Consider the following 143,312-nt stretch of genomic DNA (forward strand, 5'->3'; position numbering starts at 1 on the left):
CTGTTACATGTATTTGATATATGTATTTCAATTACTTTTGAGTATTTTAAAACATGTATTACACTGGGCTAAACTCCAATGTATTTTGTAACAAGATACTTTCAAGAGCTGTCATTTTTATTTTCATTCAATACTTTTCTACACAATTTCTTTTATAGCGGTTCACAATTTTGCGTCCCCCTTTCTCCCTGCATTGGTATCAGCATTTTGATGGCACTATGGTTTGCTAAAAGCATCTGCTAAATCAATTAAAACATCAATGTAAATGTGAAATTGTACAATTGCAAAGGATGCTGAGTATTATTCTAATGAAGTCCAACCCGAAACAAGGCCAATAACAATAACCCGTGTGCTTTTGCAGATCATTTTGGTATGTTCATTTTCACATATTTATTTACATTTTGGTCATTTAGCAGACACTCTTATAGAGCGTGACTTCGACTCAGTGCATTCGACTAAAGTAGATAAACAACAACATATCAAAGAAAATAAATGTGCATTTGTCACATGCTTTGTGAACAAAAGGCTGAAGGCGAACAGTGAAATGCTGACTCACGGGTCCTTTTCCAACAATGCAGAGTTAAAGATAATAGAACAAAGATGAATAACACATATAAAGAGTGACACGAGGAATAAATACTCAGGGAAAAACAACTAACAGTAATGAGTCAAAATAACATGGCTATATACAGGGGACAACAGTTCCCGAGTCGATGTGCAGGGGTACGAGGCAGTTGAGACACAGTGCATTCGGAAAGTATACAGACCTTTTGACTCCCTCCAAATGTTGTTACGTTATATCCTTATTCTAAAAAGGATGAAATAGATTTTCCCCCTCATCAATCTACACACAAATATCACATTTACATTAGTATTCAGACCGTTTTACTCAGTACTTTGTTGAAGCACCTTTTGCAGCGATTACAGCCTTGAGTCTTCTTGGGTATGACGCTACAAGCTTGGAGTACCTGTATTTGGGGAGTTTCTCCCATTCTTCTCTGCAGAACCTCTCAAGCTCTTTCAGGTTGGATGGGGAGCGTCGATGCACAGCTATTTTCAGGTCTCTCGGGTTCAGGTCCGGGCTCTGGCTAGGCCACTCAAGGACATTCAGAGACTTGTCCCGAAGCCACTTCTACATTGTCTTGGCCGTGTGCTTAGGGTCGTTGTCCTGTTGTAAAGGTGAACCTTCGCCCCAGTCTGAGGTACTGAGCACTCTGGAGCAGGTTATCACCAAGGATCTCTCTGTTCTTTGCCCTGTTCATCTTTCCCTAGATCTTGACTAGTCTCCCAGTCCCTACATTTGCAAACATTTCTAAACACCTGTTTTCATTTTTTGTCATTATTGAGAATTGTGTGATAGATTGAGGAGGATTTTGTATTTATTTAATCCATTTCAGATTAAGGCCGTAACGTAGCAACGTGGGAAAAGTCAAAAGTGTCTGAATACTTTCCGGAATGTACTGTAGCTATGCACATGTAGGTCGAGTGACTAGGCAACAGGATCACAGTCACGGCACGCAAAACATTCCTGTTACTGTTGCTGAGAATGTTGACCGTTGTTCGGGGCCGGGTACCTGCAAGTGCATTTCTGTATTTTAAAATGTAAAAGTACATGTTTTTTAATACAATACATTTCCAAATACAAATATTTGGTCGTTTATTTTGATACATTGATCTTTATGGTATTTTGTCATTGTATTTTGTCATTTATGCCCATCCCTCATCCATATGGGCCCTGCTTAAAGGTAAGTACACTATAGGATGCTGTTTGTTGTAGTAGTAGTAGTATTATTATTATTATTATTATTAGTAGTAGTAGTAGTAGTAGTAGTAGTAGTAGTAGTAGTAGTAGTAGTAGTAGTAGTAGTAGTAGTAGTAGTAGTATTATTATTACGCTGACGTCTCCCCTCCAACGGGTAGTATAACTCATTCATTATATTTAGTAGTAGTAGTAGTAGTAGTAGTAGTAGTAGGAGTAGTAGTAGTAGTATTATTATTATTATTAGTAGTAGTAGTAGTAGTAGTAATAGTAGTAGTAGTAGTAGTAGTAGTAGTAGTAGTATTAGTATTATTATTAGTAGTAGTAGTAGTAGTAGTAGTAGTAGTAGTAGTAGTAGTAGTAGAAGTAGTAGTAGTAGTATTATTAATAGTAGTAGTAGGAGAAGAAGTAGAAGTAGTAGTAGTAGAAGTAGAAATAGTACTAACAGTAGAAGTAGTAGTAGAAGGAGTAGTAGTAGTAGTAGTAGTAGGAGAAGAAGTAGAAGTAGAAATAGTACTAACAGTAGTAGTAGTAGTAGTAGTAGTATTATTATTATTAGTAGTAGTAGTAGTAGTAGTAGTATTATTATTATTAGTAGTATTATTATTATTATTATTAGTAGTAGTAGTAATAGTAGTAGTAGTAGTAGTATTATTATTATTATTATTATTAGTAGTAGTAGTAGTAGTATTAGTATTAGTAGTAGTAGTAGTAGTAGTATTAGTAGTAGTAGTAGTAGTAGTAGTAGTAGTAGTAGTAGTAGTATTATTATTATTAGTAGTAGTAGTAGTAGTAGAAGAAGTAGAAGTAGTAGTAGTAGAAGTAGAAGTAGAAATAGTACTAACAGTAGAAGTAGTAGTAGTAGTAGTAGGAGAAGAAGTAGAAGTAGTAGTAGTAGAAGTAGAAATAGTACTAACAGTAGAAGTAGTAGTAGTAGTAGTAGGAGAAGAAGTAGAAGTAGTAGTAGTAGAAGTAGAAATAGTACTAACAGTAGTAGTAGTAGTAGTAGTAGTAGTAGTAGTAGTAGTAGTAGTAGTATTATTATTAGTAGTAGGAGAAGAAGTAGAAGTAGTAGTAGTAGAAGTAGAAATAGTACTAACAGTAGAAGTAGTAGTAGTAGTAGAAGGAGTAGTAGTAGTAGTAGTAGTAGTAGGAGAAGAAGTAGAAGTAGTAGTAGTAGAAGTAGAAATAGTACTAACAGTAGAAGTAGTAGTAGTAGTAGAAGGAGTAGTAGTAGTAGTAGTAGTAGTAGTAGTAGTAGTAGTAGTAGTAATAGTAGTAAATATCATCCATTGGTCTGATAATTACCCTTATGACCTCATCTCTCAGTAGAGGGTGAGCATTTCCGTTTCCTTAATTTGTTGTATTAATTGATAGATTAGAGAGGGTTAGGCTAATCCAGGCCAATTTTAGTCCCCGCTGCAGGTGGACAAACATTCCCCGTTAGACTTTTGAAAAACTGCCTCTGTGATTAGAAACTACCGCATGACATGTAATATTGATTTTTTAAAAATCTAATAAAAATATTTTTTGTAGATATGGATTCCAAGATACCAATTTCCTTTCTTTGCTGTTGTTTCCGTGGTATGAATAATCTCTCTCTCTCTCTCTCTCTCTCTCTCTCTCTCTCTCTCTCTCTCTCTCTCTCTCTCTCTCTCTCTCTCTCTCTCTCTCTCTCTCTCTCTCTCTCTCTCTCTCTCTCTCTCTCTCTCTCTCTCTCTCTCTCTCTCTCTCTGTGTAGTAACCAATGAAATCAAGGTATCCACCTCCCAACCTCTCACACCATCCAACTCCACTCCTGCTACCTTCATTCCCCCTGCTCCCACCACTTCCTGTGTGTGTAAAGTCTCCACTTCCTGTTCCTCTCCGACCCAGCCCGAGTCTCCGCCACCTGCGCTGGGTGTTATCAAGGTCAAATGGGAAGAAAAGTCCTGTAAGGGGGACGTACACCTGTCTCTCCTCTCGTCCCATTCCTTGCCAGTCTGCTTTAACATTCTCACCCATCGTAGCCTTCATCGTGCAGGGCTGTGTAAGAGGAAGGGCTGCGGGGGCTCCCCAAAGTGGACTAAGATCAATCCTAAAGCTTTGGGTTACCAGATCAGTACGAATGGAAGTGTTGCCAACAACCCCTGTACAACACTGGGGATCCAATGTGAAGGTGAGTCCTGTATGTTTGTGTGTCCTTTCTGCGTATATTTCTCTATGAATAATCTCTCTCTCTCTCTCTCTCTCTCTCTCTCTCTCTCTCTCTCTCTCTCTCTCTCTCTCTCTCTCTCTCTCTCTCTCTCTCTCTCTCTGTGTAGTAGAGTCTTGACAATGGGTTGAAATACCACACGTGCGTACAAGTACATGAATATCTTTGTAAGTACACTTTTTACATATTTTTGTCAGTGTTTTATACGGTGCTGTAAAACAATAGCCTGGTCCCGTATCTATTTAGGTTGTCTTGCCAAATGACCACAGGAGTTGGTAAGACTGTACGAACAGATCTGGGGCCAGCCCAGTAAAGTCACGGTTAAATATGAATCTCATCTCCTCTCCACTCCAGTTGTCTCAGATCAGTTAGTGGGCTATAAGGTGGTGACTGGTCTGCTGTGTGTTCTGGTGCTGGTGGTGCTGATGGTGCGTTTCGGGCAGCCCTCCCTCAAGGCCCTCCGTAGGAGACGTGAGTACCAGACACCTGGGCCTGCATCCACAAAGCTTGGCGGCGTAGGAGCGCTGATCTAGGATCCGTTCATGTACTCGTCGTATTCATTACGATCCAAAAGGCCAATGCTGATCCTAGATCAGCACTTCTACTCTGAGATGCAGTGCGTTAACGGGCCCAGATCTAAACACTGAACACATGAGCGTACATTTAGGATGACAACAAAGCACTTCAATTACTGCAATAAAGTTCTTAAAGAAACAAGTCCACAGTACTTGGACCGATCCAATAGCAGTTGATCAAATAATGTGTCATAAGTTCATGGCAGAAAAGAAAAGGATGTTGATACCAGGATCGGTGTGGCATTTATTTGATTCGTATTTTGTCAGTTATGGATCAAGTGTTTCTTTTGTCATTGAGGCATGTTATCTTGGTGTGTGTTGGTAATGTGGTGTGTGTTGGTCGGGTACTTGGTGTGTGTTGGTCATGTGTGTTGACAATATAACATTATAACATGACCTCTAATCAACATGTTTTATGTCTGTGATTCAGTGTCAGACAAGAGGCAGAGTCGGTGGATCGGACCTACGCAGAGCCAAAGTGGTGAGTCAATGACTCCTAGACACACGCACACCCACCAGGCCAAGTTGCAGGCCTAAGTAGGAGAGACGTGGAATCGTTGAATAATGTGTTGAGTTGATGAGTTCACGTTACACGCACACACAGACTTCGATTGTTCTCTCTCAAATAATACAGCATCTTGGCAAGCGATGTAATCCATAACCACCTCTTCCCCCTCCTCCGTCCGTCCGTCCGTCCGTCCGTCCGTCCGTCCGTCCGTCCGTCCGTCCGTCCGTCCGTCCGTCCGTCCGTCCGTCTGTCTGTCTGTCTCCGTCCTCACCGTCTCCGTCCGTCCGTCCGTCTGTCTGTCTGTCTGTCTGTCTGTCTGTCTGTCTGTCTGTCTGTCTGTCTGTCTGTCTGTCTGTCTCACAGTCTCCTACCATAGAGGGAAGGCTGGACTCCAACTTAACGACAACACAGACAAGAGACACTCCTACCCTGGTGACACACACACACACACACACACACACACACACACACACACACACACACACACACACACACACACACACACACACACACACACACACACACACACACACACACACACACACACACACACACACACACACACACTCTTCCTCACTCCACTCTTCTATTTACACAGGCGGAAGCCTAACCTGAGAATTGTGTGACTTACACAAACTTTGAATGACGCATGCAAAGGTATCTCAATTTTAGTATTAGACCCTAAAGCGTTACGTTCCCTCTCGTTCTCCCAGGATTGGAGAGGCTGACGGTGAACACCAGCCGAGAGCCTTCGTCTAACAGAAACAGTGATTACGACTCTTATAACTTGTGATCATCATCATCATATCCTTCATCCACAATGACAATACACTGTACATGGATTTTTCATATTTTATTATATTTTTTATATTTTTATGCTAATTGTAATATTTTTTTAAGCACATAATATCTGTTTTTTTGGGGGTGTTTCTGTACGTAATTCAGTCATTCACTTCTTTTATTGAATAAACGTAACGTTTGTTGTTGAATAAAATGTTTGGGCCTCGTACTTAGAAGTGAACCGGATGCTCAAGAAGGCAATGAAAAGCAGGATGAAAGCAAGAGGGAGAGAAAAGCTTGTTGTGAGAAAGAAAGGGGGATACAGAAAGATGTGGAGGTGACGAGTGAGGGGTCTCGCGCGCACCAACCTCTGATTTCTGCAACGGTGTGGCTTCCTGTGCCGTTGACACCAACATCCTGTTGCTGTTATTTCTGTCACACTGTTGTTCCCTCGTTCTAAATTGACGTTCACCTTTTTCCACCTCTGTCGCTCTGCTCCTCCTCAAATAACCTCCATCGCCCGTTTGTGTTCTTGTTCCTCTGTCCTTCATCCCTTTCTTCATTAATCCCCCTCTTCCTCTCCATCGTCCTGCCTATTCATTTGGCTGTCGTGTCTCCATTTTTCTCATTTGTGTGCAACATATAGAGGTTGTGGTGAAATTGATTTTTTTTCTCCATATCCCACTCCCCCTGACACTCCCTTGGAGAGTGGGGTCATGGTGTGTGTGTGTGTGTGTGTGTGTGTGTGTGTGTGTGTGTGTGTGTGTGTGTGTGTGTGTGTGTGTGTGTGTGTGTGTGTGTGTGTGTGTGTGTGTGTGTGTGTGTGTGTGTGTGTGTACATGCAGGGCAGTGTGTGACATAATATGTGTGTCTGTGAGCGAGAGTGTGTGGGTGTAGTTCTGTGTCTTCCTCTCTGTCAGGTCACGCTAGACTAGACGATTAAATCTGTCCCATCAGAGGAACAATGACAGATGACAACAGATTACACACAGAGATTATCTCAGAAAGAGGGAGAGATGTGGAGTGAGAGGGTGATAAAAGATGGGAGAGAGAAGAGAGAGAGTGGAGATGAGAGAGGAGAGAGAGAGGAGATGAGAGGAGAAAGAGAGGAGAGAGAGAGGAGAGAGAGAGGAGAGAGGAGAGAGAGATGAGAGAGGAGAGAGAGGAGAGAGAGAGGAGGGGAGAGCGAGAGGAGATGAGAGAGGAGAGAGAGGGGAGAGAGGAGATAGAGAGAGGAGAGAGAGGGCAGAGAGAGAGGAGATGAGAGGAGAGAGAGGAGAAGAGAGAGGAGAGAGAGAGGAGATGAGAGAGGGGATGGGGAGAGAGAGAGGAGATGAGAGAGGAGAGAGAGAGGAGATGAGAGGGGAGAGAAAGGTTTTACGCTAATCCGTCCGTGTCGGGGACGTGGGTCACGTCTCAAAGGTCACCCTATTCCCTATATAGTGCTCTACTTAGTGCACTGTGTAGGGAATAGGGTGCAATTTGGGGTGCAGGCATCATCCCTAAGCCCCTTCTGTTGGCCTGTTACAGGTGTATCACTGCACAGAAATGCGGGGAGAGAGGGATCAAAACTATCCAGAATTAAATTAATATTGCAACTCTCTCCGAGTCCTCTCAATCTCTCCACATTTCTCTATCTTGTTCTCCTCCTCTCTCTCCCCCTTTAGTTTTGATCCATCCTCCTCTCAACACACTACCTGTGTTCTGTAATGGCTGCCGTCAGATGATGATGTCACAGTTGTGATATATCACGGTGGGACACCATCAGACACCATTTGAACTGTTATGGGGGAATCAGAGGAGTAACATGAAAACATGGAGCAGTGGATGTTTATACGGTGGTGGGAAATGATGGTAATACCACAGTTAGAGAGAGAGTGGCAGGGGAGAGAGAGAGAGAGAGAGAATGGCAGGGGAGAGAGAGAGAGAATGGGTGGGGAGAGAGAGTGAGAGAATGGTAGGGGAGAGAATGGCGGGGGAGAGAGAGCGAGAGAATGGGTGGGGAGAGAATGGCAGGGGAGAGAGAGAGAGTGGTGGGGGAGATAGTGACAGGGGAAAGAGGTGGGGGAGGCGAGAGAATGGTGGGGGACGGAGAGATGGTGGGGAGCTCAACAGAGATGGAGAGAGAATGGGTGGGGAGAGAATGGCGGGGGAAAGAGTGGCAGGGGCAGAGAGAAAGAGAGTGGTGGGGGAGATAGGGATTGGGGGAAAGCAAGGAGGAGAGGAGAAGAGGTGGGGGGGAAAGGTTTCACGGGTTCACTTACAGATCTGTCATTTAATCAAACCGTGATTATGAAAGGATAGACGGAGAGATGGAGGGAGAGAGAGCTCAACAGAGATGGAGAGAGTTCATATAGGATAGTGAGAGGAAAATACAGAGGGTTAACATGGGATAGGTTGGATGTGTTGATGACAGAAGGATAGATAGAGGGAGAGAAAGAGGCATATTTGTGTTCTGACTAGCAAACCATGTCATCACAGAGTCTGCATCCAGTTGAAACTAGCACCCTGGGGACAGCAAGGAGTCATCATGTCAGGTAGTCCTGGGGCATGGTTCTAGGGCTCAGGTCCTCCGAGAGAGAGAAAGAAAGAGAGAAGGAGAGAATTAGAGAAGCACACTTAGATTTACACAGGACAGAGAGGACAGGAGAAGTACTCCAGATAAACAAACTGAGACACATAAACTACTGAGAGGCTGAGACAGGAGCAAACCACATCACAGGGTCTGCAGAGAGAGAGAGAGAGAGAGAGAGAGAGAGAGAGAGAGAGAGAGAGAGAGAGAAACATAAAAATATATGAATCAATCTGGCCACTAGCTGAAAAAAAAGAAAAGTTGAAAGAGATGTATTTACTTTAAGAGACTGACTGGGTAGAGGAGAGTGGTTTGAACCTCTGAACCTCTGATTTAGAACTAAGCCTCAAAATGATTCTACTATTAAACATGAGCGGCTTAATGCAGCAGATACATAGACACTCTGACTCTGAACAGAGTTGAAATCACTCCCGAGAGGAGAAGAGAGAGCGGGGGATGGATGGAGAGATAAAGAGTGGGAGAAGGATGGAGAGATAAAGAGTGGGGGATGGATGGAGAGATAAAGAGTGGGGGAAGGATGGAGAGATGGGGGAAGGAGAGATAAAGAGTGGGGGAAGGATGGAGAGATAAAGAGTGGGGGATGGATGGAGAGATAAAGAGTGGGGGATGGATGGAGAGATAAGAGTGGGGGAAGGATGGAGAGATAAAGAGTGGGGGAAGGATGGAGAGATAAAGAGTGGGGGAAGGATGGAGAGATAAAGAGTGGGGGAAGGATGGAGAGATAAAGAGTGGGTGATGGATGGAGAGATGAAGAGTGGGGGAAGGATGGAGAGATAAAGAGTGGGGGGGATGGATGGGGGAAGGATAGAGAGTGGGGGAAGGATGGAGAGATAAAGAAAGAGGGGGAAGGATGGAGAGATAAAGAGATAAAGAGTGGGGGAAGGATGGAGAGATAAAGAGTGGGGGAAGGATGGAGAGATAAAGTGGGGGAAGGATGGGGGATGGATGTAGAGATAAAGAGTGGGGGAAGGATGGAGAGATAAAGAGTGGGGGAAGGATGGAGAGATAAAGAGTGGGGGATGGATGGAGAGATAAAGAGTGGGGGAAGGATGGAGAGATAAAGAGTGGGGGAAGGATGGAGAGATAAAGAGTGGGGGAAGGATGGAGAGATAAAGAGTGGGGGAAGGATGGAGAGATAAAGAGTGGGGGAAGGATGGAGAGATAAAGAGTGGGGGAAGGATGGAGAGAAAGAGTGGGGGAAGGATGGAGAGATAAAGAGTGGGTGATGGATGAGAGATAAAGAGTGGGGGAAGGATGGAGATAAAGATGGGGGAAGGAAGAGATAAAGAGTGGGGGAAGGATGGAGAGATAAAGAGTGGGGGAAGGATGGAGATAAAGATGGGGGAAGGAAAGAGTGGGGGAAGGATGGAGAGATAAAGAGTGGGGGAAGGATGGAGAGATAAAGAGTGGGGGGAGGATGGAGAGATAAAGAGTGGGGGAAGGATGGATAGATAAAGAGTGGGGGAAGGATGGAGAGATAAAGAGTGGGGGAGGATGGAGAGATAAAGAGTGGGGGAAGGGGGTGCTTAGCTAAAAACTTTAGGGCGAATGAATCTGGCAGAGAAAGGGGGGAGGACGTAAGAAAGAGGGGAGAAGAAGAAAGAGGAGAAGGGAGGGGGAGGGATGCGGTAGAGGGAGAGAGGGATTATTCACCGTTTCAAATGAATAATTGCGTATTGTGTGAATCTGGCACACAGACAGAGAGAGAGAGGCAGCGAGGGAGGAAAATCACATTGAAAAAGACCTAAAGATCAAAGAGATCCACAAAAAAATAGAGGGAAAGAATTCTCAACTGCCAAGAAAAGGGGAAGAACAAGAATTGATTTTTTTTAAACTGTTTTCATGATCTCTAAAATCTCTCTGCATTGGACTTGGAATATGCTTCTCTGCAGTGACAACCACCAGATACCAACTAACTAAAGAAGACTTCGCTTTAACATAAACTTTGGAACAGCAAAGAGGAGCTGGAGCCCTGAACATACGATAACAGAACACGAAAGAGAAACGAACTAACATGACATTGGAATAAAGAGAAACTCAGAGTGAGCACGGAGAGAGAGAGAGAGAGAGGAGAGAGAGAGAGAGAGAGAGAGAGAGAGAGAGAGAGAGAGAGAGAGAGAGAGAGAGAGAGAGAGAGAGAGAGAGAGAGAGAGAAAGAGAGAAAGAGAGAGAGAGAATCGAGTGAAGAGAAAAAAAGAAGAGAGAAGGAAGTCATCAGAGGGTATATTATTTCTGGGTCATCACCCCCCGATGAGAGGACAACACCTGCCTGGTGAGTTATGTTGTTAAGCACAGCCTGGTGGGTTATGTTGTTAAGCACAGCCTGGTGGGTTATGTTGTTAAGCACAGCCTGGTGGGTTATGTTGTTAAGCACAGCCTGGTGGGTTATGTTGTTAAGCACAGCCTGGTGGGTTATGTTGTTAAGCACAGCCTGGTGAGTTATGTTGTTAAGCACAGCCTGGTGAGTTATGTTGTTAAGCACAGCCTGGTGGGTTATGTTGTTAAGCACAGCCTGGTGGGTTATGTTGTTAAGCACAGCCTGGTGGGTTATTTTGTTAAGCACAGCCTGGTGGGTTATGTTGTTAAGCACAGCCTGGTGGGTTATGTTGTTAAGCACAGCCTGGTGGGTTATGTTGTTAAGCACAGCCTGGTGGGTTATGTTGTTAAGCACAGCCTGGTGGGTTATGTTGTTAAGCACAGTCAGGTGGGTTATGTTGTTAAGCACAGCCAGGAGAGTCATGTTGTTAAGCACAGCCTGGTGGGTTATGTTGTTAAGCACAGCCTGGTGGGTTATGTTGTTAAGCACAGCCTGGTGGGTTATGTTGTTAAGCACAGCCTGGTGGGTTATGTTGTTAAGCACAGCCAGGAGAGTCAGCACAGCCTGGTGGGTTATGTTGTTAAGCACAGCCTGGTGGGTTATGTTGTTAAGCACAGCCTGGTGGGTTATGTTGTTAAGCACAGCCATGTTGAGAGTCATGAGTTTGTTAAGCACAGCCTGGTGGGTTATGTTGTTAAGCACAGCCTGGTGGGTTATGTTGTTAAGCACAGCCTGGTGGGTTATGTTGTTAAGCACAGCCTGGTGGGTTATGTTGTTAAGCACAGCCAGGTGAGTTATGTTGTTAAGCACAGTCAGGTGGGTTATGTTGTTAAGCACAGCCAGGAGAGTCATGTTGTTAAGCACAGCCTGGTGGGTTATGTTGTTAAGCACAGCCTGGTGGGTTATGTTGTTAAGCACAGCCTGGTGGGTTATGTTGTTAAGCACAGCCTGGTGGGTTATGTTGTTAAGCACAGCCAGGAGAGTCATGTTTTTAAGCACAGCCTGGTGGGTTATGTTGTTAAGCACAGCCAGGAGAGTTATGTTGTTAAGCACAGCCTGGTGGGTTATGTTGTTAAGCACAGCCAGGTGAGTTATGTTGTTAAGCACAGCCTGGTGGGTTATGTTGTTAAGCACAGCCAGGTGAGTCATGTTGTTAAGCACAGCCAGGTGAGTTATGTTGTTAAGCACAGCCAGGTGAGTTATGTTGTTAAGCACAGCCTGGTGAGTTATGTTGTTAAGCACAGCCAGGTGAGTTATGTTGTTAAGCACAGCCAGGAGAGTCTTGTTGTTAAGCACAGCCAGGTGAGTTATGTTGTTAAGCACAGCCTGGTGAGTTATGTTGTTAAGCACAGCCTGGTGAGTTATGTTGTTAAGCACAGCCAGGTGAGTTATGTTGTTAAGCACAGCCAGGAGAGTCATGTTGTTAAGCACAGCCAGGTGAGTTATGTTGTTAAGCACAGCCTGGTGAGTTATGTTGTTAAGCACAGCCTGGTGAGTTATGTTGTTAAGCACAGCCTGGTTAGTTATGTTGTTAAGCAGAGCCAGGAGAGTCATGTTGTTAAACACAGCCAGGTGAGTTATGTTGTTAAGCACAGCCTGGTGAGTTATGTTGTTAAGCACAGCCTGGTGAGTTATGTTGTTAAGCACAGCCTGGTGAGTTATGTTGTTAAGCACAGCCAGGTGAGTTATGTTGTTAGCACAGCCACAGAGCCAGGAGAGTCAGTTGTTGTTAAGCACAGCCTGGTGAGTTATGTTGTTAAGCACAGCCTGGTGAGTTATGTTGTTAAGCACAGCCTGGTTAGTTATGTTGTTAAGCACAGCCAGGAGAGTCATGTTGTTAAGCACAGCCTGGTGAGTTATGTTGTTAAGCACAGCCTGGTGAGTTATGTTGTTAAGCACAGCCTGGTTAGTTATGTTGTTAAGCACAGCCAGGAGAGTCATGTTGTTAAGCACAGCCTGGTGAGTTATGTTGTTAAGCACAGCCAGGTGAGTTATGTTGTTAAGCACAGCCTGGTTAGTTATGTTGTTAAGCAGAGCCAGGAGAGTCATGTTGTTAAGCACAGCCTGGTGAGTTATGTTGTTAAGCACAGCCTGGTGAATTATGTTGTAAGCACAGCCAGGTGAGTTATGTTGTTAAGCACAGCCAGGTGAGTTATGTTGTTAAGCACAGCCAGGTGAGTTATGTTGTAAGCACAGCCAGGTGAGTTATGTTGTTAAGCACAGCCTGGTGAATTATGTTGTCAGCACAGCCAGGTGAGTTATGTTGTTAAGCACAGCCAGGTGAGTTATGTTGTTAAGCACAGTCAGGAGAGTTATGTTGTTAAGCACAGCCAGGTGAGTTATGTTGTTAAGCACAGCCAGGTGAGTTATGTTGTTATGCACAGCCTGGTGAGTTATGTTGCCAGGTGGGGACAGTTTTGCAAATAACCACATAACAGAATGATGTAAAATATGATTTGTCACGTTTTAGTTCTGATAGTTGTAACTATATGAGGGCGCTGTCAGTGTACGTGTGGTCCATGTAGAAGGACTCTGTTCTGTCAACCACTAAAGAACCTACGGTTTCACGAGGATGTTGATGATATAGGACCTACTGGTTTATGAAGGACAGTTTTTGGATGTATGGTCAATAGAGTCCTACTTCCCCAGACACATTTTTTTGAACGCGTGTGAACCTGAACCATCACAACACCTAGCAACACCTCTCAACACCTCGCAACACCTCTCAACACCTCGCAACACCTCTCAACACCTCGCAACACCTAGCAACACCTCTCAACACCTCGCAACACCTCTCAACACCTCGCAACACCTCTCAACACCTCGCAACACCTCTCAACATCTCTCAACACCTAGCAACACGTAGCAACACCTCTCAACACCTCGCAACATCTCTCAACACCTCTCAACACCTCTCAACATCTCGCAACACCTCTCAACATCTCGCAACACCTCTCAACACCTCTCAACACCTCTCAACATCTCGCAACACCCCTCAACACCTTGCAACACCTCTCAACACCTTGCAACACCTCTCAACACCTTGCAACACCTCTCAACACCACGCAACACCTCTCAACATCTCTCAACACCTTGCAACACCTCAACACCTTGCAACACCTCTCAACATCTCGCAACACCTCTCAGCACCTCTCAACACCTTGCAACACCTCTCAACATCTCGCAACACCTCTCAACACCTCTCAACACCTCTCAACACCTCTCAACACCTCTCAACACCTCTCAACACCTCTCAACACCTCTCAACACCCCTCAACACCTCTCAACACCTTGCAACACCTCTCAACACCTCTCAACACCTCTCAACACCTCTCAACACCTCTCAACACCTCTCAACACCTCTCAACACCTCTCAACACCCCTCAACACCTCAGAGCTGTAAGGATGTTACGACACTTTTGGGGTTGTGTGGTGTTTCTGGATCCTTCAGGTGTGCAGTGATGGGTGAGCTCAGCTGCCCTAGTGCATCATGGGGGAGAGAGGGTGTGAAGGCTCTCGTGCTCTATTCGCTCCTAGTAGTCGGTGAGTGAAGTTATTTTTCTTCAAAAAATCTAGTGTATTGAAAATCTGTTTTTTAATTATTTTTTTATGAAAAATCTATTGTATTGATATATATGTTTTTTATGAGTGTATATATACCAACAATTTATCTGCTACCCTTTTCACATGTTTAAAATAGCTGATATTTGTGATTTACAGTAGGTGTAGGCCTAACAATTTATGTGAAATTGATGTGAAATATACCAAAGAGAAAGAGACACAAACCAGTCAATATTTCCCTCCTCTCCTTTTCTGTCGATCTCTTTATCTCATCCACCAGTACACACATCCCATGCCCAGCCTCCCCTCCCTCTCTCCCTCCTGGCCAAAATCATTGTCCCCCCTCCCTGGCACGCTCTGCCCCTGTCGCAGGCTGATCTTGGCCCACTGTTCTCCAACTCCAGCCCCTTCGCCTTCACCCAGTCACTGCTCATGGTGCCTCCGGCTGGGAAAGCCTCCAAAGCGGGGGTTCGAGCTTCATTCGGGCCTTACTCTGTCAGCCAGGTAAATCAATTGGGATAGGGATCCTTGACAATCAGCAGAATGCTGTAGATCTCGATTTAAACGTTTGGAGAATTAGTTCCATAGATGTCATATTATTCCTGCGTGTCCTAAGAAGTTGCAAGATCATATGTAACGCAGAGCTCTTCCTCTCGCCCTCTCTCTAACAGTGTAACCCTCTCTCTAACAGTGTAACCCTCTCTCTAACAGTGTAACCCTCTCTCTAACAGTGTAACCCTCTCTCTAACAGTGTAACCCTCTCTCTAACAGTGTAATCCTCTCTCTAACAGTGTAACCCTCTCTCTAACAATGTAACCTTCTCTCTAACAGTGTAACTCTCTCTCTAACAGTGTAACCCTCTCTCTAACAGTGTAACCCTCTCTCTAACAGTGTAACCCTCTCTCTAACAGTGTAATCCTCTCTCTAACAGTGTAACCCTCTCTCTAACAGTGTAATCCTCTCTCTAACAGTGTAACCCTCTCTCTAACAATGTAACCCTCTCTCTAACAGTGTAACCCTCTCTCTAACAGTGTAACCCTCTCCCTAACAGTGTAACCCTCTCTCTAACAGTGTAATCCTCTCTCTAACAGTGTAACCCTCTCTCTAACAGTGTAACCCTCTCTCTAACAGTGTAACCCTCTCTCTAACGGTGTAATCCTCTCTCTAACAGTGTAACCCTCTCTCTAACAGTGTAATCCTCTCTCTAACAGTGTAATCCTCTCTCTAACAGTGTAACCCTCTCTCTAACAGTGTAACCCTCTCTCTAACAGTGTAACCCTCTCTCTAACAGTGTAACCCTCTCTCTAACAGTGTAACCCTCTCTCTCCTCAGCTGGTCTCTGGGCCCATCCTCCCCCTCTCCCCTCCTCTGACTGCGTCTCTCCTCTCTAAACACGTGGCGAGAGAGGGGGATGAAGGAGGAAAGGAGACGTACTGGGTGCGGGTGTTGTTCCACCTACGAGGGGACCCCAGCAGGGGGAGCTGTATCACCCTTCACGCCTTCAAAGAGACCGAGGAGCAGAAGGCCTCGTGTGTCACACAGGTGTGTTCGTGCCACACACTATATTCAGCCACCATCACCTGTGACCATTCAAAAGACTGAAGCCGGTCTAAACGTCTTCTTTGGGACTCTGAATGATGGATATGTTGTGTCGTGTGTTTGTTACACTGGCCAACACACTGAAATGTTCTGTTCTATATAAAGTATGACGCCTGTTCGATATAAAGTACGACACTTCTTCTATATAAAGAATGATACTTGTTCTATATAAAGTATGACACTTCTTCTATATAAAGTATGACGCTTGTTCGATATAAAGTACGACACTTCTTCTATATAAAGTATGAGACTTGTTCTATATAAAGTATGACGCTTGTTCAATATAAAGTATGACACTTCTTCTATATAAAGTATGATACTTGTTCTATATAAAGTATGACACTTCTTCTATATAAAGTATGACACTTGTTCGATATAAAGTATGATACTTGTTCTATATAAAGTTTGACACTTCTTCTATATAAAGTATGACGCTTGTTCGATATAAAGTACGACACTTCTTCCATATAAAGTATGATACTTGTTCTATATAAAGTATGATACTTGTTCTATATAAAGTATGACACCAAATGCTCACCAATCACTCTCTTCATCCATTCCTCCTCTCCCCTTCCCAGCCTCCACTGGGTCTGTGTGTGGTGACCCTGGCCCTACCTAAGGACTGGTTTGAGGCGGGCCAGACCAGCCAGCCCTACCTCAGCCCCAAACAGCGTGCCAGGCACACACACCGACACCGCACCCGTAATCGGGGACGACGGCACGAGGGTGTTGTCGTCGGTGGAGCCGGTGGCATCCCCTTCCCAGGCGCTCTCCGATACAGCCCCGCCCACGCCAGCGACCACATCCAGCTGTACTACTCATTGTTCGGCACGGCGTCCAACCTCAAACTAGCGCCCCCTAGGTGTGTGCAAGACAAATTACCACAGTCTCAGAGAGAGTTGTTTTATATAGCAGCTGTAACTTTGAGGGAGGACAATAAGCGGAACGAGGCCAACAGAACCAAAGAGGAAATAGGCTGTTGCAATGGACAGGAAGAGGAGGAGCTACGGTTGGATTCCAACGTGCTGATTCGCTATCGCAGGGGACCAGTCCGAGCGGGACAGCCAATTGGGGTTTCTGTGAACCTGAGGGCTAATTTCAGTGCAGAGTTTGTTGTTATCCGGTAAGTCTTTGTTACGTGATGCTCTGTGATGTAAGTGATAATCCAGCAAATTGAAAAGGGAGACCTGATGACGACCTAAACACATATAGGAACATAGCAGTGTGCAGGTCCTTCTCTTTTACTGATAAATACTGTGTTCATATTTCGATATCAAACCATGTCTCTCATTGCCAGTGTATCTGTCTCGTATGAACAGTATGTATACAGTATGTAGTACATGTACGTTGGGGACGGCAGGTCGCCCAGCGGTTAGAGAGGAGAGCCAGCAACCGGAGGGTTGCCACTTCCATTCCTGGGTCCGACGGGAAAAAACAGCCAGGAAGTGAGCTGGCAACCGGAGGGTTGCTGGTACCAAATCCTAGATGCCATTGTCTGCCGCTGTGCCCTTGAGCAAGGCACGTAACTCCCCCCACAGCAACAGCTCAACGGGCGCCTAGTGTGACAGCCCCCAGCTCCTCTCCAGAACCTGTGTATGTGTCTTTCAGAGGGGTTGGGTTAAAAGTGGAAGTTAAATGTCATTTTAGAATAAAGTGGTCTTAATTTCCATTTTTAGTCATTTCCCAGACGCTCTTATTAAGGGCGACAAACAGTAAGTCACACTATATCTGTATGTCTCTATTCCAGGCTGAAGGTGAAGAAAGGCCTTTTGTCTCTGGTGGCCCAGCGCTCTCTGAACTCTGACCTCTGGGTTGTGAACCTGGAGAGAACCCAGGGCTCCAAACATGATGTCATCTCCATCATCTGCCACAAACTGGCCAGGCACATGGACAGCGACGGGTATTACTTCATCATATATATTACTGTACAATATTACCTCAGTGAAGGAACGTATTCAATTTAACCGGTTTGTGACACGTCAGTTACATTTTTGACTATATACATTATTCATATTGCGTACAAGTGATACCACATATGTGAGAGAATATCACTCTGTTAAATATTCCAAAACGTGATTTATTTCCATCAAATGGCTTTTTTCTTATCCTCCCCACCTATTCTCCTGACTCTCTCTCTCTCTCCTCCCCACCTATCCTCCTGACTCTCTCTCTCTCCTCCCCACCTATCCTCCTGACTCTCTCTCTCTCTCCTCCCCACCTATCCTCCTGACTCTCTCTCTCTCTCCTCCCCACCTATCCTCCTGACTCTCTCTCTCTCTCCTCTCCACCTATCCTCCTGACTCTCTCTCTCTCTCCTCCCCACCTATTCCCCTATTCTCTTGACCTATCCTCTGACTCTCTCTCCTCCTCCCCACCTATTCTCCTGACTCTCTCTCTCTCCTCCCCACCTATCCTCCTGACTCTCTCTCTCTCTCCTCCCCCTATCCTCCTGGCTCTCTCTCTCTCCTCTCCACCTATCCTCCTGACTCTCTCTCTCTCTCCTCCCCCTATTCTCCTGACTCTCTTTCTCTCTCCTCCCCCCTATCCTCCTGACTCTCTCTCTCTCCTCCCCCTATTCTCCTGACTCTCTCTCTCTCTCCTCCCCCTATTCTCCTGACTCTCTTTCTCTCTCCTCCCCCCTATTCTCCTGACTCTCTCTCTCTCTCCTCCCCACCTATTCTCCTGACTCTCTCTCTCTCTCCTCCCCACTCCTTGTCCCTCCCTCTTTCTTCCGTCGCCGCCTCCTCTCCCTCAGTCCCGCTGCTCTGCAGCAGGTTGCCTGTCTGTCAGTGGACGGCTTGCGAAGGAGTTTCGGGGTTGCCATGACGGTATCGGCCAGCTGGCGGGTAGAGTACTCAGGCCGTAAAAACCCTCCGCCACCACACGGCGGAGTCGTGAGCAGCTTCTCCTTCACTGACAGAGAGATCGTGGGCATCTCTCCCATAACTGAAGTAGGTGGAACTTTACTCAATCAGTAGGGTCAGTTTCCCGGGACACAGAATCTCCATTGAACATGCCTCTTAGTCCAAAATTCTTAGTCCGGGAAATTGGTTTCTTCTTGTTACATGGTCTGTATGTATGTACTATGCAGTAGACTAATGGATAATGTGATAGCTACAGCACATATCCATACATCTATGGATCTCTTAGTGTTGCAGTGGACTGTTTCTGCCTTTAAAAAAAGCTCATTCCTAAATAAGGCCAATAAGCTAAACTTGTTGTCATCAACACACAGAGTGGCATGATCATCAACACGGCCATCTTGACCAGCGAGCCCGTGTCACTTCCTGTCATTGTGCTGGCAGTGGGGCATGACGGGAAGGTGTCGGATATCACCGCGGCGGTGAAGTGCCAGTCGTCCAACGATGATATCGTCAAGGTAAGCAGGTCTACATACTGTACACACACAGGCACAGGGCTCCTGTCCAATGCCATTGTTTTCTGTGGGTTTTTTTACGCCGATATTGACTTTTTTAGTACATAATGTCTCCGCCATCATTTCCTATGACCGAAATCAGCTTCTGTACATCAGAACAGCAATGACTAACCTCGATTTGGATGACAATTTCTACGTCAACGAGTTGGTACCTCTGGACGTCGGCACCTCTGGACGTCGGCACCTCTGGACGTCGGCACCTCTGGACGTCGGCACCTCTGGACGTCGGCAACTCTGGACGTCGGCACCTCTGGACGTCGGCACCTCTGGACGTCGCCACCTCTGGACGTCGGCACCTCTGGACGTCGGCACCTCTGGACGTCGGCACCTCTGGACGTCGGCAACTCTGGACGTCGGCACCTCTGGACGTCGGCACCTCTGGACGTCGGCACCTCTGGACGTCGGCACCTCTGGACGTCGCCACCTCTGGATGTCGCCACCTCTGGACGTCGCCACCTCTGGACTAGCCCTAATCCCTGGGACGCGAAAGAGGAAGCGACGGCGCAAGAGAGGCAAACGAGTACACAACTGGGGCCGAGCTCCTGGTCATCCAGAACCTCTTGCCAGGCGGTGTCAGGGGAAGGCCCAAAAAATAGTCAAAGGCTCCGGCCACCCAAGTCATAGACTGCCGTGCGGTAGCAGAGAGAACAGGTGGTACCGATGCACCAAGTCTGGAACCAACAGGACCCGTAACAGCTTCTACCCCAAGCCATAAGATTGCTAAATAGTTAACCAAATATCTATCGGGACTATCTACATTGACCCCCCTTTTGACTCATCACATATGCTGCTGCTACTGTTTATTATCTATACTGTTGCCTAGTCACTTTAACCCTACCTACATGTACACATCTACCTCAACTACCACACACCCCTGCACATCGACTGGGTACTGGTGCCCTTAGTATTTAGCCAAGTCATCGTTACTAATGGTGTATTTATTCCTCTTGTTGTTATTTGTATATTTTTCTCTCTGCACTGTTGGGAGGGGCCCGTAAGTAAGCACTTCACTGTTAGTGTACACCGGTTATTTTACTAAGCATGTGACAAATACAAGTTGATTGGTTTAGATTGATTTGACCCACAATCCTCCACTCCCTTTTATCACCCTCTGACTTTATTCAACAGGTGTCAAGCGATTGCTCCACCCTCTTCGTGGACGGAAGTGAATCAGGGGTGGGCAGCACCTGTGTAGGGGTGGAGTTTCTCCTGGGCACGCTCAGTGGGTCCCTGTGTCTGTCCGTGTGGGCTCCTGTCGTCCCGCTGCGCGTCTCCCTGTCCGACAACGAGCTGAGCGCCATCAAGGGCTGGAACCACGACGTGGAGAACGGGTGAGTCCCTGTGCACGTGTGTGTGTTTGGCGAAAGATGAAGACACATTGAGCAGGAATGACATAAAGCAGGATAAGACATGGCCATGTCATTAACATCAAGAGTCCTAAAACAGTTGATAGAACGATTGGAACAGTTGCAACTCCAATTTGTATGTATTTTTATTTAACCTTTATCTAAGCAAGTCAGTTAAGAACAAATTCTTATTTCCAATGATGGCCTGGCAATATGGTCTCCTTTTGGCATAATCTCCTTTCCTAATCCCTTTTTTTTCTGTCTCAAGACAGAGCAGGAGGTTCAAACACGGAAACCAGGAATGTCCATTGGTGGAAAATGTACTCGATTGTCATACTTGAGGAAAAGTAAAGATACCTTAATAGAAAATGACTCAAGTAAAAGTGAAAGTCACCCAGTAAAATACTAGAGTAAGAGTCTAGAAGTATTTATATTTAAATGTACTAAGTATCAAAAGTTAAAGTACTAATAATTTTTACAAAATATCCTTATATTAAGAAAACCAGACAGCACAATAAAATGTTAAAAATGTTTACGCATTGCCAGGGTCACACTCCAACACTGGAGTGGCAGGGTAGCCTAGTGGTTAGAGAGTTGGACTAGTAACCTTAAGGTTGCAAGTTCAAACCCCCGAGCTGACAAGGTACAAATCTGTCGTTCTGCCCCTGAACCCACTAGGCCGTCATTGAAAATAAGAATTTGTTCTTAACTAGTTAAGTTAAGGTAATTTAAAAAACAAGGCATTTGGGATGTTCTCTTGATAAGTGTGTCAAATGTTCTGTCCTGCTAAGCATTCAAAGTGTAACGAGTACTTTTGGGTGTCTGGGATAATGTATTGAGGAAAAAGTACATCATTTTCTTTTGGAATGTAGTGAAGTAAAACTGGTCAAAAATATAAATAGTAAAGTATGTATATATACCCCAGAAAACGACATAAGTAGTACTGGCAATGTCTGGTAGAACAGTGAAGGGTTGTGTTCCACTTGGCACACTATTCCCTATATAGTGCACTACTTTTTACCTTAGTCATATTAACTCTTGTCAAAAGTAGTGCACAATATAGGGAATACGGTGTGATTTGGTCTACTGCCAAAAAGCTTCATTCACCATACAAACACTTCAGGCAAACAGCTGGTAGAAGAGACAACTAATTCCCTAACCCAGAGCTTTAAAATAGGCTCTCTGCTTTATCCACCTCTGATTCCTAGATGGCACCTGCTCAACAATTCAAACACTAACATTATGACTTGCTGTCACATCTCAACCAGGGGTCAAATGAGGTCAATTCAGTCAATTCGGAAAGTGCACCAAAATTCCAATTGTCTTCATGCTTTTCATGAGGAAAAATTGGAATTTGATTGGAGTTTGGTTGACTTTTTAAATTGACTGGAATTGAAATGGAATTTACCCCAACCCTCAACATATTTAAGCTTATGATGTCTCCATTTTTGGTTTTGCCCAGCTTCTATGCCACATCCAGATTTGTGTAATATCTCTCTCTCCTCCTCATCCATCCATCCTTCTCTCTACCCCCACCCCCTCTCTCTCCCTCCCTCCCTTTCTTTCCCTGCTCCCCAGCTGTTCTCCAGTGTATCAGAGGTCCACGGTTCAGGTTCTGACCCAGTTCAGTGCTCAGGGGGGCCAGGGTCAGCTGACCTACCTGCTGGGCTCCTCTGATTGGTTTGTGGATGCCACGGAGATGGTCCGTAATTGGCTGAGGGTAGAGAATCCTCGCGTGGCGGTCCTCGACAAGCAGAGCAATCTGATTGGTCTACACCCGGGGAAAACTTCAGTTCATGTGAGTAATATGTAATATGATGTTGTATTTTGAATAGCATGGTGCATTTTAGTTGAGGGATGGTCATTATAAATGATGAAATCTCCATTTGGTCAAATCTCAAATATATTTATAACCTATGGAAAGTAAACTTGAACAAGACACTACCTTTATTGGCACCCCTCGCTCTCAGGTCATATCAAGCCAATGGGACGGTGTTCTGGGTAGCTGTGATGTCATCGTGACCTCTGAACCCGTGACCCCAGGTGACCTCTCAGTGCAGGTTGTGGGAGGACTCAGTATGTCAATCAATGCAAGCCCTGCCCATCCGGCTGTTGTCACGGCAACAGTGACAGCATACAACATCCTCTACCACCATGGGCAGGTGAGTTCGGTGTTTTTCTTGACCCACTAACTTCACTAAAACGTTTTAGTTTTACATAACAGTAACTTCTGTGGGACATTTTTGCTTCAATGGAAGGACCTTTGTGCATAAGTATAGTATGATACTGAACATTTCTCTCTTTCTCCCTCCCCCTTATCTCCATTGTCCTTCTCTCTCTCTCTCCACCAGGAAGCGTCAATCAGTGTCTGGCTCCAGTTCAGTGATGATAGCGCCACGTTGCTCTCCACCTTCAGCCGTGGTACCTTCACCCTTCGCCTCTCCTCATTGGCAGAGACCGTGGTTGCCGTGATGCCCGGCCCGTTGCTGCGCGTCGTCGCCCAGGGCGAAGGGGGCGGGCCTTTACTGAAAGCAGAACTCCTGGTCACCCCCTGCAAGCCAATGGCGAACTCCGTTGACGGGGACCTGGCCAATTCGAAAGAAGGAAGCGGGCCCAGGAGGCTGGCTAAAGGATCAGGTTGGATCAGGGTGAACCTGGACACAGACCTTCGTCCAATGGGAAGCGAGGAGGCGGACTTTGAGCTGCTCGACATGTTGGACATGCTGGTTGAGTCATCGGACAGGGACGTTAAGTACAGCAACTTCCTGGACAATGACATCATCACAGGGAACGTCACCACCGTCAAAGGTGACGACTACTATGACAAGGCCGGCGATGGGATGATCGCCAGGAACGACCTGGAGAGAGCGGTGTTGACCCCAAATCACGAAGAGAGCGCTGTGTACTTCTCTCCCGGGGTGGAGAGAGAGAGGGAGGGGAAACTGGAGGATACAGAGCTGGGGGTGGGTGTGGGGGCAGTTCTCTCCCTTCTCTGCCTCTCCGTACTTCTCTTCCTGGTGAATTGTCTGCCCTGCGCTTTGAGGGAGCGGAGGACGAGGAGGAAGGGCGTGAACACGGAGGGGGTGGAGGGAGTGGTGGAGGAAGAGGGGGAGGAAGGAAAAGAGGAGGCGGCAAAGGGTGTTGCAGAAAAGAACGACATAATGACATCGTGCCCCGGGGTAATATCGCTCCATGAGACTTTTCCAGAAGAGAAAGAGGGGCAGTCAGATCAAAGCATTGACCATTAAGGCTGCATCCGACTAGGCACCTTAAATCTTTTGAAGAGTTAAGAGCCCTGTGGTCAAAAGTAGTGCACTATGTAGGGGATAAGGTGCCATTTTATTCAGGCGAGAAAGGTTGTTGATAAAAATCATTGTTCTTAGGAAAATTGACTACGTATTCCTGTCACCGTGTCACCAACAATGTATCTTAACGTCTTACCAAGGTCATCTTCGTACAGGCTAGTTTTTTTTCTTGGGTATTTATGTATGTCTGAATGTTTGTCTAGCTACCATCGTAACTATCCAACATAAAAACAATCGACCTACTGAACTATAGGACCAACCATTTAGGTGTTGGGTAACAAAAATAGTTGGAACAATTGTAATGTTATCTCAGAAATGTCAAATCTTGATAGTCCTAAGTTAAATATGTGTGCAGAAACAATGCACGTACACGACTGTACATATCTGTCATATTTACTTTATTGGTATTATTTCACATTCATCCATAGACAATTGGTTGTCATTCCTTTTTCGATTTAGGACTCAATGCAATCCGCTATATTGCAATTGAGTTTTAAAGGCAGCGTTCCAGCGTTCCCGCGTTCCAGCGTTCCCGCGTTCCAGCGTTCCCGCGTTCAAGCGTTCGCGGAGAAATTTCAGCTCAATCGGAAACGACCTTTACATTTCAATGAATCAAGCCCTTTTAGGCCTATTGACGAAATAGTATAGGGTTGCAAAATCCTGGTAATTTTCTCAAACAATCCCGCCGGGATGACTCCCAGATGACTCCCAGTTGTAGGATGCCAACATGCTTATTCCCGCCTGATTCCAGAGATTCTCCAACTGGGATTTCCATAAGAACTGGGAATTTGGGGCAAATGACCAGAATGTGCAACGTTATTCCTGCACATACTTATGATTGCTTTATTGCTTTATGTCTCTCTCAAAATGTCAATATGCCTTGTATACTGTTGTTTAGGTTAGTTATCATTGTTTTAGTTTACAATGGAGCCCCTAGTTCCACTCATCATACCTCTGAAACATTTTCCATCAAGATAGAACTGCCAAAAGGGGGAGGAGTTAGCCTGCAAAGGTCGGTCATACTTTCCAGGTCTATACCCAAACAGTCCGAACTTCTAATGTTCAAAATTAATCTCTCCAGAAATAAGTCTCTCACTGTTGCCACCTGTTATCGATCCCCCTCCGCTCCCAGCTGTGCCCTGGACACCATATGTGAATTGATCGCCCCCCATCTAGCTTCAGAGTTCGTTCGGTTAGGTGACCTAAACTGGGATATGCTTAACTGTATTGCTATGGGTCAGCGGTCAAACGACCACCCCTCATCACTGTCAAACGCTCCCTGAAACACTTCTGCCAGCAGGCCTTTCTAATCGACCTGGCCTGTGTATCCTGGAAGGATATTGACCTCATCCCGTCAGTCGAGGATGTCTGGTCGTTCTTTAAAAGTAATTTCCTCACCATCTTAGATAAGCATGCCCCTTTCAAAAAATGCAGAACTAAGAACAGATATAGCCCTTGGTTCACTCCAGACCTGACTGCCCTTGACCAGCACAAAAACATCCTATGGCGGACTGCAATAGCATTGAATAGTCCCCACAATATGCAAATGTTCAGGGAAGTCAGGAACCAATACACGCAGTCAGTCAGGAAAGCAAAGGCTAGCCTCTTTTGGGACACTAACGTCCATGGAGAATAAGAGCAACTCCTCCCCGCTGCCCACTGCACTGAGGCTAGGTAACACGGTCACCACTGATAAATCCATGATAATCGAACATTTCAATAAGCATTTCTCTACCGCTGGCCATGCTTTCTCCCTGGCTACTCCAACCCAGGCCAACAGCTCCACCCCTCCCTCCCCCCGCAGCTACTCGCCCGAGCCTCCCCAGCTTCTCCTTCACCCAAATCCAGATGGCAGATGTTCTGATAGAGCTGCAAAAGCTGGACCCGTACAAATCAGCTGGGCTAGACAATCTGGACCCTCTCTTTCTAAAACTATACACCGCCATTGTTGCAACCCCCATTACCAGCCTGTTCAACCTCTCTTTTAATATCGTTCGAGATCCCTAAAGATTGGAAAGCTGCCACGGTCATCCCCCTCTTCAGACCCAAACTGCTATATACTGATATCTATCCTGCCCTGCATCTCTAAAGTCTTCGAAAGCCAAGTTAATAAACAGATCACTGACCATTTCGAATCCCACCGTACCTTCTCTGCTGTGCAATCTGGTTTCCGAGCCGGTCACGGGTGCACCTCAGCCACGCTCAAGGTACAAAATCATTCATCTGCAGCCGTCTTCATCGACCTGGCCAAGGCTTTCAACTCTGTCCATCACCGTATTCTTATCGGCAGACTCAATAGCCTTGGTTTCTCTAATGACCGCTTCGCCTGGTTCACCAACTACTTTGCAGACAGAGTTCAGTGTGTCAAATCGGAGGGCCTGTTGTCCGGACCTCTGGTAGTCTCTATGGGGTTGCCACAGGGTTCAATTCTCGGGCTGACTCTCTTTTCTCTGTATATATCAATGATGTTGCTATTGCTGCGGGTACAGAGAAAGGTGGCCCTTCCTTGGACACTTTGTTAACTAACCTCCAAACGAGCTTAGATGCCGTACAACACTCCTTCCGTGGCCTCCAACTCCTCTTAAACGCTAGTAAAACCAAATGCATGCTTTTCAACCGTTCGCTGCCCGCACCCGCCCGCCCGACTAGCATCACCACCCTGGACGGTTCTGACCTAGAATATGTGGACAACTATAAATACCTAGGTGTCTGGCTAGACTGTAAACTCTCCTTCCAGTCTCATATTAAACATCTCCAATCCAAAATCAAATCTAGAAATTGGCTTCTTATTTCGCAAAAAGGGGCATCCTTCACTCACACCACCAAACACACCCTAATAAAACTGACTATCCTACCGATCCTCTACTTCGGCGATGGCATCTCCAAAATAGCTACCAATACTCTACTCAGCAAACTGGATGCAGTCTATCACAGTGCCATCCGTTTTGTTACCAAATCACCTTATACCACCCACCACTGTGACCTGTATGCTCTAGTCTGCTGGCCCTCACTACATATTCGTTGCCAGACCCACTGGCTCCAGGTCATCTATAAGTCTATGCTAGGTAAAGCTCCGCCTTATTTCAATATACTGGTCACTATAACAACACCCACCCATAGCACACGTTCCAGCAGGTATATCTCACTGATCATCCCCAAAGCCAACACCTCATTTGGCCACCTTTCCTTCCAATTCTCTGCTGCCAGTGACTGGAACGAATTGCAAAAAAAAATAAAAAAATAAAACAAATCGCTGAAGTTGGAGACTTACATTTCCCTCACCAACTTTAAACATCGGCTATCTGAGCAGCTAACCAATCGCTGCAGCTGTACATAGTCCATCTGTAAATAGCCCACCCAATCTACCTACCTCATCCCCATACTGTTTTTATTTACTTTTCTACTATTTTGCACACCATCATCTGCTCGTTTATCACTCCAGTGTTATTCTGCTAAATTGTAATTCTTCACTACTACAGCCTATTTATTGCCTACCTCCTCATGCCTTTTGCACACACATATAGACTTTCTTTTTTATACTGTGTCATTGACCTGTTTATTGTGTTATTGGCTTGTTTATTGTTTATTCCATGTTATTCCATGTGTAACTGTGTTGTTGTGTGTCACACTGCTTTGCTTTATCTTGGCCAGGTCGCAGTTGTAAATTAAAACTTGTTCTCAACTAGCCTACCCGGTTAAATAAAGGTGAAAAAATATATATGTTCTGGTTGATCTCATCAACCAAAAGAAAAACCCACTAAATATACATTATAGAATAACTCATGTGAAACTCATTATTCTCCTGCTTGCCCCACTTTTCCCAGGGGGCAAGAGCCCCCATTCTGAACCCACACCGCAGGCATACTATCAGTGGTGTAAAAAGTACTCAATTGTCATACTTGAGTAAAAGTATAGATACCTTAATAGAAATTGACTCAAGTAAAAGTGAAAGTCACCCAGTAAAATACTACTTGAGTAAAAGTCTAAAAGTTTTTGGTTTTAAATATACTTAAGTATCAAAAGTAAATGTAATTGCTAAAATATTCTTACGTTTCAAAAGTAAAAGTATAAATCATTTCAAATTCCTTATATTAAGCTGTGTAAATTCAACACATGGACACCCAAAGTCAATACTAAATGAATCATTCTATTGTCAGCAAGCTGGAGAGGTCCTAGTCAAACTTAGATGCACTTTCAAACCCTTCATTCTGGGTTACCCAATCTAATTAGTAGCTGATCCAAGCACAGGCAGGAACCAAAGAGACTAGATGAACATTTTCAAGACTGTCCCTCCAGACTATACATTTCCTTCACATAAGCAAACCATTTATTTATGACTAGCCAGGGGCACACTCCAACACTCACATGCCATTTACAAATCAAGCATTTCTGTCTAGTGAATCCACCAGATCAGAGGCAGTAGAGATGACCAGGGATGTTCTCATGATAAGTGCTTCAATTTGACCATTTTCCTGTCCTGCTAAGCATTCAAAATGTAACGAATTATTTTGGGTGTCAGGGAAAATGTATCGAGTAAAAAGTACATCATTTTCCTTAGGAATGTTTTGAAGTAAACGTTGTCTAAAAATATAAATAGTAAAAGTACAGATACTCAAAAAAAATACTTAATAAAACTACTTAAATACTACTTAAGAACTTTACACCACTGCAGACTACTTCATTGGTTGCTTGGTGAAAGGCATCAATCAGTATTACTCTTTGAGCCACTCCAGAGTGTTTGACTATCACACTGGCCAGTATTAACTTTGCATGAGTAAGGCTTTGAACCCCCGATTGTCGGTTTGTATTAAATTGTCTAGGCATATTGCACTAGTGTTTATGATGTGAATGCAATAGTTTAAACCTTACATTAACGTAGCCCCTAAGAAATATGATGTTCAATTTGCCATGGGCTTGATGTGACTGCTTGGGAATTAGTTAAAATTCTCTTTTCACCACACCAGTACATTATCAATATCATAGATCAGGGTTATATTTTTCTTATAAAACTAATCGAAAATGTTGGAGCTTGCAGATTGTAATTCTGGACAGGACATTTCTTTGAAAAAATTCAGTACCCACTATAGCCTGTACCCACATTTGAGGTATGCTATAGGTCTACAGTAGCCTTTATGCCAGGGTCCGGCCTACTGGCGGCCTGAACTTTTGCCCACGCATGGTTCTATTTGGCTCCCAAAGCTCTCTGTGCAAAGACTGATTTTCATTTTGGAAATCTGTTCCCAAGTATAATAGAGATTTGATTGTATACTAAATGTAAGCAAAGTTGGAAACGATTATGTTTTAGTCAAATATACCCGTTTGGGCTTCTTGCGGTCAATTTGCAGTCTACAAAATTATTTGGGGGAAAAAAATGGCCCGCAACTGAACTTAGTTGACGATCCCTGCTTTCGACCCGTTCCCCCTTAAAAAGTCAACCACGAAACGCTGCATTTAAATTGATATAGCGCGACATGCTGAGTCACATCCAACAGCATAGCAGCTTTCGTTTGCATAAAAGAAAGACACGACGATACGTATTGTTGGACAAAATAATACCATTCAAATTAAAAAGGGGGAGTCATATTGTACCGTCTGGACTACGGAGTCCTTCACTCATTAGATGAACTACGTGTGGGTGGTTATAACTAGAGGTTGCTTCAGAAGCCTGGGTCGGCGCACAAATATTCAAGTACGTGCACCGACTGGAGCAGGCGACCAAAATCAAACGACGCAGATCATAAAAACGACACATTACATACAGCGTGATTCTGCAACAGAAAGCAATGGGGGGAAAATAAAGTTGACTACCATTTTCAATGAATGTTATGCAAATTAAATCAATTTATTGATTGTGGATTAATACAATAATTATATATCAATCTATCTTAACCAAGGTGGGAAAAAACGGCACATTCGTTTCAGAGATTGTCTACAGATCTAAAACAAGTCAAGTATGGACGCAAAAAAAGTGATCAAATTATGGAAAAATATATGTATTTTGCACATGCAGATCCTTCTACACATTACATCTTAGAAGTGACAAATACAAAATGGAAGTTAACATGCTAAACAATTGATAACATAACATTGCAGCCATCGCCAGCTTCTGAGCTGTGTACGTTTCTCTGTAAAAAAATGTGTTGATGTATTAATGCTCTCTTGCGGTGGCTTTGTGGTATGGCATGTGCTGAGACAATTTCAGGTAGGCCTCCTTGCTTCAGCTTCAAGGCATGTGAGAAGTATGATGTATCACTCATTTGAATCTCAGTTTTACATGTCTGGTGTATTACCAGAGACCCCCCCCAAAAAATAAAAATTAAAAATAAAACTCCCCCTGTGAGCCTCTGATTTAAAAGACTCAAGGCTACATCTCCTCATAGGCCAGTTTGTGTCCACAGGTGTTTACAGGCCTTCCTGTAGAGATCCTCCTCTTCATCCACTAGTTCCTCAGGGCCGTGCTGGTGAGCCCTGGTGTCCTTTGTCCACACGCTGGTCCTCACTGCACGACAACAGCTCTGTTCACAAGAGAGAAACAAACTATCCCATCAATAACAGGCGTGCAGGAATTATTCAATTAATGACTTAAAAATACAAGTCTGCACACTGTTTGCCAGTATCGCTTGTGTTTACAGCCTTCAGTAAACACAAATGGAATGGCAAGCACAGCGTGTGGCTTTTTTCATATAAGTCAATGACAAAGAAATACAACTGAATGACGTGTTTTCTACAATGGGGGGTGCTAGTGTTCTCTCTATGTCACTATCGCTCAGATAGTTTTGGAATGAGAAAAGGTGACAAATGGGGAAATTTAAGATGACTAAAGTTCATATTCAGTTTAGAGTGGTTAAAACACTGTTTAGCTAAAATATATTCCCCTTTTCTGTAATACACACACTTTTCAGTGTTCTGTTTGTGACACTCAAGGTGCAGGTTGATGGTCACTAGACTTGATAGTGAATGTTATGGATTATTCTCCTATCTGTTGATAGTGGTTGACGCCAGACTGGATGTACAAGGACACACTGATTATTCACTGTTGTATTGTACTGATAACATCCTGTGAACACTGTGATTCTGTATCAGCTGACAGTCGCTGCCTTTTTGTTTTGTCTTCCTTACAAGCCTCTCTGGCTGGTGTTTACTGAACATGTGGTGCTGTCTGATTAGGATAGAAAGGCCCCGTCTCCAAGAGGTCAGTTAGACGTTTTCTCTGCTTCTGGGCTGGATGGTGTCGCCCTGTTGCAACTCCATTTTCTGAAATTGACTTTACTAACAATTGGTCTTCTTTTTGTTAATATGGGAATTCCTATTACAATGACTTATCTGTTGAAGCGACATTGTGTCTGAGTGGGAATCAGAAAACAGTGTTACTGACCTTTTTGTTGATGCGCTTCTGCACCTCCCTGTTCTCCTCTCTGGACTCATTGGCCTCCTCGGAGCCCCACACCTCTGAGGAGCCCCACACCTCTGAGGAGCACGGAAACCTGGAAACACACAGCACAATATCATGTCTACTTAGATAACCTAAATACATATTTAACATTAAATACACATCCATCATTAAGTATGCAACATTATGAAACTGAACAGTCAGTTTTCTTCCGTTTGGTGCCTAATGAACAAAACCCTGGAACACACAGAGGTAGGGGTAAACAAACCATAGTAGGGAAAACTGGTTCAGTGGCAGTAAGTTCAGGACAAGGTGAGGGAAAGCTAGCCTGGCATTCAAACTTATTGAAACAATATTGGTGAGAGCAGCGTGTACAGTCTGGTTTTACCAGGCTAAGAGAAAGCAGCCGGTTAGAACCAGTGATGGTTGGTATCGGTTAGCTCGGTCCTACCTGCAGCTCGAGGTAGATTTTGATGTCTCCCCGGTGAGGGTTGTGTGGGGTTCTTCTTCAGGACAAACCTCAGCACTGGCTCCCTCTGGTCCAGGTCACAGTCCTTCAGTAGGTAGAGCTGCTGAGCCTCCGTACGGGATATCAGCTTGTGTTTCACCTCGTCGTCTCTGATCGGGGGGACATTAACAGAGGAAAGACAAGACAGAAAACCTGTTCAGGTGCATTTTTGCATCCTCTTACCATTGAAGCACAATGCAATGTAATTCTGCAGTGCGCTCCGTTTATAGTGAATATGTGGTTCGAGCAATCAACCGGTCATACTGATCAACTTGTCCTGCACACATGTGAACACTATTATGAGAAGCACACTGTACAACAACAACAACATACATACATACATACATACATATATATATATATATATATACACATATACATATATACACATATATATATATACACATATATATATACACATATACATACACATATATATACATACACATATACATACACATATATATACATACACACATATATATACACATATACATACATATACATACACATATATATATATACACATATACATATATATATATATATATACACATACATATACACATATACATACACATATATATATATACACATATACATACACATATATATATATACACATATACATACACATATATATATATACACATATACATACACATATATATATATACACATATACATACACATATATATATATATACACATATACATACACATATATATATATACACATATACATACACATATATATATATACACATATACATACACATATATATATATATACACATATACATACACATATATATATATACACATATACATACACATATATATATATATACACATATACATATACACATATACATATACACACATATACATATACACATATACATATACATATAGTTATTTGTGTTGGTTGTCATTGACAGGAGAAGTTTGACTTTACCTGCAGTTGTCACAGACTGCCAGATCGAAGCCGTTCGCTGAGGTAGGAATCCATCAAACGGCGTGTCACAGTCATCACACAGCAGACAGTCAGCCTCCATCACCGGGGGCTATAGGGGGAGGACGGAGTCAGAGAGAGAGCAGCAGAGCGCGACACTCAGTAGACTGGCACCCAGGCTCAACACTGACAATACACTACTAATACATTTAAAATTATTACATTCTAGTCATTTTAGCGCACACACACTTATCCCGAATCACAGGCAGTGCAGAGAGAGTACTAGGAGGGAGAGGTTAGCCAAGGTGTCTTGTCAGTAAAAACTGATCTACAGTCATTCAGATAGTGATTGGACGGTTGTCACTGTGCCATAAATAATGTATTATGAACTTCCTTTACGTCTGTAATACCTGAAACTGACTCCACTCAGCAACTGGCATGTGGAATGAAATGAATCCACAAGGGGCCGCACATGAACCAACAATGCATCTTTCTCTGTTACACCGGACATGCAGAGGATCTGCAGATAAGATTAATTATATTTACATAATGCAACAAATGTGAATACTTCCCCCTGCCATATTTGACTGACTATTAATGCACATGCCTGGTTGATGCACAACTTTTTTTGTCCTTTGCTCCTCCTGTTGATCTCCGTCAATGGAGACCCATTCTCCAGAGTCGACTGTCTTGGCGACTTTAGCCGAGGTTCCACCCCCTTCTCCTGCCGATTGTCTGCTGGCCAGTCGGGCTTGCCTCAGCATCAGAGCCCGCTGTTTGTTTCGTTCGATATGGGCTCTCATCGCAGGACACAGATCGCAGTTCTTGGCTTTGGATTCCGAATGAGAAGAAGCATTATCCTTCACCGGCGTTGGAGGCTCCAACAGATCAATCGCAAAAAAAGCATGCGCTAACTAACTTAGCGGTAGGCTAAACTCCCCAGCGTCTTGGAAATTGCAATTAAGTAAAGTTGTTTACCAGCAAGACAGCGGGCAGAGTGGTACAATTGTTTGTGTTTTTACTTTTAACCCGCGGGCACAGCGGCTGCCATTTGTCGGTTGCACAACCAACTTCCGGGTTTTTATCATGTCAAAATAAAAGCCCTGTTATGAAACTGCTGCTGCTTCTCTATGTGACCGTGAGGTGTCGCCGGAGAGCGGACATATACCACCTCCACTCAACACTAGTAGTTCTTCACAGCTTTATCCTGTTCTTTATTAACTATGTCCTCACTGCTGGGCCATATCCTGAAATCCCAAAAAACAATACATATATAGATTTGTTTTAAGGAACAAAACTTTAAGAGTACAGATTATTGTATGGGACAATATACAAACGTTTTTGAGAAATATCTTCTTTTTTTAAATGACATGTTATTGAGTAAATGTATTTCATTTGGATAACAGATGAAAATGTAATACATTGACAGTTATTTGTTGATGTAAAATCTAAATTTGACCGATTTTAGGTTGTGTCATGAGATTTGGTGGCGGGAAAAAAATAGAGTCCCTGCTGAAAAAGTTTGAATATTCACTGCAGTAAAGGGTGTCCATACACTATGCTTAGCGTCTATTTAAAGCAGTGCAGCACAGGAGCTTTAGTCATTACCGATCTTAATCTCATTTTAACAGAGTTGCATTAATCTATTGCTCTTTTTAGGGTACCACGGAGAGTGCTGCCAATACACTGAAATAGAGACTATATTCCCCCGCGTATTAGAATAACAACACAGTCTTAATATGGGATCCCGAATAGAAGACAGTTCAATTCCGTGTTAAATGGAGATTTACTGTAGGCTATATCGGTATTCCATATGCTTGTGGTCCCAATGTCAATAATATCATTGCTTCACGCAGTAACTGGGTGAAGGAATTGGGATTGACAAATTGGCATTGACCTTTACATGCCTCAAGAAACAAAATGATTTAAAAAATAAGAAAAATTATTTCACATTTAAAGGAAAATAACAATCATGTTTTTTTTTATAACACCTCAGTTTGAGCATTATAAGAGTTCTACCTTGCATGACAATTTAGCCGTTATGTAATATATTTAGCCTGCCTCGGTTCTTCTTAAAATAGCCGTGACGGATGGTTACATGGGTTACTTTGAAGCTGACCTTGGTTAGGCCTAACCTGTAAAGTAGTTTATCTGCCTTCCCACACTACCTCATGTCATCTAGGGCCAAAGGGCAAGGACACTTATGCTGTATACTAGTACCACAGGTGGCTGGTGGCACATTAATTGGGGAGGATGGGCTCATAATAACGCCTGGAATGGCATGAATGGCATCGAACACATCAAACACTTGTTTCCATGTGTTTGATACCATTCCATTCACTCCATTCAAGACGTTATTACGAGCCTCCCTCCCCCTCACCAGCCTCCTGTAACTAGTGCCCATCTCTACTACACTTCTATCCTGTACTTCTGCCATACAGTACCTACTTACACTTATAAAAGTCAGGGGCATATGATTTTATCTCGGCATGGCAATAGCATTTGATGATGCTCAGTACCATGTCATGTATTCATTCTGTAAAGATTTCTGTGTCAAAAGGCTCACGGGTCCTGTACTGAAATCCACATGCATGCAATTGTACAGCCAACAGGTTCACAGCCAAAGAACAGGCACCCAGCAGAGCAAACATGCATGTCTCTTCTTCTTTACCACATTCTACCTTTCTAACAGGCGATGGCTGACTGCTGCCCCACGGTTCTACCCATGTAAGGGGTAGGCTGGGGGGGAAGGGGGAGAAGAGAGCCAGTACAGGTCAGATAAGTCGAGCTCACCTTCAGCAGAGAGGCTGCAGAGCATTACAGCCCTAATGGCTCACGTGTTTAGCCTGACCTCACCACCAGCAGCTTTAGTCTCCAGAAGAAGAAGAAGAAGAAAAAGCTGTTGGGAGGATTCTAATACAACCCCCCCCCCCCCCTCTCACCCCCTCCTGCCCTCTGTCCATCCCTGCGTGTGCTTACTTACAGCTCCATATGACGATGAGCCTCCGTAATGGACAGGTCTTTGACAGACGCCCAATTCTACACATGGACTGGTACTGTAGGCCTATAGCGAACACAACGTGGCTTTTGAGCCTTGGTGACATTGTACTATAAACAGGCTACCTGGGGAGGCAGGTAGCCTAGTGGTTAGAGTGTTGGGCCCGTAACCAAAAGGTTGCTAGATTGAATCCCTGACCTGACAAGGTAAAACTCTGTCATTCTGCCCCCGAACAAGGCAGTTAACCCACTGTGCCTAAGCCATCATTGTAAATAAGAATTTGTTCTTAACTGCCTTGCCTAGTTAAATAAACTAGATATTATTTTCTTTTCGTTTATAAAAATAAAAATAATGTTACCACAGTAAACATCATAAACAGCTATGTCTTTGAAAATGGGCAACAAGTGTAGTACATTTACATTTTGGTCATTTTGCAGACTTTCTTATCCAAAGCGACTTAACCCAGCTCAAGGAAGAGTCTCGGTGGTTCCAAACTTCTTCCATTTAAGAATGATGGAGGCCACGGTGTTCTCTGGGACCTTCAATGCTTCAGACATTTTTTTTTGGTACCCTTCCCCAGATCTGTGCCTCAACACAATCCTGTTTCAGGGCTCAATTTCAAGTCTCATAGCAAAGGGTCTGAATACTTATGTAAATATGGTATTTCTGGTTTTTATTTTTAATGCATTTGCAAAAAAATTGAAAACCCGCTTTTGCTTTGTCATTGTGGTGTATTGTGTGATGTGGTGAAAAAAGTATGTGGACACCCATTCAAATGTGTGGATTTGGCTATTTCAGCCACACTGGCTGCTGACAGGTGTATAAAATTGAGCACACAGCCATGCAATCTCCATAGACAAGTCAGTTCATAAAATGTGTGCCCTGCTAGACCTTCCCTGGTCAACTGTAAAAGTTGTTATTGTGAAGTGGAATTGTCTAGGAGCAAAAACGGCTCAGCTGCGAAGTGGTAGGCCACACAAGCTCACAGAACAAGAGTGCCGAGCCCTGAAGCGAGTAAAAAATATCTGCCCTCAGTGCAACGCTCACAACCAAGTTCCAAATGTCTTTATTTAACGGTTATTTTACCAGGTAAGTTGACTGAGAACACATTCTCATTTACAGTAACAACCTGGGGGATATTCACAGGGGGATGAAGTAACCATTGTAAGCTGGGGATGATTAGGTGACGGTATGAGGGCCAGATTGGGAATTTAGCCAGGACACAGGGGTTAACACCCCTACTCTTACTATAAGTGCCATGGGATCTTTAGTGACCACAGAGAGTCAGGACACACGTTTAACATCCCATCTGAATGAGAGCAACCTACACAGGGCAATATCCCCAATCACTGTCTTAGGGCATTTGGATATTATTTTAGACCAGAGGAAATAGTGCTTCATACTGGCCCTCTAACATCACTTCCAGGAGCATCTGGTCTCCCATCTAGAGAGTGACCAGGAACAACCCTGCAAAGCAAGCCAGCAGTGGGATGGAAGGTGGTATGCTGCTGGCTCTGGAAGCAACGTCAGCACAAGAACTGTTCGTCGGGAGCTTCATGAAATGGGTTTCCATGGCCGAGCAGCCGCACACAAGCCTAAGATCACCATACGCAATAGCAAGCGTCGGCTGGAGTTGTGTAAACTCGTTGCCATTGGACTCTAGAGCAGTGGAAACGCGTTCTCTGGAGTGATGAATCACGCTTCACCATCTAGCAGTCCGATGGACAAATCTGCGTTTGGCGGATTCCAGTAGAATGCAACCTGCCCTAATGCATAGTACCAACTGTAAAGTTTGGTGGGGGCGGAATAATGGTCTGAGGCTGTTTTTCATGGTTTGGGCTAGGCCCCTTAGGTCCAGTGAAGGGAAATCTTAATGCTACAGCATACAATGACATTCTAGACGATTCTGTGCTTCCAACATTATGGCAACAGTTTGGGGAAGGCCCTTTCCTGGTTCAGCATGCACAAAGCGAGATTCATTCAGAAATGGTTTGTCGAGATCGGTGTAGAAGAACTTGACTGGCCTGTACAGAGCCCTGACCTCAACCTCATTGAACACCTTCGGGATGAATTGTATCGCAGACTGTGAGCCAGGCCTAATTGCCCAACATCTGCGCGACCTCCCTAATGCTCTTGTCGCTGAATGGAAGCAAGTCCCTGTCACAATGTTCCAACATGTAGTGGAAAGCCTTCCCAGAAGAGTGGAGGCTGTTATAGTAGCAAAGGGGGGACCAACTCCATATTAATTCCCATGATTTTGGAATAAGATGTTTGACGAGCAGGTGTGAACATACAGTGGGGCAAGAAAGTATTTAGTCAGCCACCAATTGTGCAAGTTCTCCCACTTAAAAAGATGAGAGGCCTGTAATTTTCATCATAGGTACACTTCAACTATGACAGACAAAATGATAAAAAAAATCCAGAAAATCACATTGTAGGATTTTTAATGAATTTATTTGCAAATTATGGTGGAAAATAAGTATTTGGTTACCTACAAACAAGCAAGATGTCTTGCTCTCACAGACCTGCAACTTCTTCTTTAAGAGGCTCCTCTGTCCTCCACTCATTACCTGTATTAATGGCACCTGTTTGAACTTGTTATCAGTATAAAAGACACCTGTCCACAACCTCAGTCACACTCCAAACTCCACTACGGCCAAGACCAAAGAGCTGTCAAAGGACACCAGAAACAAAATTGTAGACCTGCATCAGGCTGGAAAGACTGAATCTGCAATAGGTAAGCAGCTTGGTTTGAAGAAATCAACTGTGGGAGCAATTATTAGGAAATGGAAGACATACAAGACCACTGATAATCTCCCTCTTTCTGGGGCTCAACGCAAGATCTCACCCTGTGGGGTCAAAATGATCACAAGAACGGTGAGCAAAAATCCCAGAACCACACGGGGGGAACTAGTGAATGACCTGCAGAGAGCTGGGACCAAAGTAACAAACGCCTACCATCAGTAACACACTACACCGCCAGGGACTCAAATACTGCAGTGCCAGACATGTCCCCCTGCTTAAGCCAGTACATGTCCAGGCATGTTTGAAGTTTGCTAGAGAGCATTTGGATGATCCAGAAGAAGATTGGGAGAATGTCATATGGTCAGATGAAACCAAAATACAACTTTTTGGTAAAAACTCAACTCGTTGTGTTTGGAGGACAAAGAATGCTGAGTTGCATCCAAAGAACACCATACCTACTGTGAAGCATGGGGGTGGAAACATCATGCTTTGGGGCTGTTTTTCTGCAAAGGGACCAGGACGACTGATCCGTGTAAAGGAAAGAATGAATGGGGCCATGTATCGTGAGATTTTGAGTGAAACCTCCTTCCATCTGCAAGGGCATTGAAGATGAAACGTGGCTGGGTCTTTCAGCATGACAATGATCCCAAACACACCGCCCGGGCAACAAAGTAGTGGCTTCGTGAGAAACATTTCAAGGTCCTGGAGTGGCCTAGCCAGTCTCCAGATCTCAACCCCATAGAAAATCTTTGGAGGGAGTTGAAAGTCCGTGTTGCCCAGCAACAGCCCCAAAACATCACTGCTCTAGAGGAGATCTGCATGGAGGAATGGGCCAAATACCAGCAACAGTGTGTGAAAACCTTGTGAAGACTTACAGAAAACATTTGACCTCTGTCATTGCCAACAAAGGGTATATAACAAAGTATTGAGATAAACTTTTGTTATTGACCAAAGACTTATTTTCCACCATAATTTGCAAATAAATTCATTAAAAATCCTACAATGTGATTTTCTGGAATTTTTTTCCTCATTTTGTCTGTCATAGTTGAAGTGTACCTATGATGAAAATTACAGGCCCCTCTCCTTTTTAAGGAGGAGAACTTGCACAATTGGTGGCCGACTAAATACTTTTTTTGCCCCACTGTACATGTAATTTAATATGTGTATCAACCTACTGGTAGAGCTCTTTTGGTTGGTACACTACACAAACTGTGTTATGTAACCATTCCACACGTAACATGTCACACTAATTTGAGAGTCATAGATTCACGTTGACTATGTTGCGTCTAGTCTCTGAGGCCAGGCTACAATACGACGGCCTGGTAGGATAAGGCCTATCAATAGGGTTGGGTTCTGGTCTTTCAAGCAACATGATCTCACGTTTTCCCCTCAAATCAAATAAAGACAGAAGAAGACCTTAGGTAAGGTTGATTCCTGTCACGTGGCTGGTAGGCAGGTACACAAGGTAGAGGGGGAGGAGTCACCTCACCATAGGATTGACTGTTAGTTTCTGTAATCTCCACCCCTTCGGTGCTAAGGAAATTTTAGAGCAGATTTACATGAGCTATTCAGTCTACAGTCGGAGCCTAAAGGAACTTGTCACTCAGGATTGGCTTTACTGGCAAATTCTTCGCCACCTACCTTAATTTCTTCTGTACAGCGTCCAACAGGAGACTGCAAGTGTGGTAAATTAGTACTTTTATTTAAATTGCTGTGCACTGTTTTGTGTTTGATATTGCATTGGTTTGGATGGTGGTTTGGCAAGGTGGACTAGGTGATTAGTTGATTGGCTCTGGTCTGTGTTCTTGCAACTATGCAAGAGAACAGGGCTCATTGTTGATCTAATGATATATTTTCTATTTACAATGTTTTGCATTCCTTTGAGTCTTAGCGTTGGAGGAAATTGCCAGTAAAGAAATGTGAACTGTCATCTTGGAGGTTTTAAATTAGCCTAATTGGTTTATCAATTCTAAGCATCTATCACCTATCACCTCACCTGACACACGGCTTCTGCTTATAGATGCCTGCTCTGTCATAACCACACGAATAGACGCACGTTTTAAAGATATTGGACAGGTTTTCGAGATACCTTTCCAGGGTTTTGATAATCATAATAGCCTAGGCTAAGCTTGGTTGATGCAGGTACATGGAGAAATCAAATTATAATCAAGTCAACTGAATGTATAGTATTCGTGCAAAGTATTCATCTTTTAAAATCAATCTCGAAAACATATCTATTATGTTTAATTAAGCAATGATATGGATTTATGTGAGATTGCCATTGAGCGATAGAGCTGCTGAGATTTGATTTTCAACAGGACTGGACAGGACTTTGAAAGTCAGCGGTTTTACAAGTACTAGAGATAGCGGGGTAGGATTAATCTATAAGTTAACAGCTGTATTTCATTTATGGTTATGCCAATGTACAAACACACCAAATAGAGGATATACATTAGATTGGACAGAAAATAGTCATCTATCGCAGTTTTTTTCAAGCCCTGGTCTGTGAGCGGCTTGAGAAAGTTTTATTTAAGCAGCCCTCAAAGAAAGAAGGCCTATAGTTTATTGGTTCCTGGTAGGCGTACAGTGAATGTTGAAACACAGGGCTTGTATACTGAGTGTACAAAACATTAAGAGCACCTTCCCAATATTGCATTGCACCCCCATACCCCTTTGACCCTCAGAACAGACTAAATTAGTCGGGGCATGGACTCTACAAGGTGTCAAAAGCATCCCATAGGGATGCTGGCCAATGTTGACTCCAATGCTTCCCACAAGTTGTGTCAAGTTGGCTGGATGTCCTTTGGGTGGTGGACCATTCTTGATACACAAGCAACTGTTGAGCGTTGCAGTTGTTGACACCGACTACCATACCTCTCAATTGTCTCAAGGCTTAAAAATCCTTCGTTAACCTGTCTCCACGCCTTCATCTACACTGATTGAAGTGGATTTAACAAGTTACATCAACAAGGGATCACAGATTTCATCTGGTCAGTCATGGAAACAGCAGCTGTTCAAAATGTTTTGTACACTCAGTGTATATACAGTGCCTTGCGAAATTATTCGGCCCCCTTGAACTTTGCGACCTTTTGCCACATGTCAGGCTTCAAACATAAAGATATAAAACTGTCTTTTTTTGTGAAGAATCAACAACAAGTGGGACACAATCATGAAGTGGAACGACATTTATTGGATATTACAAACTTTTTTAACAAATCAAAAACTGAAAAATTGCCCGTGCAAGATTATTCAGCCCCTTAACTTTCAGTGCAGCAAAGTGTCTCCAGAAGTTCAGTGAGGATCTCTGAATGATCCAATGTTGACCTAAATGATTAATGATGATAAATACAATCCACCTGTGTGTAATCAAGTCTCCGTATAAATGCACCTGCACTGTGATAGTCTCAGAGGTCCGTTAAAAGCGCAGAGAGCATCATGAAGAACAAGGAACACACCAGGCAGGTCCGAGATACTGTTGTGAATAAGTTTAAAGCCGGATTTGGATATAAAAGATTTCCCAAGCTTTAAACATCCCAATGAGCACTGTGCAAGCGATAATATTAAAATGGAAGGAGTATCAGACCACTGAAAATCTAACAAAACCTGGCCGTCCCTCTAAATTTTCAGCTCATACAAGGAGAAGACTGATCAGAGATGCAGCCAAGAGGCCCATGATCACTCTGGATGAACTGCAGAGATCTACAGCTGAGGTGGGAGACTCTGTCCATAGGACAACAATCAGTCGTATATTGCACAAATCTGGCCTTTATGGAAGAGTGGCAAGAAGAAAGCCATTTCTTAAAGATATCCATAAAAAGTGTCGTTTAAAGTTTGCCACAAGCCACCTGGGAGACACACCAAACATGTGGAAGAAGGTGCTCTGGTCAGATGAAACCAAAATTGAACTTTTTGGCAACAATGCAAAACGTTATGTTTGGCGTAAAAGCAACACAGCTCATCACCCCGAACACACCATCCCCACTGTCAAATATGGTGGTGGCAGCATCATGGTTTGGGCCTGCTTTTCTTCAGCAGGGACAGGGAAGATGGTTAAAATTGATGGAAAGATGGATGGAGCCAAATACAGGACCATTCTGGAAGAAAACCTGATGGAGTCTGCAAAAGACCTGAGACTGGGATGGAGATTTGTCTTCCAACAAGACAATGAACCAAAACATAAAGCAAAATCTACAATGGAATGGTTCAAAAATAAACATATCCAGGTGTTAGAATGGCCAAGTCAAAGTCCAGACCTGAATCCAATCGAGAATCTGTGGAAAGAACTGAAAACTGCTGTTCACAAATGCTCTCCATCCAACCTCACTGAGCTCGAGCTGATTTGCAAGGAGGAATGGGAAAAAGTTTCAGTCTCTCGATGTGCAAAACTGATAGACATACCCCAAACGTCTTACAGCTGTAATCGCAGCAAAAGGTGGTGCTACAAAGTATTAACTTAAGGGGGCTGAATAATTTTGCCCGCCCAATTTTTCAGTTCTTGATTTGTTAAAAAAAGTTTGAAATATCCAATAAATGTCATTCCACTTCATGATTGTGTCCCACTTGTTGTTGATTCTTCACAAAAAAATACAGTTATATCTTTATGTTTGAAGCTTGAAATGTGGCAAAAGGTCGCAAAGTTCAAGGGGGCCGAATACTTTCGCAAGGCACTGTAAATCTCGGCCTATAACTTAGTGAACTAAGGTTCACATTGGGCCTATTGATTGGGCCTATTGATATTTCTACAGATGTGATGTGATGATTGACCTTGTAATAATCCTCTCGCTTCCCCGTTTGTGTTTTCCAGACACTAATATGAGGAAACCTTTACATGCCCCAGACCCTGGAGAACATCAGGAGCCAGTCGGTTGTTGTGTTTAGAGGACTATGCTCTCCTCAACACCGTAAGGCAAGTGCTCGTGCTAAACCAGCCAGAGCAGCCTCACAGCCAGCCTGAGCCTCAGCCTCCACCTATGCAACAGCGATGGAATTGATGCTCCCAGGTGCTGACATGGGGCCCCAGAAGGACTCCTTCCCCCTGAGCAGAAGGCATCACTACCTCCACGTCCGGAGAAAATTGAGGCCCATAAGGATTCTAGCTTTCGTCCTCAGCATTGTGACTCTCAGCACAGTCTTCTCATTGGGTGTCTTCCAGTGGACTACTTCTTCTACTGGGCGTGATGGAAATGGAGGGGATCTACTTTCCTCCTCCCCCGCTGCTTTGTCCGGGGGAGACCTACTGCAGTCGGCCCCCCGCAGAACACTGCTCACCACCAAGCACCAGGGAGGCCACAACGTCTCTATGATGGAGGACATGCCCGTGGCCATGAAGTCTTCCATGGATGAGATGAACCAGGGGGACTACCCCACGGATCTCTTCAACCTAGAGGAGAGAAGGCAGGGGGCTGTGGGTCTGCACATGTTTGGGATGTTGTACATGTTCATCGCCTTAGCCATTGTGTGCGACGAGTTCTTTGTCCCGGCCCTAACTGTGATCACAGAGAAACTTCAAATCTCAGACGACGTTGCCGGAGCAACCTTCATGGCGGCCGGGGGTTCTGCCCCGGAGCTTTTCACTTCCGTCATCGGGGTGTTCATCTCCCACAGCAACGTGGGCATAGGAACCATTGTGGGTTCGGCCGTGTTCAACATCCTGTTTGTCATCGGGATGTGCGCGTTGTTCTCCAAGGAGGTTCTCCAGCTGACCTGGTGGCCCCTCTTTAGAGACGTCTCCTTCTACATCATTGGTCTGTTGATGCTCATCCTATTTTTTTTGGATAACCAGATCTTTCTGTGGGAAAGTATCGCCTTGCTGATGTGCTACTTGAGTTATGTGACATTTATGAAGTTCAACGCAAATGTAGAGACCTTCATAAAGAGTAAATTGGGCCAGAATCAAGTGGATGAGGTGGAGGCCGCTCCTAAGGTGAGTTTTGCTGCCACCTTTTCCTCCCCAGATGTATTCTTAACTCACGTTCCTTTTGCTTTTGGCAGGAGGCTGCACGCGTGCAGCGTAAGGAAAGGGTATTTAAAAGTCGTCCTGAGGGCCAGGTAAACGGACAGACGCCAAACCTCTGCCTGCCCAGGGATTAACATTGGGTTTAGCTGCATGTCACCTGTGCATGGCCTCACAGAGATGGCCCTCCCTATTCGTGCTGACTAAGTCAAACCACCAAGCAGGTCGCTCCATGGAGTCTTCCATCCACTCCCATATTAAATAACAGGCCTCTGAGCCCTTTGCAAAGCTGGCTCACCATACATACAGCCCTGGCAGTAGTCAGTCAACCAACTTTACGCAAATCTAGTTTTCCCTTAAACATTTTAAACATACACAAGACATATTTACACAGCCAATGTTTAGGAAATGTATATGCCATTTAAGTAATACATATGTAGACTTTTTAATCTTCTTGATGATGGATACTGTAATTACACACCATTTATTAACTTTGTCATTAACTTCGACCTATAGGAAATCAGTTACACATTAACTGGTTTACTGAATTCAGTGGTCTGTGGTTATCTGAGGGAGTCATAAACATTGGAACCAACCAGCTGTCGACTTATACCAGGAATGGTCAATATCTGTAATGGGCTGCAAATGGGGGAGGGTGGTTGCTCTGACGAGGTCTCAATGTTTGGAGATTCCAATTCCTATTATCAACATGGCCCCAGAGGGTAGCTTTGTGTGGCCACATTTCTTCAAAGGATCAACACGTTTGAGTGCATAGGCCCGACAATGTGCACTGCACAGTGTGTCCCCTTGAACCGACTTCTCAACAGCTGTATTCAATCAACATCTCTTCATGACCAGAGTTGAGATAAAGACAGTAGGCTAAAGTAGTTTGAGCACTCACCGTTTTCTCAAAACTCCCATGTGTACTTTATTATCAAGATCGGCTAGCTAGTATTTTTCCAGAAATGCTGTTCCTAATGTAAGAAAACAACAGATTTGAGGATTGAGACTTTAAGGAGGCTGTACATACATTTCCATGGGATAAAACATTTAGGGTCCGACCCCAAAAGACACAGCGAATAAATTGATGTGCGTAGATATAGATCAAATACATTTTTTTTAAATACAAAAATAAACTGCATCATTATCATTCAAAACTCTACTGTTGTGACATATCTCCTACATGTGTCCGACCTGCTGTGTTCTTGTCTTTGTCTTCAGTTGGAGTCTGATTCATTGCTCTCAGATGTTATATACTCAGAGTCACACTCTTACGGAGCCCAGGTGAACCCTAGCTGGATGTTGGCTGTGATTGTTAGGGCTTACCTGTAGCTTTTAAAAAAAACCTGTATTGCATCCCAATTCAGGTCTTCAGGGGTTTATACTTTAATACTACTGTGCAATTTGGACTAGATTATAGGCCTGTATTTGGCATTTAGAAGACAATAATATCCATATGTACTAATTATTATCATCGTCACACCACATTGAGACACTAGATATTGTAAAGAAATATCTAGCAATGAGGTTTGATATAATGATTCCAGCAAGCAGTACTTTAAAAATACCTAGTTAAATTCATTAATGGTAACTAAGTTACGAGCCATTTTTTTTCTCCTAAAAATATGGACCAATGTTGTAGTGACAGCAACATTTAGTGGGTGGCAGCAAACCTTGCTCTTACATCTTTACATAACAGGCACGTATCTGATCAGTGGTTATTTGATGTGTGGTATGTTCAGTTTACACCTCGGATCTTAACGTTGAGATGCAAGTGCCATTATTAAACCCGACTTGAAGAGGTGGTTACTATTTCTATCATCAAGGGGATATAAAAACTATTGTTTGTATTCCGTCCTTCGGGGAAAACTGCCCTGCTCACAGGAAGTCTCTCATCCTTGTACTGGTCTGACTTCTCAGGGATTTCTTTTAACCAGCCAGCACATGATGTACGACTTGCTTGCCCTCATATGTCTGTAGTTCTTAAGTAATCCCTCTGCAAATCCTCCAATCCATTTACCACAGCTAATTTTAGCCAGGTGCTACTGCTGGTGTGGAGATCAAAACTCACTCAACACTAGGAAAAGTTTTATTTAAAAATGTTAACCAATTGTGTTTATTTTTTTGTCATTCAGAGTCAAGTCTGTGCTTTTAACCCAAGCCATATATATGTAGAGAGATATGTAAGACGGTGGAAGTCAGGAAAAACTCAACCTAATTGATTATTCTAAGACTCCAATCCTTCTTAAACCCTTAACTGATTACCATTTGTGACGACAGCAAATATAAAGCAACAGACTCCTGGGCCCCGTTTTCCAAAAGCATCTCAAGACTAAGTTCATTGTTAGAACCCTCGAAGGAGCATCGTTAAAGCTCCGAGCTGTTTTCCAAAACCATCGTTAGTAAAGTTGCACTTGAAAACGTTCGTTATTTACCAACTGCCTCCAGACCACTCGTACAACAGCCAAGTGTGTCGTTAGATGCTTAATTGCCCTTCTGCGTTACTTTATAGTTACTTTATACACAGAAGATCTCCACTAAACATAGGCGCCAACATCTTGATGCTATCTGAATCTTCTGTGACCAGCCGGTAACTTCACAGATAACTTCTGTGACCAGCCGGTAACTTCACAGATAACTTCTGTGACCAGCCGATAACGAAGCTACACATTTGCCAATGTTTTTGCAATTGTTACAAACAAGCAAGAGATACAAATATTCTTAAATTAAAAACAAGATGACTGCATTAAAATATAAGTACAGTATAGACTGATATATTTAAACCATACTGAAATCAATTTCATGTTCAATCAGAATTTTTTTTGTTGTTGCTAATTCTAAACTACTGTATGTAATTGCCTCAATATATTTAATGTTGTGTCACATGTGCGCAATACCTAATTTGTGATATAGTGTAGTATTATAGGGTTAGCATTAATATAATGTGCCCCAATATTAAGAGCCATAAGTGATCATGTATATATATATATATATATATATATATATATATATATATATATATATATATATATATATATATATATATATATATATATGAGCTGAACCGTCGTCAGTATTGTGGAATAATTCTACTGTTAAAGTAAGACTTGGAAGGCAAAAGCTGATATGACAGCGGTGCTGCATTTCGTTCGATCCTATCAGTATCGATACATGAACCAACAACACTGAACGTTTTGTGAAACGCATATGATGTTCAGCTGCTATAGGCAAGATGCACCGTTAAAACACTCCTAAGCTTAATGCTGCATTCTATCTACGTGGAAAGCGGATATTTACCACATATGACGGGAAATTCTATTAAATGCCCCTCCAACTCGTAATTAGTAGTGGGAAACTTGTCTATCTATCATCGCTGAGTGCCAACTCATGCTACATGCTGACCTTTGACGTCCCCTACCAAGGAAATAACAGCATTTTCAATAACAGCATTTTCGGCAGTTAAATGAAACAACTAAATTGTTTGTTTTTTTAAACAATCTATTAACATGATTTTGGAACACTATAATTTGTTTATAAGCATGATATCTGTAGTTATAGTTTATGGTTGCATTTATGACGTTTCTTGACAAAGCTCAAAGCTCGTGAATGCATGATGCATCCAACTGCATTTATGACTTCACAACTTGAAATGACGTCCTTCCCACTTGGTTATGAACGCAGCATTAGTTCCATCGCTCTCGGGAATCGGGCCCTGGGCATGATGTGACCAACCTGCTGCAGCTGACTGACTAAAGCTGAATAACTAAAAACACAGAAGCCTACAGTGACTCAAAGAATGAACAATGAACAGTAGAGGATATTTTCCACATTACGTTTCTCTACATCCTCTATATATATACACACTGAACAAAAATGTAAACGCAATATGTAAAGTTGGTCTCATGTTTCATGAGCTGAAATAAAATATCCCCAAAATGTTCCATATGCACAAAAAGCTTATTTCTCAAAAATGTTGTGCACATCCCTGTTAGTGAGCATTTCTCTTTTGCCAAGCTAATCCATTCACCTGACAGGTAGGGCATATCAAGAAGCTGATTAATAAACAGCATGATCATTACACAGGTGCACCTTGTGCTCGGGACAATATATTTTTTTCACACAATGTCTTGCGGGAGCGTGTAATTGTCATGCTGACTGCCGGAATGTTCGAACTGAGCTGTTGCTGGAAAACGTCATGTTCATTTCTCTACCAAAAACTGCATCCAATGTTGTTCTAAAGAATTTGGCAGTACGTCCAACTGGCATCACAACCTGGAGACTACGTGTATGGTGTTGTGTGGGCGAGCGGTTTGCTGATGTCAATGTTGTGAACAAAGTGGAGTTATGGTATAGGCAGGCATAAGCAATGGACAATGAATACAATTGCATTTTATCGATGGCAATTGAATGCACAGAGATACCGTGACGAGATCCTGAGGCCCATTGTCGTGCCATTCATCTGCGGCCATCAACACGTTTCAGCATGATAATGCACGGCCCCATGTCGCAAGGATCTATAAGCTACAAATGGCCTAGTTCTTCCATGGCCTGCATACTCACCAGACATGTCACCCATTGAGCATGTTTGGGATGCTTTGGATCGACGTGTATGACAGCGTGTTTCAAAGTTCACGCCAATATCCAGCAACTTCACACAGCCATTGAAGAGAAGTGGGACAACATTCTACAGACCACAATCAACATGGGCAGCAGGTAGCCTAGTGGTTAGAGCATTGGGCCAGTAACCAAAAGGTTGCTAGATCAAATTCTTGAGCTGACAAGGTACAAATCTGTCATTCTGCCCCTAAACAAGGCAGTTAAGCCACTGATCCCAGGCCGTCATTGTAAATAAGAATTTGTTCTTAACTGACTTGCCTAGTTAAATAAAAACAGCCTGATCAACTCCATGCGAAGGAGATGTGTTACGCTGCATGAGGTGAATGGTGTTCACACCCGATACTGACTGGTTTTCTGATCCACACCCCTACTTATTTTAGAAGGTATCGGTGACCAACAGATGCATACCAGTCATGTGAAATCCATAGATTAGGGCCTAATGAATTTATTTCAATTGACTGATTTCCTTATATGAACTGTAAAATTGTTGAAATTGTGGCATGTTCCGTTTATATTTTTTGTTCAGTATAATACACTAGCGTATAGTACTTAGAATGAAGCAACGTCTTGGGAATGCATTCTAAATAGTATGCTAGTATGGACATTGGAACTCATATGTAAGAGCTTTTGACTAGCATGATCTGACTGCACTAGGAAGTGTTTGCCGGCAATTTGTTGTTGTTGCAAGAGACAAGAAGACTGCAGGCTTATTTTGCAGGGCAAAATTCTCACTGATGTTTCAGATAGAAAGCAACCACCAGTGTTCACGTATTTCCATCAACATTTTTCCCTTCAATCATGCCTCTCAATGACATGCAAATGATTGTGGACCATTTTTGTAATTGTCCATGCTTCCATAATCATTAGTACAGGGCCCTCCAACCCTCTTCCTGGAGAGCTACCGTCCTGTAGACTTTCACTTGAACCCTAATCAAGCGCACCTGATTCTAATAATTACCTGGTTGATAAGCTGAATCAGGTTAGTTACAACTGGGGTTGGAACGAAAACCTACAGCTTTCCAGAAGGGTTGGAGAGCCCTGCTTTATTGTAATGTTTCCCTTAATTGCGAGGGTTCACTTCCTGCGCTAAACCCCAGGGCCACAACTGACCAATCAGCTACACTGTGTTTCATTGTTTCAGAAATAGGGTTATGCTCCAGTCTTTAGTATTAATTGTAACTAAAAGTGTACTTGTATTGTTATTGAGTTAACTTTTTTCCTGTGAAGAAAGGGTACCGGTAACACACTTAACATTGTATTCTATATATATCCAATGGACACCGGGGTCCTTAAGGGTTGTAACACCACCCAAGTAACAACCATTATTCAACCCAATACAGAATAAGTGTAATAAAAGTGTGAGGTTCGAATCAAACGTCACATCGTGACATGTGAAGGTTGTTATGAGAGTTAACATGAAGGGGTTGAAATGACTGTTCTAAATACGGTTATCTCTGTGGATTAGTCCTCTCTAAGTCTGGGAGCTTGGCGGGTCAGGTCGACACAATTGACTTCTGCCTTGCAAGGATACTTGCAGAAACTCCCGGCTTCGCAGAAAGCCTTGGCTGGCTGGCTGTCAGCCTTATGGCATTTACGGCTACAGTATACTGTGAATCATTGTTATTTCGAAAAGCGCCACGTGTTCCTTATAAATATCTTAAAGATCATTTTGTTTGGCAGTTTGAATGAATTACACTTTAATTAATCGCATTACATAACAAGGCAGTTAACCCACTGTTCCCCGGGTGCCGAAGACGTGGATGTCGATTAAGGCAGCCGCCCGCACCTCTCTAACTCAGAGATGTGGAAGACACATTTCAGTCGAATGCGTTCAGTTGTACAACTGACTAGGTATCCCCCTTTCCCTTTCCTTCCCTAACATGCACTTTCCAATGGTGCAGTTACCTTCTGCAGTGCAAGTTTGATTGAATTCCAGGCATAGCTATTTCCTGTTATTGAGGCACTGAAAGAAGTTAAAAAAAAAATATATATTTGATTTGATATATATATGTTGATTTTCTCTTCCAGATATTTGTTTTAGTACAGTGTGTGCATGTATGCATGTCCAGTTTGTGTGTTTGCTTGTATGTTTATGTATAGAGAGTATGAAAACCCTGCAAATTCCCTCTCCAAGCCATTCCCCAGCATTTTTGGTAAATATTGTTTTAGCTATGAGGACATGTCTAGTGTTTGATTGCGCTTCTACAGCAAAAACACTTTGTGGAAAATAGTACTTAAAGTAACTTTTAAAAAAAAGTATATTTCCATCGTTATTGTAGAGGTTTAAAGGGAGTTAGGGCGCCCAAGCTACTTAATATAAAAACAATGGCAGTGAATGTAAAGATCCCTATTAATCAATTAACTTTAATTAACTTCAATTACCCTGTTTGTGGATCAAATGGATCACCCATTAGTGCATTGTTTACTCAATCCCAGATTCTGTACCTAGAGACATCTATGCCTCTATCATTTTGGCAAGAGTTAATAACTATCAATTTGATGATGTTCTATTATAATGATAGGAATCACAGTTCATCCTGTGCTCCGGTGTTATTTTTGGAATTTGTTTTTATATGTAGAGTCATACATAATCCACCTCAAAATGAATTTCTCGATAGGCCTATAGAATTTGTCAAATCATTATTTGACCTTTAATAAATCCCTTTCCTGCAGTCAAATGACCAAATCGCCCTCCAGTGGCCTCCTTGGAATCTTAAAATGTTTCATAATTTCATAATTAATCAACATTAAAATAAATTCAACACAGAAAATCCAGTGTTTGTATGTCAAATGGTTTTGTTATATTTAAGTCTTCTGTGATGCATATAAAGTGTAATGTTGGGGATGCAAACCCAAAACGGAATACATTTCAACTCTATATCTGACATGGTACAGGTGTCTTCTTTTTTTAAGTCCATAACCATGTGTGTGAGTTGTATACATTTGTTTCAAAATAGATTTGTTTAAGACGACCAAGAAACACATTGTGACCCTAATTTAGCCCACTGCAGTAAAGGGTTCATGCTATAAGCTATAGCCAGTATAAGGCCAATTACTTTTCAGTTGAACAAAGATGGATTTGTAAAGTATTATTGCTACATTTGTATCGTGTCGACCCCATTTTGTTTCTACCCCATTTGTGGCTACGCCAAAAACCTCGAGTATTCTCCAAACCCACTCCCTTCCTGACCTAGGTGGGAGTTCTGTTAAGATTCTACTTCTACACGGTCCGTGTTTATGTCCTGTCAACGTCAAATCCCAAAATCAAACGCATTCATCGCGTACACAGTTTACAGCAGGTATAAAAGGTGCAGTGAAATGATTGTGTGCTAGGGACGATAATGGCGCCCATTTCAGACCACATTACACACAGCAGACCAACTGTTAAGCAAACTGGTCAGTGTGGTGAGAACGGGACAGGTTGGAAATGTGACCATGTGGCGGTGTTTTGGCGGTGGTTTCAGAGGGGATAAAAGGTACCATGTCTGTACATTTGACATTTTAGTCATTTAGCAGACGCCCTTATCCAGAGCGACTTACAGGGGCAACGAGTTAATTGCCTTTGCTCAAGGGCACACCGGCAGATTTTTCACCTCGTCGGCTCGGTGATCCGAACCAGGGCCCTTTCGGTTACTGGCCCAATGTTCTTAAACTACTAGACTAAATACCTCCCACAGTAAGCCAGGCCACAATGCAAACCTCCAGCAGTTCTCCATCTTGCCAATCCATCCATTCCTAACCCTAAGCTCCGGCAGCAGATGCTCTGCAGGTTATTAGGCTCAATGCCTAATAAATAACCTGTATGACCCGTTAGGGCCATGTGAGCATTAGGCAACAGCCAACCGCCGGGAATCAAACACAGCACAGGGCCTTAGCCTGCCTTACTGGAAAGGCCTAAGTTCGGGTGCTCACATGGCTAACGCTCATCCGCTAACACTTTGAGAGACGGCTACTAGTGGCTCTGGATGGATCCTCCTAACCCCAATGAAATCCTTAACTAGACGACATGACTCTGTCTACATTGATACAAACTGGTTGTGTAATTGTTGTCCTATTTTGTCCCAAATAGCAGGGCTGTTCAGGGTTTTCAACTCTGCTAATTGAAGAAAATAGCTGAAATTCTGTATTTTTTTTCATTGGTAATAATAGTTTATAATTATTTTATAGAATCATACAATAGTTAACTACAGTATGGCTAACACTTGGCCTATGTCTGCTTAGTCAAATTGCTCCTGTAACTCAAGACATTTAGCTCCTATAATTCAAGATGTTCCTTCTTCCATTTTTAAAGGAAATAAATATTAGGATTGTCATGTATTCCCATTCGCTTGTTTTGTGGTGTGAAGATACACAGTTAGCTATAGTATAACACTGTGTCTGACCACAGCAAGCTGCTGAGGTGTTGCATCGTTTTGTCGTCTTTGCGCAGGGTTTCAGTGAAGTTAGTCACTCATTTCATATCATTGATTTACAGTGCCGTCATAAAGTATTCAAACCCCTTGACTTTTCCCCACATTTTGTTGTGTTACAGCCTGAATTTAAAATGGATTACATTTCAAAATAAAATTATGTCACTGGCCTACATGCAACACCACATGATGGCCATGTTTTTCACATTTTTCTCTCCAAATGAATTAAAAAGGGAGACCTACTGCTTGCTTTGGTATCATACTGTACCTTACATTCCAAACAAAAAAAGCAGTATGCTTTCTCAATTTAATTTCTCTCTCAAACGGTTGTGTAAAACGGGATTCTGTCTCCACAACTGTAATGTATATGTCCTCTGAAGAACTGTTGGCTTTAGATTAGAGGAGCTGCATCTGTAGGTTTTACAAGCTTTATGTCTTCCCAGCTGCCAAGTATTCCCAGCTGCATTACAACCTGTACATTCTCTATGGGTCATTTTGAAACCGGCTTAGCTATTGACCGTTTGATATCCTGATAATTTCTCATGACGGCTGCTTCTATTTCATTCATTAGGCCACACCGTCTTGTCAATAACTAGCATTTCCTGGCAGATGATGTTTACTGTTTACGCGCGATTTCGTGTGACTTCATACATGCACGTCTTTCTCTTTACCTCTTCCCTTTGAAGGCAACCACGGGTGACGACGAAAACAAGTTGACGGTACGTTTATATTCTGTCGTGGCATCTTCATCTGTATTTCTATGTGTCACGTTGACAGTACTGAATATCCAGTGTTCTTATTCAGCAAGCACACAAAGCACGTTGCCATAGACAGCAATGCTGCATGAATACAATGAAATGTAATGGTGGACCACTCTAAAAACCCATGTATTTAGAGTGTTGGCCCAATGCCGTTTCAGCATTATGACACATTTACATGACACTTCAACATTCAACATGGCAGCCATGTCAGCTCCCCACTAACCAATGATTTACTTGGGGAATATTTACCCCAAAATATTATAAAACTGAATGTCTAGGAGCATTATGATGCATTTACATGACACAGCAACATTCTATAACAGCCATGTTAGCTCCCCATTAACATTACATGGGCAATATTTAAACAATGCTATGTCACTGAACGCCCAGAATTAGAACAAAAGTTGACCTAACTCTCTAAATATATGAACTCTCTAAATATATGAACTCTCTAAATATATGAACTCTCTAAATATATGCCGCTGGTTTGCACTACAAGGCACTGCATTGTTGACACTCACACACTTGACACGTCGCACTGTGTATTCACTGTGCATACCACTTTGTTCAACTGCCTCATTGTTACACCACTGTGTATTCACTGTGCATACCACTTTGTTCAACTGCCTCATTGTTACACCACTATGTATTCACTGTGCATACCACTTTGTTCAACTGCCTCATTGTTACACCACTGTGTATTCACTGTGCATACCACTTTGTTCAACTGCCTCATTGTTACACCACTGTGTATTCACTGTGCATACCACTTTGTTCAACTGCCTCATTGTTACACCACTGTGTATTCACTGTGCATACCACTTTGTTCAACTGCCTCATTGTTACACCACTGTGTACCAAAGACACATATGCATTGTGAGCTCACGGTTGGGATCAATCCAGGAAAGTAAAATTGAAACTGAATTCATACATTGAATTTCAGTTCACTTGACTGAATTGAAAACCAAATTGACTCCACCCCTGCAGTTTTAGATTAGAGCTATGTAATGAAGCTGTAGATTAAAGCTTTGTATAGAAGCTATAGATGATCTAGTATTGAAGCTATAGATTAGAGCGATGCATTAAAGCTATAGATGATCTAGTATTGAAGCTATAGATTAGAGCGATGCATTAAAGCTATAGATGATCTAGTATTGAAGCTATAGATTAGAGCGATGCATTAAAGCTATAGATGATCTAGTATTGAAGCTATAGATTAGAGCGATGCATTAAAGCTATAGATGATCTAGTATTGAAGCTGTAGATTAGAGCGATGCAATAAAGCTATAGATGATCTAGTATTGAAGCTGTAGATTAGAGCGATGCATTAAAGCTATAGATGATCTAGTATTGAATCTATAGACTATCATCTGGTATAGAGATGTTAAAGCAGCCTATGCTCTTGGTCTCTACTGCAGGCCAAGCCCCGTCTCCAGAGAGGAGGCTCATCAGCCTCCCTCCACAACACCCTGATGAGGAATAGCATTTTCCAGCTCATGATCCACACCCTGGACCCTCTCAGTGAGGGGGAGGGACTGGGGGGTAAAACAACAGTTTTTTTTGTCACACCTTCAATATAGACACACTTCCAATATCTATATTTAATGTATTTGATTCAATATGTTTCTGTATTAGACATGTTTTCATAATTTCTCATTAATGGAAACCAAGTCAAATATTTGTAATGTTTTGTTTTATGTTTCCATTAGTGGGGAATCCGTAGCTAGGTTTCATATCGTTGGGGTTTATCACTGACTCTATGCAGCAACGATTGTGTTTCAGGGCGATTCAAAGAGAAGGCCTCCATTCTCCACAAGATGGCCAAACAGAAATGTCAAGATGGCGGGGATGGGGAAAAACCCAACGGTGTCGCAGGTGAGCTTTACATTTCAAATGTACGTAAATGTTAAATATGCTAAAATACTTTATACGTGTTATATACTATATTAAAAAATGGGTGGTTCCAGCCCTGAATGTTGATTGCCTGAAAGCCATGGTATAAGAGACCGTATATCATGGGTATGACAAAACATATATTTTTACTGTTCTAACTACATTTGTAACCAGTTTATAATATCAATAAGGCACATCTGTGGTTTGTGGTATATGGTCAATATACCATGGCTAAGGGCTGTGTCCAGCTTAAGAACAGCCCTTAGCCATGGTATATTGGCCATATATCACACTCCCTCAGGCCTTATTGCTTAAATATACTGTATATACATAATATATATTATATTACATCCTCCAGTGACTCACACCGTCTCTCCTTCAAGTCTAACTCCTGGCCTCTCTCTCTCTCTCTCTCTGTCTGTCTGTCTGAGCAGACAAAAACATCCCCAACAGTTCCAACGTCACAGTGGAAGTCACTTCGCCTGCAAATGGCGACATAGGACCGGTAGGCTTTGTCTACCAAATACCTCCAAAATCAGTTACATGATGTTTAAGAGAGTAACTGACACACACATGTTTAAGAGAGTAACCCCCCCCCCCCCCTCTGTTTGGTAGGCGGAGGAGGAGGAAGATGAGGATGCTCCTCTGAGTTTGGAGTGGCCGGAGACGAACCGCAAACGAATAACGTATCTCCTTATCCTCCCCATCGTCTTCCCCCTGTGGCTCTCTCTGCCGGATGTCAGGAGAGAGGCAAGTGGAGCTGCTCCTCAGACTACATTAACATTTGGGGTGTAGCTACGGTTGGTTGATTGATTTGTTAAAGTCTATCACGCTTTAAAAAAGGACAACCTTTCTTTCTTTTTCTTTTTTGCAGACTTCCACAAAATTCTTCCCCATAACTTTCATTGGTTCCATCTGTTGGATTGCTGCCTTCTCCTACCTCATGGTGTGGTGGGCTCATCAGGTAAGCCCCTCCCTGACACATGTCACTTTCATTCTGAGCCAATCAAAGCATAGGGTTTGGTGTCAATCATTACCTCACCTCACCTATGGCCTTTTGATTATGGTGGAAGCGTATCAGTCTGTGTGTGACCACAGACACATAATCAAGAGCCAACCAATCCGAACAAGATCCAGTCAATCAATTGAGTTCCAGCCGTGCCTATCGCCAGACGTCATAACGCCAAATCTGATTCTTTGTCTTTGTTTGAACAATGTAGTTAACCCATTTTTACTCTCAGGTTGGAGAGACCTTCTGGATTACAGAGGAGATCATGGGATTGACCATATTAGCAGCTGGTACATCAATTCCTGATCTAATCACCAGTGTCATTGTAGCCCGGAAAGGCCTTGGTGACATGGCTGTGTCCAGCTCTGTGGGCTCCAACATATTTGACATTACCGTGGGGTAAGTCGGTCCAAAAGCACATTTAAAATGCTGTTTGCATGAATGAGTCATTTTTTAAAATGTTTTCTCAGGCAAGCTCCATCGCTGCACATTTGCAGTGTGACAGTAGTTTTGCACAGATCTATGCTCTTTTGCATGGCAAAAATGTCAACCTAGAAGTCAAGGCTCAACTGCAACTATGTTTTCACTTTACCACCATATAGTCAACTCTAGACAGTACAACTCTAGTCAACTCTAGACAGTAACGGTACATGTGATTCCTCTGTTTCTCCGTCTACCCTTGCAGCCTGCCGTTCCCTTGGCTCATCTACGGCCTGGTCAATGACTTCAAGGCGGTGCAGGTGAGCAGCAACGGCCTGTTCTGCGCCATCGTGCTCCTCTTCCTCATGTTGCTCTTCGTCATCATCTCCATCGCCTCCTGCAAGTGGAAGATGAGCAAGGTGCTGGGAGGCCTCATGTTTTTACTGTACATCTTCTTCCTGGTAACCAGCGTCATGCTGGAAGACAAGATCATCATGTGTCCCATCTCCATCTGAAGGCCCCTCTTCAACCCCAACCTCCTGGAAACACAAACACACCTTCTCTCTCTCACACACACATACAGTACACACGATCAATTGATCCTCCCGTTGTCAATGGGGGCTTCCGTTGGGAGGAGCAGTAGAAAACTAGCATGACTTGATTGATTGATTCCAAATGCCTGAGCACAACCTGCAAATGACAATTTGTGAACTTTGAGCAGGGCAGACGGACCTGTCGATGAGGGATTGATTCACGACGCTACTGCCCAATGGGATGGGTTTCTCCCCACATCACATGACCACATCTGAGAGCTTCCATTGGTTTAAATCTGTCGTTGACTGACAAACAGGCGATTGTAATCACGCCCATGTCGGAGAGTAGGGGACCACGTCTGGTAACTCTAATCCAGAGGACTATGTGATATGATTAGAGAATAGATTTGAATATGTCAGGTATCAACTGTCTATCCGTCAAAAACTTTGATGGCTGTATGAAGTGGAGCTCTGGAAAAGGTCCTGCAGGTCCTAACCAGAAAGTGGAACCTGGCAGAGAAATGGAAGAGAGGTTCATCAGATGCAAGAAATATCAAGGCATGAGGAACATGGTTGGATCCACCAACAGGTAGATTAAAGAGCAGCGCCTCAGCTTTCACAGAGTTTACCGAACTCCAGTAAATCGCGATCAATTTGCACAGGTCCTTGCTATAAGAGTGTCTGAGGATTGCGTGGATCAAGCGGAAGTGTTTTTCTTGATTTTTGTAAATTAGTTTTCAGTTGTATTTATATTATAATTGCTTAATTTGCAAAACCCAAAAGGTTTTTGTTCTCAAATCAAAATCTAGAATTTGTACAGTTCTGATTGGGCTCATAACTGGTACATGTTTGTATGGACTTGCAAAGTTTGGAAAGGTAAAGGTGTAAATGAAGAGAAAATGGTAGTAATATGACGAGGGTGGTTTTGTTTGGGACAATTTTGTGGAGTAAATATAATGTAGTATTTCTAATTTATCTTCTGTTTCTTAAACCCAACCCATATTTTCAAACTTGTTTGACATATAATATTAAGGTGAATCCAGTTGAGCAAATCTATTGTACCTAATGCTACAACAATTTTATGGTTGAAAATGTAACAATACCATTTTTTTCCGGTAAAAGATATAGACACTGTGCTCCACTTATTCTATACGCAAATCAGCTGAGGAACATGACAAGTGTAAATAGTTAAAATGGTCGACAGGTGTGATGTAGGGACACACTTTTTCAACCCCTTTTAATCAAATGTATTTATAAAGCCCATTTTACATCAGCAGATGTCAGCAGTCCTATACAGCAGTCCTATACAGCAGTCCTATACAGCAGTCCTATACAGCAGTCCTATACAGCAATCCTATACAGCAGTCCTATACAGCAGTCCTATACAGCAGTCCTATACAGCAGTCCTATACAGCAGTCCTATACAGCAGTCCTATACAGCAGTCCTATACAGCAGTCCTATACAGCAGTCCTATACAGCAGTCCTATACAGCAGTCCTATACAGCAGTCCTATACAGCAGTCCTATACAGCAGTCCTATACAGAAAGACTAAAACCCCAAACAATGCAGATGTAGAAGCAGATGTGAAGTGAAAATATATATAAAGGGGTTGTGAACTCTGTACAAATGATCAGTTTTCCATGTTTGATACAGTTTGTATGCTTCAGAATCATATAGGGATATAAATATCTATTTTTTTATACGTCATTTGTTTGCTTGTTTTCTCTGTATAATAGAGCAAACAGTAACATGTATATCTGAATAACATCCTGTTTTGTTCCTCACTTGTGATCAACTGAACAGAATAAGGGGTTTAAGATTTTACATGGACCAAAAGCAAAATAGCATGTGAATGATATTCTCAGAATAATCGATAGTTCTACACTGTAAAAAAATATATGTTTCTTCTCCACTATAAGATCGATCATAAAAAATGTCAAACTATTTAGTTGCTTTAGAATTGTTACATCACCGTTGCTGTATGGGGCTTGCCCATTGACTGGCAATGGCAAACCCCATCCCTATCACAGCATTCTCCAACCATGTTCCTGGCGCGCTACCAAGGTTTCCAATCCAACCACAGATGTAACTAACCTGAGTCAATTGATCTACCAACTAATTATTAGAATCAGGTGCGCTAGATTAGGGTTTGAGCGATAATTCATAAGACGTTAGCTCTCTAGGAACAGGTTTGGAGAGCCCTGCTCTAGCACATGAAGCATACAGTATGGGCATCACCGCAATTAAGTTGTTTTCTTATGAATAATTGTTAAGATAACAAGCCCAATTTTGCAATACTTGTACCATAATAGTGACTTGTTATATTATCACATCCTAGTGGGCAAAAGTGGTGTAAAATATGTCTTTTGGAAAGAGATGTGCAGTGGAAACAACGTATTTTGAACCATATTTGCTCACTGGGATATGCTATATGTGATTTTTAACAATAATAATTGAACCATCTGAGACTGAATAGGCAACAACAACAAAAGGATCCACTATATTGACAACTAAAATAAATGGATTATCTTTGCTAAAAGATTTTCTATGTACTACTGTAACCCCTTTCACTATTTGTTAATTTCTCTAAGCCAATTTCATCAATTGTCAATTTGTTTTCTCTCGCGAATGCAATGTTTATTCATACAAACAGTTTGTAAACTGATAATGATAATTCCATATTCTGTTTAGACCAATATCGCTTCCACTGCTTTAGGGTTTAATGTTATTGATATGTATAGAACATGTTTAAAATACAGATAACGTTCATGACTTTAGACATCCACGTTGCATTAATAAAGAAACACTTTCATATAGTGGGTTATTTCTTGATCTTTTTTTCAATGGATCTTATGCAAATGTAACATTTAATGCATGGATGAGTAGGAAGGAAAGACGATCAGTCAGTATAACAGAACTATATGGACAGCGTGGAAGTCTATCATAATAACACAGAACAAAGAATGAACGGCAATGCTTTTATATTTCTGTTACATACCATATATTTAAGTATGAATCGTGTATTTGAATCATAATCATGTATACTTGAATCATGTAAAATATTGTTTTTAAAAAATCATATCAGTCATTCTGTATAAAATGTCATATGATAATAAATGAAACTGTTTGAAATTGCTTGGTTTCAGAATCAAATCACCCAAAACGAACCTATCAAAATTATCCACTAAATGTTGTCCTCTACCATATAATATATCATATAGAAATATTCATTATAGGGTGCAATGGTGCATACATTATTGATTTGGTTACCCAAGAATACAAATTTGAAATGCACAAGTACATATAAGCCAGTAGCGCCACCTAATGGTTAAAAATAAACACTGCAACAGGGCCATATTCAGATGGAAATGATTGAAATAGAAATGTCACGAATAGAGCTGTTAGGATTCCTTTTTCTACTTGTCAGAGGCATCTTCGTTCTTCATTAAAAATTGTATATCTGAACGTTCCACAAAGTTTCTCCCTGCTGAACGCCCTCTGATTGTTGGTGGTAGTGGTGGTATTTGTAACATAAGTGCAGCAGTGTGATTCACATCAACGCGCTGTGTAGATATCAATAATAAGTGATCTCCGTATCGCCGTAGACTACGCCACTACTCTCATCTTTACCGCCAAGCGTTTATTCAAATTGGATCATCTTTGGATGCCGACACCATTGGAAGACATAGATTGGATTGTGGCCTACAAAAACCTATTCCTGCTCTTTTCTCGTGATCCATCAAACACATTTGGTGTGTCGTCATAGTGGTCTCTGATTTTTGGTCAGACTCGCTCAGGTGGAACAAATGTAAATATTTTTTCCGCAAACAACCTTTCTGAATTTAAAACGAATCATCGAAGTAAATCATCTAGATTTTCAGAAGTATCGGTAATCTGATTACAATACTTTTGCTGGTAACGATTACAGTTCCCGTTTTTAGTAATCCCTTCCAGGTAATCCGTTACTCCCCAACCCTGTAAAATAGTAAAATAATGAAAAACCCTTGAATGAGTAGGCGTGTTCAAACATTTGACTGGTACTGTATATCAAGCAATTATTTTTGTATTCCACAGAGTATTATCATATTAACTGTTCTGTACAGATAATGACCAGACTCACGTTACAAATGCTGGTTAACAATCCAATAAATTTAGTTTAGATTGTTTCACAAAAGTAGTGCGCTAGTCTTTTACTAGTCGGGTATTAGCAGACCAATATTGACTTCATCAGCACAGGCAAATGGCTGCTGCAAGAAAACGTACGCTATCTGGATTTGAAGATGTGATAGATGGAAAAACAACGATTTTCAAAGACAGCGGCGAGAAGATACACGTTGCAGCCCTGATCCTAGCTAGGGGAGGCAGTAAGGGGATCCCCCTGAAGAATATAAAAGTTCTGGCCGGCGTCCCGCTCATCGGATGGGTTCTGAGAGCTGCGGTAGATTCCAAACAGTTTGACAGGTGAATCCGTTCAATCTACAATTGACTTTCCAATGTAGATACAGTATATGGATTTGCTCTGAGTCTGTTAATAATAACTAGCTGCAACAAATGCATGTGACATTCTTGTTTTGTGTGCACGGATAATATTGTTCATCCTAGTGATAAAGTAAAGTATATGTTGTCTATGATGATTGATGCATTTAGTCATATCTGTACATTGACTATAAACCCATGTCAGATTCTTATTGAAATAGTTTGTCAAAGAGGATGTTTGAAAATGAGCTGTCTCTGACTTTGTCACGCAAGACCGAATTGCATTGAAGCCTCCTTGCAGTTTTTTTTACAACTTTTATTTAACCAGGCAAGTCAGTTAAGAGCACATTCTTCTTTTCAATGGCGCCTAGGAACAGTGGGTTAACTGCCTGTTCAGGGGCAGAACGACAGATTTGCACCTTGTCAGCTCTGGGGTTTGAACTTGCAATCTTCCGGTTATTAGTCCAACACTCTAACCACTAGGCTACCCTGCCGCCCCACTTAAGTAAACGGTACTTAAGTAAAAATACTTTGCGGTATTTGCAGTAATTATGTCGTTTTGTTGGGTATCTGTACTTTACCTTACTATTTATATGTTTGAGTACTTTTACTCCACTACAATCCTAAGGAAAATAATTTACTTTTTACTCCATCAATTTTCCCTTACACCCAAAAGTACTCGTTACATGTTGAAAATGGTCCAATTCACATGCCATCTGCCGTTTGCTTAAATACAAGGAATTTGAAATGGTTTATACTTTTGATACTTAAGTATATTTAAAACCAAATACTTTTTAGTCTTTAACTCAAGTAGTATTTTATCGGGTCACTTTCACTTTTACTTTTACTTAAGTCATTTTGTATAAAGGTATCTTTCCTTTTACTCAAGGATGACAATTGGGTACTTTTTCCACCACAGCCTACTTGTTACAAAGCCTGAGGAATCAACTTCTTCATTTCTTTCTCCCACCAGTGTGTGGGTATCAACTGATCATGATAACATTGAGAAGGTGGCCAAGGCATGGGGAGCTCAGGTTCACCGCAGGAGCCCAGAGGTGTCCAAAGACTCCTCCAGCTCTCTCGACACTATCCAGGAATTTGCCCGGTTAAACCCAGGTAAGGGGTGAATCTCAATTGTAATTTCCTTGATTCCTCATGTCCTCACTCCTTGCCTCCTTCTCAAAATGCATTCGAGGAGGAGATCTGAGAGGAGGAACTGCAAATCTTCTGCTCCAATGTGCCGTGAGAAGGAGACAAGGAGGGAAGTGTGAGGAATCAAGATAATACAATTGTGATTTACTCAATGGCATAGCAACAGGGAAGTATCAACGTTTGTTATAATTTATTGTGACAAAACCACACCCTCTTTGATGCTTCACTGTCTTTGTTAGGACTCTTAGGCAGTACTTTGTTATAGATGCCAGCCGTTAATGGAAAATATGCAGAAGAACATATTAGCTAGACTACCGCTCTGAGGCGATATGTATCAAGCATCTCAGAGCAAGAATACTGATCTAGGATCAGATCCCCCCAGCCCATGTAGTCTTATTCATTGTGTTCTTTGAGGCAAAGCTGATTGTAAATGTCACGACTTCCGCCGAAGTCGGTCCCTCTCCTTGTTCAGGTGGCGTCACTGGCCTTCTAGCCATCGCCTATCCACTTTTCATTTTCCATTTGTTTTGTCCTTTGTCCTTACACACCTGGTTTCAATCCCCCAATTACTTGTTCATTTACTTAACCCTCTGTTCCACCATGTTTGTTTGTGAGTGATTGTTTATTGTATTGCGGTCCGTTATTTGTGGCCTTGGATTTATTGACGTGTATTGTGATTATAGTTGAGTAAAATTGCATACATTACTCATATCTGTTGTCCTGCGCCTGACTCATCTACACCAGCTACACACAGACGCATTACAGGAAATCTGTAGTCCTCCTCTGCTTCACTTAATACGTACAACCTCCAGGGCCGAAGTGCCTGCTGCAGGTTTTCATTCCGGCCTTTTAATCAGATCCTGAGAACCACTTGCTGGGAAACCAGATGTACAGTCTGGTCTGACTCTCCACTCTCCAGCCAATCAGTGACCGTTCTTGTCTAGCTAGGTAGAAACAAAACCAGCACGACTGTCATCAATGAAAATGCTCACGTTGTGTTGTCTTTTAATTCCATTTCTAATCTAAGCATAATCCCAATCCGAGTAAATTGTTGCATATCAAGTATAAACAGAGTTTCAGTTGCTATCTTTATTGATAGTGTGAGAGTGACTATAGACAACCCATGAATAGGAGTTTATCCAAATAATGTGGGACTCACTCCGTAGCTACAAATGTCAACAGGGACCATATAGCTTTATTCATATCTCATATCATATGACTATCTGGTTAAATAATGGATAAATCAAATATCTGCTGTGTTGTGTTGACTTCCTCCAGAGGTGAATGTGATCTGTCACATCCAGGCTACGTCTCCCTGCTTGCACCCCTTCCACCTGAAGGAGGCCCTGGAGTTGATCACCAATCAGGGCTTCACGTCTGTGTTCGCCGTGGCCCGGCAACACCACTTCCGCTGGCAGGAGGTCAAGAAAGGAGGTATGGGATAGCCATGTGTTATGTTTAGGGCTTTCCGGGGTAGCCTTGTGTTATGTTTAGGGCTTTCCAGGGTAGCCTTGTGTTATGTTTAGGGTTTTCCGGGTAGCCTTGTGTTATGTTTAGGGCTTTCCAGGGTATACTTGTGTTATGTTTAGGGCTTTCCGGGATAGACTTGTGTTATGTTTAGGGCTTACCGGGATAGCCTTGTGTTATGTTTAGGGCTTTCCGGGATAGCCTTGTGTTATGTTTAGGGCTTTCCGGGATAGCCTTGTGTTATGTTTAGGGCTTTCCGGGATAGCCTTGTGTTATGTTTAGGACCTTACGCGTAGGTTTGTTTTCCCGGACACAGATTAACCCTATTCCTGGATTTTTAAAAAGGTAAATGGAGAATCTCCATTAAATTCTTTGTAGTCTAGGATTAGGCTTAATCTGTGCCTGAGGAAAAACTGTCCCTTACTTAATAAATTGTGTCAGGAGTTTGCCCTGGCCACATCAACATAGCCAGGAAAAACTTGAGTAGCCTAGATATGTTGTATTTGAAAACACCTACCCAATATAGCTTGTTGTAAGATGCTAATGCTCAATGATAATGAATTGTTTATATAGGGCCTTTCACAAGCACAATACATGGAAGTCATCCCATCCACCACCAATCACTGTGTATCACAATAGAGAGATGAGGGGTGTTTAGACAAGTACATATTTTTTTCTCTGGACAAGGAAAATCGAATCAAATCAAATGTTATTGGTCACACACATATTTAGTAGATGTTAAACCTTTTAGGGCTAGGTGTCCCGCTAAACTGGAGGCCGCGCAATTCAAATAAATAATCATACAAATTATGGATATTAAACATTTAGGTACATATAAGTGTCCTATATTGGTTGGTAATTTACATTCTTGTTAATCTAACTGCACTGTCCAATTTACAGTAGCTATTACAGCGAAAACATGCCATGTGATTGTTTGTGGACGGCGCCCAAAATCAAAATATTTTTCCACCGGCACAGGTTTCATGAATTCACAAATAGCGATTAAATATTCACTTACTTTTTGAAAATCTTCCTCTGATTTGTCATCAAAAGGGTCCCAGCTATAACATGTAGTGTCATTTTGTGAGATAAAATCTTTCTTTATATCCCAAAAAGTCAGTTTAGTTGGTGCCATCGATTTGAGTAATCCACTCGTTGAACATGTAGAGAAAGGAATCTGAAAATCTACCCCTAAACTTTGTGTCAACAAGTCAAAATACGTTTCTATTTTCTCGTCAGATACCCTAAAATGTAATCAAACTAAAATATTTCTTACGGAAAGAAGTATGTTCAATAGGAAACTGATTTTAGCAGGTGCGTCCTGTCTTCATGGCGCACAAACACGAGTTTCCAAGACTGTGTCCCTGTACTAAAACTGATACTTCTTCATCGTTTTTGAAGTTACTAGTCTGAAACCTTGAACATAGACACCCTGTGGAAACCATAGGAATTATGACCTAATATTGCCATTCAAAGGGTTAGGGTTAGGGTTACACACAAAAAGGGGAAAAAAGCTATAAAATTAAATATAAAAAAAATGACAAAATTGAAAGATTATGAAGACTAAATACACAATGTAAATGTTTGAGGACAGGGTTTTGTTCTCTCTGGATTCCATTAGAATGACGATCAAACAAAATAATGCAAACCATCTCTGGAGGATATTAGTTGCAAATTTACCTGACGGAATCCGACTGAAATCAATGGGCGCATTCCAGATTTAGGATATCAAAATATCATGTTGACGTAGGGTTAGATTCTGTTTGGTTTTTCTTTGGATTTTCTCCTACCATATCTATTGTGTTATATTCTCCTACGTTATTTTAACATTTCTACAAACTTCAAAGTGTTTTCTTTCCAATGGTACCAATTATATGCATATCCTGGCTTCAGGGCCTGAGCCACAGGCAGTTTACTTTGGGCACGTCATTCAGGAGGAAATTGAGAAAAAAGGGGCCTAGCCCCAAAATGCAGGTGTAGCAAAATGCGTGTTCCAAACTCCAAAAGTGAAGTAGTATCTAACAATTCACAATAATACACACAAATCTTAAAGAAAAATAATGGAATTCAGAAATATAGAAATATTAGGGCGAGCAATGGCTGAGTGGCATTCACTAAAATACAGTAGAGTACAGTATATACATTGAGGGAAAATGTATTTGACCCCCTGCTGATTTTGTACGTTTGCCCACTGACAAAGAAATGATAGATCTATAATTTTAATGGTAGGTTTATTTGAACAGTGAGAGACAGAATAACAACAAAAAAATCCAGAAAAACGCAAGCCAAAAATGTTATAAATAATTTCCATTTTAATGAGGGAAATAAGTGTTTGACCCCTCTGCAAAACATGACTTAGTACTTGGTGGCAAAACCCTTGTTGGCAATCACAGAGGTCAGACGTTTCTTGTAGTTCGCCACCAGGTTTACACACATCTCAGGAGGGATTTTGTCCCACTCCTCTTTGCAGATCTTCTCCAAGTCATTAAGGTTGCAAGGCTGACTTTTGGCAACTCGAACCTTCAGCTCCCTCCACAGATTTTCTATGGGATTAAGTTCTGGAGACTGGCTAGGCCACTCCAGGACCTTAATGTGCTTCTTCTTGAGCCACTCCTTTGTTGCCTTGGCCATGTGTTTTGGGTCATTGTCATGCTTGAATACCCATCCATGACCCATTTTCAATGCCCTGGCTGAGGGAAGGAGGTTCTCACCCAGGATTTGACGGTACATGGCCCCATCCATCATCCCTTTGATGTGGTGAAGTTGTCCTGTCCCCTTAGCAGAAAGCATAATGTTTCCACCTCTATGTTTGACGGTGGGGATGGTGTTCTGGGGTCATAGACAGCATTCCTCCTCCTCCAAACACGGTGAGTTGAGTTGATGCCAAAGAGCTCCATTTTGGTCTCATCTGACCACAACACTTTCACTCAGTTGTCATCTGAATCATTCAGATGTTCATTGGCAAACGTCAGACGGGCATGTATATGTGCTTTCTTGAGCAAGGGGACCTTGCAGGCGCTGCAGGATTTCAGTCCTTCACGGCATAGTGTGTTACCAATTGTTTTCTTGGTGACTATGGTCCCATCTGCCTTGAGATCATTGACAAGATCCTCCCATGTAGTTCTGGGCTGATTCCTCACTGTTCTCATGATCACTGCAACTCCACGAGGTGAGATCTTGCATGGAGCCCCAGGCCGAGGGAGATTGACGGTTCTTTTATGTTTCTTCCATTTGCGAATAATCGCACCAACTGTTAACACCTTCTCACCAAGCTGCTTGGCGATGGTCTTGTAGCCCATTCCAGCCTTGTGTATGTCTACAATCTTGTCCCTGACATCCTTGGAGAGCTCTTTGGTCTTTTCCATGGTGGAGAGTTTGGAATCTAATTGATTGATTGCTTCTGTGGACAGGTGTCTTTTATACAGGTAACAAACTGAGAATAGGAGCACTCCCTTTAAGAGTGTGCTCCTAATCTCAGCTCGTTACCTGTATAAAAGACACCTGGGATCCTTAAATCTTTCTGATTGAGAGGGGGTCAAATACTTAATTCCCTCATTAAAATTCAAATAAATTTATAACATTTTTTGACATGCATTTTTCTGGATTTTTTTGTTGTTATTCTGTCTCTCACTGTTCAAATAAACCTACCATTAAAATTATAGACTGATAATTTCTTTGTCAGTGGGCAAACATACAAAATCAGCAGGGGATCAAATACTTTTTTCCCTCACTGTACATGTGAAATGAGTAAAACAGTATGTAAACATTATTAAAGTAACTAGTGGTCCATTTAAAGTGACCAGTGATTTCATGTCTATGTATATAGGGCAGCAGCATCTAAGGTGCAGGGTTGAGTAACCGGGTGTTAGACGGCTAGTGATGGCTATTTAACAGTCTGATGGCCTTGAGTTAGAAGCTGTTTTTCAGTCTCTCGGTCCCAGCTTTGATGCACCTGTACTGACCTTGCCTTCTTGGATGATAGTGGGGTGAACAGGCTGTGGCTCGGGTGGTTGTTCTTCTTGATGATCCTTTTGGCCTTCCTGTGACATCGGGTGCTGTAGGTGTCCTGGAGGGCAGGCAGTGTGCCCCCGGTGATGCGTTGGGCAAACCGCACCACCCTCTGGAGAGCCTTACGGTTGTGGGCGGAGCAGTTGCCGTACCAGGTGGTGATACAGCCCGACAGGATGCTCTCAATTATACATCTGTAAAAGTTTGTGAGGGTCTTAAGGGCCGAGCCAATTTCTTCAGCCTCCTGAGGTTGAAGAGGCGCAGTTGCGCCTTCTTCACACTGTCTGTGTGGGTCGACCACTTCAGATTGTCAGTGATGTGTACGCCGAGAAACTTGAAGCTTTTCACCTTCTTCACTGCGGTCCCGTCAATGTGAACAGGGGCGCGCTCTCTCTGTTGTCTCCTGAAGTCCACGATCAGCTTCTTCGTTTTGTTGATGTTGAGGGAGAGGTTATTTTCCTGGCATCACTCCACCAGGGCCCTCACTTTCTCCCTGTAGGCTGTCTCGTCATTGTTGGTAATCAGGCCTATGACTGTTGTGTCGTCTGCAAACGTGGTGATTGAGTTGGAGGCGTGGCCACGCAGTCATGGGTGAACAGGAGTAAATACGGGGGCTGAGCACGCACCCTTGTGGGGCCCCTGTGTTGAGGATCAGGGAAGTGGAGGTGTTGTTTCCTACCTTCACCACCTGGGGAAGGCCAGTCAGGAAGTCCAGGACCCAGTTGCACAGGGCGGGATTCAGACCCAGGGCCTCGAGCTTAATCATAGTATTAACCCTAGTTAGAACCTATTAACTGATATTGATTATTTTGATCTCTCCTCTTCAGGTAGTGTAGCCACCAAGCCACTGAACCTTGACCCGTCTAACAGGCCCCGGAGACAGGACTGGGATGGAGAGCTGTGTGAGAACGGATCTTTCTACATTCATACCAGAGCGACAATAGAGAAAGGCCTGCAGGTAACTGGCACTATACCCCATCGGGATCCATAGTCACAAAGTGTTTCAGGATAGGATTGTTGATCTAGGATCAGTTTTCCCTTTTCTATCATTATTAATGAGATTGTATGGGCAGAGAGGACCTGATTCTAGATCAGCACTCCAATCCTGAGACGCTTTATGAACAGTGGTCCTGATGTGCATGTCTGCTGCTGGAAGTGAACTCTATTTTCCTCAGGTGATCAATAATGTTTAGTCATTCAGTGGATGTGAGCTTGACCAGAGACAAAAGACACACTGAGAAATCGACTTGCTGATCTATAATTTTAGATATTCTATTGTCAATTGCCGTTGTTTCAAATGATAATTGAAAATCACCTTTCTCTTGCATTGTCTTTCTCAGGGGGGAAAGTGGGCTTACTATGAGATGCTGCCAGAGTACAGTGTGGATATTGATGTGGATATCGATTGGCCCGTGGCAGAACAGAGAGTACTGAGGTAGTCTGAAGTCACTGACTCAGAGCTTCACGTTCTCTCTCTCTCTCTCTCTCTCTCTCTCTCTCTCTCTCTCTCTCTCTATGTTTACTTGAACAAACTTAATAGGTGTCCGTTCCACAGGACGGTTGAGCTAACGTAGGCTAATGCAATTAGCATAATGTTGTAAGTAACAAGAAAATTTCCTAGGACATAGACATATCTGATATTGGCAGAAAGCTTCAATTCATGTTAATCTAACTGCACTGTCCAATTTACAGTAGCTATTACAGTGAAAGAATACCATGTTATTGTTTGAAGAGAGTGCACAATTTTGAACATGAAAAGTTATTAATAAACAAATTAGGCACATTTGGGCAGTCATGATACAACATTTTGAACAGAAATGCAATGGTTCATTGAATCAGTCTAACACTTTGCACATACACTGCTGTCATCTAGTGGCCAAAACCTAAATTGCACTTTGGCTGGAATAAAACATTATGGCCTTTCTCTTGCATTTCAAAGATGATGGTACAAAAAAAATACAAAAGAACGGTTGGTTTTTTCTTTGTATTATCTTTTACCAGATCTATTGTGGTATTTTGTCCTACGTTCCTTTCAAATGGTAACAAGAATATGCATATCGTTGCTTCAGGGCCTGAGCTACGGGCAGTTAGATTTGGGTATGTCATTTTAGGCGAAAATGGAAAAAAAAGGGCGGAACCTCAAGAGGCAACACAATAAATATTGATGTAACACAGAGGAGTCATTATACAAATGCATTTCCCTGTGTGTTCTGGTACGACAACTGCTTGGCATTCGACCGCAAGGCGCTACGAAGGGTAGTGCGAATGACCCAGTACATCACTAGGTCCGAGCACCCTGCCGTCAAGGAAGTTTATACCAGTCGGGGTCAGAGGAAGGCCCTCATAATTGTCAAAGACTCCAGCCACCTAAATCATAGACTGTTCTCTCTGCTACTGCACTGCAAGTGGTACCGATGCACCAAGTCTGGAAACAACAGGAACCCCAAGCTATAAGACTGCTAAATAGTTAGTTAAATAGTTAACCAATAGCTACTTGGAATATCTGCAATGACCGTTTTTGTAATAATCGCTTTTGACTCATCACATGATGGTTATTTCGCCCGTTGTCCTAGTCACTTTATCCTTACCTATATGTACATATCTACCTCAACTACCTCGTATCCCTGCACATTGACTCGGTACTGGTAGCCAAGTTATCATTACTCATTGTGTATGTATTACTTGAGTTCATTTTTACTTTTTTTTCTCTCTCTCTCTCTGCATTGTTGGGAATGGCCCGTAAAAGTGAGCATTTCACCTTTAGTCAACGCCAGTTGTCTACGAAGCATGTGACCAATAAGATTTTTTGATACAATTGTATTTGATTTGTTCCTCTCCAGGTTTGGTTACTTTGGCCTGGACAAGCCTGAGGCGGTGCGTCTGCTGCTGTGTAACGTCTCCGGCTGTCTGACTGACGGCCGCGTCCTCATCTCTGTCTCTGGAGAGGAGATGGTCTCTGTCAACACCAGAGACACCACGGGTATCCGCATGCTGCAGGGAGAGGGCGTGGAGGTACGTCGACTGTAGATATAGAACATATAGAACATATAGGACATACACCAGAGAGGGAAAGGAGATGCGGTGCAAAGATAACGTGATGAATACGGATGATGGAAGATCGACGACGATTCGTCGTTGGAATTTGAAAGATCACATGTGGTAACAGCAAATAGTGACAGACAGGCTTTACTTTATTTTTATTTTGTATTTTTTTTACAGTTGAAAGAGAATCCCAATCATGCGATTACTGCTTCCACAAATACATGTGTTGTCTATGTTGTAATAGGAATTTCCAGGTGAACAAAAAGGAGAGCGTTGGTAAAGTCAATCAAAAATATGTCGGTTTTATTACAAGTTGCAACAGGGAGACACCATGCAGCCCAGAAGCAGAGAAAATGTCTAACTGGCCTCTTGGAGACGGGACCTTTGTATCCTAATCAGACAGCACCACATGTTCAGTAAACACCAGCCAGAGAGGCTTGTAGGAAGACAAAACAAAAAGGCAGCGACTGTCAGCTGATACAGAATCACAGTGTTCACAGGATGTCATCAGTACAATGCAACAGTGAATAATCAGTGTGTCCTTGTACATCCAGTCTGGCGTCAACCACTATCAACAGATAGGAGAATAATCCATAACATTCACTATCAAGTCTAGTGACCATCAACCTGCACCTTGAGTGTCACAAACAGAACACTGGAAATCTGTGTGTTACAGGAACTCAAAATATGCTAAACATTGTGTTGATCACTCTAAACTAAAGATGAACTTTAGTCATCTTAAATTTCCCAATTACATATGAAGAAGAGGAGACAATTCATTGTTTTGATAGTGAAGTTACAGGTCATCCATACTCAACAGGGGCGGCAGGTAGCCTAGTGGTTAACCGAAAGGTTGCTGGATCGAATCCCAGAGCTGACAAGGTAAAAATGTGGTGATCTGTCCCTGAACAAGGCAGTTAACCCACTGCTCCCCGGTAGGCCGTCATTGTAAATTAGAATTTGTTCTTAACTGACTTGCCTAGTTAAATAAATACAAAATAGGCGGACTGTGATCTGGACCCAGAACGTGGTCAGTACAGACTGCGGGTTCTGACCGAGTTTTTAAAATAATAATTATATGAATAGAAATACAGTTTGGGGGGAGGGGGACATTTTGTCAGGATTTGACTCATGCTATGATCTGAACACACATAAGACATGGAACGTGTGTAGAATTGCAGGCAAAGAGTTTTAAAACGGCACATTTTTCTCTCTGCCAACAGGAGGGGTGCGAACAGTTTGGGGTTGCGAGGTAGAGGTTTGTTAATATGCTGATAAATGACAATATCCATCCGAACCTTTGCCATCTCGGAAATTTGTGTGACCGGACCTTCTGAAATAGTATTCGAATATAATGACTCTATTTTTCCAGAAGACACTTCAGTTGTGGCAAGTCAGATAACATAAATATATATAGTAAACAAAAAATGGCAACATTCACATGACAGATACAAATTCTTACAAGATATATATATATACACTTTGTGTACAAAACATGAAGAATACCTGCTCTTTCCATGACAAACTCACTGGGTGAAATATCATCCCTTATTGATGTCACTTGTTAAATCCACTTCATTCAGTGTAGATGAAGGGGAGGAGACAGGTTAAAGAAGGATTTTTAAGCCTTGAGACAACTGAGACATGGATTGCGTATGTGTGCCATTCAGAGGGTGAATGTGTGCCATTCAGAGATTGAAGTGCCTTTGCACGGGGTATGGTAGTAGGTGCCAGGCACACCGGTTTGTGCCAAGAACTGCAATGCTGCTGGGTTTTTCACACTCAACAGTTTCCCGTGTGTATCAGGAATGGTCTACCACCCAAAGGACATCCAGCCAACTTGACACAACTGTGGGAGTCAACATGGGCCAGCATCCCTGTGGAACGCTTTCGACACCTTATAGGGTCCATGCCCAATGAATTGATATTAGCAACTCAATATTAGGAAGTGTGTTCTTAATGTTTTGTGCACTGTGTATATATTAGATAAATACAAGTCACAAACATCTAATTTCCTTTAAAAGCCATGCTATAGAAAAAAAGAAACCCCTGTTAGATACCCGAGTCCAGCACAGTAGCCAAGTTACTGTCTGTGTCAAGATTAGCCACAGCTCATCACTGAAAGCACCACCCATTAAACACACACAGGCTACTATTTACTCTAGCTGTCATGTGTATCATGTTTCAGGAGGAGACCCAGATGCAGACAGTGTCGAAAGTAACACCGTTTATTACTAGAACAGGGGGCAGGCAAAACGACAGGTCAAGGGCAGGCAGAGGTCAGTAATCCAGATCAGTCTACAAAGATACAGAACGACAGGCAGTCTCGGGGTCAGGCAGAGGTCAGTAATCCAGATCAGAGTCTTAAAAGGTACAGAACGACAGGCAGTCTCGGGGTCAGGCAGAGGTCAATAATACATTTTTTCAGTTTTACAGCAAATTTACTTCAATTCTACACATTTTGCAATAGGGTGGAGGCAAATGTTTGTCGTTTTTAATGATAACTGATGAGCCATCGGCCCACCCCGGTCGGTAGTTGGACCATGCTCACCACAAGTTTAGAAAGCTGGCTGCTAGACTAATTTAACGATCTTTAAAATAAATAAAAATGACTGACTTGGGCTAATTGATTGACTGCTGATGCCCAACCAAATTTTGAAATTGTACCTTGTGTATTCTATTATTCTAACTCTCAACAGGAAGTTGAGACCCTGAGTCCCCCCCCCCCCCCTAAAAAAAGCACAAATCAGAGCTTGCATAGAACACTTCGACAATAAATCAAGTGTTTTATGCTGTCTCCTCCAGGTGATCCTGATCTCGTCCAGTGAGGACCTGACCAAGGCCTTGGCTGACAAGCTGTCCCAGAGAACGGGCTGCGAGGTCAGACAGCTGGGCAAGGACATCCAGGGCGAGGCCAAAGCCATGATGGACGACAGGGATCTGGGCTGGAAGGAAGTCGCCTATATGGGTATACTCACTATTCTTTTCACTTAACTGACTACTACTACTAATATTACTATTACATTTACTTGTTTAGTGATCATTTGTAAAGTGGCTCTCTATTTTCCTTCTGCATGTAGGTTAGGCTACCACTGCAGAAAACTACTGGCATTGTTCTGAGTTCATGTCACTGTCAGTCAATTGATATTTATGGGCAATGTGAGAAGGGTGATGTCAGCTGTCATGTTCTGGAGAAATTGAGATTCAATTTAAAATGAATCCATTTCTATACTGAACAGAAATATAAACATAACATGTAAAGTGTTGGTCCCATGAAACATGAGCTGAAATAAAATATCCCAGATATTTTCCATATGTACAAAATGTTTATTTCTCTAAAATGTTGTGCATAAATTTGTTTACATCCCTGTTAGTGAGCATTTCTCCTTTGCCAATATAGTCCATCCACCTGACATGTGTGGCATATCAAGAACCTGATTTAAACAGCATGATTGTTACACAGGTGCACCTTGTCCTGGGGATAATAAAAGGCCACTCTATGTGCCGTTTTGTAACAAGTTTTCTCAGGTTTTGTGGGAGCGTGCAATTGGCATGCTGACTGCAGGAATGTCCACCAGAGCTTTCGCCAGATGATTGAATGTTCATTTCTCGACCATAAGCCGCCTCATCTAGCACATCCAACCATCCTCACAAACGCAGACCACGTATAACCACGCCAGCCCAAGACCTCCACATCCAGCTACTTCACCTTCGGGATCATCTAAGAACAGCCTCCCGGACAGCTGATGAAACTGTGGGTTTGCACAACCAAAATTATTTTAGCACAAATAGTCAGAAACCGTCTCAGGGAAGCTTATCTGCTTGCTCGTCATCCCCACCAGGGTCTTTACCTGACTGCGGTTTGGCGCCGAAACCGACTTCAGTGGGCAAATGCTCACCTTCAATGTCCACTGGAACGCTGGAGAAGCGTGCTCTTCACGGACAAATCTCTGTCTTTATTTCAATTAACTGATTGCCTTATATAATATAATATATAATAATATATGCCATTTAGCAGACGCTTTTATCCAAAGCGACTTACAGTCATGTGTGCATACATTCTACGTATGGCTGGTCCCGGGAATCGAACCCACTACCCTGGCGTTACAAGCGCCATGCTATATGAACTGTAGCCTCAATTGTTGCATGTTGCGTTTATTTTTTGTTCAGTGTATGATTTCACTAATTCATTTTTAAGATTTCCCTAAACCCAAAATTGGAAACTATTCATAAAAATAAAAAAAATTCTATGATTTCCTTAAATCATGTAATGTTTTTGCATATTTTATCCATGTTTGTTTTTGCAACATACTAATCATCCTATGAATACTTCCAGAACCACGTTATGGACACTTTAATAGATAAACAAACTCATCTCACTCCTCCATTCCATCCCTCCTACAGGTAACGATGCACCAGATGTTGACTGTCTGAACCTCGCTGGGCTGAGTGCAGTACCCCGGGATGCCCCAGTGGTGGCAATCAATGCTGCTAAATACTCCTGCCACAATGTTGCAGGCCTCGGGGCTGTGAGGGAGTTTTCGGAACTCATCCTGCTGCTCAAGAAGAAGGCCAAGTCTCAGATGGAACAGGACCGCATCCACAGAGATACATTCTAAACTCTAGAATGTGTTCTAAAGTCACAGAGATACATTCTAAACTCTAGAATGTGTTCTAAAGTCACACAGAGATACATTCTAAACTCTAGAATGTGTTCTAAAGTCACAGACATGCATTCTAAACTCTAGAATGTGTTCTAAAGTCAGAGATACATTCTAAACTCTAGAATGTGTTCTAAAGTCACAGACATGCATTCTAAACTCCAGAATGTGTTCTAAAGTCACAGAGATACATTCTAAACTCCAGAATGTGTTCTAAAGTCACAGACATGCATTCTAAACTCTAGAATGTGTTCTAAAATCACAGACATGCATTCTAAACTCTAGAATGTGCTCGAACTCTAATCTGGCTCAGATATGTTCTGAACAAAGAGTTGCATTCTTGAAGCTTGAGTGCCAGTCTGTTTTTACTCGTTTTCCAGCTCCTTGTCATTCCAAACATATTTGGCATTACAATTCCAAAAAGAGTTAACTAGAGAGCAGAAACAGACGGGCACTCAGGCTATTTTATTCTAGACTATCAGACAAACCTAAACCTGTGCCAAAGATTAGGCTAAATGACCTTGAAGCTTATTGACAATCCTCAATACTTTCTCTGGAGTATTTACTCACTTTCAGGCACGTAGCTCAGGTTGAGGTGTTTTTTTGCAGGTTGTCAGATCGAGGTAGTTTTAGTTTTACAGGTAGTGTTGACAAATACAGTCAGTGTGTCTATAGATATATATTAGTATATACACTGCATGGACAATTTAGGCAAGTGAGTATTCTGATATTATTTCAATGCACATTTTCCAACTCCCAAACTATATAAACTTGAATGCTTATTGGATTGAATTATATTTGTGTAATGAGGGAGGATGTGGCGAAAGTGAATAACACCTGGTCCCCCTGGAGCACAAGGTTGTAGATTCATATAAACTCAGCAACAAAAAAAGGTCCGTCCTCACTGTCAACTGTGTTTATTTTCAGCAAACTTAACATGTGTAAATATTTGTATGAACATAACAAGATTCAACAACTGAGACAAACTTAACATGTGTAAATATTTGTATGAACATAACAAGATTCAACAACTGAGACAAACTTAACATGTGTAAATATTTGTATGAACATAACAAGATTCAACAACTGAGACAAACTGAACATGTTCCACAGACATGACTAACAGAAATGGAATAATGTGTCCCTGAATAAAGTGTGTGTGTGTGGGGGGGGGGGGGGGGGGGTGTCTGGTGTGGCCACCAGCTGCATTAAGTACTGCAGTGCATCCCCTCCTCATAGACTGCACCAGATTTGCCAGTTCTTGCTGTGAGATGTTACCCAACTCTTCCACGAAGGCACCTGCAAGTTCAGTCTGAGCACTGATGGAGGGATTGTGGGTTCCTGGTGTAACTCAGGCAGTTGTTGTTGCCATCCTGTACCTGTCCCGCAGGTGTGATGCTCAGATGAACCGATCCTGTGCAGGTGTTGTTACACATGGTCTGCCACTGCGAGGACGATCAGCTGTCTGTCCTGTCTCCCTGTAACGCTGTCTTAAGCGTCTCACAGTACAGACTTTGCAATTTATTGCCCTGGCCACATCTGCAGTCCCCATGCCTCCTTGCAGCATGCCTAAGGCACCCTTTACAATGTTTAAACCCTTACAATGAAGATATGTGAAGTTATTTTGATTGTTACGAATTATCTTTGAAAGACAGGGTCCTGAAAATGGGGACATTTCTTTTTTTGCTGTGTTTATCAAAAGGTGTGCATAATTATTAGGCAGCTTCATTACCTCAGGTAAAATGGGCCAAAAAAAAGAGATGTAACTGACACTGAAAAGTCCAAAATTGTCAAATGCCATTCAGACAGATGCAACATTCTTGAAATAGCTAAACTATTGAAGGAATGACCACCGGACAATCAAACGGTTCGTTTGCGAATAGTCAACTGGGGCGCAAAAAAACGCATGGAGGAGAAAAGGTGCAAATTAACTGAAAAAGACTTGGGAATAATTAAACGTCAATCTAACAGGAACCCACTCTCCTCCAGTGCCACCATATTCCAGAACTGCTACCTACCTGGAGTGTCCAGAAGTACAAGGTGTCAAGTGCTCAGAGACATGGCCAAGGTCAAGAAGGCTGAAACACCACCACCACTGAATAAGATTCACAAGTTGTAAGCGTCAAGATTGGGCAAAGGTATACCTGAAGACAGGTTTTAGGGTCAGATTAAATGAGAGTGACTGTTGATGGACCAGGTGGATGGGCCCATGGCTGGACCAGTAATGGACACAGGGTATCACTTCGAGTCAGGCACCAGCAAGGTGGAGGAGGGGTACTGGTATGGGCTGCTATCATTAAGGATGAGGTAGTTGGACCTTTTTGGGTTGAAGATGGACTGAAACTCAACTCCGAAACCTGCTGCCGGTTTCTGGAAGATTCTTTCTTCAAGCAGTGGTACAGGAAGAAGTCCTCAGCATTCAAGAAGGCCATGATCTTTATGCAGGACAATGCTCCATCACCTGCATCCAAGTACTCCACTGCTTGGCTCGCCAGCAAGGGCCTCAACGATGCCCCAATAATGACCTGGCCCCCTTCCTCACCTGACTTAAATCCTATTGAGAACTTGTGGGGCCTTCTCAAATGTGAGATTTACAGTGAGGGAAGAGAATACACCTCTTTGAACAGCATTTGGGAGGCTGTGGTTGCTGCTTCAGTGAAGTTGATCATGAACAGATCAAGAAACTGACAGACTCCATGGATGGAAGGCTCATGACAGTTATTGAAAAGAAGGCTAGTTATATTGGTCACTGAAAGGCCAAAAATGTTATTTGTCATTGTGTGTTATGTTACCCTTACTCTAAAAACAGAGAATAAACAAGTTGGGAGAAATTATTTTTGTAATTTAATAATTCTGCACACTTATATTCCCCTGAGAAAGACAACTCCCTTTTCCGTTGTTAAACATTCAGGTTTGAGGTTCAATAACATTTGATTGACTGAGAGCGTGGCGTTTGTTCAACAATAAAATGAATCATGAGGAATACAATTAGTCTAATAATTGTGCACGCAATATTTATATATATATATGACATTAATTTGTAGGCGATTTTGATTGTTTCTCACCACTTTTTAATTTTGTCTTAATGTTTTTTGAACATAGGACATTGATTTGAGTTGCTTTGAGATTCTTGTTGGCTTGGTTGTTAACTTCCGTAGTGTATTTTGCTTGCAATTTGTTTGTGAAATGCTGTATGATGTACTCATAAATGAAAAGAAAACAAAATAATTGTAATTTGGCATGGTGTCATATGCATTAATTTTTATAAAGCTATTTGTTGAAGCACCTTTTGCAGCTATTACATCATCGAGTCGTCTTGGGCATGACGCGTCAAGCTTGGCACACCTGTATTTGGGGAGTTTCTCCCATTCTGCTCTGCAGATCCTCTCAATCTCTGTCAGGTTGCTGCACAGCTATTTTCAGGTCTCTCCAGAGATGTTCGATCGTGTTCAGTCCAGGCTCTGGCTGGGCCACTCAAGGACATTCAGAAACTTGTTCCGAAGCCACTCCTGCATTGTCTTGGGCTGTGTGCTTAGGGTTGTTGTCCCCAGTCTGAGGTCCTGAGATCTCTGGAGCAGGTTATCATCTAGGTTCTCTCTGTACTTCGCTCCATTCATCTTTCCTGACTAGTCTCCCAGTCCCTGCCGCTTAAATACATGCCCACAGCATAATGCTGCTACTACCATACTTTACCGGTGGTGCCAGGTTTCCATTGGACGTGGCACTTGGCATTCAGGCCAAATAGTTCAATCTTGGGTTCATCAGACCAGAAAATCTTGTTTCTCATGGTCGGTAAGTCTTTAGGTGCCTTTTGGCAACCTCCTAGCGGGCTGTCATGTGACTTTTACTGAGGAGTGGCTTCTGTCTGGTCACTCTACCACAAAGGCCTGATTGGTGGAGTGCTGCAGAGATGGTTGTCCTTCTGGAAGGTTCTCCCATCACCACAGAGGAACTCTGGAGCTCTGTCAGAGTGACCATCGGGTTCTTGGTCATCTCCCTGACCAAGACCCTTCTCCCCCGATTGCTCAGTTTGGCAGGGCGGCCAGCTCTAGGAAGAGTCTTGGTGGTTCTAAACTTCTTCCGTTTAGGAATGAGGCTACTGTGTTCTTGGGGACCTTCAATGCCACAATTCTTTTAGTTCTCTTCCCCAGATCTGTGCCTCGACATCATCCTGTCTCGGAACTCTACAGACAATTCCTTCGACCTCATGGCTTGCTCGGACATGCACTGTCAACTGTGGGACCTTATATAGACAGTTGTGTGCCTTTCCAAATCATGTAAAATCAATTGAATTTACAACAGGTGGACTCCAAGTTGTAGAAACATCTCAAGGATAATCAATGGAAACAGGATGCACCTGAGCTCAATTTCCAGTCTCATAGCAAAGGTCTAAATATATGTAAATAAGGTATGTTTTTAATTAATACATTTGCAAAAATGTATAGAAACCTGTTTTTGCTTAGTCATTGTTGGGTATTGTGTGTAGATTTCTGAGGACACTTTTAGATGATAGATAGCATCTTTACTTTAGACAGCCACATTAAAGTAAAGCACTTTCATATCTAGAGCATAATTTATTGATCGTTCTCAAATGGATTCCTGGTAAATCTGGTTGAGAGAATGTCAAGAGTGTACAAAGCTGTCAAAGGCTAGCTGCTTGAAAGAATCTCAAATATATTTTGATTTGTTTAACACTTTTTGTTAGTACATTATTCCATATGTGTTGTTTCATAGTTTTGATGTCTTCACTATTATTCTAAAATGTAGAAAACAGTACAAATAAAGAAAAACCCTGGAATGAGTAGGAGTGTCAAACTTGACTGGTACTGTACATATGGTATGTTTTCACTTTTGACACTCATTTGTACCAGAATTGTATCACAAAATAATATAATTGCAATCAAGGAGTGTGATTTCGGATGCAAAAGGTAAAGATGACAATCATTAGTGTTTAGCATTTTGTATTTGACATTTTTTTTTGTGCAATCAATTGTGCAATTTAACAAAAAAAATGGCCATTTCATTTATACATGAAGAGTTAAACATTGAATTAGAATGCAATCATTTCAGCCACTACTGAACATAGTTTGTATTTTCTCTTCTTAACTAGGCACTTGTAGTCAAGTCTGAATCATTGAAGGTTTGTTTCCATCTAGTAAAAAAAAAAACATGAAACCAGAAAAATAAAACATGTTCCCGAAACTGAGACTTCTAGGCCTCTAAATAATATCTATATTATCGATGTTCCCACAACCACCTCTTCACTTTTCTCAGCCTGTAAAAGTGCATTGTGTTGTTTGGCATTGTGGTTAAGGTATTACAATGGTTACAGTAGGCTATTACCAGGGTGATTACTCAACTCAGCACTTGATCTTCTTGCCGTAGCTTTCGACCACGTCTGGGGTGATACTCTCGTCCTCCTCCACGTCCTCTGTGACGGACTTGCCCACCAGCTGGTAGATGTCTTCGGGAGGAACGCCCTTCGGCTCGCCCACCTTCACCCCCAGCATGTCCATACTCAGCACCGTGCCTTTGGTGATCGCCACCTTGGCCACCACTGATTTCCCCAGCTGGAAGAGGACAAAATGAATATATTAAAAGAAGTTCTGACATCATTTCCTGTTTGAAGCAACATTATTGGGCCCAGTACTTGGGTATAACAACAAACCCTAAAAATCTAAGATCATATAGCCTATAGGGTACAGAGTTTTTCCATGTCAGATGACAAGATTAGAAAAAAAAAACTCCTAGCCCTAACACACACCCACCCACCCACCCCTAAATTGGAATAAATGCTAAATAATGTTTGTAAAAATAAATACCGCATTGTCTTGCATCAGATTGCCATTAATCATTGCAGTTGGCCGTCAGGCTATGTGGCAATAATAACATAATCTGTTGGAATACAATGAAAAGTGCCCATCCAGGAAGTACCTTATCGTGGCATGGCTCCTCACAGGGCAGCATCTGCTTGATGCTCGTCCCCAGAGACCTCTCCACCAATCGGATGGCTTTCACCAGCTCTGTCAGCTCAGAGGGCTCCAGAGAAGCTTCGTGGTCACTTCCCTTCCAGCTCTTGTCCAGGGTCACATGACGCTCAATGACCTTTGCCCCCAGCGCCACTGCTGCCACGGAGATGTGGACCCCAGACTCATGACCGGAATATCCGATGGGAATATCAGGGAATTCCTTCTGGTATTCCTATGAACAAGATTATGGGTCATTTTCCTGCCTCGAAACATGTATTCTCTCTGGATTTAGCCTTAACCACAGACTAGCACTAATGGTCCATTGATTTATAACATAAATAAGATGCACCGTGTGTTTAGGGGTGACAAGGTTGACAGCCAACTTTCTGATCTTGCCTGAAACAACTCCTTCGTTCAAACCAATGAAAAACTCTTACTGCGATGACACGCAGGTTGACATCTTCAGCCTCCAATGGGTAGGCACTGGTGCACTGCAGGATGCAGAAGTTCTGATTGTGTTTCTTGACTGTCTGATAGACCCGTCTCATTGTCGCCATCGACTGCATCCCACTGGATATCACCATGGGGCGACCTAGCATTATAAACCAAAGAGATTTGAGATTCATTTCAACAACAAAAAAAAACACTTTGCTTTAACCTCGATATTCAACATTTTTTTACTACACTTTCAGGGGTATAAAGTAGATTTAGCGGCCAAAGACAAATATCTATCATACTGTAAACTTTAAATCACTGACCTTTTTTAGCAGTCTTTTCCAGATAGGGAAAGTTGTTGGTGTCCCCTGAACCGACTTTGAAGAAAGGCACATCAAGCTCATGTAGAAACTCCACAGCCATCTAACAAGAGATACAACAAATAACGAACAAATAACTAATACAGTTTTGATATGCATTATACAGGCCCATTCAATATAGTACCACAGGAGTCAGACCTCCCCAAAAGCCTAGCAGCGTGTGTTTAGGGGTGAAATGGGAACAGGGAAATGGTTCCAATTGTTTTTCCCCCATTCACTGAAATCCCCCATGGGGAAAAATAACACTTAAAATAAGGGCTGAGTTTCATGTAGGATTAACCTGGTGTGCTGTTTTGATAACTGTGTAAATCTCTCTAGGACAAGGTGACTTATCAATATATTTCCCTGTATTTACCCCACAAAAATGAAATGCTAGTTAGCAGCTAATGTGGCTATCATTAAGAACTACAAATGCCATGATGACATGAGTCGAGGCAAAGATAAGAATCTCTGGATTAATTTAGTAATGTTAGCTAAATGTACCAGTGAATAAATTGGCTACATTTCTTTAAAAAAATGTACAATCCTGTGAACTGTCTTGTGCAAGTTTTAAATTGACAATATCTGTCAGCAAAGGTGTCAGTTGGAGACGAAGTTCAGGGAGTGGTCCTTCTGTAGCTCAGTTGGTAGAGCATGGCGCTTGTAACGCCAGGGTAGTGGGTTCGATCCCAGGGACCACCCATACATAGAATGTATGCACACATGACTGTAAGTCGCTTTGGATAAAAGCGTCTGCTAAATGGCATATTATTATTTTTATTATTATTTGTCGTTTTGCATGATGTCTACTTTGATGCTAATTAGCATTTTCGAATCTGAGCGTAAATAGAGCTGAATATGTTCATAAAAGTCACCCTGTCAGATTGAGATTTGCATAGTTATCAAAACATCATGCCGGGGTAAAGATACAGGAAACACAGCCCTTATTTTCAGCGTTTCTAAAATTCCCTATGGGAAAAATGCGTTGTGAAACAATTGGAACCATTTCCCTATTTGACTGCTAGATTTGATGGGTTTTATGACACCTCCACAGTGGCGCTCTATGGGCCTATTCCACATCAACATCATTCTTACCTCATCCATTCCTGAAGCAGTAAAGAAAATTCCAACCTCCTTTGCATAATTCTGCAGCTCTACGTATTGTGTATGACTGAACTCAAGGTGGCGCTTGTGCTCTCCGTACGTCTTGCCCCAGGATTGTTTGGAGGTGTAGGGACGCTCCAGAGCACGTTTGTTGAACTTGTACTCAAGTTCACTCTTCTGAAACTTGGCGCAGTCTGCCCCGCAGTCCTGTGAATTGATTTCCAATATGAGTAGGGTCACATAGTTGTAAAATGTGTTACCAATGACGACGACAAGGGAACCTTGTTTCAAATCTTCTCTCGTTGATTGAGACAGGTGGGTCCACACCCCAAAGTGCCACATGCCATGATGACACTCACCTGTCTCGAACAAGAAGATTTGAAATAGACAAGATGGCGACAAAGACATTGTTGGATTACTCACGGAGCAAAACATTAATACATTTAAATGCATCACCTGTAACTGGACACTGACATTTTAGAAGATAGATGTTTGGCTGAATCAAAAACAAAAGATAGTATTGCCAAGTTAAGGTTGGTTGAAATGTCACTGTGCTACACCAAACGGTACCTAACCTGTAACTCAGGCAAGAAAGGCATTTCACTGTACTTGTGCACGTGAAATTAAAAAGCTTAAACTGGACTTGAATGGACACCCCAAAACTCTTTGGTTAGATCACATTATAACGTAAATCTGTAGCTTACACAACCACTGCATTTTAATTAAACAGTCGGTGTGATAATTGTGTGTATGTGAGGTTGGTTATCTGTTGTGCCACATCTCTGGCTCTGGTAGGAAATCTGAATCCACCAATATCAATGCTTACTAAATTGACCAATATATGCCCATGGTCTCAATGTCACAAATTCACTATTTTAAATACAGCCCCAGCAAGCAACAGAGCAGTTAGTAGCAGAGCTACTGTCATTTTACAGTCCTGTGGGCACTGGAATCGATCATTTCCTCATTGGCACTGTAGCAGGGCAGTTGTTAGACAAGAAGCAGCGTCATTCAAAAGAGAATGGACTGTCAATTGCAACTGCCAAATTGGTCAAATGCATTTATACTAAAGTAGCTGCTAGTTTACTAGCAAGTCAGTACCATGGTCCCCAATACAGCAGCTGGGCTAAGAAAACTGATTAATACATGCTACTAACATTACCTTGGCCATCTTGATCATTTTCTTGGCAATTTCGATATCTCCCTGGTGGTTCTGTCCAATTTCTGCAATAATGAAACAGGGGTTAGAACCCCCAATCATCCTGCCAGGACAAAGCTCGAATTTCAGAGGCATTTTGGAAATGTGATAAATCCGGTTTCCTAAAAATTTTGTGGCGATAAAATGTTCGCTTGCTCTGAGCCAGTGGTACGGAGATGGTCAGGTGCGGGTTCTCGCGGAAAAAGTCGAGCTAATTTCCACGTTGCACACCCGGAATCCACGTGGTTTCCTCTCCACTCATGTTTCAAAATAAAGGTTCTCCATTCACTCACAGGTCATTTCAGGATTCTCAAGAGTCAAAATGTGAGACACTGTAATGAGTAATATTTTATTATTATTAATATTATAGGAGCAGTCAATCATTATCTGTATACATTGTATTTTACTTTTTAACACCAAGTTCTATTTCACATCCTCTGATATAGAAAAGTAAACATCCACCACATGTGTATAAATACATGTACCTTATATAGACAGTCAAGTCTACTATATTCGGATCTAATCTGTTTGTTTCTACCTATAAAAAAACGTTAAAAACTTGCTTCTGACTATACATCGCCCAGTGCCATGTTCAGTAGCGTTGCAGATAGAAATTAAATGAATAGAGCCGACGTGATTCCTAACATGCAAACCAGGCATTAAAACGTAAAGTGATGGGCCAGGTTATATGTTTGGCTAGCTCAATCTTGATGTGACTTGGATCTAAAAGAATAATAGCCTAGACTGGTGCAATAAATATGGTGGAAGGAAACTCTCTTGCCCATGTTTACACCAATCCAAAGCTTTTTTTTTTTTTTAAACTTTAGTAGTACATGTAAGAAGAATCAAGTAGACTACCTTTACTTAAGTGAAAGACAGAGAGGGGGGTGGGATGGGACAAATTAAGTCAAGGCACATGTTATGCTTATGCAATATTGTAGAATTTTGAAACTGAAAAAAACATTTTTGGATGACAGCCAAAAATTGAATGAATTGAGGAATGAGGATGAACAGTCCGCCACACAAACCTTTTTAAAATTGTCCACAATGAACGCTTGTGATGCAGTGTAAATATTATGTAACTAATAACATTTTCAGCCAGAGTTTATTAAGGTTAAACGTAAGATTCACTAACACCTTCAAATAAGGTTAATAAAAAACAGCTGCAACAAAAGCAACAACAAAAATCCACATTTAACATGTTATGTTTATGTAATATTGTAGAATTTTGCATCTGAAAAACATATTGAGTGACAGCCAGCAGTATTTAGATTGTTGACAGAAATTAACATCCGTTTTTTTAATGATGCAGGTCAACAATCCACCACACAGTTTAAATTTTTTTTTTACCAACAATTAACACTTGTTAGGTAGTGTTGAATACGCCTGGCTCCTCGCATAGTCTTTAGACGTGACAGACTCGATTAATAAATTAAACAGTGCTTCTTCTCTCTTTTTAAACTAATTTGAACGAGGTTACCTGCTACTGGTTGACGTTGAGCTAGTAATAGCTGGAGGCTGTCTCACCTTGACTTCATCTTGATTTTATTTAATCTCTGTTCCACACTGGCTGCCATCTTCTGACACTACAATACAATTCATTTTGTCCTTTCCAGTAATATACTCTAAATAATCTCATATGGGGTTTTGCCTTTCTTCACTGATAACTAGTGATGCACAAGTTAGGCCTATTTGAAACATCATCTACTAGAAGCATTTAAACCGACGGAAGGAAAAAAATGACATGTATTTAAGTATGTTTTGTTGTTGTAGTGGGCACAGTAAAAGTAGTACTCTCTCTAAAAAAAGACTAAGAAATGTTTTATATATTTTTTCATTTTTTATGTTTTAGCTCACATAATATAATTTCAAAGTGTGTTTTAAGGTGTCTAATATGATACACGTCAAAAACTAATGTAGACATTTCAAAAATGCATTTCTATAGCTTCCAAATGAGGAGTGCCAAGATGGCTATGCGGTGGCTTCAATAAAGCGCCCCCTGGCAGTAAACCAGGGTTTATACACATCAGTGTAGTAAAAAAAAAATGAAAAGGTCTTAAATTGTAGTTTCAGTATAGTTTTAGTTTTTCAAATATTTTTATTAATTATTTTATTACAGGTTACAGAATAGTTTTTCCAATTTTAGTTTTTACTTTAGTTTAAGTTTTTGTTACACTTACATGTTATTCAATCATTTCCCCCACATCTCTCGCCTGCTTCTGCGTAGCCAAGAGCTACAATAGAACATGGTTCTATTTGAGATGCACTGTGTGTTGACTGTCGCCTCCTTATTGGATCTCAGGGAAAAGATACAAAGACACGTTGATTCTTGAAATACACGAGGAGAGATTCATTAAAGATAATTAACTAGGTTTCTATTTTCATCTGTGGTGGGGATTTATCGTTGGAGTAGAGAAACACACGATTTTGTACGACTCCGGGTCAAAATTGTACAAAGAACCAGCTAAATTCAGGAAAATATGCATGTCAGGCAAAATAACAACTCAATGTTCATCTCCCAGGACAAACTATCTAGCAACAGATAGCGACCTAAATGTCCATGATTGTTTCGAACTGTCCACAAATGAATATAGTTTGTTCACAGTTGCTTTTGATATTTTCACCTGAGTGTCATGATCGCATCTGATGTGGATGGACAAAATCAACATGCGAATGCATGCGTGTGGCCGCTTCACCAAACCAGCCCCCTGAAATGTTGATTTCGACTATCCCCATCAGAGACGTTCATGACAAGCAGGTTAAATTAGAAAAACAAACTACAGTATATTAATTTGGGGACAGGTTGAAACACACGACTCATTCACGGATATTTAATGTAATTTAACTATTGCTAGCTAATTTGCCCTGGCACATAAACATTGGTTTGTTAGTTTAAATATGGGGTCCCTTTTTTTGCTGAATCTTTGCAGAATTTTTTGTTGTCATACAAAATCATGTTCTCTACTCCGACAATTAATCCACAGATGAAAGGGGAAACCTAGTTCGTTTTTAGACAGCGTTCTTTGATTAATCTCTTCTCGTTCATCTTTCAATCACCCACGTGGGCTAGTATGCTCGTGAAAACCAATGAGTAGATGGGAGAGGCGGGACTTGCAGGCATTAAGGGTCTGAAATGGAACCAAGTTCTATTTATCGTCTGGCTATGCCCATTGATGCGCATGAGCAGTTAAATGATTGAATAATGGGTACATTCATTTTGCGACACCCCAGCACGCAACGTGGCCGTCTGGTGATACTGATCATATGTCGGATTGATGGTCTGTTTACATAGCGGGTTGCGGTAATTAAAGTGGCAGGTTAGGTGAATTAACGTGGCTGATTAGGGGAACCAACACATTAGGTTTGGTGAAATAACAGCAGGTTATGAGACTGAGGTTAAAGTGAGGGAAATAATTGGGGTTAGGCATTGCTACAATACTGACATGACCACTAGATGAAGATGTATGCCTACTCAATCTAGCCAAAATGGTGGAAATGTAAACAGACCATCAGTATCATAACACTAGTCTAGTCAGCATGTTAACGTGTTTGTCAGCCCTTGTTGTTGTAGACGTCCACCATACGTGGCGTGATGCTCCCATCCTCCTCCACGTCCTCTGTGACGGCCTTGCCCACCAGCTGACCCATGTCTTCAGGAGAGACGCCCCTCGGCTCGCCCACCTTCACCCCCAGCATAGCCATACTCAGCACCGTGCCTTTGGGTATCGCCACCTTAGCCACCACTGACTTCCCCAGCTGGAAGAGAAAATAATACGGAGATTTCCTCCTACAGTATGTGCTGTTGTAGGTTATACAGTACAAAGAGAATACTTGACGTAGGGGAGGTTTATGACAAACATAATGGTCCTACCTTTTAAATGAAAGTGAATATAACATCATTTTTGGAGAAAGTTATTATTACAAATGTCAATGGGAAAAATATTTATTTAGTATATTATTGATATATGTTGTATATTTTGTATATGTATTGCCTTCACAAACTATTCAGAGCCAAGCACTTTTTCCAGATTTTGTTACATTACAGCTTAACTCCAAAATGTATTAAATAAAACATTTTCCTTATCAATCTACACACAATACCCCATAATGACAAAGCAAAATCAGGTTTTTAGAAATGTTTGCAAACATAAATACATTAGTTATTTATTTACATTTGTATTCAGACCCTTTGCTATGAAACTCGAAATTTGTATTTTGTATTTATTATGAATCCCCAGCTACTCTTCCTGGGTTCCAGCAAAATGAAGGCAGTTTATACAATTTTAGAAACATTACAATACATTCACAGATTTCACAACACACTGTGTGCCCTCAGGCCCCTTCTCCACCACTACCACATATCTACAGTACTAAATCCATGTGTATGTATTGTGCGTATGTTATCATGTGTGTGTTTGTATGCATGTGCCTGTGCCAATGTTTGTGTTGCTTCACAGTCCCCACTGTTCCATAAGGTGTTTTTTAAATATTTTTTTAATCATTTTTAAAAATCCAATTTTACTTCTTTAGTCAGTTACTTGATGTGGAATAGAGTTCCATGTATTCATGGCTCTATGTAGTACTGTGTGCCTACCATAGTCTGTTCTGGACTTGGGTCTGTGAAGAGACCTCTTGTGGTATGTCTTGTGGGGTATGCATGGATGTCTGAGCTGTGTGCCAGTAGTTTAAACAGACAGCTCGATGCATTCAACATGTCAATACCTCTCACAAATACAAGTAGTGATGAAGTCAATCTCTCCTCCACTTTCAGCCAGGAGATATTGACATGCATATTATTAATATTATCTCTCTGTGTACATCCAATGGCCAGCCATGCTGCCCTGTTCTGAGCCAATTGTAATTTTCCTAAGTCCTTTTTTGTGGCACCTGACCACACGACTGAACAGTAGTCAAGGTGCAACAAAACTAGGGCCTGTAGGACCTGCCTTGTTGATAGTGATGTTAAGGTAGAGCAGCGCTTTATTATGGACATACTTCTCCCCATCTTAGCTACTACTGCATCAATATGTTTTGACCATGACAGTTTACAATCTAGGGTTACTCCAAGCATTTTAGTCATCTCAACTTGACAAGATGGAGGGAAAGATGAACTGAGCAAAGTACAGAGGGATCCTTGATGAAAACCTTCTCCAGAGCGCTCAGGACCTCAGACCGGGGCTAAGTTCACCTTCCCACAAGACAACGACCCTAAGCACACAGCCAAGACAACGCAGGAGGGGCTTCGAGCAAGTCTGAATGTCTTTGAGTGGCCCAGCCACATCCCGGACTTGAACCTGAACGAACATCTCTGGGAGAGACCTGAAAATAGCTGTCTAGTTGCTCATCCAACCTGACAGAGCTTGAGAGGGTATGCAGAGAAGAATGGGTGGAATACACCAAATAAAGGTGTGCCAAACTTGTAGCGTCATACCCAAGAAGACTTGAGACTGTAATTGCTCCCACACTTTTGGCATTATCTCAACCAGGTATGTTTTTCCAACAGTCTTGAAGGAGTTCTCACATATGCTGAGCACTTGTTGGTTGCTTTTCCTTCACTCTGCAGTCCAACTCATCCCAAACTCATCCCAAACCATCTCATTTGGGTTGAGGTCAGGTGATTGTGGAGGCCAAGTCATCTGATGCAGCACTGTATCACTCTCCTTATCCTAAATAGCCCTTACACAGCCTGGAGGTGTGTTGGGTCATTGTCCTGTTGAAAAACAAATGATAGTCCCACTAAGCATAAACCAGATGGGATGGTGTATGGCTGCAGAATGCTGTGGTAGCCATGCTGGTTAAGTGGGCCTTGAATTCTAAATAAATCAGACGTGTCACCAGCAAAGCACTGTTACACCTCCTACTCGATGCTTCATGGTGGGAACCCCACATGCAGAGATCATCTGTTCACCTACTCTGTGTCTAAAAAGGACACAGCGGTTGGAACCAAAAATCTAAAATTTGGACTCATCAGACCAAAGGACAGATTTTCACCGGCCTAATGTCCAATGCTCGTGTTCTTGGCCCAGGCAAGTCTCTTCTTATTGTTGGTGTCCTTTACTAGTGGTTTCTTTGCAACAATTTGACCATAATAGGCCTGATTCATGCAGTCTTCTCTGAACAGTTGATGTTGAGATGTGTCTCAACATCAAGTTAACTTTAATGAACTTATCCTCTGCAGCAGAGGTAACTCTGGGTCTTCCTTTCCTGTGGCGGTCCTCATGAGAGCCAGTTTCATCATAGTGCTTGATGGTTTTTGCGACTGCACTTGAAGAAACTTTTGACTGACCTTCATGTCTTAAAGTAATAATGCTTATTCGAGCTGTTCTTGCCATAATAAGGACATGGTCTTTTACCAAATATAGCTATCTTCTGTATACCACCCCTACCTTGTCACAACACAACTGATTGGCTCAAATGCATTATGAAGGAAATAAATTCCAAAAATGAACCTTTACAAGGCACACCTATTAATTGAAATGCATTCTAGGTGACTACTTCATGAAGCTGGTTGAGAGAATGTCAAGAGTGTGCACAGCTGTCATCAAGGCAAGGATGGCTACTTTGAAGAATCTCAAATATAAATATGTTTTGATTTTTTAACACTTTTTTGGTTACTACATGATTCCATATGTGTTATTTCATAGTTTTGTTGAAAATAGTAAAAATAAATAAAAACCCTTTAATGAGTAGGTGTGTCCAAACTTTTGACTGGTACTGTATGTACATGTATTATTTCAGTTTTACATTTTTTATTAACTAGCAAAAATGTCTAAAACCCTTTTTTTGTCTTTGTCTTTATGGGGTATTGTGTGTAGTTTGATGAGAGGGAAAAAAACAATTTAATACATTTTAGAATAAGACTGTAACATAACAAAATGTGGAAAAAGGGAAGGGGTCTGGTCTGAATACTCTCTGAATGCACTGTGTGTCAAAAATATACGAAATAAATATTTTCCCTTTACCATTCAAAAATGATGTCGTATTTATTTTCAGTTAACCCTTCTGAGGCTAACTCACCTTGACATGGCAGGCTTTCTCACAGGGTAGCATCTGTTTGATGCCCGTGCCTTGGGCCCGCTCCACCAAGCGGATGGCCCTGACTAGCTCTGTCAGCTCAGAAGGCTCCAGTGACGCCTCGTGGTCGTTGCCCTTCCAGCTCTTGTCCAGGGTCACGTGACGCTCCACGACTTTTGCCCCCATTGCCACTGCTGCCACAGTGATGCTGATTCCCCTCTCATGGCCAGAATATCCGATGGGAATATCAGGGAATTCCTTCTGGTATTCCTACAGTATGTCAGGAAAAGGGAGAGTAAAATTCCATGGGTCAATTAATTTCCTTTAGTCTCTCTCTCTCTCTCTCTCTCTCTCTCTCTCTCTCTCTCTCTCTCTCTCTCTCTCTCTCTCTCTCTCTCTCTCTCTCTCTCTCTCTCTCTCTCTCTCTCTCTCTCTCTCTCTCTCTCTCTCTCTCTCTCTCTCTCTCTCTCTCTCTCTCTCTGATGTTACTCTGGGGTGACAACAGATATCTTGCTGATCCATCCTGCCTGACAACCCTTTCCTTGTACTAAACCAATGGGAAGCCTTACTGCTATGACACGTAGGTTGACATCCTCAGGGTCCAATGGGTAGGCACTGGTGCACTGTAGGATGGTGAAGTTCTGATTGTGTTCCTTGACCGTCTGATAGACCCGTCTCATTGTCGCCATCGACTGCATCCCACTGGATATCACCATAGGCCGCCCTGAGGTTCAACAAAGTCGTAATTTCAACAGTAACTGACTTTACTGATATGCCGCATATTACCCATGTGGACTGCACATTCCGAGTATAACTTTTCACTTTTACCACAGTAACAGGCGATAAAGGTGCGGTACATATATAACACAGTGGTAACTTAAACCGCTTCACCTTTTCTTGCAGTCAGTTCCAGATAGGGGAAATTGTTGGCATCGCATGAGGCAACTTTGAAGAAGGGCACATCAAGCTCATCCAGGAAGTCCACAGCCATCTGACAAGCGAAGCGAAGCAGTTGGGGTGGTCATGCATGTTTTGCTTGAAATCCGGAACATCGACACAGTCGCAGCAGACGAATTCAATAGACATGTATTATAATGGAATGACCTCTTACCTCGTCCATCCCAGAAGCGGTGAAGAAGATTCCAACCTCCTTTGCATATTTCTGGAGCTCTCTATATTGTTCGTGACTGAACTCTAGATGGCGTTTGTGGTCACCGTACGTCTTTCCCCAGGAATGTTTGGAGGTGTAGGGACGCTCCAGGGCACGCTTGTTGAACTTGTACTCAAGTTCACTCTTCTGAAATTTGGCGCAGTCTGCCCCACAGTCCTGTGAATTGATGCCAACATGAGTAATAGCACCAAACACACACACACACACACACGCACAATTTCCGTTTATGCAAATCCATGCACAGCAGCAATACAGTATCAGGATCACAGCAGAAAATACCTTTCCCCTCAGTCCTGCCATTTCTACATGAGCTTTTGATTTGAGGTTATTAAAGGAAGATTTACATGGGAGGGATGCAGGATGAATAAGTTGCTCCACACTCATACATGTATACGTGTGCCTTTCTATCCGATTCTCCCAGAGAATCTTGTCACCCAACCTATTATATTTAACTGAAGCTTGAAAATACTTTCAATGAAGACCATGTTCTGTATTCAGCATGCTTTTTGTCCATAACTGTGTCCAGGAAACCAGTCCTTAAAGTCTAACAATGTCTCTTCATTTAGCTTCCATTACCTTGGCCATCTTGATCATTTTCTTTGCGATTTCAATATCTCCCTGGTGGTTCTGTCCAATTTCTGCAATAATGAAACAGGGGTTAGAACCACCGATCATCCTGCCAGGACCAAGTTCGAATTTCAGACTCATTTTCAAAAGAAAAGTGATAAATTAAGTTGGTAAATGCTTTAAAGTCTATGGCAAATAATTCTTTAAGGATGAGATTGTCAGAGGCAATCTTGCACGGTGGAAAAAGGAAGAAATTGCTTATCGTCTGCCCTTTTATCCAAATCCTTAGTCAGCCCATCCAATGATATGCCAGTATCCTGACCAGTTATGCAAAAAGTGACAGGTATTGTTTTTTTATAGCCTGGATGCCAGTCTGTTTCTTTTCACATTATGGAATTGTTCTCACGTTATTGTCATTTGACAAGAGCCCAAACAAATCTGGAACCAGGCAACAACAACAAAAACGCAAATAAGATGTAAATAAGGATATTTGCAAATACATTCATTCATAGGAAATGGGTACAGGGATAGATACCAAGTTCTCTCTCTCGTGCACAGTTCAGACAATTAGTGAAGGAGATAGATTTATATGTAGGCTGTTGTTTTTTTACTGGAAGAAAGACCCACGTTGAGCGCAGCTTTATAGAAACATTATTTACGTCGAGTGCAAAAATATTGTTTTATATTACTGCTTTATATCTTTACCTTTTCATAGAATTATATCCTCTTTGATTGTTTTTATATATCCTTAGAGATTGAAAGTAGGGTTAGGTTTAAAGCTCTTTGTGTATGACAGTGGACTGTAGGAATGTGCACTCCCAATAACTCAAGGCCTCTCCTGACTGATTAGAAGTCCTGTGATATGCACAGAGAAATCCTGGGTGATGGAAAAGTATTGAAGTACATCTTTGTGGAAGGGAGAGGGTGAGAGCTGAGGGTGTAAGTGGACACGGCGCTGTCTGGAATGCACTGTATTCGGCTGGACATCTTTGTTGACGTCACTTTGAGTTTGGGCTCTTTTGTGTGATAAATATGTTTATGGTCTTTTGAGATATGGGTCCTCTTATCAATCGGCGTTGTCGCCAGGATATCACGCTTAAAGGAACAGAGAGTTTTCTGTGGAGAGTGACGCTTCAAATGTTTAAACAAATCTTAGATATGGCCATTTAGGAAACGTCCTGTGCGTGTGCGTGCGCGTGCGTGCGCGTGACAGTTGGATGTATCCCGTCTGTAACAGGTGGACAGTGCAACCGTTACTAAATCCGAGGGGATAGAGATAGTATTTAGAACTCAACAGCGTATGGTTCTGGGGTGGGAATTGTATCTAGTACAGATTCCCACAGGAGAAGGATATATTGTACATGTACAAAATATTCCTAAATAAATGAATGAATCTAGAAATTTTGACTGGAAAATAAACACAATTAGTGAGATACGATTGGTCCCTGAAAGGATACACTATAAAAACGCCACAATATAACCCACAACTTGGAATGAAAGTCGTTTTAGAAGGAGTCACTGCTTATTGGGAATAAACTTGGGTTCCAATATAGGAATATGATGGGAATGAGAGAGATTTTCCGTTCGTTGACCCTGTACAGGAGAGGGAGAGGCAAGGACTGAGAGCTTTGTGGTGATATGGCTCTTCATGCCTGCCAATCCACCGACCGGTGGGCACAAACAATGAAGCAAACAGAAGAGAAGTTTAAAAGTGTGTCTATAAAGGTTGTCACGGTAAGTTTCCAGAGACAGGAAAGGACGTCTCAGGGGATGTGTTAAAAGAAGTGATCATGGTATGTTATCACTGAGCTATAACTTGAACTACAGACAGCCTCCAAGATGGCTGAAAACCGATTTGTGGGGGGCTGACATCTTGCTAGTTCCTGTTTCAGGAGCTCATTAGTACATGACCACTGGCCCAGCCAAGAGGTGCATTCCAGGGCAAGCTGGAGCAGGCCGAAGATATTGATTAGTGATGGAGGGGAAATCTGCAGGCATGAAGAACCACCACACAACCCTGACACAGCCACTGAAAACAGGACTAAGAGGACAGTGCTTCAGCTTGCTCAATATGTGCACCTCAGGAGACAGTTGGATGCTATTTTCTGTTTAAGACAACAAAAGAACAACTTGTTTCAAACGTATTGAATGTCCTTGAGTTTTTTTTTGTTTGTTTGTTATACAAGGTGACTGTACTGATTGATAAACTTATTTTTTTCCCTCATCAATCTACACACAATACCCCATAACGGCAAAGCAAAAACTGTCACTATGCTCACAACAACATTATGTATAGCCAAGGACATTATGAGTGACGTCAAACCACTAATAGGAGCGATGTCTGATGTACCGTTTTCTGTGACTACATGGAGCTCTTCAAACTTTCTTTTCATGATGTCACGATCGTCATATGGAGAAGACCAAGGCTCAGCTCGGTAAGCGTACATACTTCTTTATTAAAGAAAGACCACTGAACAAAACATGACGCAAATATGGCTAGTGCAGACAGACAACTAAACATAGAATAAGAACCCACAAACTACCCAAGGAATATGGCTACCTAAATACGGTCCCCAATCAGAGACAACGATAAACAGCTGCCTCTGATTGAGAACCAATCTAGGCAACCATAGACATATAAACACCTAGACTTACAAAAAACCCTAGACAATACAAAAACTAAACAAACCACCCTCGTCACACCCTGACCTAACCAAAAGAATAAAGAAAACAAAGATAACAAAGGTCAGGTCGTGACACAAGATGAGTACAGCATGAGGCACTTTATGTCCTGCTATCCAAAACAATCAACAATTGCTTAATCAGAGTAAGAACGATTCAAATAATATTTATTTATTTAAAAAGGAATATTTTAACTAAGAACAACTATGTAAGAAATTATTAAATCAAATAAATGAATTGAAGAAGAAAAAACCATACAGCCCTGGTCTATGATGTTCTTCTCTCTTTATAATAACTATTTAAGGCTGTGATGGATGGCGTTTAAACATATCTAATTACCCAAAGGGGTGAAATGAACTCCGTCACGCAGAAATAGGTGGGGTTATTATGTTTCATGTGAGGATGGCTAACCCAGTGCCTTTCCAAAACCTGAACAAATTTGATAAGCGCATTGTTTACACATTTCCTTGCTGTCTATTTTGCACCAGTGAGGGGGGCATCCTTCCTCTCCTTTACAGCCTTGGCTGGACGCAATGTGCAACATATCCTAAATTGTCAGAAAATCCGAAAATGGTGATAGAAAATGGAGTTTCATAAAGAAAGTATGCATGTTTTCCCCATTCCCCCCCGGCTTTCTCGCAATTGAAGCTAGTTAAGAAAGAAAATTATGCCTTTGCAGCCTGAATGGAGGCCAGGAATGCACATCAAGCCTAGACGATAGTGCAGATTGGCTGCCTAGGCCAGGTTTAATTGAGGTTCTCTGACAAAATGCAATAAGTTCGATTGGAAAAGAGAGGGAGGTACATAGGCCTAGTATCGAATGTTGACATTTTAGGACTGATTAAGATTTATTATAATGAAAACTAACTAAATGTTTTATTTTTCTCTTCCAGGAGTGTATGGAATGTCCACTACCAAGTATTTTGATGAGTTGAACAATTACTCTTTATCTCTCCCTTTGAAATGATTCCTGAGGCCTGATGCGTTGTGACAGCAGTTATTGAAATTCTGCAAGTATAAAAAGGTACCCAAAATCCGGCCGTTAACGGAGCTCCCACATTAAGAAAGGCCTGGCCCTTTGTTTATTTTGCTTCTACTTTTTACCCCCAGACATTGCATACACAACCCACCCATTTATACTTGTGAATATTTGTTAGTGGTGTTAATACCATGTCTGATGTATTGTGTGTGGTCTTTTTATTAGGGTTTAGTAGGTTCTTCACAGGTGAGAAAGGATATACCTTAAAGGACACGCAAAACAACATTTTCTGAAGTATCTAGTGTCCGAATTTTGGCTGCACACATGTAAGTTCTCCTGATGAGAAACGTACTGAACAACTACACAAACCTGGTACAGAGAACGTTTCAAACAAGGAGTCTGTACAGGGAAGGAACAGACTCACAAGGGTTAGGGGGAATCCAGATTTCCATATCGTTTCTGTACCATACCGGGGTACATGATATTATCCGAAATAAAAAAACAAATTATTTTTTTTAGACACAAAACTATTTAAGCAACAGGGATTTTCATCCAGGAGGGGAATGAATGTCTCAGCTCTAACCAAAAGGCTTGATCTTGACATCTAGCCACTTAGCTTGCAATTTAGCAAACCAAATGCATTGCTGGAGCACTGAGCTGGAGAAAATGTATTTGACACATGTTATATTTCTTATAGATATACTCAGCTTCATTATAAGTAGTGGGGTAGCACGCTCCCCCGCAGCCCCTCGGGGGTTTATATTTTCAATTTATTGAAAATCATACCTTCGGTATTTCGATACCCCGGTATATGGTATAAACGGTCTATTGCCCAACGCTAGTGTTGACCTCTATTCTGACTTTCTGGTGAGGCCTGATCACCCAAAAAGATCAGCGAAAATTGGTGGAAATTGTTATATAATATCTAAATAAGATAATTATGAAGATGTGTATTTCTGATGTTGTTTTGTTTGTTTTGTTTTTGTCTTTGCTTCAACACAAACTCACCAGATTGGGTCTGCTGTATTATCTATATTTCTTGCCAAGGGTTGGCCCTCCAACTCCCTGGCCCTGCAACCTTGTTGTGAGATCGCCAAATATGACAGGAAATATAAGTCAACTTTCAAAATGGTTTCAAAAGTGTATATTTACTATAGACATTTGTATTAAGAATTTTGGAAAATGTTATAATTAGTCATACAATGAATGAATACCACCAAATTAAATAAATAAAGTAACAAATAATTCAAAAGCAGCAGTAAAATAATAACAGCAAGGCTATATACAGGGGGTACTGGTACAGAGTCAATGTGCAGGGGCACCGGTTAGTGGAGGTCATTGAGGTAATATATACATGTGGGTAGAGTTATTAAAGTGACTTATGCATAGATAATAACAGAGAGTAGCAGCAGCGTAAAATAGCAAGTAGTCTGGGTAGCCATTTGATTAGATGTTCAGTGGTCTTATGGCTTGGGGGTAGAAACTGTCTAGAAGCCTCTTGGACCTAGACTTGACACTCCGTTACCGCTTGCCGTGCAGTAGCAGAGAGAACAGTCTATGACTAGGGTGGCTGGAGTCTCTGGTAATTTTTAGGGCCTTCCTCTGACACCACCTGGTATCGAGGTCCTGGATGGCAGGAAGCTTGGCCCCAGTGACGTACTGGGCCGTACGCACTACCCTCTGTAGCGCCTTGCGGTCGGGGGCCCAGCAGTTGCCATACCATGCAGTGATGCTCTCGATGGTGCAGCTGTAGAACCTTTTGAAGATCTGAGGACCCATGCCAAATCTTTTCAGTCTTCTGAGGGAGAATAGGTTTTGTCGTGCCCTCTTCACGACTGTCTTGGTGTGCTTGGACCATGTTAGTTTGTTGGTGATGTGGACACCAAGGAGAGAATCTGTGGAAAGAACTGAAAACTGCTGTTCACAAATGCTCTCCATCCAACCTCACTGAGCTCGAGCTGTTTTGCAAGGAGGAATGGGAAAAAAATGTCAGTCTCTCGATGTGCAAAACTGATAGAGACATACCCCAAGCGACTTACAGCTGTAATCGCAGCAAACTTAAGGGGGCTGAATAATTTTGCACGCCCAATTTTTCAGTTTTTGATTGTTAAAAAAGTTTGAAATATCCAATAAATGTCGTTCCACTTCATGATTGTGTCCCACTTGTTGTTGATTCTTCACAGAAAAAATACAGTTTTATATCTTTATGTTTGAAGCCTGAAATGTGGCAAAAGGTCGCAAAGTTCAAGGGGGCCAAATACTTTCGCAAGGCACTGTATATGTCTCCCTTTCTGGAAATGTATGTTCTGCCAGTGTCTGTTTGGGCTTTCATGGAGTTTCGGGGTGTCACATAATGCATGAGTCACTGTCCCAGTAGTATGTGTGGCAGTGACAGCTAAATTAATAACTGGGTCTATTTGGCTATGTCCATAGTTTTATTCCGTCATTCTCATCAATGGCTTCGCCGTTGAATACTTTGACAGAAGTGGGGAAGCAGGGACAAGACCCAGTAGACTGGACACTAGTGTCAAGAAGAGTTTGAGAAGTTAAAACAAGCACTGTGCTAGTTCCTCGCTCTGGGAATACCAGATAGGGAGTTTGAGATGTTTGTGCACGAAGATAAGGGGCTGTCATTCTAAATTTGGGTTGTATCATTTATCAATAGTTCCAATTCGGTTTCAGACAGGCGAGAGACACAGAGCGCTGTCCCTGAACTGTGAAGAAAGCACCGAGGGAAGGGCGGGTGCGCTGCTCACACACAGCAGCACATGAGGAGTGTGAGAGAAACCCGTCTCTAGTCTATTTGACTATTCCTTGAATTCGCTTATGGATGACAATCATTTCCTTTTGAATTTATAAAGGGTTACCATTATAATTTGGCTTGGGTGATTCATTATGTTTGTTAATCTGATTCATTAATTTTTTTATTCTGCTGAGGAAATATTGAGTTACACTGCCAAGGGCGAGACGTGGGGGGGTGTTATCATGTAATATGGGGTCATCCTGCGAGTGGTTTCTGAAACAAATTCAATCTTTGTACAAACGAATCTAGCTTTTCGACCTTAGAAGAAAACCCTCCCTAATTTAGACTCACTAAGTTACGGAGGGTTTCCTCCCAAGGTTGAGATAGAAGGCCCTACTGTAGACTCCAGCCGCTAACAAGCTACTCTGTATCAGTGGTTATACCAACAACACTGATGTAATGGTTAAGCTAGTCACCTAGAAGCTTAGACAAATATTGTCTACTGGTTTATTGAAACTCTAAAATCAAGCTGTTGTGATATGTTGAATTTGATTACTGTAACCAATTATTGCAATTTCATACTCTGTTGACTACATAACGGGAGGGTTTTACTGACGAAGGAAAAACCCTTGAACGATTAGCCACAGGCCCAATATACAGGAAGCCAGTTCACCAGAGGAAAAGTTGTCTGTGTTAGTGGTCGCTCATCTGCTGCGGAGTGTTATTAGGAAATATGTGACTCAGAGTTTCGTTGAAATGACGTGAAAACAACGTTGATTCAACCAGTGTGTGCCCAGTGGCATAGAATGAAGTGAGGAGGACATGGCGTGGGAACACATTTTGTAGTCCTGGGGGAAGACTGAGTAGGAGCTTGGGGAGGTGTATAGATCCTTTATTTTTGTCAACGTTACTTTGCGTTTGGGCTCTTATGATATATAAGCTTATGGTATATTGAGATATTGGCGTGTTTTGACATTGCAAGCAAGAAGGAATCTCCATCCACTACATTCAAAAGAGTCAGATATCTCTGGAAATTAGTCACAAGCAATGGACCTCAGTTGAGTTCAGGAAATTTGTGGCCAAGTTAGATTTTGTGGGTGAACCACAGGGAATGCAAATAAGGATATTTACAAAGGAAATAGGAAGGCTATAGCGAGACAATTATTTCATGAAATGTATGATGTATCAATTAATTATATGACAGGTCAGGGCAGGCAGAGGTCAGTAATCCAGAGTGCCCTGACCCTGAGCCTGCCAGCTGTTTTGTGGCAGAATGGTAAAAAACAGGAACGCTAGATAACAAGAACGAGAGAAAGACAGGAGCATGGGGAAAACCATTTGATGAAAAACAACTGGCAACAGACAAACAGAGAACACAGGTACAAGTACACTGGGGATAAGGCTCTCTTCCAGATACGACAACAGCGGCAGACAAACATCTGGTCCGAGGGTATGCCATCCTCTTCCTCTTGCTCCGGGAAGAGCAGGGGCTGATAACCCAGGGAACACTCAAAAAGAAAGAGCCCAGTGGCAGAGCAGGTCAGGGTGTTGTGGGCATATTCAACCCACATGAGATGTTGGCTCCAGGTGGTGGAGTTGGCGGAGACAAGGCTGCGAAGAGGCATCCCCAAGTCTTGACTGGCTCTCACCGACTGGCCGTTGGACCGAGGGTGGAACCCGGACGACAGGCTGGCCGATGACCCAATGAATGTGCAGAACGCCTTCCAGAACCGGGACGAGAACTGAGGACCCCGGTCGGAGTCCATGTCCACCGGGGCTCAAAGGATCCGGAAGACGTGCTGAACCATGAGCTGAGCCATCTCTTTGGCAGAGGGTAGCTTTGGGAGAAGAATGAAGTGGGTGGCTTTGGAAAACCGGTCCATTACTTTCAGGATGGAGTTGTTGCCATCAGACGGGGGAGACTGTGATGAAGTCCAGGGATATGTGAGACCAGGGACGGTGAGGGACAGGCAGTGGCTGAAGGAGACCAGCCGGAGCTTGCCGAGGGGTCTTGGTCTGCTCACAGATCGTGCAGGCGGCGACGAATGCAGAGATGTCCGGGACCATGGTAGGCCACCAAATGCATTGCTGCACAAGGGCCAGGGTCCGACGGGAGCCCGGGTGGCAGGTAAGTTTGGAGGAGTGGGCCCACTCCAGGACCGAGGGACGGGAACAAACATCAGGTTATTTGGGCCCCCCTGGGGTTCGGCTAGGAATGCTGCACCTCATGGACCTGCTTCCCAATTCCCCAGCTGAGTGCCGTCGCAAGGCACAAGGTGAAAAGGATGGTCTCAGGGTTCGAGGGTGTAGCCACGGGGCTATAGCGGCGTGAGCGCATCCGGCTTAATATTCTTGGATCCCAGTCGGTAGAAGTTAAACTGGGTGAAAAGCAGGGCCCACCTAGCTTGCCTGGAATTGAGACGCTTGGCGGTGCGGAGATACTCTAGATTCTTGTGATCCTTTCACATAATGAAAGAATGTTCCGCCCCCTCCAACCAGTGTCTCCACTCCTCCAACGCCATCTTCACCACGAGAAGCTCACAATTCCCGACATTGTAATTCCTCTCCATGGCGTTGAGACGATGGGAGAAGAAGATACAGGGATGTAAGTTGAGGTCCAGGGCAGAATGAAGGGACAGGACATCCCCCCACTCCGACATCAGAAGCATCGGCCTCCACCACGAACTGACAGGATGGGTCAGGATGACACAATATGGGAGCTGTGGTGAAGCGGTGCTTGAGGTCCCGAAACGCCCGGTCCGCAGCAGGGGACCACCTGAACGGAACCTAGGGAGAGGTGAGTGCAGACAGGGGGGGAAGCCAGATGCTGTAACCCCGGATAAAGTGGCGATAAAAGTTGGCAAATCCCAGGAAACATTGCAGCTGCACTTTGGACGTAGGCTGAGGCGAATCCACCACCGCTCTCACCTTCCTGGGATCCATTTGTACATTCCCTGCAGCAATGATGTAACCAAGGAAGGGGATGGTGGAGCAAATCGAGAAAGACAGGCGCACGGGGAAACCGCTGGTTGGCTTGGCAAAACAAAATAAACTGGCAACAGACAAACAGAGAACACAGGTATAAGTACACTGGGGTTAATGGGGAAGATGGGCGACACCTGGAGGGGGGTGGAGATAAGCACAAAGACAGGTGAAACAGATGAGGGTGTGACAAAAAATGCTCATTCATGTTGGTTAATTTAGGATTCAAAGATAATCTTTGAAAATATATAGTTTAGCTTAGCCCACACAAAACATAAATGACATGACAGAGCACAGAGCAGTTAAAGACAAGAACAGACAATATAAGAATAAATTAAAAATAAGAGTCAGATTGTCAAGAAAACAAAAAATACTTCTTACACACTATTAATATATAGGTATTCATAGTATTATACACAGTACAGTTCAATTAGATATTTTAAAAGAAAAGAGGCCCTGTGACACTGTTTAATTTGTTTCTGTTTTTTAAAACTTTTTGCCTGAGTAATCTCTGGTCCAAAATGAAATGGTTCTATACATAACTAAGCGACAGATTAAATCCGTTTTTGGTTTGGGTACAGTAGGCCGAAAGAAACCCACAGTGGTGTGTCTGGTGGGGAATATATAGTGCCATGCAACTTATTATGTGACTTGTTAAGCACATTGTTACACCTGAATTTAGGCTTGCCATAACAAAGGGGTATTGACATTTCAGCCTTTCATTTTTTATTAATTTGTCAACATGTGGAAAAATATAATTACACTTTGACATTATGGGGTATTGTATGTAGGCCATGTCAAAGGTTAAGGGGTATGAATACTTTCTGAATGCACTGTATGTCTGTTTGACTTTGTAGTTTTACCCAACTAGAAGTGGGTTATTTCTATGGGTTTCTTGTCAGTAGCTGCTTTATAGTCTGGTCCCAGATCTGCCAACTCCATTGCTATCTTTGTCAAGCCAAACAGAGTTGGCATTATAGCGCAAACAGACTGTCACTCAGGCTAGAAATGACTCCTTCATTGTTAATAATAATTCAAATGTAACCTTTATTTAACTAGGCAAGTCAGTTAAGAACAAATTCTTATTTACAATGATGGCCAACGCTGGGCCAATTGTGCACCGCACTATGGGACTCCCAATCACAGCCAGATGTGATGCATAATAGGCACCAATTATCAAATAGACCACTTGAGTGAAAAGAGAAGTGTGTCAAATTGGTTATAGATATCAGATACATCCCATAACCCATTGATTATACATATTAAATTAACATCAGGAGAGTTGAATATTATGATCACAGGCTAGCAAAGCTGTTTGACAGTATATATCACGTGTCATCTCCCCATTTGCCCTTTAAAGATATATAAAATAAGATTGTTTTTCTTTGAACCAATCTTTGCTTTACATATTTTTATATTGCATATTTTTATATTATGCACACTTGCTGTACCCTGCATATAGATTCTATTCATGAAATTACTAATATTCTAATTCAAAATTATTTGACAACCCTGAGATGCAAGATTGCCTAACCCAACGCACGCTAGATCATGGGACCCTTACATATCAGGTGCAATCATATTCCTTGTGTGGTTGGTGCACAGCACAGTCAATAAAAATTCCTCGTTTCTGACTGGCCCTGCCAGAGTTTCCGCATTTTCATTGTCTCCTCCCTTATCTCTCGAGCTGATCCACTGCTCTTACTCCCCCATTAGATACGGTAACGTTATCAATAGCTAGCCACCACCATCAAATAGCTAGATATGGACGAATTTGACATGCTCAGCGCACCACAGGCTGCGGCCGGCAATGGGACGGACGAAGACCCCGCTGCCGCATTCTTGGCCCAGCAAGAAAGCGAGATCGCGGGGATTGAGAACGACGAAGGATTCAGCATCCTGGACAGCGGAGAGGTTCCAACGTCGCTAGACAACAATCTGATAGGCGACGCAAACGGTAACTGTGTTCTAAAAACTCTTAATTTAGCAAGTTACAGTAGCTAGCTCGTTCGTATTATTTGGCTGGGTCAAAGCCTAGCAAATTGTCTATAACTGATTAGCTATGGGCTAGCCAGCTAGTGTGTACACAGTTGGCTAGCCATCTTAATTAGCTAGCTAGCCAGCAAACGAGCTACATTAGCAAGCTACATCGACTGTCTGCGGGAGACTTAAAGGAAAGAGATTACGCGAAAAACATGTAACGTCATTTTAGCTGGCTGGATCCAATATTTCAGACCATCTATTTAAAATGTTCGGGAAACTAGCTCGTAATGCGCAAGGTGACGCTAGTTTCGCTAACGGCGCTAGTTAGTCTCTACATGTGTATATTCTAGTTAATAACGTAACTTTACTTATTGATATCTTGATGCTTGTGAAGTGTCCTGAATAAACTAACAGAAAATATAGTGTATTTGAATGACCGGTTAGCTAGTTATTGCGTCTATTTCCTGGCTACCATTGCGCCTGTTTCCTGTCATTGGTGTGTTCCCAATGATCCCACTGCACAACAACATTACTGGCCACTTCATTACTGCAATTTGATATGGCCCAATGACCATTGGACTTTCATACAAAACTGTCGTCTTCAGGAAGTTAGATTCTTGACCGATTAGTTAGCTACATTGGCCAGAAGCAAGTTCATGTTATGAAACTCTTTGGGGGGGGGGCTAGAACTGTTTGGTCATAATGACCATCGTTATGTTTGGAGGAAAAAGGGGAGGCTTGCAAGCTGAAGAACACCATCACAACCGTGAAGCACGGGGTTGGCAGCATCATGTTGTGGGGGTGCTTTGCTGCAGGAGGGACTGGTGCACTTCCCAAAATAGAGGAAAATTATGTGGATATATTGAAGCAACGTCTCAAGACATCATTTGCGAAGTTAAAGCTTTGTCGCAAATGGGTCTTCCAAATGGACAATGACCCCATGCATACTTCCAAAGTTGTGGCAAAATGGCTTAGGGACAAAAAAGTCAAGGTATTGGAGTGGCCATCACAAAGCCCTGACCTCAATCCTATAGAACATTTGTGGACTGAACTGAAAAGTGTGTGTGAGCAAGGAGGCCTACAAACCTGACTCAGTTACACCAGCTCTGTTAGGAGGAATGGGCCATAATTCACCCAACTTATTGTGGGAAGCTTGTGGAAGGCTACCCAAAATGTTTGATCCAAGTTAAACAATTTAAAGGCAATGATACCAAATACTAATTGAGTGTATGTAAACTTCTAGCCCACTGGGAATGTGATGAAAGAAATAAAAGCTGAAATAAATAATTCTCTCTTATTATTCAGACATTTCAAATTACTTAAAATAACGTGTGATCCTAACTGACCTAAAACAGGGAATTTTTACTAGGATTAAATGTCAGGAATTGTGAAACTGAGTTGACATGTATTTGGCTAAGGTGTATGTAAACTTCTGACTTCAATTGTAGCTAGCTAGCTAGTTCCAATGAATGAATCGTTCATCGTAAAGATATTGCCAAACCAAGCATTTATGTACTAGGGCACTAGACTAGAACAGGTGGGTATAATTTGTGGAACGTTCCAACAGGAATCTGTTCCAAACACTTTGTAAAATACAAGGCTACCAACAAACAACGCATACAAAGTAGTATGAACAATTCACCTAGCTAACCAGCTGCCGAATAGGCACCAACTTACCACGTAGCTTATTCTTAATGTTTGTCCATAGGTTACCAGAGTGAGGACAAATATATTTCGGAATTAACGTGGTGAGTCAATTTAATGAAATAGCCCACTCCTTACCTGGTAATCTTATTCTGCCGCTATACAACTTTGTATGTGTTTGTTGGCACCCTTGTTATTTACAACATTTTTGGAACCGATTCATGTTGGAACATTCCACGAACTATACCCACCCGACTAGAACAAACCAACGTGTAGTATTTTTGCAAGCTTACAACTACAAATCCATAATCTGAATTTGATCCTATCCGTCTTAGAGTAAGACGTGTAGTGAGGTCCGATACACACCCACTCAGTGATGTGAATTGATGATGTAGCCCATTTCGTTGTCTTTGATATGGCTTTGTTCGTGATCATTGGTTAATTTTATTTGCAGATGCAGTGGACGGTGCTGTCAATGGAGACCTTAATGAGGTAATATCTTGTGTTTTCCCATTTTGTCTTACAGCAGATATTGTGAATATATATCGACTCAAGGAAAACAGAATACTTAACCGTGCATGTTTTGTTTTAACCAATACTAAATGCCATGGTTGTGTCATATTATTGACCGTGGTTGTGTTCAGTAGGCACAAAACGGAAGAAAATGCTCTGGAACAGAGTGAGAAAAGGGGGGAGTTGCTATCTACTTGTCCAATGAGACACGTTTTAACGTTGCTACAGTGTGCCCTGTTGAACACCACCCATGTGTTTGTTAGGAGAGCAATGGCCCGTCTGATGCATACTCCGCCATCTCCAGTGCCGACCGGCTGCAGGCTGAGCCAGAGAGCCTGCGTAAATGGAGGGAGGAGCAGCGAGAGAGGCTGGAGGTCCTAGGTAAGGAGAGGCCCCTGGTATATCCTGGCTAGAGGGCCATAGCAGCGTAACAATAGAATAGAAGGAACCAATGTGACTATTTACAGTTGAATCCAAAGCGCCGAGTGCCCAATTCTAACACCACAATCTTTGAAAAACGTATGGCCCTGACTTGCAGTGCAAGAAAAACACTGAGCACATTTTTGCTGATGTTGAAATCGCCCCTGGTTTTTAGAAGTCTTTTTTTTTGTGATGTAATTTTTCAAGAGAATTGCATGTACTGTGTGAATCATAAGACCTCTTCTTCCTAATTTCCCCTTCCCCAGACGCTAACTCTCGTAAGCAGGAGTCTGAGTGGAAGGACAAGGCCAAGGTAGAGCTGGAGGAGTGGCACAATAGACAGGACGAGCAGCTGGAGAAGACTAAAGTGAATAACAGGTAAAAATGCATAGAAAGAGTCCAGTCATTCTATTTCTATGTAGAAACGGCCCGGGTTGAGCCAGGAGGACTAAAAACCCACTGGACTCCAAGGAAACCTTTTGTCCACTGACTCACTTTTCTCTACAGGAGCCGTCGAAAGGAAACCCTGTCCATTGAGTGTAAATGACACTCTGCAGAAATCTCCTTGCAGAATAGTTTAGTTATTATGCAGCAATTGTTTCTATTGGTCCCTCTATGTTCTCTACGACCTCTTATGTGTTTTAATGTTTATATAGGCCTACATGAAAAGACGTAGGCCAGCTGTGTGCAGTCTCTGGTAGACCAGTGAAAAAGATCAGTGTAGTATGTTCCGGAATGAAAAATGATCATGTATATTAATTCTCAGGGTAACTTTATTTCTGATAATGACCTGGAGCGGCAATCCAAGTCATGCATGGTGTTGCTAAGAGGTGAAACGGCTGTTGCTAAATGACGAGACCCCAGAGTTGACCCTTGAACCACAAGCCCTTTGAGCACGGCAGATTCAGAAATATCTAGTTGAGGTCAGGAATTATAATATCAACTCCCTCCCTCTGCTCTGAATAATGTATCAGCCAATGTTCCAGTCTCTTGTCTCATGTCTAGCTACCTCTAACCTGCCTCTGTTATGTTGTTTGTAGTCTCTTTTGTATATAGGTGCATCCGAAATGGCACCCTATTCCCTATGTAGTCTCATAGGTCTCTGGTTAAAAGTAGTGCTGCTAGGTAGGGAATATGGTGCCATTTTGGACGCAGATTACTGTACGAGGGGGGAGCTCTGGACTGAGTTTGTTCTGTCGTTTTTGCTCTCCTCCTTTTTACCGCTCTCTCTCTTCTCTCCTGCTTGCTGCTTTCCTCTGGGACATCCCCTGTGTCTCCCAGGGTTCTGGATGAGGATTTCTACAAACAGCCCTTCTCTGACCTGATTGGTTATGTGTATGTTGCTAAACTAACATTTGTTTCTTTCTTTTTTTCTCCCCGCGTGACGTCACTCGCGTCAATCGCACGCCGCATCTTCCATTTTAAACGCTGATTTTTACGTTTGGCTTTCCCCCTTCATTTTTTTTTTAAACGTTATTTTTCAAAGAAGTAGACTGTATCTTGAGCGTGCGTGACTGTTTTTGCGACATTTAAACCCACCAGGTGTCTCTTTTTTATTTTATTTTAAAATTTAAAATTTTAATGCAGTGAATGTTTGTTTGTTGAATGTCATTGCATCAGCCTTAATGCTTAATGCTCAGTTTCCGTATGAATTATGTTGCCATAACTGTAGTGTAGTAAATCGAGTGGCCATTTCTTTTACTTTGGTCTTGTTTAATTACATCGTCCATGATCCATCTATATGTCCCTTCATCTCATCACGCCATCTCATCGCGCCATTTGCAAATGTTTTTGTATTCTTAGGTCCCTTTTTAAATCATCTATACTTGTATTATTCATATGTGCACATGGACAACTAGTTATAGGAATTGACGCTATGTAGAAAAACATTGGTTAGGTGTGTTACTTGGCGACGCACTACTTTAAATGTATTGATGGAACTGTATAGCTACTACCTCGGCTACCTCAGCTGCGTGTCGATACCGTGTGGCTAATGTCTGTAGTAGAGTTAAGACTGTAGTTTTGTTTCAAGCAACTGTGTCTCCATCTCTTAACAGTCCTATCAATATAGTAGTACCTTCATATAATATGCAGGCATATTATCTGAAGGTTAACTTTAGTCTGTTAAATACTAGTTAAGAGATCTGCCATTAGGAAAGGCTATTTATTTATATCTGATTTATACCTGGTAACCTGCAGCCTTTCGGGTTCAATAAAGCTGTGCAAAGGCAACCATGTTGTTGGAGAGACGTTTCTTTCCAACATTATCCCAACATTATCTCTGCTGTTTCAGTGTCTTCTAGAATAACCACCCCCCTCGCACAAATAACTGCGGAGATGGGTGTTTATTTGATATTTTTACAGGAGTTATTTATGCAATAGCTATTGTACTGTACTAGATTGTCTGTTGGTTGACATAATGTTGAACGGACATTCTGAATCCCTCCTTTGGAGAGAGTCATTACAATTTTTAAGAATGAATACGCCAACTTGGTGGCCATGTGGTTGGAGTGTCCGCCCTGAGATTGGAAGGTTGGGAGTTCGATCCCTGGCCGAGTCATACCAAATACGGTCAAACTAAGACTCTGCGTTAAAAGATGTATATTTGGAGGGGGGCTGCAATAGACTAGCGTCCTGTCCAGGGTGGTGTACTTGTACAGCTGCCTCACGCGACAGGAGATGGGCTCCTGTTCCGATGAGCTGTTCTGGCACAATCCAAGGCTCGTACGAGGCGTCTTATGACAAAATCCAACAGTTGAAGTCTAATTTCAGTAGCCGGATACTGTCGCAGAGCCCTGCATGTAGACGGTCAACTGTTGCGTTGATGTCGCTAGTACGTCTGTATTTCTAAACTGAAAGCTCATTGGATACACCGTTGCTTCAAACATATGCGAATATGATCTGCTTAGAATCTGTTAATAGCTACTAGCATCCCACTGTCTACCATAGAATGACATGCTAGTCTTGTTGCCCAACTCGCACTCTTAGTCTTGCAGCCCTTGTATCTATCTGCCATTGAATTCATTCGATCGCTAAAGAGCAAAGGTTCCCATATAACCAAACGTCCTTGTCTCTGCCAAAACAAAGACTCACGGCTGAGACCAAGGGGGCACGTATTTTTGCCTCACCCAACCAACTCAATGGCACAGCAGATGAAGGCTGCAAGCTAAGCACACTTAGTGCACAGAAAAAGAAAAAGAATCTGCCCCCCCCCCTGAAATGACTTTTTTTCTCTCTGGGAAAATGCATGCTGGCTTTTGTCATCTGCATAAAGCTCATTTACTTTTCATTTCTATATATCTGACTTGTGATCTGTTTCTCCTTGTTTCTTTTCCTATGCACCTTTAAGCACACACATTAACCATCCTTGCTACCGCCTAGACCAGTTAAGTAAAAAAAACAAAAAGACAATATCCTAGTAGGGAGAAGTGTATATTAGCCTAGAAAAATGGCAAGACAATATTCAATAGTGGTGCACAATTAGACTAGACTGTAGTCGAGGCTCTCCAACCCTGTTCCTGTAGATTTTCGCTCAACCTTTTAAAAAAAAAAGATCATGAACTGGTCGATAAGCTGAATCGGGTTAGTTCCAACTGGAGTTGGAAAGCTACAGGAGGGTAGTTATCCAGGAACAGGATTGGAGAGCCCTGCTGTAGATGAATACAAAATCCACTGCCAATTGAAATGATTTTAGAAGCTGGGTGTCCCTTCTGTGATACGTTTGGTCCACTAGTCCTGTTCGTACCTGTAGTCTCGTTGTGACAGTGAATTTCCATTGGCTTCTCATCCCCATTTTGCTCTGTGTATTGTGTTCTAGTTTATAGAGGGGGTCTTTCAATTTTCTTAACTCTTTGGCAGTGGAAGTGTCCTATCTTGGGTGGGTGGGTGGGTTTGAGGGTTTGTGTGGGTGGGTGGGTTTTGGTATTCCCCCTGGCTTGCATTTCAAAATGTCTTATTGTGATTGTGGCACTATCATTTTTTATTTACTTAATTTCAGTTATGTATGATAAGCCTTCTAGTGGAATTAGGTGCCCTTTTGGGTTCGGTATCGGTGTGAAGATTGTGACATGTCAATCAAGTCTCTTATGGTTATTATATCAAGTGTTTGCTGCATTTCAAATGGCCTGCTTTCCAACCGCAGCTAAATGCATGGCAAAGTCTCCGGTATCCAGGTTTTGGTTGTTAAAAAGAAAACCAACTTGCCACTAAGCGCACTTATCAAGCACAAGTATAGAGGATATAAAACAAAACCTATTCCTAATGCTATACTTGGATCTTGAGAGAATATTTGAACGTAACCAAAAGGCAAGTTACCCCCCCCGCCCCCTCAGTTCTGTGACGAACTGCATTTTTAACCAACCAAACCACGTTTTAACCGTTCCAAAAAACAACCTGTGCTTGTTTTTTCCCAAAACCCCTTGATTAGACTGACAGGGAAAAACAGGTAACTAGCTAGCTGTATGACTGGGGTTATAGGGGGCATGCTGTATGATCTTATCCAACCCAGTTCTCTTCATCTGTTCTTGATGTGGCCACCCGGAGAATGTTTATTTTTTGGGGATGTACTGTAATGTAGTTGGGTTTCCACTGCTGTCCACTCGACACTTCCTCCTCAAGCAAAGGTTTTTAGATTCAGACCTCACTAAAACTGTTTGACTAAAACGCTGGAAAATCCATGCTAAAATGGCACCATTTTCATATTTAATCTTTTTATTTTTACGTTATTGTCAACTACCAAATTGATTTGTGTCATGCAGGTAGTTTAGATCCATTCGGCATGTATTTCTATGGGGATTCCCCATGTCTGTCCCTGTGGTGTTGCGGAGGAGGACGAGGAGGAGGTGTTTAAGTGAACAGCAGTAAGGCCCTCTGTAAAACTCTGCTGATCTCTGGGGCCCAGGCCTGCTCCCTCCCTCTCTAAAGCGCTGTCCCCCTCCCGTGTTGCCTTGCAGAGCGGCCGAGGAGGCCATGCTGTCGGACATGGACGAGAACAACCCAGGCACCGAGTGGGAGCGCGTGGCGCGCCTCTGCGACTTCAACCCAAAGTCCAGCAAGCAGGCAAAAGACGTGTCCCGCATGCGCTCTGTCCTCATCTCCCTCAAGCAGGCCCCTCTGGTCCGCTAACCCCCCCCCCTTCGCTCTATTAGATGTCTCAATTCAGTCCCTACCACTCCCCTTCGCACTAACCATTCATTCAGCGTTTGCAGATCTGAAGGCTCTGGATGCGTAAAAGCAGTGTCTTGGTGGAGCTTCCACGATCCACCATGTCGCTTTTCACCAGAGATCTGTTAACGTTGAGGGGCCGAGGGGAAAGGGGGTGAATTGAGACGGCTGTATCTCTACCATAACCCTCTCTGGACCCAGATTGCAACCAACCTTTCATAGGGCAATGTATCACCCCCCCCCACCCACCTGATGTTGTCGTTCATGGATTGATATTATTCCTCTCTTCCATCTCCTTTCCATCATTAAAGAACAAAATAAGTATATACGCATTTATTTTTTGTTTCTATTCTTTTAAGGACCAAACTCTGTTTATTAAGTGTGTTGGAAACCCATTTAGAGCCGGCTTGTGGCATTTATTGTGACTATTTCAATCTATGCATTTTCCCATTTGAACCATGAATCAAGTACGGTAAATATCTATGTGTGTGTGTGTGTGTGTGTGTGTGTGTGTGTGTAAGCATCAAGGTTGGGGTCAATTCCATTTAAATTCCGGTCAATTCAGAAAGTACACAATTCCAAATCAAATTTTTGCTAATTGAAAAACATTGAAGAGAATTTGAATTTCCGTGTACTTCCTGAATTGCAACGGAATTACCCCCAAACATCATGTGGTGTATTATGTACTCTGTGTGTACATATACAGGCAATATATAAATTTACATTGTGGTTAAGATTTACTGTAGCCCATGTGTTGCTTAATGTGTTCATTGTCCATCAATTTCAGTAAAACATGAAACTTTTGTCGTCAACGTCGTTATTGAAGTGTTGTCCGTGACATTCAAATTATTATGGTTGCACCTAATTGGAAGTAAAATTTCAGGTGAGACAAATTACATTTTATACTGCGTTTTCAATTAAATTATGTTTAGTGTTCCCTTAGGCCCTCCACCACTTTTGCGGTTTGTTGTATGGCCTTGGGTTCTCTCTGGGTTCAAAAGAATCTGGTGAAAAGAGGAGGTGAAGCAAGGGGGTTTTCTGTTCAAATCTGTCCACGGGAAGCACACCGCCTGCCTTGTGGATGACTCCCATTGTTAGGGCAGAGACAATCATCTCAAGTATGCAGTATCTCAAATGGTCGAACCGAAGTTGCCTGCCTTTGATCAAAGCCACGCTGTTGGTTGGGAGGTGGCCAGTCAGAACGGGACATCGTTGAGCTTGAATCTGTTCAACCAATAAATGGCTTTATTAGTTATGTTCATGTATATTTGGTGTAGCAACGAGCTATTGTGGATTTTTACAAATGCAACCTCATTTGGAATGTCTATCAGGAGTATTCAACTCTTAAAGCCAATTTCTGGCTCCGTATGTAGGGTGTGACACTATTGCAGAGGCCGAATTGAGTTCCGTACGCATTGCCGTGTGCCTCCCAAATGTGTAAACAATGCGGAGGGCTCCGCACTGACATGATTGGTTGGCGGAAGGTCCTGTTTATACAAACTCACTTCCTTGAGAACTTCCTTCACAACAGCTCTTACTCAACTGTACTGCTCATCGAAGCACAATAAGTATTTATGCCCCGACCTCTGCAGAGGCTGTATCAACGTAAATACTGCACGGCCAATGCAGACGTGGGATTGCCAATGCGGTGCCTTTAACACTACCGAGGTCTGGAGCCTGCTGGTTTTCTGTTCTACCTGCTAATTAATTGCACACACCTGGTGTCCCAGGTCGAAATCAGTCCCTGATTCGAGGGGAGGAATGAGGGGGAAGCAGTGGAACTAGCTTCAAGGTCCAAAGTTGAGTTTGAAGGGGTTTATATGGTCATTCCATATAGGCTAGATATACACTGCTCAAAAAAATAAAGGGAACACTTAAACAACACAATGGAACTCAATCGCACTTCTGTGAAATCAAACTGTCCACTTAGGAAGCAACACTGATTTACAATAAATTTCACATGCTGTTGTGCAAATGGGATATACAACAGGTGGAAATTATAGGCAATTAGCAAGACACCCCCAATAAAGGAGTGGTTCTGCAGGTGGTGACCACAGAGCACTTCTCAGTTCCTATGCTTCCTGGCTGATGTTTTGGTCACTTGAATGCTGGAGGTGCTTTCACTCTAGTGGTAGCATGACACAGAGTCTACAACCCACACAAGTGGCTCAGGTAGTGCAGCTCATCCAGGATGACACATCAATGCGAGCTGTGGCAAGAAGGTTTGCTGTGTCTGTCAGCGTAGTGTCCAGAGCATGGAGGCGCTACCAGGAGACAGGCCAGTACATCAGGAGACGTGGAGGAGGGCAACAACCCAGCAGCAGGACCGCTACCTCCGCCTTTGTGCAAGGAGGAGCAAGAGGAGCACTGCTAGAGCCCTGCAAAATGACCTCCAGCAGGCCACAAATGTGCATGTGTCTGCTCAAACGGTCAGAAACAGACTCCATGAGGGTGGTATGAGGGCCCGACGTCCACAGGTGGGGGTTGTGCTTACAGCCCAACACCGTGCAGGACGTTTGGCATTTGCCAGAGAACACCAAGATTGGCAAATTCGCCACTGGCACCCTGTGCTCTTCACAGATGAAAGCAGGTTCACACTGAGCACATGTGACAGACGTGACAGAGTCTCGAGACGCCGTGGAGAACGTTCTGCTGCCTGCAACATCCTCCAGCATGACCGGTTTGGTGGTGGGTCAGTCATGATGTGTGGTGGCATTTCTTTGGGGGGCCGCACAGCCCTCCATGTGCTCGCCAGAGGTAGCCTGACTGCCATTAGGTACCGAGATGAGATCCTCAGACCCCTTGTGAGACCATATGCTGGTGCGGTTGGCCCTGGTTTCCTCCTAATGTAAGACAATGTTAGACCTCATGTGGCTGGAGTGTGTCAGCAATTCCTGCAAGAGGAAGGCATTGATGCTATGGACTGGCCCGCCCGTTCCCCAGACCTGAATCCAATTGAGCACATCTGGGACATCATGTCTCGCTCTATCCACCAACAGAGTTGGCGGATGCTTTAGTCCAGGTCTGGGAGGAGATCCCTCAGGAGACCATCCGCCACCTCATCAGGAGCATGCCCAAGCGTTGTAGGGAGGTCATACAGGCACACACACTACTGAGCCTCATTTTGACTTGTTTTAAGGACATTACATCAAAGTTGGATCAGCCTGTAGTGTGGTTTTCCACTTTCATTTTGAGTGACTCCAAATCCAGACCTCCATGGATTGATAAATTTGATTTCCATTGATAATTTGTGTGATTTTGTTGTCAGCACATTCAACTATGTAAAGAAAAAAGTATTTAATAAGAATATTTCATTCATTCCGATCTAGGATGTTATTTTAGTGTTCCCTTTATTTTTTTGAGCAGTGTATAATAGCAAGGCTATGAAAACATTCCCAGAGGACTTGACATAGTACTTTACGTTACACTAATTCATTGTTCAGGGAAGAGTATTTACCTAATTTTGGAAGCCAGGCCCCTCGCATCTCACTGTATTTGTACATGGAAAACAGTGTGGTGACATACCGTAACCAAGTGATACATGTATAACAGTAAATATTAGGCTGAACGCGAGACAGGCATTGTTGATGGCCACGTTCCACCCTCTATGAAAACAGAGGAGGCATTCCAGTCAGTAGCTCTACGTTTCCTTTAATCATTGGTAGGTGATGGTCTGACTGACTGTTGCTCAGGTGAATTGTCTGACTCTAGACAACTACACTGAACAAAAATATAACAACATGCAAAACTTTCTTAGATTTGACTGAGTTACAGTTCATATAAGGAAATCAGTCAAATTAAATAAATGCATTAGGCCCTAATCTATGGATTTCACATGACTGGGAATACAGATATGCATCTGTTGGTGTCACAGTTACCTTAAAAAAAAGGAAAACCAGTCAGTATCCGGTGTGACCACCATTTCCCTCGTGCAGCGTGGCACAACTCCTTCGCAATAGAGTTGATCAGGTTATTGATTGTGGCGAGTAGAATGTTGTCCCACTCTTCAATGGCTGTGTGAAGTTGCTGGATATTGGCAGGAACTAGAGCACCCTGTTGTACACGTTGATCCAGAGCATCCCACACATGCTCAATGGGTGACATGTTTGGTGAGAATGAAGGACATTTTCAGCTTCCAGAAAGAGTGAACAGAGGTAGGGTTGCAAAGGGTCGGAAACTTTCCGGTAAATTTCCATGGGAAGTTAATCCTGGGAATTTGTGGAATTTTGCTTAAATTCATCAAAAAAGGTTAGCTTTTAACAGTGAACCTTTTTTTGTGGGAGAGACAAGGCAATTCTAGGTCTTGTGGCATATTTTGGTTAAACTATCCCCAATTCAATGGAATTGAATTGCATGTACAGCTGATTCTCAAGATCTTGCATACTAATGAGATGCTATTGAGCCCACAACTACTACACTGTCTGAGCCAAGGACTACATGCCTTTTGGTATGTTTTGATTACAATACTGGGTGGGGTGAATATATTTTGACTTTTTGTTATCTAGTAAATAGTAGCCTACAGAAAAGTGTTTAAATAATTTTGAACTTGTTAACAATTTCTGCTAGTTAGTTTTTTCTACTATGTGGGTTTTAGCTTGCTTGAGACTGCTAACTGAGTGTTAATTCACCTGTTTCCATACATGTTTCATTTTAAAACATTTATACAAAGGAGTTATTTAATCTAACTGCTTAACTATTTATCTGTACATTAAATTGTATTTTTTTTTTGTACAAATTTTTTACCAATCTTTTCAAGGACAATGCCGAGCACCATCTGATGTGTGGAGACATTTCACTGCAGCTAATGTAGAAGGAAAAGCGGTGTACATTTGCAACTACTGTGCCAAATCATGTGAAGAATGCAACAAAGATGCAGAATCATCTGGCCACGTGCATAAAGTTCCCTTAGCGCTCACAACAAGCAACCGCTGGACAAAAATTCCTCTACTTCTATTCAAGGTGAAAATGGTGAATCAGACACCTTAACGATTTCAACAGCTCGTGGTCCTCCTGGAATCAGACATTTGTTTGACTCTATGGAGGAACGTAGTCAGAGAAACGCTGATGAATGTCTTGCTCGAGCTGTGTACGCAACTGCTCACAGGCAATGTGTATTGGACGAGATTTCTGAATGTTCCTCGCCCAGCATACACCCCTCCAACCAGACATGCTTTATCTACTAATTTGCTGGATGCAGAGTTCAAGTGAAGGTTAAGCAAATCATAGAGAAAGCAGACTGTATTGCAATCATCTGATGGGTTTTCAAATGTTTGTGGGCAAGGAATAATTAACTACATCATGTCCACCCCTCAACCAGTATTCTACAAGAGCACAGACACACCAGTCTCTAGATTGTAGATGAGCTGAAGGCAGTCATCAATGACCTTGGACCACAGAAGGTATTTGCACTGGTGGCAGACAACGCTGCGAACATGAAGGCTGCTTGGTCTAAAGTGGAGGAGTCCTACCCTCACATCTCACCTATTGGCTGTGCTGCTCATGCATTGAATCTGCTCCTCAAGGACTTCATGGCACTGAAAACAATGGATGCACTCTACATGAGAGCCAAGGAAATGGTTAGGTATGTGAAGGGTCATCAAGTTATAGCAGCAATCTACCTCACCAAGCAAAGTGAGAAGAATAAGAGCACCATATTGAAGCTACCCAGCAACACCTGTTGTGGTGGTTTTGATGTCATCATGTTTGACAGTCTCCTGGAGGGGAAGGAGTCTCCAAGAAATGGCCATATCAGTCTGCCGATATGGACAGCCCCATCAAGAGGATCCTCCTGGATGATGTATTTTGGGAGAGAGTGGTAAGCAGCCTGAAACCTATAGCAGTAACCATTGCATGGATTGAGGGAGACAAAGACATCCTGTCTGATGTTCAGACTCTGCTTGCAGATGTAAGATAAGAAATCCGTACTGCCCTGCCCACTTCACTGTTGCTCCAAGCAGAGGAAACTGCAGTTCTGAAATACATCAAAAAGCGCAAAGACTTCTGCCTGAAGCCCATACATGTTGCAGCGTACATGTACCCCAAGTATGCTGGCAAGAGCATCCTGTTTGCTGCAGAGATCAACAAGGCCAATGGTGTCATCACCACTGTCTCGCCACCTTGGCCTGGATGAGGGCAAGGTTCTTGGCAGTCTGGCAAAGTACACTTCCAAGCAAGGGCTTTGGGATGGAGATACAATATGGCAGTCGTGCCAACATATCTCATCAGCTACCTGGTGGAAGGGACTCCGTGGATCTGAGGCTCTTTCCCCTGTTGCCATCATCATCCTCCAAATCCCACCAACATCAGCCGCCTCAGAGCGCAACTGGTCCTTGTTTGGGAACACACACACACCAAAGCACGCAACAGGCTGACCAATACAAGGGTTGAAAAATTGGTGGCCACATGGGCAAATTTGAGGCTTTTTGAGTCTGACAACGAGCCATCCTCAACAAGGTTGGAATGTGACAGTGAATATGAGGCCTCAGAGTCTGATGTTCAAGAGGTGGACATTGAGGAGGTCCAGGGAGAAGACATGGATGCCTGAGAGGAAGACAACCAAATCTTTAGTTTCTAGACTATAATTTTACAGATGTTGAAAACGTTTTTGGGAGATGTGATGGATCATTCAATATTAACTTTCTTTTGTTCAGTGAAATCATGCCATGTGAAGTCGACTCATTCGTATCAATTCGTGACAATTTCTTTTTCTATTGAAGGATTTAATAATTTGTAATTATGTCCACTTATAAGGTAAACGGTTTGTTTGTCTCCATATGATATAGTAAATATACCCAATGCAAAAATATCTACATTCAAATGATATTAAAATTAATTCCCAAGGAACTTTTCCACCTCTGAATATTCCCCAAAATGTGCAACCCTATACAGAGGCCATGCAACATCATGCTGAAACATGAGGTGATGGCACGACAATGGGCCTCAGGATCTCATCACGGTATCTCTGTGTATTCAAATTGACATCAATAAAATGCATGTGTGTTGGTTGCCCATAGCTTATGCCTGCCCATACCATAACCCCACCATGGGGCATCCACACAGCGCCGACGCCATCTGCCCGGTACAGTTGAAACCAGGATTCATCCTTGAAGAGGATGCCAATTGCACACTCCCCTGAGAGATCTGTAGCATTGTGTTGCCTTTTATTTTCCACAACACAAGGTGCACCTGTGTAATGATCATTCTGTTTAATCAGCTTCTTGATATGCCACACCTGTCACGTTGATGGATTATCTTCCCAAAGGATAAATGCCCAATAACAGGGATGTAACCAAATTTGTGCACAAAACTTGAGAAATAAACATTTTGTACATATGGAAAATATCTGGGATCTTTTATTTCAGCTCATGTTTCATGGGACCAACACTTTACATGTTGCGTTCATATTTTTGTACAGTATAGATTCTAGTGTCCGTCTACATGGTCAAAACAGACAAAAGAACAGGGGTATTGCCACAGGACTACTTTGTATTGTCACATTTGAAACCATACTTATGTATTGTAAATACGTTTTTTCTCTCCTTTACCAAGTAGATACCTGGCCATTTCTGTACAGTAAAAGTGTGCAACTGTTTAGTGAACCGGATGCGATTCTATAAAATCACACTACTACTGTGACCAAACAGCTGGAGGCGGATCATGCTTGCCAACTGGAGACGAAGGGCATGGGAAGAAATCAGCCATTCTGGTTTGCGGCGTCTCAATCGCACCACCACCTGATTGTAATCACTATGCCCCGAGTTTCTCTGCAGCTCAGTTGGATGGTAAAACCTGGAGCTTGTATCACCAGGATAGTGGATTCGATTCCAGGGATTAGTGGCCGATAATACACTAAAACGTCACTGATTGTGATGACAATGAGTGACAAGGTGTGTATGACATGGGAAAGTGCGTTGTATTATGTTAAAATATTTCATATTCAGTGTTTATTTGTATACAGCAGTACTGGATTTAAGCCAATTTTCCCTCAGGGACATTAAAGTTAAACCCTACGATAGCACAAACAGACTGGCACTCCGCCAAGCCCTGTGGTGTGTTTACGATGTAGCCTTGTTCTGCCACACCTAAAACCATGAATAGCATCTAATGAACCATATTAACCCATCCACCCATCCGTAACGGACATGTTCTTGCGTGTGTTTAATGTGTAGAATACCCATTGCATTGGGGGGGGGGGGGTCACAAAGTACCCAAGTGAAGTCAAATAAAAAAGCTTCAGGATCCATGACATGATCAAAAACAGAAATACACAAACAGGATAATCACATGACTGACTTGTACACAGTAAACTCTTCAAATATGACAGATCAAGGCAACAACAAAAGAGTGCACATAAAACAAAACAAAGAATGCTAGTGAATACAAGTGATTTGGCAGCACACCTTCAATTGAAGCACACAGTCAAGACAACTATGACATACATAGCATAGGCATTACATTTGAGGGTACGTCGTAACTGTGGTCCTAGAGAGAGAGTGGTCCTAGAGAGAGAGTGGTCCTAGAGAGAGAGTGGTCCTAGAGAGAGAGTGGTCCTAGAGAGAGAGTGGTCCTAGAGAGAGAGTGGTCCTAGAGAGAGAGTGGTCCTAGAGAGAGAGTGGTCCTAGAGAGAGAGTGGTCCTAGAGAGAGAGTGGTCCTTGGGTAAGTCACCTGGTTGCAGAACTGGTTCCAGTTCCATATGCTCAACTTAAATGATTGAATGGTAATGAATCATTTGATTGATTGATTGAAATGAAACATTTAACGTGGCAGAACCTAAAACATCTCCTGGGGGCATTTGGTTTTCCAAACCAGCAGTAACGTTTGCAGATTCCAAAATGGAGACAAAATAAGATAAAGTGGCGCAAAGTGCTTACAGCTCGGTATGACAAATACATACAGTTAAATATGTCATAGCAACATGCTGCTTTCATAGCGTGGCTTCAACAATAACATATTGTACGTTTAGAATTAAGACGTAACAAAAACATGGAATTATGAGGGTCAAAATATGGCCAGTAAAGCATAAATGAATATGAATTTGGTCACATCTTTTGTCTGGACACACCCAACCATTTACTCATACTGTGGCTGTACTCATATTACTGTATAGACTGTTATATATGTATCCACACACACTACTAATTCAGTAAGGTAGTTTATAGTACTACTATTTCAGCACTGTTGTTTACAGTACTACCATTTAAGTACTGTATCCCCTGCAGAAATTGTATTATGTTGACATTGAAAATTAGACTATCACTGAAGACACCTTAGACGATGAAAAGTTGGGTATTTTCCTAACTGAAATAAATGACCGTCAACGGTTCGTCCAATCGAAGGAGTCAATAGCTGGAAGAGCATGTGCATGTCAGATTGTCTCATTTGGGACAGCAGCATAGATGTAGGCCCTATTGAGCAGATCTATCTGTAGATGCTACCTTCTATCTTAGCCATTTCTATTTGCTAATAGCAAATCTTTCTACACCAGGGAATTGCAAAATATGTCCCTCCTCCTTTGGGGACCACAAATGAAAACTAGAGCTTGACAACTGACCAATGGTTCTTAATAGATGCGCCCTTGTGTAGTCCATTACTGTAATGTTCTTAATAGATGTGCCTGTTGTGTAGTCCATTACTGTAATGTTCTTAATAGATGCACCCGTTGTGTAGTCCATTACTGTAATGTTCTTAATAGATGCGCCTGGTTGTGTAGTCCAGCACCATGCTAGCGGCCCCTAGTAGGGCGGGTTCTTCGAGGTCAGATGTCAGGACCTGGATGCGCTGGGCGGAGGTGAGGGCTCTCTGACCTATGACCTGCTGGACAGGTGCCTGGTAGTGGGCGGCCAGCACTCCCGACAGGATGACCAGAGAGGGGTTGACCACGTGGAGGATGTTGACGATGCCCACTCCGAGGGCCATGCTGGCTGAATGAGGAGGAAACGGGGGAGAGGAGAGTGGTTAGCTATAAAATACAGGGTGGGTTTCATACAGATGCACTATGATTCAAACTGGCTCTGGACTATGATGTCAATGTCACATTTGATATCTTGTTGTCATGCATCCACCTCCAGCTAGTAAATGAAAATGATCAAACTTATTTATCAAACGTATTTAACCAGGTCAGTCATTGAGGAAAAATAAATGTAGTGCTTTGAACTTTCACATTTTGTCGCGTTACAATTAAATCTATTTCAATCCTACTTTGTAATTTTTGGTCATTGAATAAAATATTCCATAATGTCAAAGTGAAAAGAAAATTCAGATTTTATTTTATTTAACTAGGCAAGTCAGTTAAGAACAAATTCTTATTTTCAATGACGGCTTAGGAACAGTGGGTTAACTGCCTGTTCAGGGGCAGAAAGACAGATTGTACCTTTATCTTTTTATTTATCTATTATTTTATCAGGTAAGTTGACTGAGAACACGTTCTCATTTGCAGCAACAACCTGGGATATAGTTACAGGGGAGAGAAGGGGGATGAATGAGCCAATTGTAAACTGGGGATTATTAGGTGACCGTGATGGTTTGAGGGCCAGATCAGGAATTTAGCCAGAACACCAGGGTTAACACCCCTACTCTTACGATAAGTGCCATGGGATCTCAGAGAGTCAGGACACCCATTTAACGTCGCCTCTGAAAGACGGCACCCTACACAAGGCAGTGTCCCCAATCACTGCCCTGGGGTATTGGGATATTTTTTTAGACCAGAGGAAAGAGTGCCTCCTACTGGCCCTCCAACACCACTTCCAGCAGCATCTGGTCTCCCATCCAGGAATTGACCAGGACCAACCCTGCTGAGCTTCAGAAGCAAGCCAGCAGTGGTATGCAGGGTGGTATGCTGCTGGCATACAAATCAGTCATTGAATATCGGTCCCCCCTACGGGACGGTTGAGCTAATGTGATTAGCATGAGGTTGTAAGTAACAAGAATGTTTTTTTTTCTTTGTATTATCTTTTACCAGATCTAACGTGTTATATTCTCCTACATTCATTTACATTTCCACAAACTTCAGTGTTTCCTTTCAGATGGTATCAAGAATATGCATATCCTAGCTTCAGATAAATGACATGCGAAAATGGAAAAAAAATGGTCCGATCCTTTTTAAGCATGTTCACGTTAATAATTATGCTGTGGATGATGCATTAAACCACCCAGACACATAAAAGATACAATCGTTCTTCTGAACTGAGCTGCCGGACAGAAAGGAAGCTGCTTAGAGATGTCACCATGAGGCCATTGGTGATTTTAAAACAGATATAGTTCAATGGCTGTGATGGGAGTAAAACTGAACATTGTAGTGACTCCAAATAAATGACAGCGTGAAAAGAAGCATACAAATATACAGAATACAATTATTCCAAAACATATATATGTATGCAACAATGCACTACAAAGTAATACTGCAAAAAATGTGTTTTAGCCTAAATGCAAAGCCTTATGTTTGGGGCAAACCCAACAACACATCACTGAGTAACTGCCTCATTTTCAAGCATGGTGGTGGCTGCAGCATGGTATGGGTATGCTTGACATTAGCAAAGACTGGGGAGTTTTTCAGGATGAAAAGAAACAGGATGAAATTCTAGAGGAAAACCTGATTCAGTCTGCTTTACACCAGACATTGGGCGAGGAATTCACCTTTTAGCAGGACAAGAACCTACACTGTAGTTGCTAACAAAGAATACAGTGAATGCTCCTCAGTGGCCAAGTTACAATTGAGTTAAATCTGATTGAAAAGCTATAGCAAGATTTGAAAATGGCTGCCTAACAATGATCCCAAAAACCCTGGCAGAGCTTGAAGAATTGTGAAAAACATAAATGGCCAAATATTGCACAATCCAGGTGTGAAAATCTCTTATGGAGACGTACCCAAGGAGACTCTCCGCTGTAATCACTACCAAAAGGTGTTTCTCATTGACTCAGAGGGGGGAGGATTTATCTAATCAAGGTATATTAATGCTTCGTTTCATTCATCCTTTTTTATGTTAAAATCTTTCTTCCACTTGAAGAGTATTTTGTGTAGATCATTGACAACATAAAATGTAGTACCACTTTTTAACAATCAAAATGTGAAGAAATCCAAGGGAGGTGTAGACTTTCTACAGGCACCGCATCATTTAACTTGTGAAAGAGTAGGTCTGATTTAAGGTGATGTTCAACCAACATAACGTGCGCGGACCCACCTGTTCTGAGAACGGCTCCAGCCTTGCTGTTGCCCAGGCGGGCTGCGTTGATGAGGTGGATGGCGCTGACGAACTCTGCCTTCTTCAGATCCACCATCCCCTCCACCTCCAGCAGTTCCTCTGGAGAACCAAAACAGACACAGGCCAGGGGTCAAATCAACATCTCTTTTTCATAAGACGTGCCGTTTTAAGCTTTGCATCCCTCCCTGGTGAAGACGGACATCCAATGTGTGCCTGGTTCAATGCATTATAACCACCATGCATGATGCTTTTCCGGTTTTAAGTGAAGGGTTACCTAAAAAAATGGAATCAAGAAGTGTTCTAACTAACCGTCATGGAGCCTCTTGGCTTCTTTCTGCAGGGCCATGCCTGATGCGTAGGCCTCGATGCAGCCACGGCTGCCACACATACACTCCGGCCCATCCAGAGACACCATGATGTGGCCCAGCTCGGCCGCGCAGAACGTACTGCCGTGGATCAGCTCGTTGTGCTGGATGATGCCCCCGCCGATGCCTGTTCACAAATCAAACAGAATGGTTAGTGGCTTCCCGATCAGCACGACTACCATATTTGTTAGGGGTCCTTTGTTAGCAAGGTTCTGACACCCCTATAGTGACAAATGTTGTTTTGATGGGTAGGTACACTACGTAGCTACGCTGGCATGAACGAGCAATCCTTAATAGTGTAACGACCCTGGGTTTATGAGAGCGGAAATCGACCCCGCCGCAGGAGCATGCTTTTGCGGCACAGTCAGACCTCGGGCTAGAAGGTCGAGGGTTCGAGGCCTGCTCCCTGCCTGTTTCATTACAATATGTTGTGACTAACAAAAAACTAAACGTGTGGCGTATCTTGTGCACCAGCTTGATGATAGCTAACATTTGCTATCTGACTGATTAGCTAGCTAATTGTTATGTTCGTTCCTTGATCAATGACAACCTGGGGGGGGGTGTTAACTTCGACAAATTAGATACTTCAGCTAGCAATACAACGGTAGAGCAAAACAAAACAACCTCATTCGTCACTATGGGCGACGGAACTTTGCTTAGAACGGATCCTGTGCAAATCAGGAAGAAGCCATGGGTCGCTTATTGGGTCGCTACACCGGTTTAGGAATGACAACGGTTAAGTCCAGAGACACACACATACATGAGAGAGAGAGAGAGAGAGAGTTCTGTCCGGTTTTTAGAACGGCTGCCATGTTAGCGTCTTTATTCTCTACATTTTGGAGACATGAGAGCGCCTCCAACAAGTCCCTCTATGAAATGACCCGCTGTAAACAAGCAAAACAGATAGGGGGGGGGGGGGAGGGATTTAACGGACGTTTTATGGATTGACATGTGTTTCCACGTCTGTACCGTGTTGTGGTGTCAACAAATTGCATATCTGCTTTCACTGGACATATTCATTATTGAAAACTAGCAGAAATAAAGAGCACAACACAGAAGCGTCAATTATCACTTAGCAACGGCTTTGGAGGAGAAAGGGGCGCTCTCAGACAGAAACCCCATTGGCCCAAATCTAGATATGACTGGTTAAGTGGAAGTAATTAAACGGACTAACATTTGCATTTTATATGCATTAGTTAAAAATGTTTGCTTTCGGAATGTGGAACTTGACTATAGAAAATCATACTATTGTTATGTCGGATATCAAAGGACAGAGGCATGGAAAGAATGTCACCACGCCGCGTTTGCAGACAGTAGAAACGTTTCCAACCCCGAACAATTATGCGCAGGTGTGTCTGTAAACTGTAAAAAGCCAGTTGACATGGGTGAATTATTTTGTCGTCAGTGAAATCAGACAAAAATGGCTATTGATGCTTTTTTTTGGCGTGTATAGCCTGTTGATCGAATAACCAGGTGTCGCAACGTTAAGCTTGAATTAAGCAGTCATCAACCTATGATTTACACATTAGCACTGCGTTAAGAGATTACATACAAACAGGTGCGGTCATCAACCTATGATTTACACATTAGCACTGCGTTAAGAGATTACATACAAACAGGTGCGGTCATCAACCTATGATTTACACATTAGCACTGCGTTAAGAGATTACATACAAACAGGTGCGGTCATCAACCTATGATTTACACATTAGCACTGCGTTAAGAGATTACATACAAACAGGTGCGGTCATCAACCTATGATTTACACATTAGCACTGCGTTAAGAGATTACATACAAACAGGTGCGGTCATCGTTGCTATCGTTTCCAATGCCTCAGATTAAAAATGTCATTGCCCTCAGGAAAAGCTCAAGTGAATTAAATAGGAGATCTTAATAGTATCAGTAGCATTGTCAAAACATGGTTACGGCGAGGTTTTTTCCCCTTTAGTCGCTCACGTTTGTAAAATCGAAATCAAAATGGTTTGCAAATGCCTCAAAGACAATCCCCCATTCAACAGAGGGTAGCCATGGAGGACTGTGCTCCACGACACAAATCCAGGTTTTTCAATACCTTTTCAATCCACTCAAAATGGAAAAAAAAAGTACAGACTGACATTTGATTGCCTAGATTCGATTGCACGCCATCCACCCACACGGTCATATTGTTTACTATCCATCTCATCTGGGTGTGGAATGTATTCTCAACCTTTGCAAATAATCTAACCTTTAGTTAAAAAGGTTAAAATGACAGTCGTGCATATTTCATAGAAACACAATGAATCAGCAGAATGAATGGTAATAGTACCTGTTCCAGTGATGATGGTGACAAAGTTCTCCACTCCTTTGCCGTGGCCAAACTTCTTCTCTGCCAGGGCGGCACAGTTGCCGTCGTTGTCGACCCAGACGGGCAGGTGGAGGGCGTCAGAGATGGGGGTGCGGATGTCGATGGAGCTCCACTCCTGGATCAGCTTGGTGGAGTGGAGGATCACACCCTCCTGTGGGTTCACCCTGCCCCCAGTCGACACACCTGAGGGGGGGTGGAGGAGAGCAAATCAGATCCTGTCAAACTAGGGGTCTTTTCCTACTAGCTACTAACAAGTTCTTCATTGAGGAAAAATGTACTTACGACTGTGATATGTGGTCGTCTCACCTAGCAACCTTAAGATGATTGCACTAACTAAGTCGCTCTGGATAAAATCACTAAAATGATTATAGAGTGAGAAAACTAGGCTCTACGCAGACTTTGAAGCGTATTTATTGTCGCGGAGCACAACAAACTGGGGCAAGAGATTGGGACGTCTAAGCATTTAAAACATTGAATAAAGTGAAGTTACTTGACACAAGTACAGTGAAATGGTTCAACTGCAAGCCCCGCCCAACATTTGGTATAGTCAATGTGCTTGACACATTCGCACAAGGAAAGGTTGCAACATTCAAGTGCAATTCAAAGCATAAAAAGGGACATTTCATGAAGGAGAGAAAGCCACATACCCACTCCCAGAATCCGGCAGTTGAGATGAACAGCGTCAAAGACGGCCTCCGCACACATCTTCAGTATCAGCTCGATCCTAGCCTCGTAGGTTTTGGGGTTCGCATGAGAGTACTTCTTCACTATCTTACCCTACAATTAAAAAATACGTATACATTTTTTTATTATTTTTTATTCAGACCAATACACTAATATTTCAAATAAAATGTTCCTTAAAATTACATTTTATTCTGTTGCCCATAATAAATAATAAAGTATATGACAAAAGAATAAAGTATGCTATTTAGGAGACGATTTTATCCGAAGCGAGTTAGTGTTCCTATCGGTGGCCCCAGCAGAGCTCGAACCCACAACCCATACAAGTGTCTTGCTCTACCAACTCAGGCACAGAGAACCAACACGTTTTAAATTGTTACCCACAAAGATTGTTACCCACTTGTTCAACACAATCAACCCATAAGTACAGTTGGTACATTATTTGATAAGGAAGGCGCCACAAGGAAAGGACAACACAATGTGTTGGTTGACAAGTCAGCGCTTGTCTGACCCTGATATAGATATAAAGAGATCTCTGACGTCTCAGAAGAATGTTATACCTCACAGCCACTTTCATCTGAGCGGCAGATGCTCATGGTGTTACTCACGTGAAATCAAAATCGGGCCTAATCAAGATAAAAAATGTGTTAAAAGACGACAGACGACTTCCGTTGGGCTAAAGAATGATGGGATGACATTCTAATCTAACCATTAGTCATGACGTTGGAGAATAGAAGACGTGACTTCTCACGGTTGACATTCAACTCCAACTTACTCACTGACGAAAAGCAGTTTTAGACAATACAAACGCCCGCGACAAATAATAACAAATGACAGTTCTATAGCGCTTTACACAATCTGAAAGTGCTTCAAAAGAAAAAAAGAAAACAAGCAATACATCATGAGTAGCCTGGCTATAGTTAGGTCAACCAATAGAGGCCAAGTCTTTGAGCGCATGCATCCTCCAAAGATGGTTCATGGCTTGATCAGGCTAGAAATGGTACAGGCCTGGGGCTTCTTCCATGAGAAGTGCAACGCTACAAAAATATGGCAGAATTGGCTTAATTCTCAGTCGTGTTGAAAGGCAAGTCATTTCAGCTCTGTACATCATGCCATCTTGGTATGGTAAATAGTTCCATCGATCATTTCTTTAGTACACTTCTAGGGACCTTTGGTGGTTATGGGCATTCTACACTACCAATCACCATTACAAACCTGAACTAGTTGGGTGTAGAGGGATGAACCCACATGGATGGTTAGACAGAAATCAGAGAAGCACACGGCAGTGAGAGAATAGATGGATAGTGTAATGTACTGTATGTTTATTATGCTGTATGATCAGGAAGAGGATTTATGCTTTTAACAAATCCTGACTAATAATGGTAAGATGAATAATAAATCTAACACTCAGTGCACCCCCCCCCTCACACACCCCCCTCACCACTACCACGTACCCTCATGCTGACGATGGCCACGCGGAGGTTGGTCCCCCCCAGGTCGATGGCTAGGGCGCTCTGAGTCTCCAGGATGTGGTCGATGTCCTGGGAGATGTCCCACTCCCTGATGGGGGGGAAGCAGAAGGTCTTTTGCAGCGGCTCATCAAGGTTGATGGCCTGCAGGAACTTCATGATGCGAGGCACCGCATTCCCGTCGCCGTAGATCTTTGAGCTGGGGGGGGGGGGGGGGGGGGGGGGGGGGGTCATACGAGAGGGAGAAGAGGGGAATTCAGTTCAATGTGAAAAATGGAAATTGTGAGGGTTACTATAAAAAAATATATACACTACCATTCCAAAGTTTGGGGTCACTTAGAAATGTCCTTGTTTTTGAGAGAAAAGCACATATTTTGTCCATTAAAATAACATAAAATTGATCAATTCAGTGTAGACATCGTTAATCTTGTAAATTACTATTGTAGCTGGAAACGGCAGACTTTTTATGGAATATCTACATGGGCGTACAGAGGCTCATTATCAGCAACCATCACTCCTGTTTTCAAATGGCACGTTGTGTTAGCTAATCAAAGTTTATCATTCTAAAAGGCTAATTGATCATTAGAAAACGCTTTTGCAATTATGTTAGCACAGCTGAAAACTGTTGTTCTGATTAAAGAAGCAATACAACTGGCCTCCTTTAGACTAGTTGAGTATCTGGAGCATCAGCATTTGTGGGTTTGATTACAGGCTCAAAATGGCCAGAAACAAGGAACTTACTTCTGAAACTCGTCAGTCTATTCTTGTTCTGAGAAATGAAGGCTATTCCATGGAGAAATTGCCAAGAAACTGAAGATCTCGCAGAACGCTGTGTACTACTCCCTTCACTGAACAGCGCAATCTGATTATAACCAGAATTGAAAGAGTGGGAGGCACCAGTGCACAACTGAGCAAGAGGACAAGTACATCAGTGTCTAGTTTGAGAAACAGAAGTCCTCAACTTCATTAAATAGTACCCGCAAAACACCAGTTTCAACGTCAACAGTGTGAAGAGGCGACTCCGGGATGCTGGACTTCTACACATTTCTAAGTGACCCCAAACTTTTGAATGGTAGTGTGTGCATCTATCTATCTATCTATCTATCTATCTATCTATCTATCTATCTATCTATCTATCTATCTATCTATCTATCTATCTATCTATCTATCTATCTTAGAGCTGAAACAGAAGAAGGGGGATTTGAGCTTTTAGACCTGTCTTTAACAAGCCAAGTCAGGTTTAAGAAACACTGAAATGAGAAAATTCTGCCGCAAATAGATTACCATAGATTTTTTGAAGGTATAAGTTCTTGAAATGGGGAAATGTAAGATTACTTAAAGGGTGACTGCACTGATTTGGCCTCGTTTTGAAGATTGCTCATTAAGAATTGCTAGCGACCATGACTGAAGCCGAATGAGTTGTCTTGGGGGTGTGGTATGTTCATATGTTATAAACTGGGTGGTTCGAGCCCCAAATGCTGATTGGCTGACAGCCGTGGTACATCAGACCATATTCCATGGGTATGAAAAAAAACTTTTTTTCTGCTCTAGTTACATTGGTAACCAGTTTATAATAGCAATAAGGCACCTAATATGGCCAATATGCCATGGCTAAGGTCTGTATCCAGGCACTCCGCATTGCGTTGTGCATGAGAACAGCTTTTAGCTGTGGTATATTGGCCATATACCACACCCCGTCGGGCCTTATTGCTTAATTGTACCATGGCAGGTACAGTTGTTTGTCCCTCCTGAGTCACCGTGCCACTTCCTCAAAATATAAAAAATGGTCAGAATTAATCCGTAATCAAGACATCTGTAATTAAATGTAAGTTTTTACCAAGAAGGTTTCAGTCGCGCAATTCTAAATCTAGTTAAGGTGTTTGGTGCAGTATTTCTCAAGATAACAAAATGTCCATGAGAAACTAGTCAGTACACTGCAGACAGTCTGTCGAGTGGCTACGCGCTCAGGACTGATTTCTGGGAACAATAACATGTCTGCGAATTCATTATCTGCAAGCTGTCAAACTATCGTAAATAAAGCACAAGCTACACGCTGTTTATCAGTGCCCTTAATCACTTGCTAGCTAGCTAAGTTCCAACTGTGTTCATCAATGAAGCCAAGAAACAGTAGCTACAGTGCCTTGCGAAAGTATACGGCCTTGAACTTTGCAACCTTTTGCCACATTTCAGGCTTCAAACAAAGTTATAAAACTGTATATTTTTGTGAAGAATCAACAACAAGTGGGACACAATCATGAAGTGGAACGACATTTATTGGATATTTCAAACTTTTTTAACAAATCAAAAACTGAAAAATTGGGCGTGCAAAATTATTCAGCCCCTTTACTTTCAGTGCTGCAAACTCTCTCCAGAAATTCAGTGAGGATCTCTGAATGATCCAATGTTGACCAATGCTGGCCGTCCCTCTAAACATTCAGCTCATACAAGGAGAAGACTGATCAGAGATGCAGCCAAGAGGCCCATGATCACTCTGGATGAACTGCAGAGATCTACAGCTGAGGTGGGAGACTCTGTCCATAGGACAACAATCGGTCGTATATTGCACAAATCTGGCCTTTATGGAAGAGTGGCAAGAAGAAAGCCATTTCTTAAAGATATCCATAAAAAGTGTTGTTTAAAGTTTGCCACAAGCCACCTGGGAGACACACCAAACATGTGGAAGAAGGTGCTCTGGTCAGATGAAACCAAAATTGAACTTTTTGGCAACCATGTAAAAGCAACACCCTGAACACACCATCCCCACTGTCAAACATGGTGGTGGCAGCATCATGGTTTGGGCCTGCTTTTCTTCAGCAGGGACAGGGAAGATGGTTAAAATTGATGGGAAGATGGATGGAGCCGAATACAGGACCATTCTGGAAGAAAACCTGATGGAGTCTGCAAAAGACCTGAGACTGGGACGGAGATTTGTCTTCCAACAAGACAATGATCCAAAACATAAAGCAAAATCTACAATGGGATGGTTCAAAAATAAACATATCCAGGTGTTAGAATGGCCAAGTCAAAGTCCAGACCTGAATCCAATCGAATCTGTGGAAAGAACTGAAAACTGTTGTTCACAAATGCTCTCCATCCAACCTCACTGAGCTCGAGCTGTTTTGAAAGGAGGAATGGGAAAAAAATTCAGTCTCTCGATGTGCAAAACTGATAGAGACATACCCCAAGCGACTTACAGCTGTAATCGCAGCAAAAGGTGGCGCTACAAAGTATTAACTTAAGGGGGCTGAATAATTTTGCACGCCCAATTTTTCAGTTTTTGATTTGTTAAAAAAGTTTGAAATATCCAATAAATGTCGTTCCACTTCATGATTGTGTCCCACTTGTTGTTCACAAAAAAATACAGTTTTACATCTTTATGTTTGAAGCCTGAAATGTGGCAAAAGGTCGCAAAGTTCAAGGGGGCCGAATACTTTCGCAAGGCACTGTATCAGGCATATTGAGCAGCCAGGCCACAATCAGCTTATCAAGTCACTGGTGCGGTGCGAAGTGTGCGCGTCGGCGCAGTTTTGCTTTTTACAACTTTGTCATCATTACCAGAGTGTATCGGTCTGACAGTGTTTAATAGGGAATGATGTTACAAAACAGTTTTTTTGGGGGGGGGGGGTGCAATATGCTTACGAATGGGTTTAGGAATACTGACACGTTCCAGTTGAGAGACAAGTGCACTCTGATCGTCTCAACGATCATTTTGGCCAAGTAAGTTTTCAGACTCGAGTGATTGACACTATCAAACACATCAGCAAGTGGCCACTTCAGGATTATTTCAGCATAACATTGGCGACAAGTCTGAGGTGCTGAGTAATGGGCAGGTCGGTCTCAGTCTGGATGCTCTGGCTGCTGTGATTGGATGTGTGCGCAGCCGACAGAGGACAATCAGCACTGTCTTATTTTCTGTTAGTGGGCACTGGGCACGATCGTAATCCATCCCCAACTCACCAGTATGTCGTGACAAACTCCGTTTTGGACTTTGACCAAAATGATCTTATTTACAGTTTGTAGTCAATTTTGACACTAGAATGAATATTTCTGACTCGTATCTATGCCACATGGGCCATTTAAAACCAAATAAGTTGGTTCTAAGCGGCGGTTCACCTTTAAGTTCAGTTCAGAGTGATTCTGAGTTTCTGTAACACACACTTTCCAGTGCTCCGTTTGTGACACTCAAGGTGCAGGTTGATGGTCTTGATGGACTTGATAGTGAACGTTATGGATTATTCTCCTATCTATTGATAGTGGTTGACGCCAGACTGGATGTACAAGGACACACTGATTATTCACTGTTGTACTGATGACATCCTGTGAACACTGTGATTCTGTATCAGCTGACAGTCGCTACCTTTTTGTTTTGTATTTCTAGTCTTTCTGGTGTTGGTGTTTACTGAACATGTGGTGCTGTCTGATTAGGATAGAAAGGCCCCGTCTCCAAGAGGTCAGTTAGACATTTTCTCTGCTTCTGGATGGCGTCTCCCTGTTGTAACTTGTAATAACGATAATGCTAACCAGGGGTATCTCTTCCCGAACTGCAGCTCCAGGGCATGGTAGATCTTATTCTGAGTGTCTGCGTCTCGGACATGGAGGACGTTTTCACCTGGAAGTTAAAAAAAATACAGCTCAACATCCTATAAGCATTCATAATGGGACGACTTGAAGAATGACAACAAAGCAATCACCAAAACGCTCATACTGTATTGGCAAATTACAATGAAGAACTATACCAGGAAATATACAATGAAAAGTAACACTGGTAACCACAAGTAGGCCCAAATGGCACGCATTTAGTCCAAAATGGCACACCATTTCTCCATTTAGTGCACTACTTTTGACCAGGGCCCATATTCGAGCACTATATAGGGAATGGGGTGCTATTTTGGACTAAATGGACATTAGTAGACCCCCCTACCAGTCTCTCTCCCAGTCTGCCTGGACCCCAGGTTGATGACGGGGGTCCCGAATGCCCCGGCCTCTCTGACGCCACAGCTGCTGTTGCCGATCATGGCCCCAGCGTGACACACCAGCTGGATGAACTGCTCGAAGGGCACGTGCTTCACCGCCCGGAAGTTAGGGTGCTGCTCCACGCCCTTCTTCCTCATCACACGCACCATCTCCTTACTTCCTGTTGGGGGTCGTCACGGAGACGGGACAGGGGTTGCCAGGAGTTACAAGACGGAACGGAGAAGACTGTGGGATGTCTAATTTAACCGACTCCTACACAGTCTACACTTGGACATTCAACTGAATCAACTGCAGCCATTTCTTGTTTTGCCGTAGTGTTTCGTTGGATTTTAAGTACTGTAAACTTGGTTTCTAATCCTTTCTGGGGGACATTCTACGCTCTTCAAACCAGTCCTAGCCCTAACCATGAGACAGACTGAAGGATTCAGCCCGAGACACTAAATTGCCTTAGGCATTTACTGTACATTCTGTTGGCATTAGATGAGACACTTGCTGTAGCGTGTAAGATGAAACCCAAAACATGTCATGCTTGTTCCTAGACAATTTACAGAGGGGGGAACATGTATTAGATCTAAGAAGGATCAAAGACATGCAGCTGAACTAGAAAAGCAGATCCCTTCAACAGAGCAGCCTTCTCACACTATTGACCAAGGGAGGGTTGACACTGTAGCTCCAGCTCCACGATATGAGTGTGGGGTTGCGCAATATGACGGCGCCAAGAGGAGCGAAATGAGGAAAGGGCGACAAAAATAAATAAATAATAGCGAATACCCCACTGACCTGCGTCTATGTTGGGGAAGAGGACGAGCGTTCGCTTGTTGAAGGAGATGAGGGCGTCCAACATCAGCTCGTAGATCTTGATGGAGTTCTTGATGTCAGTGGTGACCGGGTGCTGCAGGGCCACGATGTAGTCGTGCTCCTTCACATTGTCTCCTGTGGATGTCATTTAGAACGTTCTAGTACTTTCTGAACTGGGTGAAGTCAACAGGCTACCGCTGCCACTGCTCTTTCTGCCCCGAAGGGACTCGCTAAAAGCCCCAGAAATCTATGAACTGATTTAACAATATTTTATGATCACACGTTTCCCACATCTTTCCACACCGACGGTACTAGCTACTGTACCATATCACTATACTATATAGTGGTATATGTACTATACCACTGTCCTAAAGTTGGTAATAAAAGGCTGGCCCTTTCAACCTGATTGGCCTGCAGCCCTGTCAATCACCCTTTATTGAAGCCTCCCCTCATTCCAACCAATCAGGTCGCATGGATGCACTCCAGGGCACCGCCTACTCACACACCACGTTAGGGTGCGTTACCTGTATCTCGAGAAGACAAGTTGTTGGGATGCTGACAGACTTTTCACATGCTGTTTCTGAAGTGTGGTGCGTTCATTGACAAGCGCATGTTGGAAATTAATAGTGGGTTCATGTTGGGTGTAATACCAGGCAGGGTTAGATATAATTACATGACAAAGACACTGCGACTTTGTCACCTTGGTGATGTAAAGGCAGGACATCAAACCTAAAAAAAAAAAAAACGGCCTCACTGTCCTCAGTCCAGGTAACTGTAGCTGACTAGGCCATCAAGAGATCTGCTGCATATTCAAATAGGAGTTCAAAACTGGTACTGTGCAGAAACTGTAGCCGTCTTAGTTTGGGTGCTTGACACTGACAGCAGAGGTTGTAATTCCCTGCCTGACCAGGAAAAACACTGGGCCCTGGAACCTGGCTATTAGTCTGGTATACTGCATTGAACTGCATTCCCCCACTGAAAGAATTTGAAAGACACTGATTTAGGGGTTAAGGATAGTTACTCCAATACGTACCGAGCCAGTTCCTGATGATGTCCATGTAGTCGTCGCGGTGATGGGCGGCCAGCAGCTTGTCGTAGGAGGGGCAGCCCGCCAACAGGATGCGAGTGTGGTCCTCACACATGGCGATGAGGTGCTGTTCGGCGGTGCGGGTGCAGCAGGCGTGGTAGTGGGCCAGCTTGGAGATGGAGTGACGGATCGAGTCGTCGATGGTGCCACTCACCTTGGGATGGGAAAGGAGGAAGGATCAGACATCAGGATAAAAAAGTCTAGTCTCTGTGGCGGTTTGTTGAGTGTTTGAAGCACTGCCATTGCCCTTAGGGAACAAATAGTTATTTTTATTGAACCAAGACCATCATTATCTCTGTTATGTTGCCTTCATTGGTTTCCAGGACTTCTGTGTATTTTTGGTAACCTCGTTATTGTTTATGGTAATTAGCAGGTATTAACTCAGCAATTACATAGTTAGATGGCAATTACACGGTAAATAGTAACTAAAATACACAAAACGACATTTAAAAAACATCCTATATGAAATACCAGGTGGAGGGAGCAACCAATATTTTAATCTAGTTATATTCGGCTCCCAACACTACTTCCGGAAAAAAACTTCAGATATATGTCATCACTTCCTCCATCCCCTCACCTCTCCTCCCTCCAGGTGCAGGATGCGAATGTTCATCAGAGCGGCAGCAGTTGCCAGGGCGAGGGCGTCGAAGCGGTCGCCGTGGACGACCAGAACGTCGGGACGGAGACGGTGGAGGACATCTGGCAGCTTGACCAGCGCCAGACCCACTGACTCCACCATGGCGGCCTCGTCCTCCCCACGCACGATGGTGTGCAGCTTGGAGCCGATGTCAAAGTTATCCTGCTCGATCATCCGGAACGTGTTGCTAAAGGAGGACAGGTGGCCAAACCAATCATTTAATGAATGAATGAATACATCCTATTAGACGATTTATAAATACATAAAGTTGATTCAACTAAGTGAAATTAACAATAAACAAAATATTGTCACGGATAAAAACACAAACTCAGACTTATTTCCAGTGTGGTCCTCATTAAGGACAAGAGTTTTTCCTGGTCAGGTCAAGCAATCCGGAAAAAAACTTGAGACATGATTACTCAAATAACACTTCAGAGTGCAAATAAACAATGACTGTCATTGTAAAAACATTGGTAAATAGTTGTGATGTCAGTGGATCAGGAAAAACAAGTTCCAGCACACCCACATTCAGCTCAAACTCACCCATAATCGTCAATGAGATGGGAACCCAGCACCACCACCTCCAGCTCAAACTCATCCGGGTTGGCCTTGATGCCAAACATGATGGGTGCCAGCTTGGAGTAGTCTGCCCGGTTACACGTTGCCACGCACACCCGCAGCTTCCTCATGGCTTTGTTCTCCTCCATCTTGTCAGTCTTCTCTCTCGTCCTCTGCATTCTCAGAAAGTACAGTTCCTGGTGAGCATAGAGAGAGAGAGAGATGATGGTGTTTAGAGTTGAGACGCTGGAATGTCAGTCAAAGGAAGCTGTGATGAAAACAGTGAGGTTTATAGGAGTGGCCTGATGCTCTTCATCATGTTCTGTGAAGGGAGTAGTACACAGCATTGTATGAGATCTTCAGTTTCTTGGCAATTTGTCACATGGAATAGCCTTCATTTCTCAGAACAAGAATAGACTGACGAGTTTCAGGAGAAAGTTCCTTGTGTCTGGCCATTTTGAGCCTGTAATCGAACCCACCAATGCTGATGCTCCAGATACTCAACTAGTCTAAAGAAGGCCCTTTTTATTGTTTCTTTAATCAGTACAACAGTTTTCAGCTGTACTAACATATTTGCAAAAGCGTTTTCTAATGATCAATTAGCCTTTTAAAATTATAAAATTGGATTAGCTAACACAATGTGCCATTGGAACACAGTAGTGATGGTTGCTGATAATGGGCCTCTGTACGCCCATGTAGATGTTCCAATAATATTCCAGCTACAATAGTAATTTACAACATTAACCATGTCTACACAATTTATCAATTTGATGTTATTTTAAAATGGACCAAAAATGTGCTTTTCTAAGTGACCCCAAACATTTGAACGGTAGTGTATATATATATATATATTTTTTTTTTTTAAAATAACTATCCCACCTCGCACAGCAACACTGCCCGATGGGGGACTGTGAGCACTCTAAGATTTGTTTTTAGAAGCAAATGGGCACAGGCATAAAAAGTTGGTTTAATTTACTTGAAAGTCTAAAGTGAGACTTTCTTGGCTATTTACACACATGATACTCCAGTGGCCCTGTTACCAAAGTAACCCAAAAGGGGCGTCTAAACATTGTCTGATACAGTGCCTTGCGAAAGTATTTGGCCCCGCTTTTGAACTTTGCGACCTTTTGCCACATTTCAGGCTTCAAACATAAAGATATAAAACTGTATTTTTTTGTGAAGAATCAACAACAAGTGGGACACAATCATGAAGTGAAACGACATTTATTGGACATTTCAAACTTTTTTAACAAATCAAAAACTGAAAAATTGGGCGTTCAAGGGGGCGAATACTTTCGCAAGGCACTGTATTTCTTAAACTACTCAAGGTCACAGAATATTAAATATAGCAATATACCACATTACTACTTACTAGTAAGACATTTCTTGTTTAGAAACATTAAGTATGCACATCCATTTTGATTGTGTTTGTGTAATTATGGCAACACCCCCTCCCAATTTTTTTTCATCTACCTGCCACCGTGCCTGGTATACCAAAAGTAAGTTTGTCATTATCCCCTTCATTTGAGGAAAACAGGCCTATCTTTGCGAGAGGGAGGGAATCTGATTTCATTGGTCCTCAACTTCTGGCTCAGACACTTCATTTCAGGATAAATGGAGTTAGCCTGCCCCGTTTGTTCTGAACGATTCATTGCCATAGAAATGTACCTGGCTAAAAAAAGGTGAGACGTTTGTGTCACTGGTTATCCCGAGTTGACCTCCGAGTTGACCTCCGAGTTGACCAAAGCTTCCTCGCCAACTCCTCAAACCAGATTTATAGTATAGGGCTATGGTCTGCTGTGTCAACTAACTATGCCTGGTGATCCGCTCTTGTTCAACCAACAAGGCTACTTCTATCAACAACTCTGATCGAGACTACTACTATCTAGAGGGGAATGTCACAAAGCAGGATCAATAAGTTAGCCAGCTGACTTATTTCAAATGTTCCAAAATAACTTCGCATTATTTCAGAATATATGCTTGAAATTGGTATGGACTGATACGATTGTTATCCAAGTTAGCAGGATCACCAAGTTAGCCAGCTTTTGTAGTATGCCCCTCTGATCCGACTACAACAACTCTGATCTGGGGCTATTCTCACAAAGAGTCTCGGAGTAGGAGTCCAGACCTCGGATCAGAAACCCCCCTGTACAGTCATTATAATCTAAAAAGGCAAAACTGATCCTAGATCAGCATTCCTACTAACTGCGACACTTTATGAATATGGCCCCTGGGCTATGCTCATCTAATATACACTACAACAGTAACACCTCATATCGCATCTCCATGCAGGACAATACTCCCATGGGTTCTCCTATTATGTAGGCACTGTTGCATGAAAACACACACACAAAAAAACTAAACCACAAAACTAATTAATAAACAAATACTAGCCTTATATAGTCCTGTCCTCATGGACAGACACCGGTTCTGATATGGAAGGGCAAGTCTGACAATTATCTCCACAATCATTGGATGGCTACCTACGACAACCAATCACAGCTATGATGTTGAAGGCGCACAGTGAAGGGATCGGAAAAGTAATAGGTCAAGAGTTCAGTGCCTCCGCTGCCATTGAATGTGATAAAGGGTTAGAGAGAGGCGGGGGTCATAGTGATTTGCAAAATCAATAGACGCAAATCGACCACAATGATTTGTCGTTATCAACCAGTGGTGGAAAAAGTACCCAATTGTCATGCTTGATTAAAAGTAAAAGATACGTTCATAGAAAATGACTCAAGTAAAAGTCACCCAGTAAAATTCTACTTGAGTAAAATTCTAAAAGTACTTGGTTAAAAAAATATACTTCAGTATCAAAAGTAAAAGTATAAATAATTTAAAATTCCTTATATTAAGTGTGTGTATTGGACCCTTTTCCTGTCCTGCTAAGCATTCAAAATGTCTGATGGTCTGATGAAACCAAGATTGAAATCTTTGGCCTGAATGCCAAGCGTCACGTCTGGAGGAAACCTGGCACCATCCCTACGGTGAAGAATGGTGGTGGCAGCATCATGCTGTAGGGATGTTTTTCAGAGGCAGGGACTGAGAGACTAGTCAGGATCGAGGGAAAGGGTTATTGTGTGTAGATTGATGAGGAATATAAACAATTTAATCAATTTTCGAACAAGGCTGTAACGTAACAAATGTGGAAAAAAAGTCAAGGGGTCTGAATACTTTCCAAAGGCACTGTATATAAACATGCTTCTGTGTGTTTTGCTTGTAAGCTCAAAAATGGACAGTGATGTCGAACGGGCCTTTGAAAAACAAAACACTTTATCATAGAATATGGGGTCATCCTGCAGGTGGTTCCTGAAACTAATTCAATCTGTTTGTGAATCCATTAAGTCTTAAGTTAAGGAGAGTCTCCTCCCAAGGTCTAGAGAGAAGGCCCTGCTGTACACTCCAGCCGCTAACAAGCTACTTGTATCTGTGGTCTCTCATGTCAACACTGATGTGAATGGTTAAAGTTGGTTACCTGGAAGCTTAGCCAGATATGGTCTACTGGTTTGTTGAAACTCTACACTCAAATTGTTGTAATATGTTTCAAGTTGATTACTTATTTTAAAAAGGCACATGACACAAAACCAAGTATAAAAAGATAGTCACAAAGAAGTAAAGCTTTGAGAAAATGTACTTCCGGGTGCTCCGGGTGCTCTCCCGGGTGCTCCGTCATGGCTGCATGCTTCGACACCTGCCCGTGTCTCTGCTCGTCTCGGTCAATAAAACATCTCATACTCTGTAAGCCATCTTGATCTCTCTTCATCATCAATTACCTAGAGTCCTTCGACAGCCTTAGCCAATTTGTTTCATTCTACTATTACAGAATGTTTCTGCAGTGAACATATTATGAATGTACTTCGGTGGTATAAATATCAATGAAGAAAAGTGTTGATATAGCCTACACTAGGCTACGCCGTAAGATCGATCAAAGTCTAAAATCAAATTCAACAAATTTTTTAACGAGTCAGAAGTGATACCACGTCAAGATAGATCATGGGATAATATTTACACAGTATATGCTAACCCCTGATAAGATCAACGTCAACAAAACAAAATGATTGTGGACTTCAGGAAACAGCAGAGGGAGCACCCCACTATCCACATCGACGGGACAGCAGTGGAGAAAGTGGAAAGTTAAGTTCCTCGGCGTACACATCACGGACAAACTGAAATGGTCCATCCGCACAGACAGCGTGGTGAAGAAGGCATCACAGCGCCTCTTCAACTTCAGGAGGCTGGAGAAATTTGGCTTGGCCCCTAAGACCCTCACAAACTCCTACAGATGCACAATTAAGAGCATCAT

The 143,312-nt window shown here is 42.5% G+C and overlaps 8 protein-coding genes and 1 pseudogene across 11 annotated transcripts in view; 5 read left to right on the top strand and 4 right to left on the bottom strand.

Annotated features, from left to right (window-relative positions):
- LOC124001755 overlaps positions 1–5,972 on the top strand; it is a 6,252-nt gene extending 280 nt beyond the window's left edge. The window contains exons 2-6 of the mRNA XM_046308790.1: positions 3,501–3,917; positions 4,308–4,424; positions 4,959–5,009; positions 5,400–5,468; positions 5,750–5,972. Coding sequence (XP_046164746.1) covers positions 3,501–3,917; positions 4,308–4,424; positions 4,959–5,009; positions 5,400–5,468; positions 5,750–5,829 — 734 coding nt within the window. The 3' untranslated portion in view covers positions 5,830–5,972. The remainder of the gene's footprint in view (positions 1–3,500; positions 3,918–4,307; positions 4,425–4,958; positions 5,010–5,399; positions 5,469–5,749) is intronic.
- A 4,161-nt stretch (positions 5,973–10,133) lies between these two features.
- Positions 10,134–25,155, top strand: LOC124002095 (transmembrane protein 132C-like). Its single transcript, XM_046309367.1, has 12 exons — positions 10,134–10,681; positions 14,178–14,269; positions 14,568–14,791; positions 15,620–15,829; positions 16,465–17,009; positions 17,634–17,786; positions 18,642–18,837; positions 19,122–19,265; positions 20,451–20,653; positions 22,247–22,466; positions 22,639–22,830; positions 23,020–25,155. Exons 2-12 carry the CDS (start codon positions 14,188–14,190, stop codon positions 23,914–23,916), a joined length of 3,066 nt encoding a protein of 1,021 aa, XP_046165323.1. The 5' UTR covers positions 10,134–10,681; positions 14,178–14,187; the 3' UTR covers positions 23,917–25,155.
- A 4,639-nt stretch (positions 25,156–29,794) lies between these two features.
- On the bottom strand, positions 29,795–33,891 carry LOC124001836 (annotated as a pseudogene).
- A 6,221-nt stretch (positions 33,892–40,112) lies between these two features.
- Positions 40,113–61,300, top strand: LOC124001143 (sodium/potassium/calcium exchanger 2-like). 2 transcript variants are annotated; one of them, XM_046307735.1, is made up of 11 exons: positions 40,113–40,254; positions 43,374–44,492; positions 45,744–45,806; positions 54,235–54,267; positions 55,728–55,851; positions 56,092–56,184; positions 56,637–56,707; positions 56,818–56,952; positions 57,077–57,166; positions 57,444–57,610; positions 57,897–61,300. In XM_046307735.1, exons 2-11 carry the CDS (start codon positions 43,551–43,553, stop codon positions 58,144–58,146), a joined length of 1,968 nt encoding a protein of 655 aa, XP_046163691.1. In that variant the 5' UTR covers positions 40,113–40,254; positions 43,374–43,550; the 3' UTR covers positions 58,147–61,300. The 2 variants fall into 2 exon arrangements, with proteins under 2 accessions (XP_046163691.1, XP_046163692.1); XM_046307736.1 differs by lacking the exon at positions 45,744–45,806.
- A 917-nt stretch (positions 61,301–62,217) lies between these two features.
- Positions 62,218–77,936, top strand: LOC124002066 (N-acylneuraminate cytidylyltransferase-like). The gene is made up of 8 exons (XM_046309312.1): positions 62,218–62,626; positions 63,615–63,757; positions 65,072–65,227; positions 70,096–70,226; positions 70,609–70,703; positions 72,109–72,280; positions 75,116–75,278; positions 76,715–77,936. The coding sequence occupies exons 1-8, from the start codon at positions 62,406–62,408 to the stop codon at positions 76,927–76,929; spliced, it is 1,296 nt and encodes a 431-aa protein (XP_046165268.1). The 5' UTR covers positions 62,218–62,405; the 3' UTR covers positions 76,930–77,936.
- Positions 77,937–81,525: 3,589 nt separating this feature from the next.
- On the bottom strand, positions 81,526–86,253 carry LOC124001941 (sialic acid synthase-like). The gene is made up of 6 exons (XM_046309110.1): positions 86,001–86,253; positions 84,830–85,045; positions 83,699–83,798; positions 83,378–83,532; positions 82,906–83,172; positions 81,526–82,541 (listed from the first exon to the last, which is right to left on the bottom strand). The coding sequence occupies exons 1-6, from the start codon at positions 86,130–86,132 to the stop codon at positions 82,332–82,334; spliced, it is 1,080 nt and encodes a 359-aa protein (XP_046165066.1). The 5' UTR covers positions 86,133–86,253; the 3' UTR covers positions 81,526–82,331.
- Positions 86,254–86,364: 111 nt separating this feature from the next.
- LOC124001943 (sialic acid synthase-like) lies at positions 86,365–95,018 on the bottom strand. The gene is made up of 6 exons (XM_046309111.1): positions 94,798–95,018; positions 94,162–94,377; positions 93,942–94,041; positions 93,620–93,774; positions 93,054–93,320; positions 86,365–89,792 (listed from the first exon to the last, which is right to left on the bottom strand). The coding sequence occupies exons 1-6, from the start codon at positions 94,927–94,929 to the stop codon at positions 89,589–89,591; spliced, it is 1,074 nt and encodes a 357-aa protein (XP_046165067.1). The 5' UTR covers positions 94,930–95,018; the 3' UTR covers positions 86,365–89,588.
- Positions 95,019–105,831: 10,813 nt separating this feature from the next.
- Positions 105,832–114,700, top strand: LOC124001820 (clathrin light chain A-like). 3 transcript variants are annotated; one of them, XM_046308915.1, is made up of 7 exons: positions 105,832–106,131; positions 108,256–108,293; positions 108,578–108,695; positions 109,001–109,112; positions 110,016–110,069; positions 112,084–112,119; positions 113,687–114,700. In XM_046308915.1, exons 1-7 carry the CDS (start codon positions 105,939–105,941, stop codon positions 113,856–113,858), a joined length of 723 nt encoding a protein of 240 aa, XP_046164871.1. In that variant the 5' UTR covers positions 105,832–105,938; the 3' UTR covers positions 113,859–114,700. The 3 variants fall into 3 exon arrangements, with proteins under 3 accessions (XP_046164871.1, XP_046164872.1, XP_046164873.1); XM_046308916.1 differs by lacking the exon at positions 112,084–112,119 and having other exon boundaries at positions 105,833–106,131; XM_046308917.1 differs by lacking the exons at positions 110,016–110,069; positions 112,084–112,119 and having other exon boundaries at positions 105,837–106,131.
- Positions 114,701–121,190: 6,490 nt separating this feature from the next.
- LOC124001482 (bifunctional UDP-N-acetylglucosamine 2-epimerase/N-acetylmannosamine kinase-like) overlaps positions 121,191–143,312 on the bottom strand; it is a 24,087-nt gene continuing 1,965 nt past the window's right edge. Inside the window, exons 2-13 of the mRNA XM_046308289.1 lie at positions 138,995–139,206; positions 138,392–138,638; positions 137,761–137,968; positions 136,710–136,862; positions 135,877–136,089; positions 135,477–135,564; positions 130,941–131,154; positions 129,453–129,582; positions 128,767–128,988; positions 126,405–126,587; positions 126,075–126,194; positions 121,191–123,818 (exon numbers count right to left, since the gene is read on the bottom strand). Coding sequence (XP_046164245.1) covers positions 123,583–123,818; positions 126,075–126,194; positions 126,405–126,587; positions 128,767–128,988; positions 129,453–129,582; positions 130,941–131,154; positions 135,477–135,564; positions 135,877–136,089; positions 136,710–136,862; positions 137,761–137,968; positions 138,392–138,638; positions 138,995–139,206 — 2,226 coding nt within the window. The 3' untranslated portion in view covers positions 121,191–123,582. The remainder of the gene's footprint in view (positions 123,819–126,074; positions 126,195–126,404; positions 126,588–128,766; positions 128,989–129,452; positions 129,583–130,940; positions 131,155–135,476; positions 135,565–135,876; positions 136,090–136,709; positions 136,863–137,760; positions 137,969–138,391; positions 138,639–138,994; positions 139,207–143,312) is intronic.

Source organism: Oncorhynchus gorbuscha, linkage group LG17 (assembly GCF_021184085.1).
Source record: "Oncorhynchus gorbuscha isolate QuinsamMale2020 ecotype Even-year linkage group LG17, OgorEven_v1.0, whole genome shotgun sequence".
NCBI classification, from domain to species: Eukaryota; Metazoa; Chordata; class Actinopteri; order Salmoniformes; family Salmonidae; genus Oncorhynchus; species Oncorhynchus gorbuscha.

Bases quoted from the DNA above. Each gene is read 5' to 3' on its own strand.
- LOC124001943 (XM_046309111.1), bottom strand. From the start codon at position 94,929: ATGAGTCTGAAATTCGAACTTGGTCCTGGCAGGATGATCGGTGGTTCT. The intron at 93,321-93,619 runs GTAAGGCTTCCC...GACATACTGTAG, and splicing joins TCAACCTACGTGTCATAGCA to GAATACCAGAAGGAATTCCC. The intron at 89,793-93,053 runs GTGAGTTAGCCT...TTTCTCTTCCAG, and splicing joins AGAAAGCCTGCCATGTCAAG to CTGGGGAAGTCAGTGGTGGC.
- LOC124001941 (XM_046309110.1), bottom strand. From the start codon at position 86,132: ATGCCTCTGAAATTCGAGCTTTGTCCTGGCAGGATGATTGGGGGTTCT. The intron at 83,799-84,829 runs GTAAGAATGATG...ATCTCTTGTTAG, and splicing joins CTGCTTCAGGAATGGATGAG to ATGGCTGTGGAGTTTCTACA. The intron at 83,173-83,377 runs GTAAGAGTTTTT...TCTTGTTCATAG, and splicing joins TCAACCTGCGTGTCATCGCA to GAATACCAGAAGGAATTCCC.
- LOC124001820 (XM_046308915.1), top strand. From the start codon at position 105,939: ATGGACGAATTTGACATGCTCAGCGCACCACAGGCTGCGGCCGGCAAT. The intron at 110,070-112,083 runs GTATGTTGCTAA...TGCACCTTTAAG, and splicing joins TCTGACCTGATTGGTTATGT to CACACACATTAACCATCCTT. The intron at 112,120-113,686 runs GTTAAGTAAAAA...GTTGCCTTGCAG, and splicing joins CCTTGCTACCGCCTAGACCA to AGCGGCCGAGGAGGCCATGC.
- LOC124002095 (XM_046309367.1), top strand. From the start codon at position 14,188: ATGGGTGAGCTCAGCTGCCCTAGTGCATCATGGGGGAGAGAGGGTGTG. The intron at 14,270-14,567 runs GTGAGTGAAGTT...CTCATCCACCAG, and splicing joins CTATTCGCTCCTAGTAGTCG to TACACACATCCCATGCCCAG. The intron at 18,838-19,121 runs GTAGGTGGAACT...ATCAACACACAG, and splicing joins GCATCTCTCCCATAACTGAA to AGTGGCATGATCATCAACAC.
- LOC124002066 (XM_046309312.1), top strand. From the start codon at position 62,406: ATGGCTGCTGCAAGAAAACGTACGCTATCTGGATTTGAAGATGTGATA. The intron at 63,758-65,071 runs GTAAGGGGTGAA...GACTTCCTCCAG, and splicing joins ATTTGCCCGGTTAAACCCAG to AGGTGAATGTGATCTGTCAC. The intron at 65,228-70,095 runs GTATGGGATAGC...TCTCCTCTTCAG, and splicing joins GCAGGAGGTCAAGAAAGGAG to GTAGTGTAGCCACCAAGCCA.
- LOC124001143 (XM_046307735.1), top strand. From the start codon at position 43,551: ATGGAATTGATGCTCCCAGGTGCTGACATGGGGCCCCAGAAGGACTCC. The intron at 55,852-56,091 runs GTAAAACAACAG...ATTGTGTTTCAG, and splicing joins TGAGGGGGAGGGACTGGGGG to GGCGATTCAAAGAGAAGGCC. The intron at 56,708-56,817 runs GTAGGCTTTGTC...TCTGTTTGGTAG, and splicing joins CAAATGGCGACATAGGACCG to GCGGAGGAGGAGGAAGATGA.